This window comes from Patella vulgata, chromosome 3 (genome assembly GCF_932274485.2).
Source record: "Patella vulgata chromosome 3, xgPatVulg1.2, whole genome shotgun sequence".
Lineage (NCBI taxonomy): Eukaryota > Metazoa > Mollusca > Gastropoda > Patellidae > Patella > Patella vulgata.
This window is the reverse complement of record NC_065881.2, coordinates 65,295,284-65,439,462: the sequence shown is the minus strand read 5'-3', so window position 1 is coordinate 65,439,462 and position 144,179 is coordinate 65,295,284. Positions and strand designations below refer to the sequence as shown.

Here is a 144,179-nt window from a genome sequence, read left to right as displayed (position 1 = left end):
ACATGTTATTTTTTAATTAAAGTTAAAGGGGCAAGACGAAATTTCTCACCATAAATGAAAAAAAAGTACTGGAATCAAATTCAAAAATGTATAAACTAGCCCATTTACCTTCTCTTAAAGCATTGTGCCAAATCAAAGCATCTTTACGTTTCACTGATAAAAATTTTCTCCTTCCATTGATTGCACATATCGTTACATGTATAGAAATAATATTAGTCTCACGATGACCTGGTAAAATGTCAACAAGATGTTAAACCTCATTCTATTAACCTATTTTCAATGTTGATGTTTTCAATCTAATATTCACAAATATGCCATTTGAACTACGTATTATTGTAAAAATTTGTTTGATACCTTTTCTATTATATTGATTTGTAAGGTTTTAGGAAAAAAATTATATGTTTTCAAGTGTTCTGTACCCTTTTTTTTAAAGATACTTACGCTTTAGCCGGCAATGGCTTTTTTAAAAGCTAGTAGTGAAAAACATATCTATTGATAAATTTGATTTTCTTTATCTTTTTAAAGTATATTTAACTTGCCAAATTTTATCACTAGTATCTTCTTAATGCAGACTTTTGCTGCCAGCTTTTTGAAAATACTGACTTGTGAAAATATTTTATGAGTTGAAATGTTAGTATATATAAGTATTTTTATATTACAGGGCTGTAGAGGGTAATCAGTTACCATGTAGAGCTACTGTTAGTTTATCAGATTTAAGAATACCTCTCATGTGGAAAGATACTGATCACTTTAAAAACAAAGGAGGTAAGTAAATAACGTGCCAACAAATATCAGCAATATTTATTTATCTATTCTTATAGTATGTGCAGGAGAACTGCACTACACACAAAACACACAAGATAAACCGTGTGAATTAGTCCTGGGGCCAACTTAGCCCCCACTGTGCTGTACAGTCTCGGGCCTGTAATAATACAGGCTTCACTCAAAATGGAACCAAAAAAAAAATGATTTACAAGAAAGACGTAATTCGCCAGATCTTGATCAAAAAGAAATTTGATAGTCCATGAAAACCAGCAAAATTACTACTATACTAATTATGAAGTGAATGCCTTTAATCTAGCAATTCTAAGAAAGTGTAATCCTATTTGTAAGAAATACTGGACTGAAGGCTGCTATTTTTGGTCTACATAAAGAGTTGAAATTGAAGCTGATAGTCTTGATTAGTCTGGTCAAAGTCTATTATTTCTTGGAAATCAATAAATTTTGCTACTTTACAACTATACCAGAATCCCTAGACAATGATGTCGGTACCAACATGATATAGTGTTAATTTCCTCATTTGTCGTGAATACAGCACCCACCAAATTATTTCATACATAACTCTGGGATTTCTTGTAGTTGAACTGTCAGAGCACTGGACATGCAACTAGAATTTCCCAGGATTCAAATCTTGACATGGGCTGAAAGAACCTTAAGGATTTTTTCAAGCCCAACCGCCTCCTTTTAGAGGTGGTGCCTGAGAAACTGTCAAAGGAAGATGGATAGGAAACAACCTGTGACAAAATGAAGAACTCATGACAGTTGAAAATCAATGAAGAGTAGATGACAATACCCGGGCAAAATTCTCCTACATCGCATTGCACACATAACTATAGAATTAAGAAATGAAAATTACCATCTTGTCTCAATATGAGTGACCGCAGTATTGAGTTGACAATACCACATTGAAATTCAACTATCTTCAAGAAAATCAATGTAATCAGTTTATTATTAAAAATAATCTTAGATTAACGCTCGCTATTATTAAGATTCCAAGTAATAACTTAACTATGATAATGAAATTTGCATATCCATGTTAAATGCCTTGAAAGAAGACAAAACAACAATTTATGTTTCGAAAAATTATGTGGAAGTTAGCTTATTTACTAAAATTAAATTTTGACTTACTGTGTTGACATAAGCTCTATATACATCTATAGATGTTAAATTTTCAATGAATACATATTATCACCCCACAAAACAAATCAATATATATACAATCCAATAAAATTGACATTTAAGTTTTTACCAAGCTCAGAGAGAACTAACAATTTTAACGATATGGTATAATTGCAATTACTTTTTTGCCAACACACAAAGATTGCCACATAACTATTTCTCACAAAAAGTATTTTTGTATTGTTATTTACAGATTATAGAAGATATGCTGTGTTTTGTTTATTGAAGATAGGTACAGAGATATATGATACATCTATGATAAGTAATGTTGATCGAAGTATGACAGATATTACATTTGATGATATCATTGTATTGTAAGTATATATATAGCATTGTATAATCCTGTCTCCGTTATAAACAAAATGGTCTTATAATAACCATTTAGGTTAAAGCCAACAGTTTTTCTCATCAACTACTTAATAATTATATAATCATAGTATACCTCCCCTCTAGGCCACCCATAGGACCTTTAGAAATAATAACAGTACATTTATAGAGAACTTGAAATCAGAGATAATGTTCTTCCTGTATGTCAGTAAATAGCTATGCATACTACAGACATCAACAAATAAAAATAAGACATGCAAACAAAATTCCGAAACTTGAAGATAATTTGTTCATGCGGGTAAACCACATACACCACAAAGAAATGACATACTATTACAGTTATAAATTTTAACTGTAAGGACATTTATTCACATGACTGAACCACCGGTATGATGAAGATGTCATTTACAGGCTGAAAATTATCTTGGGAGTCCTAAAATTCTTACAGTTGCAAATGGAAACACTTCAGCTATTACGTGCCAAGCTTTTGTGAATCTTAATCCAGCTCTGACTTATGTAATCAGTTTTGCGAGGAGTGTATTCATTACCTACAATGGTGTGTTTCATCTTAAAGAAAAAAAAGAGAAAAATATTTTAAGATTTTACTGTGGCAGATCATCTATATAGAGTGTCACATCCGGCTTCTGAATACTAGTGCATTCTGTGAAATCCGTCAGTTTCATGTCCCGATTTATTTCCTTATTACTTCAACCAAAAGTGTTTTTGTACACCCACATTGAAATGTGGTCGTATATTGTTGTCGCCCCCGTCCGTCCGTCCGGCGTCCACAAACATGTATATAGCTCTATAGGCTAAAGTTAATATCCGATTGACTTTAAATTTATACACAGTGTTTAAGGTCACGAGACAAAGAAGCCTAATGATTTTCAGCGATTTTTGATAATTACTGCCAGAGTTATGACCCTTGATCACTTCAAAAAATCTTGTAGATGCTCTAGAGGTCAAAGTTAATATCCGATTGACTTTAAATTTATACACAGTGTTTAAGGTCATGAGACGAAGAAGCCTATTGATTTTCAGCGATTTCTGATAATTACTGCCAGAGTTATGGCCCTTGATCACTTTGAAAAATCTTGTGGAAGCTCTAGGGGCTAAAGTTAATATCCAATTGACTTTAAATTTTTACACAGTGTTTAAGGACATGAGACGAAGAAGCCTATTGATTTTCAGTGATTTCCAATAATTACTGCCAGAGTTATGACCCTTGATCACTTTGAAAAATCTTGTTAGAACCTTGTGAACCCTCAAACGACGAAAATTATAATGTCATCTGTATTAAATTCCCCTAATTACCTACAAAAGAATAAATATGTGACAACCCTTGTCGACTGCTCGGACAATTTAGCTGCTGTGGGCGTATCTTTTATTGCCTGGCAACCTATCTTTGAGTAATTTGTATTCTGAATATTACGAATTATGACATAAGTCAGCGGTCATGTCCAACGATTTGCATTGAATTAACATTGTATAATCCGGCCTTCAATCTGTCAGTGTTCACCTAGAAAAGATTTACAAGCAATCACCAATCATTATCTGTGAGATTAATACTCATGTCAGTCTTTGTTGAATACCTTGATATCAACATGATGACACACAAGTGGTTTCAATATCAAAGCCTTTAAGACTTCGGCACAACTCGGCCTTCTATGAATATAGGGTACCCCAGTCTGCTGAAGTTTGTCGAAGTAACCTTTAAATGAAATGAAATGAAATGGGGTTTAACGTCCTACTGTTCTGCTCCTAACCTGGGCTAATGAAGACGGGCATACGCCATACAGTGTGCTATGAGGGAAATTTTGCCCGGGCAGCGGCGCTACGGCCTACTCTTATATCGAATTCCAACTGCTAAGGGATCTTTTACATGCACGCCAATGTGTACACAGGACCTCGGTTTTTCGTCCCATCCGAATGACTAGACAGCTGTCCTTGTCAGGCCCTCCATCCTGCATCACTGACAAGGGGAAACCACGCGGGAAAATCCGAATGAACTTTCTCGGCCAATGCAGGGATCGAACACCCGACCTCCAGGCTAGCGAGCCAGCGTCTTACCCACTTAGCCACGTGATCCCTCAAAGGAACCATTAAATATAGGGGCGAGGGTGTTAATGTTGATCTCGATACCGTTGAAGAATTCAGCATGCGTATTCTGTCTATTTAGTATTATTGAAGGGTATTCTCCTGAAAACACTTTGAATTGTGATGAAACCATTTTTTTTGGAGCATTACCCAACCGATCACTGTGAGAAAAAAATGTGACGTAAATATTACATTTTTGCCATCAAATACATACAACCGAAGAAGATTTTACTTGCGGTATTCGAAGGTACAATAATCTGACATATTTAAACAATCCTGTGTAATGTCGGATGTAACGATCCTGTGCGATGTCGGATGTGACACAGTCCACTGTACTGATCTAAAAATAAAATCATAAGCATTATGCCCGTCTTCATTAGCCCAGGTTAGGAGCAGAACAGTAGGACGTTAAACCCCATTTCATTTCATTTCATAAGCATTATGAATGTTTAGAAAATATTTAATGTAATTAAGATTAAATATTCACAATGTTTGTGAGGCTCAGTAATTAGAAATGAACAATGTATTCTTTTGATGGGTTATCTTTCAGTAATAATATTCCACATGATTTTGATGTTTTATTTCTCAGTAATAATATTCACTAATAATATATCACATGATTTTGATGCTTTATTTTTCAGTAATAATATTCCACATGATTTTGATGTTTTATTTTTCAGTAATAATATTCCACATGATTTTGATTGTAAAGTAGAAGTTTTTTGTCACAAATTACACGAAGATCTTTCCATGGCTAACACACCAAAGAAATTACGGAAAAAAATAAACGATCTCTCAGGTTCAGTTGGAAGAAGTGTTGGAAAACGTCTTTCGGGTTTGGTAAGTGCATAGAACTATTTATTATTGCAGGTTCGATCAGCTCTTGTCATGGTATTATTTTTAGTACACAATGTACATATAGGTGTTGCTTTGTGTTCTTTCTTCTCATTTGATAACAATATACTCCAGTATTTTCATTATGGCAACAGAATTTTAGTTTATTGGGTGAAACAATATCGTGGTTAAAATTTTATTCTTTTGTTTTGCAGAATGATGCAGATATTATTGGAAATATGGTTTTGTAAGTGTTTTAGTATTTGTTTTTACTTGTAATTATCATTTTTATACACCCACATTGAAATGTGGTTGTATATTGTTGTCGCCCCTGGTCGGCGTCCAAAATTGCTTGTGGAGGCTCTAGAGGATAAAATTAATATCCGATTGACTAAATTTATACACAGTGTTTAAGGTCATCAGATGAAGAAGCATAATGATTTTCAACGATTTCGGATAATTACTGCCAGAGTTATAACCCTTGATCACTTTGTAAAATCTTGTGGACGCCCTAGAGGCTAAAGTTAATATCTGATTGACTTTAAATTTATACAAAGTGTTTAAGGTCAACAGACGAAGAATCCTATTGATTTTCAACGATTTCCGATAATTACTGCCAGAGTTATAGTCCTTGATCACTTTGTAAAATCTTGTGGACGCCCTAGAGGCTAAAGTTAAGTTTAAGGTCTTTAGACGAACAAGTATATTGATTTTCAATGATTTTTGATAACTTGAAAAGATAAATCCATGATATTAAATGTTTCGTGTACTAAACATTAGTATGGACCAAACAAATTCAAATGATTTTCTGATAATTACTTAATGAGTTGTTACTCTTAATCAGATTTTAGTGTAGTATAAATGTTTCATTACCGACAAAAGTAATAATGTGCGACCACTTTTATTGACTGCCTGGATGATTTAGCTGCAGTGGGCATATGTTTCTTTGCCTGGCAACCTATCTTTATTAATGACACTTGTTAAGGTTTACATCTTACCATATTTGTTCTTTCTTCATTTTCCAATTTGCACATTTTTGCTCACATTATATCAACATAACTGGATATGTTTTAAGTTAGACTGGTTTTGCAATTTCTCTTGAAAGTTGATTTTTTTTTTCAGAGGACCGAAGTTTGAAATGGTGGCCAAAGGTAGTTTGTCTCTAACAGATGTAGATGATTCAGTTCGAACATTTGATTTAACACTTGAAACAACATCAGGTAGAAAACTTGTTCCATATAATAATAATCAGCTGTTATAACATTTTCCTTGAAAGTATATCATTACTATCTTTAAAAATAGACAAAAGGAGTCATCTTATAGATTGCTATATTTGAACTATCTCCTGTCATAATGAATGATAATAGGAAGCATTTTTAAATAATAAGTGGTATTAGTACTGTACTAGAATGAAACCTGGTTTAGTGTTCATTCATGTCTATTTGAAGAATTTGATTGAAATCAAGATTTGTGGTCTAAGGGGAGACAACTCTAGAAGGGATAACTCTTTGGAACTGTTGGTCATTTTTCTTGACATTTATTTACTGATTACATGAAATTAATATATTAATCATGATGTTGTTTATATTTTACAGATGGTACTATACATGAGCTTCCATTATTTGGACATTATTGTTGTAGATTAGCGGCCTTACCTCTTTGTTTAGTTGAACCTACAGTTACTGGCTTTTTAAACTTACAGGTATATTTATAATTATTATTATTGTCTCAATTTTAAATTGTTAAATTTTTATTGAACATGAAATGAAAAAAACCTATATATCAAATTCTCTTGAAAAGATAGAATATACTTCAAATTAGAAATCATATATGGTGCATAAAATGTATTGTATATTATAATTAAAAAATTTAAATGTGTATTGTATATTATAGCAGGATGGTGAAGATGATGTATCTAAATGGAAGCGATATTGGTGTGTTCTAAAAAATCTACAACTAGCTTGTTGGTCATCACCAAATGACGTAGAAGTTACTCAACCTTTAGTTGCAATACCAGTCACAAAGGTCAGTCTCTGATCAGTTAGAATATGCATGTCTCCTCTAGTAGAACATAAAGTATGAAATGATAAATAAGCGATGAAAGTATTGCCCAACTTAACCCTCAAAACAGACAGTAATCAGGTGTGATTAATCAAGGGTATTAATAACATACCAATTGTTTCCTTATCTGTTATTTGTTCATCCGCTTCCACCTAGGGTGATATTGCAGACATATTTATTTGTAGGAAACTTGGAAGAGGAGCCAAATGATAGGCTCATCTTGCATAGGTGGGAAAGTGATTAGGAGGCCTATTCGATTCCATTTCCTTTGTGGCTTGCATAGGAGGTCTATTCGATTCCATTTCCTTTATGCCTTTTAAGAGGTAGCGTCCAAGGTGGGTTTCATCCAAAATCGTTGCTCCCGGTACAGCTTCATTAATGCCTTTATGGTCGCCTTAATTTCATAATCCATTAATTCTAGGTCTTAAAATCTGTAGTTGACTAAGACTGATTGTTATTGGAGTATATTTTGTTATTTTAGAGTACACAGATCTGTGATGCTGATCCTACAACCAGTCAAAGATCTCATACATTCCATATAAAAACAACAGATATACATGGTATAACTCAACATACATTAGCAGCTGATTCTAAAGATGATTTAAGTCAATGGTGGGATGGCTTTCAACAACATTTACTTGACCAAGGTATACACATAGCGTTGTAGCGTTAAATAATTTAAAAGTCTTCATTTTCTACATGCAACTAGTATATATATGTAACGTTATATTAATCAAATTTAGTGTTCTTTACAAAGCGATTGAGAACCAACCATTGATTGTTGATTGGATTGTTAAATACTTTCCAAGGCCACTCATGTTTTTAATAATCTAGCTTTTTCTAGTTGTAAAAAATTTTTCCTATTGAAATTGGAGCGTACGTCTCTAATTACAGTATGTTGTTATTTTGCTAACAAAGATTGTTTTCATATTTTGAGCCTTGTTTTGAATGCTATAAAATATGTTTAATCAAAGGGGCACAAACATTGTACAAAATACATGGTTCAAAAGGACAATAAAACTTGGATGCAACTTTTGGAAATTGACAAAATGTTTGAATTAAATTAGATTTTATTGTTGGAGTTTGACATTGTAAATCGTAAATTATTTCTTGCACAATGATAATTAATATTATATTATTTTAATTTTTCAGCACTTTGGAAACATGCAGTAGAATATCCTATGGATGTTAAACAGTCTTCCGTACGAAGATCATCTGTGTTTCAACGGAAAAGCTCAATATATGATGATACTCCATTAATAGGTGGGTTTTAATTTCAGTATATTTAATTCATTGATCTGACATTTGTAATCTAAATAGAAAACTGAATCAACATATATTATTTTTCATAAAAGAACTCTTTGAAATGAAGATATAACTGTTTAGTTTCTAGTGTAACATGAGTTGGAAGGATTTTCAATAAATTATTTTTTTTCCTGAGGAATGATATAGGTATTTATATACAAAATGATAGATCCTTAAATGTATATCCATCGGAACTGTCACAGACCAATAAATACTCCATTTGATCCTAGACTTTGAGGTGGTCTTTCATTAGTTCATTTGAGAATTTACTGTCAACTCTAGTTTCATTTTATTTTTAAACACACACTACAATTTGGTTGTTTAAGCTCAAAGAAGGATAATAATTCTTATTTCTTTTTTGTTTTTAACAGAACCACCAAAAAGAAGTAGCTTGGTTGATTTAAAAGTTGAAGATGATCAATTAAATAAGATGTTACATACATTAATGGGAGAACAGAAAGAAATACGAGGAAGTGGAACGTTTCGTCAGAATTCAACAAGCTAGTCCTTTATTATAGTGTAATATATAATTCATTTCTGTGTATGTACTGTATATAGCGATCATGTGATTTTATCTGCATAGTATGTAGATTAATGTGAATGCATCTGATTTAAATAATCATGTTGTTATTAATTATTATTTTGCTGAATAATAATGGAATTTATGCTTTAATTTAAAGTTATAGTGCATTTTGATAATGATAGCATTTAAGACTCACATAGCATTTAAAACAATTAGTATCGTGTTTGACTATCGCATGATGCTATTTCTAATTGATTCTGTAACCTGTGTGCTATATAGACTGACATCAATGGTGAATTGGAAATGACATTTTGTTTTGTAGGATGAAATTTAAAAATGAGATAAAAATGAAATGTGCTATATTAATTTTTGTACATAATATTCAAAATCTTTTGTTAAGTAGGATCAAACTATAGAACAAATGATATGAAGATTACTTTTTGAATTTTCAATTTAAGTTTTTAACCTTTACTCTTGACTGTTTTAACATGCAAAATAATTGTTTCTAGATGACTGTCTTTGTCTTTTAAGGATAGTATTAAATTTGACAATTTAGAGGATTTCTTTAATTTGACTAGATTTCTGTAAAATATGTGTATTTTTAAAAGGAATACTGTAGATATGTAAAATATTCAGATTTGATTTAGGACGTAAGTTAATATTGGTTCTTGTTGAATTTTTGAAAAAAGTTATATATGTATGTTATAAAAATAAAAATGAAATAAATACTGGTATCAACTGTTAAAACTGCTCACAATCTTAACATTCAATCTTAATACATTTTATACATCATTTTTTTAAACCTTTTGTTTGGTTAGAAATTTGATTTTTTTTTTAAAAACAGATTATTGTGCCAATAATTTTATCCACATTGTATTTGTATCCGATCATTGTTATCAGACGTAAAATACTGTAATACATTTTATTGTTGATGTTATCTTTTATGTGGAATAATCTTCATGAATTATTATTTAAAATATGTATTGTACTACCAGGTTAAACACAAGTTTTAAATTACATGTATATTGAATTTTATGATATATAAAACCAATAAGAAATCGGATATATTTACAAATTCTTTTTCTATTGCTTAAACCTGATAACAATTATCAATGGCTCACTTTATACAATAATAATCATGTTTGTAAACTTAGCTAGAGGAGTATTACTAAACTATATCAAACTGTTTAAAATTGAACTATTTGATTATAAAATTGATGTTTACATTAATCATATTTATTGAGATTGTAACCTAAAATATTCCAAGGTTATCTATATAATGGCAACCATGTTTAATGACCTGTATTGTCCATAAAAATAACATTGTTCACGTTAAACCTTTGTCACAATTTTATGTACAAAATGTTTAAATGTTAATTATTCCTATGTCATATGCCATATACTCAAGCATCATCTAAAGGCTTAATTTCCATTTTTCCATTTCTTACATTAAATTCTTACATTTCTTGAATTAAATTGTCTCAGGTACAAAACCTTGCCAATTTTAATCATGCTACTGTTTATTTGTCCAGTGGAAACTTTGGTTTTATTGAAATTAATTAGTAAAATTTTTGTGGATTTACTTTTTTTTACTTATTTTGGAAATTGATATTTTAATGAAATGTGCTGCCAAGATATATTTGAGGGTATTTTCTTTTTATATTTTGCACTCTTCATTACTGGAATGTACTCAGAGACTAAATTCAGAAAAGGAACTATTCAAATGACCAGTGCATAATTGAGAATAGATCTGTTTAATGACAGGTTCAAATGCAACCAAGTTTCTCTCTCCCTTATGTTAAAAATATAAAATCATATTTGGATATTTCTTTGTTTCTATTTATTTGATATTACGGTTATTGTTTTGCTAGATTTTGTAAGAAACAAGTTCTGTTAATATGTCTGCCAAATCATTGATTATTAGTCAATCTTTATTGTTTATTATTTTGACAATAAAACCAGCTGAAAGTATGAAAAATTGTCTTGTTTTTTACTGGAATTCTTTATATGATTTGAATATCTCCTCTATTATCTGTGAAATAAAGAATCTGGACCAAGTGATGTATTCCCCGTCACATTCTAGACTTCTACACTTAAAATGTTAAATGAAATGAAATGGGGTTTAACATCCTACGTTTCTGCACCAACTCGGCTCATGAAGATGACCATACGCCATGCAGTGTACTATGAAGGAATTTTTGCCTACTCATATTTTGAATTCCAACTGCCAAATGATGTTTTATGTGTATGCCAACATGTACACGGGACCTCATGTTTTTTCTGTCCTATCGGGGGGTGGGTGTTGGATGGCCGAATGGTTAGCACGTGTGCGCTGTATCATAAGGTCTGTCATTGAGTCAACGTGACAAGGAGTAGGGTCACCTGTCCAACCTTGTGGGTTTTCTCCGGGTCCTCCAGTTTCCTCCCACTGCTAAAGACCCCTACGCACAAGTGAATTATTGAAATAAAATTTAACCATGTGTTAGTCGCGAAATGACCTAGTTTGTGTTGAGTGGACTTAAACCCCATTTCTCTCTCTCTCTATCTTTCTATCTTTCTGTCCCATCAGATCAACTAGACCTTGTTTCTTGCCACATGAAATGTTACCTACAATTTATGGGGGCCATCTTTCTGTTCTACAATTATTTGGCGTGATAATCACTGAAGTGCAAAACAGAAGTCTGTAGCTGCTAGACTAAGCAGAAAATGCCTATGATTGATTGGTCAAGGCTTTGATAGTAGTGGAACTATACATCAACTTTCATAACAGTGAGTCAATTAGAATCGGAGATATCATATCATAAAGCATGAACCAATTAAAATGCTTACTAGTATCTATGCTTAGCCTTAGCCAAAAATGGTAATCATCAAACTCGGTCAAGACTTATCTAATGAAAATCTACACTAAGTTTGAACATTGTACCTCAATTCGAATTAGTACCAAAAAGTATGATGGACAAACTGACAAACAGATTTTAATAAGGTTAAACAAAGATTCAAATTTGATTATAAGTGTAAATCACAAATGTTTATGTGTGGTTTAATGGTCAAGGACGAGATATTAAGTAACATATTGATATTGCATGAGGACGATAGTGGTTTCAATGAAATCATCACGCAATTCCAATATTTCATCTAGTATAAATAATGTATGATTGGCACATTACCCATAGTATTATTTGAAATAATAGTATGCCAACATCAAAGGGTGACATCTGTATTTTAAAACTCATTATTGATACATTTCCTATCCAACAGTAGAAGTTTACAAACAATAGTATTTAAAGCACTAAGTGTAAGAATTTATGAGCTGTCAAAATTTATTGTCAAAAATGTGTAAGCCTAACGTAACACAGTTTCAACTTAAACAAGATAAGTGGGTAAGACGCTGGCTCGATAGCCTGGAGGTTGGGTGTTCGATCCCTGCATTGGCCGACAAAGTTCATCCAGATTTTCCGGAGTGGTTCCCCCATGTCAGTGATGCAGGACAGAGGGCCTGACAAGAGCAGCTGTCTAGTCATTCGGATAGGATGAAAAACCGAGGTCCTGTGTACACATTGGTGTGTACGTAAAAGATCCCTTGACAGTTGGAATTCGATATAAGAGTAGGCTGTAGTGCAGTTGTCCGGGCAAAGTTTCCCCACATAGCACACTGTATGGTGTATGCCCGTCTTCATTAGCCCAGTTCGGAGCAGAACAGTAGGATTTAAACCCCATTTCATTTCACCCATCGAAAAATATGAGACAATATGTGTGAGACATTGTATTGTGTATTACAATTACTAAACCCACTTCCACACCGCTGAATATACAACTGCTAGGTATATACGTTCTAAACCGAAACAAGAAGTTGGAATAAAAAGAGAAAAAAAATTAATTACAACTAATAAACGGATCGGGTATATTTTAAAGATATCAAGCTATTAAAAAAATCTATGAATATTTGGCCTACTTTCGTTTCCTAATGTTTTGAAACTCAAATTTGTAGTATTCCATTCGCATTACCTGTCGATAATTTTGTTGCACGCAAATTTTTAGTATTAAACCAATCTCTAAAATCTTATAGTCAGCTGCATAATGGAAAATTACAAGTAAGGCTATTTAAATTTATACAATTGTGCACACACAATTTTTATTCCAATATTCGTTTCGGATTAAATGTCCAGCAATCCGTAATTTGTACATTTCCATATGTCATGGCCGCTAAAAACTGGAGATATTAGCTTAGTCTGTTCTTTATTTGCTTTATTGTTATTTTACTCTGAATACGGTTGATAAACTGTATATTTTTGTGTTCTGTAAGTAACAGACCTATTTTATAAATTGGATAATGGGTAGTGCTCAAGATCAGTGTCACCTCTTTGTTCTTTCTCGGAAACAAGTCAAAGTTCTGATACCTACACATACATTATCATCATTCATATAGGGTGCCCAATGCAGCCTAAATTTTCCCCACTCTTACAGCAGTAAAAAATCTATTGTTGACGATTCAGAATAACAGTAATATTTAGCTTTTTGGTTATTACAGCAGCTTTAGAGATTACGTTTGTTTTATTTTGTAAATTGCTTTATCATTAACTAACTATACTGTTGTTAGGGGTGGCATCTTTTGGTTTAGTACAAATATTATCTCTGAAACACTCGGGTAAGGCAAGAACATGACACTAGCAGTAGTCTCATTTTACTTTTACAAGGTTCTTAAAACAATTGTTGAGTTGCCTAACGTGTGTTTCTAATTTCAATTTCTTGTTCCAGCTTTCTGTTTTGTTTCGTAAAAAAGTAGTCTTGATTATCCCGGCCTGTGAATCAGACAGAGAATGGTCGTAAACTGGTTAATCGTCGAGGCTAATTTCAAAGCAAGGGCATGTAACCTATTTTTGACTCAAAAGTGCCTGGATGGCCAACTCTCATAACCATTTTTCATTCAGTCTAATATTTGTTGATGGTTAAATGGTCATTTAGTGACCATAAATGTGCAAAACTGATTTAAGGCTTTGTATATAAATATTGTCATGTGATTGTCAAGATATTTGGAGATATTTATTTATGGTGAGGCACCCTAACATATACCTAATACTTATTATAGAAAATCGTGTGATTTTCCAACAGGAAATTTTACAAAAAGGGCCGAGGATCGCTACGTGGGCAAAACAACAACTATTTTATCATTGGTTACAATTGTCTAAGCGGGAAAATTTATAGTAACTATTGGCTAACAGCATGTATGCACAAAGGCAAACAATCTTATTTGCATATTGCATACTTTAAAGTATCATTGGCTGCAATTATTTTCAGATTGATAACCTCAATGGCAAACATGTACTATAGTATTAGTGATAAATAGAATGGCAAAACCTTGAATAAATAATTTATTTTCCACAAACAAACGTAATAATATTATCCAAATAATTGTACTTGTATCCTATCGTTTTGGTAATATTGGCCCACTATTTTACAGAAATTGATTGGTTTTTGATAGTATCGGTTAATATTTGTTGGTATTGAGTTATCGAGGAGATCTGTAATTACTGGTGCCGTAAATATGGCATGATTTGAATGCAACACTAGTCTCCACCTTCTCACATTAATCTTAACATATATAACACCAATTTTGGTGTTTGTCTCAGATATGTTTGACATTAAAATAAATAATTATAAAACATTATGAAAGTTCTGATAAAAAATTGGAATTTGTGACATACATGTACACTGTAGGGATAAAAATAGTGCACCCAATAAACTATCACTACTTTATAGATATAAAATAAATGGCTAATATGCCAAACCTTGTATTATGAAATTAAAATAAAAAACAATGCTTTTGTTTCTTTATTAGGAAATCATAAACAAGAATGTCTTCATCAAGTGAAGAGGAAGAAGAGAAAGTGGCATTTTTGGCTGTCACCAGAGAAAAACGTAGCAATGCTGGCAGTAAAATGGCAAAGCTGTTGAATGAAGAAGAGGAAGATGAATTCTATACAACAACTTATGGTGGTTTCAAAGAGGTAAAAGCAGCTGTACCATATTAAATATTAGATTTTCATCCGATCCGATTGACTAAATGAAGTTCCTTGCAATGGGGGTTGGGTAACTGAATGGTCTAATGCATACGCTTTAGAATTAGATCCTATGGTCTGTTGTTTCCACCTACTCTTCTTCAAATGTCAATGGTTCTTTTATGTGACGCCAATGTCAGACAGGTTTTAATCCATGCAGGTAAGGCTGTTCCTTGCCAAACGAGTTGTGTTGTCGAATGGTATGACGTGTGTGCATTAGATTATAAGGTTTGTCATTGAGTCAAGTGGAGTGGTTTAAATCCCAAGCTTGTACGTGACAAGGAGTAGGGTTGCCTGTCCAACCTTGTCGGTTCACTCAGGGACTTTTGGTTTTCTCCCACTGCTAAAGACTCATACCAGCAAGCGGAAAATTAAAAAGTGTACCATATGTTAGTCCCCAAATTACCTAGCTTGAGTTGATTTACTATAAACATTGATACCTAAGTAAATTTTTGGATTATCCTCTGCCAGCTTCTTTTTTCTGATGTTTAATCACAGAGTCTGCTGGATGTTTAAGTCTTTCAATGCTCTCACAACTGTTAATCATTAGATCAGCACATTAGAAATGCTTCTTACGTCATTAGGAATGGCCTAAAATGTATGTCCTATGTGCGCTCCAGTTTTTTCTATTAAGATTGAGTGTCACTACTTGCCATGTATACCAAAATTGTCATACTTTTATTGGAAATAACTAATATTTTTATTGGAAACAACTCATACTTTTATTGGAAATAACTACCTGATAAATAGTGTTCTTAGTATTTACTTTTGAACCTAAATATATTTAGATTAACATACATACATTGTTAACATTTAAACATTCAATCTTTGAAAGCATCATACTGGTAATTAGACTATCATGTGTGTGTCTTTTGTGTACCATTATATTGGTAGAACCCAATTTTATTAATGATCTTTTATTATGATCTTGAACGAGATATTCAAATTGGATATTTATTAGGAACTAACATTATTTTATAAAAACAATGAATTTAAAAGAAGAAATTTAAATTTAGTTAAGAATATGTTTTGTATTATAGGAAGCTGAAGATATTGACTATGATTCGGGTAAATCTGATTCTGACGATGTTATTGACTCAGATTTTGATATTGATGAGGTTGATGAAGTTAAAAGTGATATGGAAGATGATGAACCGAAGAAGAAAAAACATACAACAGGAGTTTATAAAGTAAGAAGCTTATTCATAATACTAAAGTCTACAGAAATAATAGAACATGCATCTCGTTCTTTATTGTAAATGAAAATTTACATTTTTATTTTTCATTTGAACAGGAACCAACTGAAAAGAAACCAAAAGTTATAAAGCCAGAAGTAAAAAAGGAGAAAAAAGAACCCAAAGTAAAATCAGAAAAATCTTCTGTACAAATCTACCAATCAACATCACCATGTTAGTTTCTCAAGTTTTTCTCTCTTTTTATTTCATTTATATTAGATAGTAAAATCTAGGCTTTACAATGTAGGGTCAAGATCAAAGTTGAACTACATATAAAGTTAAACTACTATATATATTTGATCTAATAACTGTGCTGGTGATTAAAATACTATTCCAAATCAGGGATGCAGATTTCAAAGATTTGAAGGTTTAATGTTAGCATAATAATGACTTGCTTAAAAAAACAAAAATTATCATTATTCAATTCCAACATCAGATGAATTCTGACATAACATTAGGCCTCTATTTATAGTTCTAAAAAAAATTAATGGATTGGCACTTTTGAGAGTTCTTGAATATGAACTGCATAAAAATGTCAATAATATATTTTTGTATAATATTGTTTTTGTAGTAATAGAGAGAAAATCTAAAAGAGCTGCTACTGCTGTTAAATCGCAAGCTACAGCAAAACGAGAAAAACAAAGAGAAGAGAGAACTAAAATGATGAAAGAAATGGCTGCAAGAAAAAATGTTCCTGAAGTTCGACGCTTAACACAAGAAGAACTCTTGTCTGAAGCGAAAATTACAGAAGCAGAAAATAAGAAAAGTTTAGGTAAATTTGGAATACAATTACAAATGTTATTAGTTACTGCATAGACAATTAATGTTTTCGGTGCAGGTTTTTAAATGTCATCAGTCAATAAATAGTGCTTAAAGTCTCTGAATATCATTTGTAGGTTGAGGAATTCCTTTCAAACTACTGGTACAATATTGTGAAAATTAAAACTCTATAAAGAAATGGTTCAGTTTCGTTCTGTACTTATAAAGATATGATGAATTGAAAATTTGTCCCATTCAGATATCTTTGCTAAAGTCTTTTGATGGACCTGATTGAATTCAAGCTGGTAGATTATCTACCTATGATATTTTGATTTTGTTTGCTTAACTAAATGTTAAATAATCAATTTGAATACATTTTAGTGTGGATTAAGCCATGAAAAATTTGATATTTTCTGAAAAATGCAAATGATGCACCGACTTTAATATGGTACATTGTCAAGACTTTTGTGATAATTCATTTGTTGTTTTGATTTTATAGAGAACTATTATAAACTGGAATTAGAAAAGAAGAAGAGCAGAATTCAGAAACAAGTATTTAAGGGACCTATAATAAGATATCATTCTGTTACTATGCCTTGTTTGGAAGAATTAGCAATAGAACCAGATATTATTGTAGATGGGGAAGGGTAAGATTTTTACACCAATTTGCAAAACACTACCAAATCAAGTTGTTCAAACTTTACAGGAAGCCACGGTAGCTTGGTGACTAAGGCACTACCGTGATATCGGTGTTGGACTTAAAATTCCTCAGAATTTTCCAGCAAAATTCCTGTAGTCAGTGGTAATGGGGGACTGGCAAGGTGAAGGTAGAGAGTCTTGTCATTCCTTAGGATTTTCCAGCATGGTTTTCCCTAGTCAGTGGTGATGGGGGTACGGGCAAGGTGAAGGTACAGAATCTAGTCATTTGGATGGGACAAAAAAAAAACTACGGTCCTGTGTATGTGTTGGTATGCCCGTAAAGAACCCTAGACAGACAGATGGGGTTTAGTGGCTGTCATAGCGTATGCCCCACTTTATTAGCCCGGTTGGTGCAGGAAAGTAGGATGTTAAACCCCATTTCATTTATGTCTGAACTGTACAGTTGAAAAGATGCATGTAAAATGATAAGAAGTTATGGATCAGGGGAAACAACTCCATCAACAGCTGAAAACTTTTAATTTGGCAGCCAAACTATTACAGTTGATTCTATCTTTGTGGCCAGATTTGAAGAACCATATCACTTAACTATGAAAAACTGTTCATTTCAAGTTTTATTGCTTTTTTTTTTTTTTAGGTCAAACGAGGCTGTTAGGAAAATTGAAGAAATGGAAACCGGTGAAAAGTGTTCTCGATCATTTATTACTTTTACTGAGGAAAAAACATACCATGAATATTTTTCATCAAAGAAACAAAAACTTCCTCAAAGACCAATCTGTCCTGTGACCAAACTACCAGCTAAATACTTTGATCCTATTACACAAACTCCATATGCTACTTTAAATGCATTTAAATGTATTCGTGATGCATATATACAACAGTGTGAATCTAGTCAAAAACGGAGTAAACCTACACCAGAACCAAAACAACCAGCCCCAAATACAGTGACAGTTAATGGATAAAACTTATGTTTTACACATATTTTCATCTCATGTGGCATAATTTGAGTGGTTCAGAAAAATTGATTTGGTTATTGTTGACTTGTGATTTGATTTACATCTATAATATGTCATCTGTAGACCATTTCTAAATAAGCTTTAATAAAGTACTGACAATACTGATGATAAAGAACTAAACAACTTAATGTCTCATTTCTGTAAATACCCACAATAATAAAAAAAAAATCTGTTTGTATAATATCATGACTTTGTTATATCATATCAAATTCTTTGGGAGATGAAAAAATTGAACTTGATATTTAAACACTATGAAAGATTTCTGTCAAATGAGCCAATAAATGTTGTTGGGATTTACTTAATAATGGCATTCCACGAATTATAGATAACAAAATACAAAATAAGTAAATACAAAATAAGATTTTATTATATAATAGTTTTTAATATAACATGTATCATGAGTCTGAATATTCTATAAATTGTGGCTGGACTTTGGCTACTTTTCTAAACTCTTCTGAAAGTGATTTAGTACATTGCATCTTGCACCAACTAATTGGTATCATGTTCCCTCCTGTAATACAAACATATACAGTATATAAATATATTAAAGATTATCATCAAAATAGAATCTTGTATGTTCAGCTTTACCAGCAACACACAACATCAAAATAATAATACAATCTTAAATATTAATTTTATACTGCTGCAAATTTCTAATTTGGCAGTCACAAACTTATGCAAGATATGTTCAGATCTATAACTGAATGAGGCCATAAATGTTATATAAATTATTAATTAGACATTTATTAACCTGAAAAGACCACAATCAATTCTCAGTGCCTTTGGATGGCTCCGATTTTAAGTAGATTAGAATGGTTTGGTCATTTAATGATTTACTTTAAGCCTCAAATAACCAGCACCCAGGTTACGATAATACAAAAATTTCTGGTTCTCAGACAATCCTTCGAAAAAATCTGATGCCGGAGGTTTTTTTTTTGTTATATTTTTGTTGTGCATTCTTTGCTCAGTAAATAGTCCTCAAAAATTCCAGGCACTACATTATCTCATAATGCTGTTTATAGGAATGTATAATTATCCAGTGTCATTTATGATTGCCTGTAACATTTATAAGGGTGGAATACTTGATAACTGAGCCAATGGTACACATCCAGTTTCATTAAAACTTTTTTATAGAGTTGCTTGCTGTAACCAGGGGAAAATATTTACATAAGGTAATTAATGTGATTATTTTTTTAAATAAAAACCGGTCATGTGGCTCTTTTTAAGTGCTGCAGGAGTATCTCAGAACCAGAATATTTTTTGTGTATGGCCTAATACACATTTTTAATCAATTTATTTACCTGCTTCACTAGTTGCTATGACTACACCAAGTTCATTTTCTGCTGTAGTTAATACATAAGACTGAGCATCTCCTAATGATAACTAGAATTCATTAAGGAAGTAGTAGTAGATCAAAAAAATTTACTTTTGTTAATTTGCTTTATATCTAAAACTATATAAAATTTTGATTTCCTGCTCGATATGATGTTTCAATTATAATTTGAAAGGATACAACTTTTGCCACTATAATATCTCCAGGTCTATAACATTTATACATTTCTACCTGAAAATACATATAAATGGTTCAAACATTTTTATTCACAATCACAACTACACTGTATTCAACATTGTTTATATATCTTTGTTTATAAAGCCATCAGCGTTTTTATGAAAACTTTTTAATCTCTAACCCTAGCTACTCTCACCTTATCTTTTTCAGTTGCTCGCACATCTTCTTTTCTGTAACAAACAATTAAAAGGGTATATCCTGTTTTGAAAGCATAATGAAAGTATATAATTTCTGCACTTAAAATATTATATCCATGGATTAAGCCAATGTTGAGATGTAACCAATTTTCCCTCAACTATCCACACTTTAAGCAAGAAACAAAACACAAACTGAAATCAGTAAATGGACGGACTAGTTGCCCAAAATAAAATTATCATACCTTAACATTCCTCTGAATGGTTCTTGTAATTTGGTATTACCCACACTTAATATAGAACATTTGCAAAATCTTGGATTTACATTAGTAACCTGAAATATATCATATAATTGTTTGGTTGTGATACAATTATACTAAATCAACAACTGCTATTACTGGTATATTTTAACTTGATACAAATTTGGAATAACAAACTCTGAAAACAAAAAATGTATCGTCTACATCTTACCCTAGCTGTAACTATATCATCTTCAGAAGGGACAACATTATGTGTTTTGGTGGATCTCACTTCAAGAATTGTCTGGAAAAAAAAATCAAATTAACATAACATAAAATTAACATGGCATAAAATTACACCAAAAACTTGATTTCACAAGATTTATTATTTCTAAATATAAAGGAGAGATATGATTTGCTATCGAAAATGTTGGATCCCAATAGCATTCCTCCTTATGCATATAAACAGAAGATACAGTCTAGTTTATTTCTAATACTGTTTAACACACAATAATTAACTCTTTTGGACACACTCTGATAATTAATAACAATGGAGACTGGTCACTCATTTGATGTCTCAATTAATTAGTGAAAAATTTTGAATGTTTGTGTTAATCAAAGGGGCATTTGGTAAGGTCAGATAAAGAGCTGAAATTTCTCTCTATAATAGTTAAAAAAATAGATAATAAAAACAGAATATGCTGAAAATTTCAGTCAAACTAATTCACTCTGAACTGACACCTTAGCGATTCAGTTTTAGGCTAGCTTGGATCGTCATTACTAGTCTTGATTATCATTTTTACGTTAAATAAACCATCACAAAATGTATTCAAATCCATTAAATAATGCAGGCTATTAAATTATGGCCTCAAGAGTGATTATGGTCTAGATAAGTTAATTTTAATTAACTAAATATTGGTTTATATAACATTTCAGGTCTAAAGAAGGAACTGCAACAAGCAGATTAAGCTCTTGCATGATGTATGTTTAAGGTGATCATCATTAGAACATACATTTTAACTTTCTTTTGAACCGGAGAACAACAAACTAAGGCAGTTGTACTCATACCCCTTCTTTAAAACTGGTTTAAAATATATTCGTTCAGAGATAATAAAAAAAGAATATATTCACCTTGCCATCATCTGTTGTTTGTGTATGAACATGACCAACCAGTGTAGAATATACATAACCGTTTCTTACATATGTACCATTACCGGCCACATGACTCCCATCGGTTCGCAGTATTCTTTGCCCTGAAAATAGTCCTCTAAATTAATATTATATGAACACTGAAAGAAACAGTTATGACAACATAACCTGTTGGGGTAAACAAAATATGATAGTTTTTATTCAACAAATGCTGTTGTGATACACGAACACTACACCAGATAGAATTATACACTACAGCAGTGATTCTCAACCAGATTGCAGCGAAACTTTGCGAAAAACCACGTGATCCCAATTAAGCACACTAAGAAAATGGAAAAAACATTTTTTCCTAATTAAGCATTCACTGGTGTCTACTGGTAAGTTCATAGCTGTGTTTTTCTTTATTTAGTTTGAGTCATTCTATGTGTCTACAGTCTATCACTAGTCTGTGTCTACAGTTGTATGCCGCCTATGACTTGCCTTTGTTCTTATTTTGAAAAATTCAAATATTTTTCATATATATTTAGCCTGGTGTATCGCTATTTTTCATGTGTTCCAAGGTGTGCCACTGCACTACAGTATCTCACGGAGGTGAGAGTCGGCGAAGGATCAGGTGCAATACATGTATATGAATAAAAATACTCATATTGTATAATAATAATATTTACATTTTCTGATGATAATAGAACATAATTAAATTAAAAGTACTGTCTACGTCAGGTGCTTTACAATTTATACCAGTTTACATATCAGAAACTAGAAGGAAATAACTGACAATGTCAATAATGATGTCTAGTTTATTTTAAATTCATCAAAAAAAGCAAACCTGGAACACAAATCGTGGAGGCTGCCATCTTGAATGAAACCACGTGGGTAGCTACACACATTTGCGTCAAAAGGGAAGTTCAGTGTGTGGTGCTCGAATATTTAACAGTTTTGTAAATTATAACTTAGGTTTTATCAATTTGAAATTCATTTAGGAGTTGATCTTGAGAAACCTCTTATGTGTTTGTGAATAATAAAGTTTTAATGGTGGTTTTTGTTTGGGAATATTATTAAATTAAATTATTGATTCCCTTTCGTTGGACCAAACCATTTCTACTTCCGGTAGATGTCATCATGGCTGACAAAATAGACTTTTCAGAGGTGAGAAAGTTGCGAAGTGAATAAAATGATAAAATAAATTTTTTGTTGCCAGTTTTAATTAACATAAGACACCACTGAATATACTTAAAACTATTTCTTGGAAGTTACTCAAGAAAACTAAAGAAAGTGATCAATTTTGTTGAAAATCAGATTGGTCTGAACTCTGAGTGGTCTTCAAAGTAAACAATCATAATATGTAACAGGCCTTGCCTGAGTAGAGCGAAGCTGATGTGATTGTTGTCAAATAAAACCTTCATAATAAAGTTTCCACAATTGAAAAAAGAACAAAAAGGTGTGAGGATTTTCATTGACGTCAAAATTATCTGACGTCATTTATTCGACGCGTCATAGAAATATTTCTTAGAGACCCAAAATCTCGCTTGGGCGAGATTTGGTAAGTTGACATGCGCATTGCCTGTTTTCCCCAGTGTATCCGGTTCCTGTCTGAATTTTTTTTTAATCAACAGTCTGTGGGTGACATTTTCAATTACGCTCCTGTGTTACCAGAAAAGAGCTTTGCTCAAGCACCGCGCTTCGCGCGATGCTTTAGAGCTTCGCTCTATATTAAAACAAATACAACTATCACTTTATTTGGTGGGATGATTTGTCTTTGGGATGAGTTGTCTGGATACCATATACAGATGTCAGATACAGTGTAATATAGGCTACATGTATAAAGCAGTCCATGCTATTTCCCCCGTATATTCCGTACATGTCCTATGTGATTTTCCAAATGTCCGACCAGGAATATGCCCAATCGGACATCAATCCAATAAGAGTGATTAAAAACTTAATTTGCATGATTATCTTGTGATTTCTCCATTGTCGGACATGTTAATCTCCCTGATATCAGCTGACAGCATGTAGAAACTAGTCATTCACATATCCTAATAGTATATAACACCACAAAGGAATGGATATTTCCTTTGTAAGAACTGCCACATAGTCCCACCTAGCAACCCATTTGCCATTACAAATAATTGAATTATTTTCCATTCACCGACAACAGAAGATTCCGCACATTTCCACAAAATGAATCCATATGTATCACTGCCTATTATTAGCTATTAATAAACACCTTTATAACTTATTTTCCGTCATGAAACCAGGTCTTTCACGACTCCATATGGAAATCCCCATCTACAACAATCTGATAAAAACACAGATCCTATATCGTTTTGTTTTTTATAGTTCAAAATTTTGTTTTACATGTCTTCACAACACTAGGATCTGGAAGAGTTGTTATATAACAGGCTTTCTGGTTGATGTGAGGAATTAGCTAATGAAACGTTTTTTTATGGCGAATTCTTGGTGTGCTGTGCACGAAACTCTGGGTAAACCACTAGAAACATCAATGCTGATTGATTAATCATAGGGTCAACGACCACTCGTATGACCTCAGGTCTTCATGTAGTAGAGGCCATCTAAAGTATAATAAAATGAAACGAAATATAGATCTGTATTTTAATCAGATTGCCATCTACAATGGCACTGACTCTCTTGCGATGTCATTGTCGCACAGAAATCATTGCTTGCCATATAAGGCACTATGTACTACGAAACTTGTAAAAGGGTTGATTTTGGCGTGAATTGTGTGTAAAAGATCACCTAGGCCAATGACATACATGATAATATGCGGAAGTGGACTTTGCCTTCTTACGAGTGATTATACTGCCAATGTAATTTTAAAATACCATTTTATAAAGAAGAAAACGATGTGACAAACTATTCTTATCAAGAATTATTGAGGAATGTTATGTTACTGACATAAAGTTGAAGCCAGTATAGGAATTACATATGAAAAATAGCGAGGACCACCTATAAACCTTATTCAGAACACGGCATGCTACTTAACATAAGAAATATTTCTAGTTGATATCCATTAAAGGGAATTGAAGCTTAATGACCTTATTTCCTGACTCTAGACTCTGTTAACTAAAAAAGTCTGATGTGCAAAATTTTGAAATAGCATCATTGGTATATAGTAAAGCATTCTTATACCTCATTAATATTAATTAGTTCCACCAATTCCTTATATGTACTATGTATAAGTGTGTTACTATATACATGTAAGAGCCTACATCAGTAAAGCTTAGAAGAGTTATAATAGCATACGGTATAGAAGTTATTATTACCCATCCCTAGAGGCAGGCATATAATATATTGTTCCACACCTATACCCCTAGGTTCCTCAAGCAGGGAAACCTAGATGCAAGTTCTGTCATACTTTTTGGCTGAAGAAATTCTCATGAAATGACCGGGTCAGTTGGTAAATTCTACAGTATTGTCCAAGCTTATTCAAATATCCATCATTGAACTACAATAAAAGTCACTCATGACAAACAAAAGCTGTCCAGTAAAATATGTTTATCCCAAATTACATTTATATTAAACACTTATCGATGTTGACCTGTATATCACAAAACAAATCATTTCAGTCATTGGGGTGCCACAGTGGATCAGTGAGTAAAAATGAAATGAAATGGGGTTTAACGTCCTACTGTTCTGCTCCTATACTGGGCTAATGAAGACGGGCATACGCCATACACTTTTACGTGCATTCCAATATGTACACGAGACCTCGGTTTTTCGTCTCATTCGAAGGACTAGACAGCTGTCCTTGTCAGGCCCTCTGTCCTGTATCACTGACAATGGGTAACCACGCCGGAAAATCTGGATGAACTTTCTCGGCCAATGCAGGGATCGAACACTCGACCTCCAGGCTAGCGTCTTACCCACTTAGCCACGTGATCCCCTCAGTGAGTAAAACAAAGGCTCGCTAACCTGGAGGTCTTGTGTTCAATCCTGGCCAGGAAAATGTATAGTCGTTCGAATGGGACAAAAAACCAAGGTCCTGTGTACACATTAGCATGCATGTAAAAGATCCCTTGGCAGTTGGAATTCGATATAAGAGTAGGCCGTAGTGCCGCTGTTCGGGCAAAATTTCCCTCGTGGTTTAATGTAAGTTTCAATAGTAGTATACGTATACCTCAGACAAAAACAGCCTGGGTTGTTTCATCACACTTACAATCTTGATGTGTATACATGTATATCTGAAAGAGAATGGTTATTGCTGATACAAATACTGTGAATGTTACTGATTAGCCTATATTCTTTCCCTTCTTGATTTTGTTTTTTTTAAAAAAAGGCTTTGATATTACCTGTTAGTGAAAGCAAGTAAGATAAAACTGTCCAGAATAACAGATGTGAGGGACAAGCAACAGCCTACATTATACTGTTATTAGTGACTTTGTCATATTCTTTTTCCAGGTTCACAATCTTGGTGGATATGGATCCGAGTTTGATTCTGAAGTGGAGTCTGAACAGAACAGGTACAGTATTTTTCCTACATCATATAGATAATAATGATATATTGATTCACAAAGTAAGCTTATAGCAAATGAATTTCAGTCAACATGGATTAATAAATTCACAATCTTATTTTAGGTATTCATTATATTAAACAGTAAACTATGTATGCACATGATATAATATATATATAGTCACCATGAACATTTTGTAAGCTGATTGCAAAAGATTAAATTACACTGAATTCAACTTGTAATGAGCATTTATGGTCTATTAATGTATATTTGTATTTCAGGAAAAAATATAAAGGTTTACTACCTAAGAAAAAGAAGGGTACAGATGGTGTAGCTAATAAAAGGAATGTAGAAGAAGAATATACCAAGTATGAAATTTGATGCCAGTAATTAATAAATTTCTAATTATAAAAACAGATTACAGTAGTGTATCATTGTCTTGAGCTCAATTTATCCTCTTTTGTATAAGATCATTCTTTAGTCTTTTTGTTGCTGTATTATAACATTTTATTTGTTTTAGGGAAGAAGGCAAAGTCCACAGACAACAGCTTTTAAGCTTAGATGCTGTATCCTTACCACTGTTCTGAAAAACTAGGCTTTTGGCCTCCTTAAAACTTACCTTTAATTTTCATATGTATCAGAATTATTTACCCTTCAACGTTGGTGTTTTACCTACCAGAATTCTACATGACGTATATTTTCCTTAATATCTGTGTACAGTATGCTCGTCATAAACAGTTTGTGAATAACTATATGTTATATTATGGTGGTAATAAACAAGAGTTCAAGAGAGACACGTAATTATACTCCTTTTTATTTGATTAAATTTAGGGGATTACTTTGGTGAAAACCCTGACATTGAAAGATAAAGTGTTTAAAAGATGTCATATATCAGTTACACCATGGTTCATAACAAATTAGGGAGTTGGATGGCCGAATGGTTAGCACGCGCGCTGTATCATGAGGCCTGTCATTGAGTAAACTGACGTGGTTTCGAATCCCCGGTTGTACGTGACAAGGAGTAGGGTTGCCTGTCCAACCTCGTGGGTTTTCTCCGGGTCCTCCGGTTTCCTCCCACTGCTAAAGACCCCTACACGCAAGCGAATTATTGAAATAAAATTAAACCATATGTTAGTCCCGAAATGACCTAGTCTGTGTCGAGTGGACGTTAAACCCCATTTCTCTCTCTCTCTCTCATAACAAATTAAACACAATCTGATCAACTAACTGAAAATTATTCCGTCTTGCTGTACATGATAAATTTAATATAAAAACACAATGTTCCAGAAGGCTAGTATGCATTTTCTTTATTTAAATTTAGCAAAAATAAGGACTTAAATGTATTCTTAAAAGTAATTAAGACAATTTAAACAGACAACATAGTTTAGATTAGATGATATTTTGGTATTTTCTGTGAATAAATGTGTTTTATGAATCTGGCCCTGGCTAATGCTCTAAGAGGGAAAAAAAACCCAAAGTGTCAACATGAAATCCGTAAAAGCAATGGGCATTTTGTATGTTCTGAAAGTCTATATTTGCCTCTTAGTCTGTAATATTGTGCCTTTATCTTCTATGCCATGAAATGTTTATCAGTTATTGAATTATAGATGTTATAAATTTATGACTTTAAATATTTATAGCTCTAGAGATAAAAGAGATAGTGATGTGATCAGAGAAAATCACCAGTTTTTATGGGAAGATGAGGATGATGATTCACAGTTGTCATGGTGACTATTAACAACATTAAAAAATATATTGAAACTACTGTTAAAAAGTAGTGAAGATTTATAAATTGAAACCAGCAAAACAATTTCTTCAATAATATAATTTGAAAGCAGTAATCTTTTTTATACTAATCATTTCTGTGGGGTTTTTATTCACTTCTTAAATAAATGTTATTTTTGTGTCAGGGAAAGAAGATTAGCTAAGAAATATTATGATAAATTATTTAAAGAATACTGTATAGCAGATTTAGCAAGATATAAAGAAAATAAGGTAATAAAGCTTTAATTAAAGTCCTTTAATTCAAACTTTGAAGCCATCTGCTTCTTGAACATGAGGCATTACTATATCCCTCTCTCAGATAATCTCAGTGATATCATGTTGCCACCAATCCCATTTAGAGACCATAACAAGTGGGGTTTCATGGAATGGAGGCAACTGAAATTTAGAATACATGATTTGAAAATGGGATAAAATGATAAGTAAGGCTGCAAGGATTGAAAGCATTCACAAACACTTTTTTTGGATTACTGGTATGTTCAATCCATTAGTGTTCTATTTTGAGTATATAAAGGTACAAATATGCTATAATCAATTATTATATGATAAATTGATAAATATATACATAAACACATGAGAAATATTCCCATGGATTGAATGTTTTGGAATTTATTATTTCAGTTTGGAATGAGGTGGAGAATTGAAAAAGAAGTTTTTGAAGGCAAAGGTACATTTTGTTCTTTACTGTTGTTATACATTACTTTCTTGTCTTTTGTTCTGTGTATTATCTACTGTACTGTAACAATAATTTCGTTCATATTTTTATATTATTAAAAATCATATACAGGTCACAGTTCTATGGAATACAAGCATTAACCAAGTATTGTTGTGTACATGTATATCTTGTCTTGTTATATTTTCATATTTTATCATTGCTTGATAATGACTAGAGAAGCCTAGTCGAAACGTTGCTCAGTAATAAGCTGTAATTGTATTCCATAGAATTGTGACCTGTATATTCCAGTTCAATTAGTAAGTACCATTGAAATAATTTATTAAAAATCAATCAAGAAAGATTTATTTTAAATAGTATTAAATCTGGTGCCCCACATCTTCTTTTAAAATATGTATGAATGTTTAATCTAGGTTAATATCTGTGTGTTATTTAATACCAACAAGAAAAATTTAAGTGTAGTTCGATTTTAGGAATACTATCACGATGAATTAAATTATCATAATTATATTACATGGTTTCTTTTAATTTTATGTGTAATTGGGATTTTTTTTTATTGTGTGTAGTTATATGTTTATTTTATCATAATATTCTATAGGTCAGTTTATTTTATTAATATTCTATTGGTCAGTTTATTTTATTATAATATTCTTTAGGGAGAGTCAGTTTATTTTTTTATAATAATCTATGGGTCAGTTTTTTTATCATAATATTCTATAGGTCAGTTTATTTATCATAATATTCTATAGGTCAGTTTTTTTTATCATAATATTCTATAGGTCAGTTTTTTTTATTCTATAGGTCAGTTTATTTTATCATAATATTCTATAGGTCAGTTTATTTTATTAGCATATTCTATAGGTTAGTTTATTATAGTATAATATACTACAGGTCAGTTTATTTGTGGTGCAAAGAAATGTAATGAGAGAGAAGATTTAAGAAGTTGGGAAGTAAATTTTGGGTATATTGAACAAGGAGAGAAAAAGAATGCTCTGGTGAAGTTAAGTAAGTTTAAATTTCAGATTAGTCTCCCTTTGAATAAAAGGCATCCATAATGAGACGCGATTGAGCATACTGGGGATTTGCTCTACAACACATGCACCAACTAAATAAGAAAATTCATCAACCAACCACAACACCTGAAACATATTCGTTATGTAGTTTAATTACACTACCCCAGTTTTCAAGACTGACAGAACTGTGACAATCCTGAAGTCTTTGCGACCTTATTTCAGTTCTGTAGTTCCTGACTAACTAATAAAAAAATCCTTAACAAATATGCAATTCTTGTATTTACACATTAAATACAAGCACCAATAACTTTTTATACGCTCACATTTTCATGTGGACGTATTATGCCGTCGCCCCCGTCCGTCCGTCCACAATTGTTTGTGGACTCTCTACAGGTCACAATTCTTATCAGATTTCGACAAAACTTGAAAAATAGGTTTATCCCCAAAAGATCTCGACTGCTTTCGATATTGGCATGTATCGAATCGAAACTTTATGGATTATGGCCCCTGTTTGTACAAAAAATCACGTTTTTAGCTTGTGGACCCTATAGAGGTCACAATTTTTACCCGATTTAAAAAAACGTATTATTATATCACCGTTACACCCTAGGGACGACTGAATTAGAATTTCGTGAAAATCGGCCCAAAATTGACAGACAAAATGGCCGCCGTTCGTTCTCAAATAGCGTAAGAAAATAGTATATCAAGGTTGTGGACCCTATAGAGGTCACAATTTTTATCCGATTTTGTTGAAACTTGAAATGTAAGTCTATAACCCAAAGATCTCGGTTCCTTTCGATATTCGCGCATATCGGACCGTAATTTCCTGAATTATGGCCCCTGATTGTACGAAAAATCGCGTTTTTAGCTTGTGGACTCTATAGAGGTCATAATTTTTATCCGATTTAAAAAAACGTATTATTATATCACCGTTACACCCTTAGGACGACTGAGTTTGAATTTCATGAAAATCGGCCCAAAATTGACAGACAAAATGGTCGCCGTTCATTCTCAAATAGCGTAAAAATATGGTATATCAAGGTTGTGGACCCTATAGAGGTCATAATTTTTATCCGATTTAAAAAAACATATTATTATATTACCGTTCCACCCTAAGGACAGTTGAGTTTGAATTTTGTGAAAATCGCCCCAAAATTGACAGACAAAATGGCCGCCGTTCGTTCTCAAATACCGTAAAAATATGGTATATCAAGGTTGTGGACCCTATAGAGGTCACAATTTTTATCCAATTTTGTTGAAACTTGAAATGTAAGTTTATAACACAAAGATCTCAGTTCCTTTCGATATATGCGCGTATCGAATTGTAATTTCCTGAATTATGGCCCTTGATTGTAGGAAAAATCACTTTCTTGTTAGCTTGTTCTCTATCCATCTCTCGAAAATGTGTGCGTATCCTGCCTGGCAGCCGCTGGTTTAATTTCTTAATACATTATAATAGATTATTAATATTTATTTTGTAGGATTATGTCCGGATTGTTCTTACAAGTTAAATTATCGTAATAAGTAAGTTTTACAATATTTGTAAATTCCTACTTGAAATATTAATGACTTTATTTAGGGATTTTAGATTAGTTAATGTTTTAAATAAAAATATATTGATATTATGGGACAAACAAAAACCTCAGTTGACATTTGTGACATTCTAATTATATTTTGTTATGTATTATAGGATCTGGTATAACTCTGCAATTATCAAGCAAAATGACTTTGTCCATTTCGTTATTATTGATCATGATATTTATATAATATTAATCAGTGTATATTTATTACTTGAGGCATAATAACAACAAATATTAATGCTATTTTATATTTACAGGAGGAAAGAAGTTAAACCCAAGAGATTACAATCTAAACCACTGAGTAAAAAACATAAAAAACATAAAAAACAACACAAAAAACATCACAAGAAACACAGATCAAGGGGTAATTTTATTCTCTATCTATGGTGTGTCTCCCTTTAAAACTCTGAACTCAGATTTGTGAGCAATATCCAATACTTTATTTAGGCTACCTTTTTTTAAAAAAAATAAAACATACACTGTATATTTAAATTAATTATTTAAAATATTGAATGTTTGTGATAGATTCAGATTCTGATGATGATAGATCTAGTAAATCACAGGCTAAAGAAGAAGCAACAGAGACTAGTAAATCAGACATTATAGATCAATCAGTATGGAGTGGTCCAGCTAAATTAACTGAAGAAAAATCAAGGTAAAATAACACAACATAGTCACACAAACTATGTCAGAGGTTATACCACCCCTGAATAATCACACAAACTATGCCAGATATTATACCACCCCATCTCTCTCTACAGTTCCTAACTTTTATCTGATTTTATTCCCCAAAGATCTCGGTTACTTTTTAGCTTGTGGACCCTCTAGAAGTCACAATGTTTATCTGATTTAAAAAAAACGTTTGCATATCACCGTTACACATAATGATGGTTCAGTTTCAATTTCTTGAATCGGATCGAAACTGCACTACAAAATGACTGCTCCTTGTGCACAAAGTGTGTAAAATATGTTATACCAAGGTTGTTGACCCTCTAGAGGTCACAATTTTGATCCGATTTTGATGGAACTTAAATATATGTTTTTGTCCCACAGTTCTCGCTGCCTTTTGATATTAGTAAATGTCAGAATGTATGTTCCTGGATTATATATATGGTCCCTGATTTGTACGCAAAGTGTGTAAAAGTATGTAATACCAAGGTTAAAGGATCCTCTAGATTTTGATGAAATTTAAAATACATGTTTATATTCCAAGGATGTCCGTTACTTTTGATATTGTTGCATGTCCGACTGTAACTTTCTGGATTATAATCCCTGACTGTAGGCCTGCAAAAAAATGCCCTTTTTTAGCTTGTTATCTGTCCATCTCTTGTTTTCCGATTTGGATGAAACTTAAAATATATTTTAATATCTTAATGATTTGGGTTGATTTGGGTTCCGTTTGAATCCGCGTATGGGACTGTAACTGGATTATGGCCCCTGATTGTACGAATCTCAGTAGGACGTTAAACTCCATTTCATTTCATTTTGTACGAATCTCAGGGGGTATCTTGCATTATGTGGTGTGAAATCTAGTAGATTTGATCTGTAACTGAGGCATATAGCTATCCTTCAATTGCATTTTAGTTTTTATTTTCAATAGTGGCAATGAGTCCAGGTAAACCAGAATAACTTGTTGGCATCAGTCTTTAATCATACTAAATATGTACCTTATAAGCCCTGTTACATGCAGTATTCTTGAATAATACCCACTGTATATCTGTAAACAAACGTTGGCCACATGATAGTATATTTATCTCCATGCAATGACTTGACATGATTGATAAATGACAATAGTGTTACTTTAATTTTGATAAAAAGCTACTGGTATAATTAGTTATTTTTATTATCTTTCAGGGGTGAAGAATTTGATGAATATTTTGATAATATGTTTTTATAAAGAAATATTTATTTAAAGAATTTAAAGAATTACGAGTGTTAAAATTCCTATATTGGATTTTTTTTAATATGTTAACTGTGATATCATTGTCATTATGTATATTATCATCTACCATTATGTCTATTATTATCATGCACCATTATGTATATTATCATGCATCATGATATATAAATGTATAGTCATTGAATGTTAAAACATCAATAAAGAAGAAAAACCAGACGATATGTTTTTGTAGTATTTACCAATGTAATTATTGGTAATTGTGATGTATAGCAAGAAACAATTTTGAAAGGGATTTGATGAACCACTTTTGCATGAACAGTAGAGAAAGATTGGAATTATATTATCCGCCTCTTTCCGTAAATCTCTACCTAGTCATATTCCAGTATTCTTTAAAGATGATTAGGACTACAGTTTTCTGTAATAGGGGCATTAGTGTATTGTGAAATACTGATATATATATATATGTGTGTGTAACTTTAGAATATTATCTTATCTAAATAAGTGGGCGCATATGATTGACAAGTCTACAGATGATACTCCACGTAAGAGAATTAAATTGATTTTTCTATCTAGAACCAAGTGAGTATAGCTTGGAGAATTTGCTGTTATAGCGAGGTTTTAAAGTGATATATTAGACATTTTGAAGATGGGTCTTAATGCATATTTAAGATGTTAAAGATTATTATCTTGTATGGAATGATTGAATATGGTAGGGCTCACTATGAATAATATTGACTTCCTAACTGTATATACCACTTCCATTAATGTTGGTAAGTAATGGTAGTTGAAAGTGGATACAAGACCAAAGAGGTGGTGGTATATCTTTATTTCAACAATTCCCTTGCCTTTTTTTTTAGGAATGACAGGAAACCCACGAACCAAGGGAAAACTCACGAGGTTATACATGCCCCCCCCCTCTTCACACGACACACACATCTTTCATGTATACAAACCGGGCACGGAAAGCACTAAATTTGTCTCAATGATATAAAGCTCACTGGTTATCCCACTCCGCCCCCCTGTTCCGACAGACAGACATGTGTGATGACATCATATGTTCATAATACATCTAGGAGTATAAAAATGAAAATAAGTTATTGTGATAATATTTATTCCTCGTGTTCCTTGTGGGTACAATGTATAACATTGTTTTATCATAAGTTAACATTAAAGGTGCATACCCTGCATAATATCAACAACAAAAATAATAGCATTATTAAAACTAATTAATTACAAGTATAAACATTTTAAACCACCAGAGTCTGTATTTTATCGCTATCTGTATTATTAAACTCGACATAAGACATCTGTTCAGATTAAACAGTATTAATGTATTACAAAACATCATTATCCCAGTCGGTGCAAAACAGTAGGGCGTTAAGCCCCATTTTATTCCATTTCAATTCAAAGGTCCAGCGAACTATATCCATTCATACCTTGAAATTTCCATATTTACTCGCCGTGGGAAAGCGCAGCTTAATGGTGTCGGGTTCCTGGGGGATCGCCTTCAATATTATGTTATTAAACGTGAAAGGAACGTATTGTTGGCTTAAATAGCAGTTCATTAGCACACTATCCCGCAATGTAGAGCTGCTATATGCCTTGGATATACTAGTATTTTGACATACGAATGTGTGAAATTCCTATAGGATGGACATTTAATTAAATAAATGCTATTAATCGAAACAATTTTATGTTCTAATATTTCTTGTAATTCCTAAATACTAGAGTAGTATTTGACATAATGTTATCTACAAGTACTAAATATAGATATTAACTATGATATTAGTGAAATATATATTGCACTTCAAGTTGATATGATCACAGTATAGTGGGTATTAATGTGGTTTATCTTAGACAGGTTTATTGTTTAAAGGTGTATTACCCTTATTTTCATGGATTTTGTCACAAGTAATACTGATTAATAGGAACCAATTAAGATTCCCGTTTTGCAGTAAAATTCTCCTAATTAATCTCTTTTTAAATTCTAGTATAAACTCAGTTTGTGTAAATGGTTTAACACAAGAACTCAGAATGTACACTATACGCTTAAACATTTAATATCACAGAATTTGATTTATAAAGTAAGAAATAATGATAATAAAAATAATAATAACTATGAACAAAATAATAATAACTATGAACAAAATAATAATAACTATGAACAAAAACGAATTGGGTATCTATTTAAAACAAATCATTTATACACATAAATGAATAAGCCTATACATTAATTGACAATATAAATTCTACATAATATCTACAATAATACTTAATATAAGAAAATAGTAAATGCATTTTATATATCAACATATTATTTTAGCGAATATATATGAACTTTGTCATTGAATACACAAAACAAGTCTGCGCGGAAAAGCAATGAACCCGCTTTGCCTCTTGTCCCATCAATTAACGTGCCGAACAAAATATAAGAAGGAAAAAAAGAGTTCTTTTTAAAAATATATATATCTCTATTTCAAAAATGTTTTCTTTACAGAATAATATTGATGCACTGGTTTGGAAGAAAATTTGATTTTTCGTGGATGGATTAGTTCTTCAAAGATTTATTTCTTTATATACCTGTGACTGATCGTCTAAAATATTGGTTCCCCCTTGTCAGTGATGCAGGGCGGAGGGCCTGACAAGGACAGCTGTCTAGTCCTTCGGATGATACGAAAAACCGAGGTCCCGTGCATACATTGGAATGCACGTAAAAGATCCCTTGGCAATTGGAATTCGATATAAGAGTAGGCGATAGTGCCGCTGCCCGGGCAAAATTTCTCTCATAGCACACTGTATGGCGTATGCCCGTCTTCATTAGCCCAGCATAGGAGCAGAACAGTAGGACGTTAAACCCCATTTCATTTCATTCATTTCTAAAATATTGGACTGAATTACACCATAATATTTTATTTTCTTAAAGATGAATTATGTGAGCGTTAAATCTGCACATGACAGGTCTTTATTTTGGCTTCAGATGTTATATAAATTATTATTTAGACATTTAATAAAACGACAAACCCATAATCAACCCTCTAGTCTTGTTTGTCTAGTACCGTTGCTACGATAATAAAAAATCTACGCTATATCTTCCAAAACTCATAACTTCGCTCAGGTTGAATGAAATTTTCATTATATTCAATATTTTCATTATCTATTTTTGAACTATTATAGCAAACAATAGTGGACACGTAGGATTCATACCCCTCAATCCCGTCATATAATAGACTGATTAATTATTTAGATAACTGAATGTTTATTATGAACACAATGGATAGGTTTGGGTCTAAAAGACAAAATATGAGACACTGTCGTGTAAATGTACATTAACTACATATAATATTATAATTATTCTGATATGTAATACGAAAACTTATACAGAACCATATAATAATCTCACAAAAGAAATGTTCTCATTTAAGATGTATAATTACATATGTATGTGAATTATCTTTAATTGCTTTGTATAGTTCCTTTTTCTCCAAAAAATCACATATATTTTTTTTTTCAATTACCTTTCTTATTTGTTATCTTATTTATTATAAGTAATCTTTGTTCATTTTGATTAAGAAAAACGTGACTTTCCATGTTTTTCAAACAAATATCTAATCAATGTTACACCGTACAGCATTCATTATACAGATACGAATTTCGTTTCGTTTTTATATAATATTCTGGCTCATCTTTCAAATGCGAACTACAAAAAGGAAAACGAAAAGAAATTCTATCCGTGTTTTAAAGGCTCAATACCACTCTTGTTGTAACTGAATAATATGTCCCAATCTTTATTCTGGTCAACAAATTGTACTATTTTAGAATATTTCAATTAATTGATGATACAAATTTCATCTTAACACACCTTATTTAAAAATTTTAAAAAATTCAACATAATGGTTTGAAACGTCTAACGTAAACCTTTTCAAATGAAACTTCAATTTAAAAATATTTTCGAACCCTCTGGACAAGTAAAATTGGATGTAATGGATAATTTACACAACAGGTAGGACACTTAAACATCTAGTACTTAGATAGAGATATTATTTATTTTCTGGAGCTTTCAAGCCAGCAAGAGTGTTATTGTCCCTTTAATCATATTAATTTCCAAGTATTAGCAATACATGCATATTGATTCTGTTGTTGGCACCAACATCATATACACTGACACTGACACTGTACACTTAATCTTACTTCCAGATTAGAAGACTTATAGAACTTCTGTCCTGAAATCTCTATTCTTAACTTAACGCGTCACATATGCACAGAAATCAAAGGACTACCCAACATAAAAAGGTATTGCTTTTAGGTGAAATTTCTCACTCCTTCGTCTTAAGGATATTGCAGATTGGCACTGACGTACAACGAGTCAATATACTGTAAATCAGTAAACATCTATTGATAAATTTGATAATTTTAGCGATTCAGATTGCAACCCGGTCATCATCAATTCCGTTTTCCTTCCATGCCTGGTCCGTCTGTCTCAGATGAGAGCAGCGAAGCATTATCACCGTCTTTAAACATTTCCGAGTCTACCCTAATTATTCAGGGCGCATTTGTGTACAATTTGTGTTACGTGACTAGTTAATAAGGGTTGATCCAGGGATTGCTACTTAGACCAACCTGTTAAACATCAAACATAAATGTGATTGGAAACATATATTTGTGCTGATTTGTATAATACAGACTTCAATAGCAGTTAGATTTCATAAATTGAATTAAATTAATAAGTATGTCAAGTTATTACACAAAATCCACTTTTTTGTTTTTTGGAATGCGAACCATTCTGTATTTTACACGGTGTGTGATCGTCGAGTGCCATTTTAGACGCATGTGCTTTAGAACTGGAGTGCTGTGATTTAGAGTGATGGTGGTGATCGGTGATCTGCAAAATAATTGAAAAGAGTGAATCTTGTAATCAAATAATGACATGCAATTTCAGATCAGAGCTTAATAGACAAAGACACTAATTAATAAGAGGCAAACCACAATAGCAACACATGACCCGAAGGGAAATCCACAGAAGATTCACAATTTCAAAATCGTTTGATTATTGTATGATATAATTGTGTGTTATTTCTATAAATCACAGAAAGTCGTTGACCTTACAGCTGTTTTGATTTGTTTACTAGGTCGTCATTGGTTACATTTGAAAACGTTTAAAGACTATATAATATAGTTTACAAGGATGTGTTATTATTGTGTATATTATAAACATACTTGTGATTTAGTTGTTTGAATAATGATGCCATTAGGTGAATGTGTAGGTAAACTGGTTTTAGTATTATGTACATTAGTTTTATTTACATCCTCAACTTCCGGCTTTATAACTTTACGTTTCTCTTCTACTTCACTTTTGTTGTTTTCTTGTGGCTGTGCTTCAACTTTTGGTTTTTCGAGTTCTTTGGCTATAAATGAAAATATTTTTTTTTTCATAAATCACATTCAAAGCATCAAAATCGCACAGCTAATGAGTTAATTATTGACAGTCTATGAAAAGTGGTACACTTGTTATTTACATTTTGTATTTAATACACAAAATGCATGGAACACCTATAATATTAACGTTTGTTTTTTTTATATAATATTCACAGTGCTATCATATTTAAATTAACAGACATACTTAAAGTCTCAGAAGCTATAATCTCCATGTGAATTTCTCGTATTCTTTATACGGTTTTCTCGGGTCACATGGGTTTCTAATGTTTAGAACACAGTATATAGGTAATTGACTAGCAGCAAGGAGAGAGAGAGAGAGAGAGAGAGAGAGAGGGAGGGAGGGAGGATTTAACGTCCACTCGACACAAACAAGGTCACTTCGGGACTAACACATGGTTCAGTATTAATTAACTATAATCCATTGCGCGTAGGGGTCTTTAGCAGTGGGGGTGGGGGGACCGGAGGTTCGACAGGTGACCCTACTCTTTGTCACGTACAACCGGGGAATCGAAACCACACCAGATGACTCGACGAGACCTTGCGATACAACGCACACGCCCTAACCATTCGGCCATCCAACCCCCCAGAAGCAAGTATAAGTCATTATGTAAATCAGTAAATCAGATTAATTACTAAAAACAGAATTATGACAAGTTATTGCTGAATATTAAAAGTTACACCAGCAAATTCTACGTGTTTGTACCTTAACCCCCACCCCACACAAACGCACACACTCTTTTATAATTGGACGATGACTATTTTCATGAAATTGTTGAAACATTGGTTACCACATAAAATGTTCTAAATAGTATTTAAAGTGACATTAATCACTCTCACGATGAAAATAAATTTGACTAAGTTTAAATAATATATTTAATATCAAAAATAACCTTAGACCCAAGCGTTCGTTAAATCTCTTCAAAATCACTAATAAAATCTGTGAATCTCGTAAATTGAAATTTGAAAACATCTATAACTTGACAGAATTGTCTCACCAACCAATGAAAACTCGAAAGTGCTTACGCCTCTTTAAATATTCCCTCGTATTAAAATGATTATTGTTACATTTTCTCGTTAATAAATAATAAAAAAAAAATCTCGATCGTAAAATCAATTGCGATTCGTGTTGGAATTAAAAGTTTACCTGGACGCCACAGATCAATAAAGTTATAAAAGAGAAACAAGACAACAATGGAATGAAGAAATTAAATACAGTTTTAAATAGAGTTATGTAATATACTGGTTATCAATTTTAGTAATGAATATCAATAACAGAGAAATAAATCATCTTATTAAAAATCTTAATTTCGTGCGATAATTACTGATTAAAGATCTAATGATACCATTCATGATTAGAATATCAAGACGCCAATGTCATTATCATCGACGATGATTAATATTCAATATCTTTTGGTCACGATGGGCATCATTAGGTGAATTCATGATATTCACGAAGATACTCAAATCAATGTTATCAAATTAAATTGTGTACAACCAGTGACATAGTTCTAATCATAATCTAATCGCATTAAACCAAATTAAGATTTTCTGTTCGTTTAATACAACTGCAGTGGCAGATTTAACCGAACTCTGTCGTCTATGACCTTTAATTATTATATTATCTATCGTGATATTCAGATCACCTTGGGCCAAAAATAGAATTCCTAAAGAAACTAATAAGCAGGATATTTTAATTAATGCTGTGAATACTACGAATATGATCACAACACTGCACCGTTGAACGTCCATTGTTTTTGACTCAATTAATGGTGCTAAATTATACACAAGATGATCAGATTTTTTTCAAACCATAGTTAATTAACGTAATCAGAGAATCTCTTATTCTTGTCGGGTCACGGACAACAGAGTTTGATTTTTCTTCTAAATAGATAAATATAGACTGTATAAAGGGTTATAAATAAAGGGTTATAAAAAAAGTTAGAAAAAAACTGCTATTTTCCAATGTATATGGGGGGACAGAAAATAGCTAGACCTCGGTGGCACCTTGTTCTTTAGTCGCTTTATCCATGTTGTCCCAATGAGTTCGGTTCTGTAAACATCCGCCATACAAAGGTTCCAGTTTAGGATTCATATCAGCAAATAACTGTCGAAAAATAAAATTCAGTTTGTTCGCGCTTAATATACAATATAAATCAAGCTTTAATCGCATCATACAGTTTTAAAGAGACATTATACCTAAGAAAATAACTTCTTTTTTTAAATCAATATATCCTCAAGTTCATTACATTCAGACATTCAACGTTTTTTTCTGCAGCAAAATGTCACTTTAACACTGTAATACAGGATACATTACTGGGTGTAGGGGGTCGAGTTAAAGACAAAGGGAGGAGAAAGAAAGACATGTTTAAAACAGTAGGTACAATTATTAAGGTTTCAGAGAACAATTAAGGATTGAGAGAGAGAGAGAGAGAGGGGGAGACAGAGAGAGAGAGAGAGCTGTATTAAGGACTAGTAAATATAAATATATAGTATAAAGTACTATAATTAAAAGAAAGAGAGAGAGGGAGAGAGAGGGAGAGAGTAATGACACGAGCAATAGATAATGAAAAGTCAGAAGAAATGGGAGTAAGGTGAACGAGAATGAAAAAGATCACAGAAGAAAAGCTTACTTGGGGATTATAAATATTAAAGGACAGCAAAATGGCATATACAGACGAAGAAATTCAGGCCGGGAAAACGGTTAGGAAAGAGATACGAAACAAGACAGATAAAGCAGGCAAGTTTGTGACATATAAGAAGCTTGCATGCACATACATTCATAGTGTTTTATGTGACACTCTCAACTAGCCATAAAATCTGACAGCCATCTTGTTGCTTGGCAACACTAGTTTTTCTCTTCAAATAGCTCTACAAAAAGCCCTTACTTTAAAGCTCTATGTATTATTTGATAGTGCTTGTGCCTAGTGCCACGACGTCTATAGGAATAAGAAACGTTATATCACCTAACCAGAATGAATACTGGCTGTTTCAGACATGTCTTGCCAATGAATTTTGTTTGTCTGACAACCAGTATACAACGGTTCCAACTTGGGCCATATGTCACAAAACATCTTAAAAGATTGAGATAAGCATAAAAAGAAAATGTGAAGGACATTAGAAAAATATATTATGAGAATTAATTCCACTTCAAACTTTAAAATCATAATTTTAAAAAAAATAGACATATAACGAATTTCTTCTTCAAGATTTTGATTTTAATTCAAAATGATATATTATTCTATTTAGAAACACCAGCTGCTATGATTGCTTTCATGATTTAATACTCCAAATTTTAGACATACTATTGGGATGACAAATGCTTTATTCTAAATGAATTTCAAAACTTGATAATGCAATTTCAGTACATATATGAATTACTCTAAATAGAATAATATAAGAACTGATGTAATACATTTAACGCCTTAAGTAAGTAAAGTTTATTTACCTTATATACAGGTAAACATATAGCATCTATAAATCCAACTTGCATCTTTGGGAGTTCGTCTTTTTTATCTCTATCCATCATAGGCTGAAATATGTTTAATTATTATTTAATCTCTGTATACACGCGTTAACCATTCGGCCACCCAACTCCACGATAGCCACAAGGAAACAGGTGTAATTGATTTTATGAAATATCTAGTTTAAAATAGTCTTAGACTGACGTAATTCTCTAAAATCCAAACAATGGCCTACTGCAAGAGCCACTCGTTTTGCACAATCTCTGCTTACTCCTAGAAAACCACTAATGTATAGGACTCTGTATCTCTGCATATGTAAAATCAAGGCAAATCGAAAAGTATATTTTTACAAATCAGCGAAGGTCACCAAGCACTACTTTCCCTTTAAGTTACAGCCATTTTTTATTGATATGAATTACTATCTAACAATGTAAATATTTAAGGTTCCACGAGAAATAAACTGTTATTTACCATAGGCTTTTCTCCTAATTGTGTTTTTTCTAGATCACCCTGTTCAAAGAACTCATTAGCTACAAGCTGTGCTACCTGTTGCTGTACTTCCCATGGTTTAGTTATAGCTGCCACATCACATGCTGTCATCATCATAGCTCTGTTAAATACAAAAACAAAAATATTTAACTTTATAATAGTTTAGGTCTTTATGCTCTGTATTGTACATGTTCGCATGAATAAACTTTCTGGAACATCTGATATCACTTCGTGTTGTACGGTTTCGGAACGTTCCAAAACAAAATACTAGGCCCTTCTAAAATGATCAACCAGCTATACATATTTCATTAAAGGATTTCATTTTCCGTTGCATGGGTTGTTAGAACTTGTTACCAATGCAAGTATACAGCATTTGGGGAATTTGGGGAATCAGCAACAACACCACATGGTAACTGAAAGCAGGTTTGTCTTCGCAAACGTATCTCATATCTCCATAAGATTGGTATAAAGAATCTAAAGAGGCTGTAGAAAAAAAGGACCCCAAGAGATTTTACGAAAAAGATTTCCCCAAGAAACGTTATGAAAAAGGTTCCCCCAAGAGACTTTAGGAAACCAATTCTCAAGAGACTTTCACACACAACTAACTAGTTGTATTTACTAAAACATACGAGACTCGTCCTTTAATCATTTCATTTTCTTAATGGCATGAAATGTTCATATCACAAAATTAGTAAGATTTGAACTCTTAAACAAAAATTTCTGCGTTTCATAGGTTAATTCGTGGAAAATACTAAAGAAGATTTTGATAAAAGGCGATGACCAATATGTAAGCTGATTGATGGATTTCATATAGCAAAGTTGCTAGTATTTAATACTAACGCTAATGAGTTCTGCTAGAGTTTATGGCTTATCTAAACGAATTCTTCACATCAAATTAATGTTGGCAAGTCCAATTTCTCCTTAATCTTTCTTTAGTTAAGCTTTCAATATCCATTTAAGACTTGATGTATTGGTTTTATCGCGCTATAATCTGAAGCGAGTTTCTTGATGATATTAAAATTTACTTAATATTCATATGATTATAAGATAGGGTGGCAGGGTTGAAGCCATTAACGAAGAAGATGATTTCGTAAAACATGCAAATGTGCATTTAATTCGTAATAGAGTCGCTAGTAATCTGGAAGAGAATGCCAGAATTGCACGGTGACCGATTTGACTGTCGTTTCATTAGCAGATTACTACCGTAATAATATCAAATGGTAGAAACTCGTGTTTTGTTTTAATGTGGTAGAAAATGGAAATGGTATTCAGATATTAGCGCGATTGAATATTGTTAATATTGGGTAAGCAGGCGATTTTATGTATTACGAATAACCGTTCATATGAGAAAATGGTTATTATTTTGTATGTGAGATAGTTCAATTAATCATTGTGAATCTGCATGAATCTTTTTAAAATAATAGATGCGTGCTTTATTCATATAAAAATCCACAGAATAGCCAACAGATCAACGATTTATACACGATGATAAAAACGTTCGGTTGTAAACACATCGAAGGAAAGAAAATTGGTAACGCTTTCATAATGGCATGTATCAAGGGATTATAACAGTCATCATAATACAATAAAAATGTAATTTAGGTTTTCCCGTGATAAGACATTTTTAACAGTATTTCTCCTAGTGCTGGTGGTGTTGAAATTAGAAGTGTTCTACGCGCTCCGAATCGAATCGAATCCAGTCTAAGCACAATCGAATTAGGCTCGAGATCAAATGCTTATAATTGAAACCCATTTCCCGTGCGTTACCTGTTTCTGCTTTCGGCATTGGGTTTACCGATGCAGTACATCCCAGACAATATATATCTCTCTCTTACGCCAAGAGGTTTTAAATAAGTCAAAACAATCTTAGAAGAGTTGTCTGCCAGCATGTAGAACTTGACTTCCACCTGAACTGTGTTTTTTGCTGGTCGATGTCGTTCTGAGGTTTGGCTACGGACCCGTAGCTAGGCCAAAAATGTTGGGGATAAGGGGGGGGGGGGGGCAAGGGCTTCTGGGGGCGTCCCACCAACCATGTCATTATGGATAAGGCACCCCAAAGATCACACCGTTTTGGACGCCCCATCAATCAAGTTGTGGTGTTAATCATGTGATTCATTATGAGTCGCCTCACTGTTTAGGGGGCGCCTCATATATAAATACATGATTGGCGAAGCGCCCATAAAACCATGTAACATTGGTTGGGCGTCCCGCAAATCTCGCCGAGGGCGCCCAACAAATGTCACACGGATTTATGGGGCGTCCAATGGATTTTTTTCAGTGGGGAGGCCAGCTGTCCCCCGTCCCCTTGTTCCCTGCCCCCCCCCCCCCTCTTTAGCTACAGGTCTAGGCTAGCGTTGTTTCCTCATTTGTAGATATTTTCGCCAGTTCTGAACTTTACTTATAACCAGCTGTTGGTGCGGTGGACCAGCCGGTCTTGCCGTATCATTCATATAGTTGTCTACCTTTTGCCACACTGGATCAGATGTTGAATTAACACCCAGTGTCGTATAGTAGTTATAGGTACCAATATTCTTTCTGAGAGTGATAAATTGTGTCTTTTGTTCACAACATTATCACTCCCCAGTGTAAGGAGAAAGATTACCCTTTCTTATTGTTCTTCGACATTTGCCTGAACACCTTGCCGTGTGGGGTTTATCGTTTCGCCCAGGCGTAGTTGATTGAGCAGGGTTAATGATCATCCTGGTAACGTTAGGAGTATCAGTAGGTATTTCCGCAACATAGTCTTCATCCTGCCACTAGACTAATTCGGCTCCGACACCCTCCATGATGGATTGCCATAAATTACATACTATCATATAGCATTGTGGTGACTCATTTCCCATTGGCAGTAATTCACGATGTTGGACGAGATTAAGGTCAAATCAAAGTGACTAGCATCACCACCCGGCCTACCCGAGTCTGGGAGCAACCATCATTTATAATAGCCCCACCCCCCTGCAGGCTGTAACAACAGCGTCTCATGTTGCTATTATTATATTTTAATCTATCTAGTAATGGACGAAAGCCTGTCACTATGGTAAAAACGATTGTTGTGTAAGTGAAGCTGATATTTCTATCACGACACTTTTCATAATAATACTCGTAACCGGTAGATAATTAACACCGTCACCTTTTTAGTATCATAAATCACCTAGCCTTTGTGTTCATTTCCGTTGCGTTAGTGATATTCTAATGAAATTCGTTTTTTTTTCACAGTGATAGATCAGAAGCTAGTTGCTATCTTTTTGCTGCAGGTGTGATGAATTAGTTTGAGATTGTTTGCGTAAAAATTTCGAGTTCATTTGATAACATATCTCATATTGATTTCGTACATTGTTTTCAATTTATTAATCAATCAAAACAACCTCATTACCATGACGACGGGGATTTTTCTGTATTAGTCTATGTTTAGCTAATATATCATTAGTTGTTTAATTGATGGTTTATCGGTAAAAACAATACATATAATGAGCTGGCGGTTACCAGCCAATTAGTTGTCTACTAGATATTATACAAGACAAGCCCGCACTCTTTATATAATATAAATTGCTCACATTCTATAGTAGCTGATTAAAGACACTACAAGTTGAGATAGAGAAAGAATGGGGCTAAAAGTCCACTCGACACAAATTAGGTTATTTCGGGACTACCTTATGGTACAATTTTTAATTCAATAATGAGAATGTGTCATTAAAGTAAAAAATATTACATTTTTTTGGGTATTATGTAATTAAGTCTATCTGAGTACCGGCTTGTACGAAAAACAATTGCTAAATTATTATTACTTTTTTGCCTAAGACACGTAAAGATTGCGGTGTGAGATGAATCGAAACAAGTGTGACTTTAAATTCCCATAAGTTCAGCCAGAGTTCATCCATCTGAACAATGTTTGGACCTGAATGCTATTTGTGGTAAAAGTACCCTGAAACGCGTATTGTCTTAAAATTGAATATTTAAGGGCACGATAAAGTGACACCAACTTGTTGCAATCTCGACACTAACAGGGCTGAACATATTAATTTCCAATACAGAATAGTGGATACAAAAGTTCAAAATAAACTATACTACTCATAATACACCTTTTTACTGTCAGTACCCCTTTAAATCGTACACCCGCGTGTTATGTAAACTAAAATTTCATCACTTTTTTGCTCAATCGCGGTTAAATCTACAGATAAAACGGTAAAAGTTGAGGACAGCTATTAACTCTCTATTGGTACTCTGATCTATGTAGTACAACACTTAAGTCTTAGATTTTCAATTTGTTTCCATGTTGTGTGAGATTTCCACGTCCTTGCTACCATGTGGTTGGGTTCCGCCATTTCCTTTTCAAACTTGAAAATGATCCTTCATATCTTTTGACGAGCGATTTGAATAATCGTTAAACTGACAAAGTTTACCGGAACATTATATCGATATGTAAAGGTTTCATTTACATCACCACCATACACACAATTATACCGTATTCAGTTTAGTAATAATACGCTTGCCATTTTATAAACGTAAACAATTTTTTTTTCTTTAAAACGTGTCTTTTACCAATTTGAAACGTCTTTGAACTTATCAATGAGCAGTGTTAATTTTAAATACAAATGTTTAAATATTTAATTTAAACAACTACGGAAGATTAATTCATATCAGATTACAAATGACGAGTCATTTACGTGATTTGATAATATTAAGAAATAAATCATTCATGAACTTATTGACGTAAGCAGCACTTCTTTTGAAGCGGTAAAACGAAACAGGGAGGTAAATAAATATGCAGTATAATTATATCTTTTGACTTACACCATTTCAGTTATCGAGAAAGCGGGTGGTAAATCGTAGTATTATAGACCATTGACCTTCATTTGCAAGAACTGTCACTTTTTTAATATTAACATTATGCATATAGAGCGTTCTAAAAATTGCTAAAAACCGAACTGTCAATATCTAAGCCATCATGGCTTCCGTTGTCAAGTGTTGGTGTTATCAAAAAGGCTTGTTTCTAAATTTTGGATAGCTTATTATTAATTTATGTTAGAATAATAAGCATTTGGAGGGTTTGATATAGCAATTGTTATATAAATATAATTTTTGTAGGGCAAATTATTTTCTATGGAGTACCATTTGCTACACATCGTATTTTCCAATCAATCATTCAGTTGACGTTACCACATTGAACAGCGGACTATTGGTGTTTTGAGTTAGAATAAATATGAAATAAAATTTCTTACAAAATATTTTACTATAAAAGATGATGTTTGTGATGGTACTCCATACAAAAAGTCTAAAAGTAGTCCCTTGAAAAAAATGGAGGATATTAGAAAAATAATAGTTTGATTTTATGGACATGGTGTGCTAAAACAAAGATAGTTTTCAACATTTGAACTCTATTTGGTTGTAGTGTATATTCAGGCATCCCAGGGAGACTGTAATTCCCCATGATGTGTTGTTTACCCTGTTGCTGCGCAGTGTTGACTGGTACATTTGATTCATATTTTCCAAAGTTACAAATTCCAGTCATTATTTTTTTATTTTCATCCATTTTTTATTGTTCAGTATCATCTCAAGCACATAATTTAGATACCCCCCAAAAAAACCCAGGCACTAAAGCTTTTGAGGACCCCATATCAAGTGATGTGACAATTTTTGTCTCTTTAAATTGCCCTTAACTGATATTCTGGTATACAGGGGCTTTAAAGTGATATTCATCACTATTGACTTATTTTAGATCGACAATATTTAAAGATCTCTTTAAATTGCCCTTAACTGATATTCTGGTATACAGGGGCTTTAAAGTGATATTCATCACTATTGACTTATTTTAGATCGACAATATTTAAAGATCGAGTGGACCGATAATCTCTAAGGGAAGATGCTAAATATGTAGATCACAGCAGACTAATAACCGGAATACACGGAAATTGGCCATATTTATCTGGTATCTTTGGATAAAATTCCTTCCCACAAACTATAACCGGACATGCTAAATTTGTCCAAACATGGCACACATATAACCTGAAATTGACGACGCATTTCATATATTTGGCCACTGTCGGCCATGTTTACGAGCATCAAAATATGACCTCTTCATGTGAAATTTCTTCATGGTGTTATCGAGAAAATTATTTACCCAATGGTCGATAATATTTTGTTTTATAAATTAGGTATGTAACATATATTGTAAAATGGTCGTTATCCAAATGCTAATTTTCAATACAAAACTGGTATAAATATCGAGACTGAGATTTATTGAAGTGGAAGCCCAGTTTTTACATTGCCTCTTCTAGAAAAGGGCCAAAATGTATAATACATATACATATTATACACAAATAAAATAATTGAGAACCCATTGAATAATTTGCAACGGCTGGTTATCGAGAGTTAATACTGAAACCCTGATATCATAACCACAAAACTAATGTGTTTTACAAGAAGACGCTTATGGCAGTTCGAAAACATGAAAAAAATGCTTATCCGGTTTTGAGATTTTAATCTGATCTTTTTTTTTACAAAAACCCAGAGGCACGATTTTGTGCAAAAACGGTAACCATTATAAGATTGGGGGTACAGAGTCAGAAACAGGATGTTTAAAAGACGATGTTTAATGTCACAAATGAATCGATGTATACAAAAAACTGTTATTTGGTGATACAAGATTATCAGGATGATTAGAATGAATATCTATTTCTGGAACAACTTTCTTTGTTGTCAAAATAGATCAGACACATGATTGAGTTGACGAATAATATTGCAATTTAATTGACATAAAATGACTTGTTGATAAACATGAATAGATAAAGGGTCTGTTAATGAGGGACCCACATACTATCCTCTATGTTCTTTCGATTTCATATCTACCTTAATCAAGTTGACATTAAAAAAACACTCGTATTGATTGCCATTATGGATCTCTGTACAGTTAAATTATAAGGCTCTCTTTCAGATACACTATTAATACGTACCAATTTCAATAATTAGCAACTAAAATCAAATCCGGCGATGCTAAAGAAAATCACAGATCAGTGTAATCAGTGTAATAACAGTCAGCTAGTCAGTTTGATAAGTGTTCCAAAAGTAAATTAGTATCAGGTGTTCCAAAAAGAGTAAACGTTGTAACCATGGCTACTATATATTTAAACTATAAACAGGAAAGTGGTCTTTAGTGTATCATTGATGCAATCCAACAGATAGACCTAAAAAACTAGTGTATGTGGTGTGGACCGTAACCTCAACTCAGATCATAAAACCATCAATGGAAAAATAACATCCCTTTTTCATTTTAAAGAAAGTTTACTTACTTTAGTAAATCTTTTTTATATGGTTCATCAAACTTCTTCTCTCCATTTTCTATCAACGACTTGAAATCACCTCTTTTTCTATAAAACAAAACGAGAGGCACGTCAAACAAAAAAATAAATTATCCTTTAATCGAGAAGACAATCATTACATTACAGCAATTATGGCATTACTTAAATAACACCCGTGTCGCATAAACAATTACACAAGACAAACCCACGGACAAGACACACAATATATACAGATATTTCAAACAACGGTAGCCGTAAGATGAAAACAAACTAACCATACAGGAAACAATCCACGAAAAAAGGTTGGAAAATATATCCAAGGATTATTGTAACTGATCTTTGAACTGATATAAATTCACTGATATAACACCATGAAACATGCCAAACAGATAGATATCCAATATACTGCCACAGTCCACTCAAACTAGGCTGAATAAATTAAGCTGTTTTTCCATTCAAATCTCTGACAGGGAAGGGTAACGATTAAATACTTACTTAAAATATAAAGCTAAATCTGTAGAGAGAATAGCATGTTCTAATGTTTTAATAGCATTTCTATATTCTGTCGGCGATAAAGACTGAAATATGTTGTTACCCTGAAATAGAAAGTGCATGTTTAACGGTATAGTTTACGTTTTAAGGACACTCCTCCAACTAAGCAGGGGAGGTTATTCACGATTAAGTTTTAAGACTTATTGTCTCGTTTTCCCTTCTCTAGTGACATTCAATTACTTTTTTGAATTATCAGATGACCTCCAACAGCCTCACATAACAACTTTTGATATTTCAAGGAATTATTAGTCAGCAGAAATTCGCTCGTGTATCTGTTATCACTCGTCACTTCCGTCATTTATATAGAAGATAACTCGTGTTTTCCTTTTGCGTTCGTCACTTCCCTTTCTTGAAATCTTCATAACGCATCTATCGTAGCAATGATCTCTGTGTTAAAATTATAATTGGAACACGTGTTTAACCAGTTCTATCACCTATGTGGTAATGACTGACACCAATATTGTCCTTTAATTCAGCAGTATAAATATTAATGAGTTATTTGCTTGACTAATCAAGCCGAGAGAAAGCGACAGAAACAGCTTCTTCTACTTTTAACTTTTTAATTTTGCATATTACTAGTATTATAACATGGAAGATCTACATACCTCACTATTAAGTATCATAATGCAATGATCAAAATGATGATGCTCTAGCACGGAGGTACTGTATAACATAGCTAATGGACTGGCAACTCTGTAAAATACATACAATATTAACATTAGATGAACGTCACCTCTATATTGTCGTAAACACAAATATTGATAATTATTAGCAATATTGATTACAACATAACATGAGATTCATTTTTCTTTATGAAGAAAATAACCCAGGAAATTGTCAATAATCGATTTTCTTAAAGAAGAACGCCATACGTTTTTATTCCAATCATATAAAACCGTACTTATAATGTTCACTACAAAAATAGATTTTGAATTGCTCGGCCGTCGGTTGAGCGCATGCGCGCATTGTAGATTTCGTTTTCTGGGAATAGGATTGTCTTGATTAAAATGAAATGGAATGGGGTTTAACATCCTACTGTTCTGCTCTGATTGGGCTAATGAAGACGATATTTCCTTGATTAAAATTAAAGAGACAGACAATCAAACATTTTCAAAGTCTCCATATATTATGTTGTAGAAAGTTAATAAAATATTTCTCCTCGAAGCAACATCTGGAAAATCAGAAACAGAGAAAACATTAGGAATTCTCTTCGACAGAATATTAATATTTCGTCATAGTTATATCCACAGCTTGTGCGATGCATCGGATTAAACATTCAGTATTTTTCTTGTGAGACGTAAGTGGTAGTAAGTGTTCTAGAATTTAGAAATAGTACGCATGCACTGTCTTGCGTCGTACAATCTATTTATATGATCGGGGAACATCAGTACGTGAAGTACGAATTAAAATTAACACCAACTGATCAATACTTACTTGACTTGGAATGCATTATTGGTACCTCTATGATCCAAATCATGACATAAACAGGCTACCATCATGGCAAACACCTCGAGATCTTCAAATACTGGTCTCAATTCACCAGTCTGAAAGAAAAATATTATGACGTATTTATAGACGAGATTATTGTAGTTGACACGGATCTGAGGCTATCTGAACAACATCTTTATTGAAATTGAGAATCATTTGTTTTTGATCATTTACTTTTATCAAATAAAAACTAACTTCTTCTATTGCCCCAACATCTTTCTCAACACCTGATCTTGTTCAAGTTGAAACAACACCTAGTCTTGGTCAACTTTACTAAATGATTTGTAGAAACACTATCTGACGTTTGTCGAAACACCATCTTACGCTTGTCGAAACACCTCTTCATGTTTGTCAGAAACATCATCTGATGTTTGTTTAAACATCTATTTATGTGTCCAAACATCATCTGATGTCTGCCGAAACACCATCTGATGTTTGCCGAAGCACCATAAAATCCTTGTCGAAACACCATCTAATTTTTCTTCGAAACACCATCTAATTTTTCTTCGAAACACCATCTGATTATTGTCGAAACACCATCTGAGTTTTGTCGAAACACTATCTGAGTTTAGTCGAAACACCATCTAATCTTTGTCGAAACACCATCTGATTTTTGTCGAAGCACAATCTAATCTTAGTCGAAACACCATCTAATCTTCGTCGAAACACAATCTGATCTTTGCCGAAAAACCATTTTACCTTTGTGGAAACACCATTTGATCTTTGTCGAAACACCATCTGATCTTTTTCGAAACACCATCTGCTAGTCGAAACAACATCTGATCTTTGTCAAAACACAATATAATCTTTGTCGAAACGCCATTGATTTTTGTCGAAACACCATGTATGCTAGTCGAACGATGTCATCTGATCATGGTCGATATCCCATAGAATTTGTCATCTGATTTTGATCAACAACATCACTGACCTTGATCATCAATAGCATGCTGTTGATCAACACCATATGATCTTAGTGCAAATGGTTATACGTGATTCTGATCGATAAAACCGACTAACAGTCATTCGATCTCAATCAATTAAGATCATTCAAACTTAATCTTATTTAATACAAGTACATCTAAATGGATGTCTTTATACTTACATATAACATTGTAAACATGGTTTGGCACACATTAAAGGCATGTCGCCAATTATGATAGGTGACAGGACGGTAATTCTTCTTCACACTACAAATCCAACGACACATAACCTACAAAATATATACAATCATCTTATTATCATTCCATATACCAGCGGCACTTGGATTAGGTGGGTATAAATGTACGAAACTAATGGCAATCAAGTGATATCAAAGTGGTGACAAGTTAGATTAGAAACGATTACTGTCAGTAACATGGATTTAAGAACCGTCATTAGCAAGGAAATGGAATGGAGGTGAAATCCGGTAACTTCAGCGACACACTTACAGCAATGACAAGGCAATTAGTTGGAGCACGATATCACTACATTAACTTGGATACACAGCTCTTAATGTTGTCATAAATGCGAAACTAAACTATTCCTTACCTCCACCGGTATTTTAAACGTATTGATGACGTCAGCATCCGTAAACATTCGTATCACAGCTTTTAATGTTCCATCGTCAGGTAATGGAATATCATCAAAATCAAAACTGTAGAGACGCAGATCTCCGGCCGACGGCAATGGATCTTTCTGTGAAAATAAATAAACATTTTATCTAAGTGGAGAAGATTTATAGACGTTTTAACACTCGCGGGCTGTCTACGTTTTAAAAAGGACGCAATTTATTGCATTTACAATACTTGTGGAAAGTAAGCGTAGGCCTATGAAAAATTATAAATCGATCGATAGAATATACTTTAAAAATCAATCTTATTTTGTTTTTGTTCATTAGATTCTCGAATTTTTCAATATCATTCTGCAAGTCGAACAAATCAAATGAAAATTGCGTTTAGCCTTCAGATCTGTAAGAGAGGGATTTTATATATAAAAAGATAACCAAGTAACACTCTATATATAGATGGGTTAGTACAAAGGACAGAAAATGATGACGGTAATGTCCATAAAAGTAAGTTGAAGTTTCAGACATTAATTGCGTGGAACTGTGTGATCTTAAAATTAGCAGTAACAAAAACGCTTTAACAGGTTATATCACGACGTAATGATATAAAAACGTAAAGGGTGTAATAGACAATAAGTGGGCGATAGTAGACGATTCTCATTAATATCATTGTCTAACTTTAAGATATCTCCAATTGATTAGCTTCTAGCTTTATCTTACCAATAATTTGGCGGCTTCCTCCGTCTGAGCTGTTGCGTGATACGATAAAACCTCTAAAGCTACACTTTGTTTGGCCATTAACCTACAAGCGTTCTCATACATCTGACAATTGTGGATACCCAAACCGGTAAATATGGAGAAGGCCTAAAAAAAAAATAATGTCTCTCTCTTTATGGCGTGTCGTATTTATGGAGAATCAATCATAAGGTATTACAACACTAATTCCAACATCTAAAGCTTGCCAAGATTTTTACGGGATTTTTTTAGTAAGTGATATGCCGCCTGTCTGTAGAACACCTGTAAGCTGCTGCTCGTTAATGCTTGTTACGAAAACATAACCACGGTCTCATATTGCCCAATCATCTTTTGTATTGGTATTAAAAGCCAAAAAAAGAACAAAAATGGAAGCCTGATAACGACACAAATATTGGACTTGAACGTACAGTCCCGGACATAATATTTAGTTGGCAGTTCGAGACTCATTTAATTGCGGTGAAACGATTTTCATCTTATAGTAAGTGCAGGAGGACCGCACTACACGTAAAACAAAAATATACAAGATAAACCTGCGGACAAGACAGAAAATAGACATTGCACCAAATAAACAAATATCAAATTAAGTGAATGGATCCGGGGGCCAGCCGTAACCGTCCACTGCGCTTTTTAAATGTACAGTCTCGGACACCATAATCAGTTGAACGTTGAGACATATATGGCTAAAAGTTGGACTAATAGGTACAGCCCGGACACTCAGTTAATGGCGGTTTGAAGATTGCCATCTGATGTGGTTGAAAGTTGCCATAACTCCAGCATAGCGGAAGGTACCTAGGAGGTTAGATCTGACTTATTTACAAAGCAGTAATATGCACTAATAGTGTTACTCCCATGTTACTATTTTTCATAGCACCTTTTCTTTAAACAATATTAACCAAGTTTTGAGTATGTATCAACTAAAGTTACACCGGCGTCAGATATATCGTTTACAAATGTTTACTAAAAAGTTGAAAGGCCGACAAAAAAGCTGAAACCTCCAAGGTCATTCTGGCGTAATAATAAGCAAGCAAGGGGAGTATTTAATGGGATAAAGTACAGCAACAAGAACACGAGAATTACGAGGACATGAAACTTCTTAAAGATGTAAGATTTAGTTGAAGAGCTGACCGTTTTTGCTATAATAGTCCAAAAATAAACACTTAAGAATTACTTTAATCTGTACGAAGTAATGCGTGTTTTAAGTTTTAACAAGATAGTCTCGATTATCGAGTAACATTCTCGAGATAATAAACAAAGTCTCGATTATCCATTGTATCGTAAAATTTTAAATGGCGAGAGGATTCCATTCCATTAAAGATCTAAGGCATTCGATAGGCTAGAAAGTTGATCATGGGCTTGTCATGTGATTTAACGCCCAAAAAATAATTTATATAACATTTGAAGCCAGAAAAAGAGACCTGCAATTGGCAGCTCTTACATAATGCATCTGTATAATATAAAGATATTAAATTTCACCAGGCGTTCCACAAAGTAAATGTACTCTAGTCTGTTCGACCACATGTCATTCATTGCCAATAGCTAAATAAAGTCCTTTGAATGCTTGCCTGGCAACATTTTCCGTATACTTTCAATGTTTATAATTACAAGAAAATATATGAAGAATTATTAGGAAATAGACGAGAAGTAACATTAAGTGTTATGGAAAGTAAATGGTGGATAACACGTATCATTACATATAGTTACATATGTCTGATCATCTTGATCATGCTGTGTAGTGAAGAAATACAAACAAATGCCATATAAAGATTATATAACATTTCAATGAAGCCTCCAGGCATTTACACAATTTATGATTTGCCGTCGTGCTGTCTTCGTGAAGTTTAAAAATAGCACAAATCTGTCTTAAGGCACAATCTGTATATGATATGGGAATATCATTATTCTCAGATTGAATGAATAGCGACGTAATTGATACTACGATGATAACATTAATGATAAATAATGTATGATACAATCAGAGATAAATGGTCTATTACCTCGATAATATTCTCATCATTTTCATTAAACGGTTTACCATTCTTTTTATTAATAAGTTGTGTTACACCTATTATCTTTTTATCACTGTTATTGATAGGAATACTCAAAACACTTCTGGTATGGAATCCATCTTCTTCTATGAACTACAATGAAATAAAATAAATAACTGACTTACCTAAGCCAAGCAAGAAATGTATTATTTGCAACCAGACTACAAATTATGAAAAGATGAAATAAAATAGATCGTCGACTCTTTTGAAATGAGCGAGCGAGCGAGCGAGGGAGGGTGGGGGGTTGGGGGTGTCTTCGAATGGTTAGCGTGTGCGCACTGTATCATAAGGTCTGTCATTGAGTCAGTCAACTGGCGTGGTTTCGATTCCCCGGTTGTACGTCTTAAGACTAAAAACCCTCTAAAAATTAAGACGCTAAATTCTAAATGGTTTTATTCTTCCGAACCTTAACCAATTTACAAAAGGTTAACTGGAAACGAAGCCTGAATTATTTTGATTATGTTTTGACACTACACAATACTTGATATGTATTTGTACTACGCATTTGTGACTCTAAAACTGAAGAACACAAATCGATTATCGATGAGCTTACATTTCAATTTAACATTTTTTTTTACTATTACTATGCGAGTTCTCGCGTTTCCATGGGAACAATATCAATGAGCAAGTTGGTGATTATAGAGTTTAGTAATTCCGGCAAAAAGCACTAAGTTTTAATTACCGGCTCTGATCCAAATCTTCCATCCATTTCCAGATCAGGAATGTTCATTGTCTGAAAAAAGAAAAAATCCTAACATAGAATAAAAAAGAATGCAGAGAGCATTAGAGATCGTGTGTGTTTGAAGCCTGGGGTATATAATCATTATTTAAGCTGTCTTCATACTGGACTACTAGATTGACATGAAAATAATACACTGCCGCTTAGACACCCACGTAAATATAACAATACAATCATCATTATCTTCTAATGTTTATAACATATGAGAAGAAATCCAAAGAAAGGGAGAGGACATTGAACAGCCAAAAACAAACCACGGAGATTAGGTAGACAACAATTTTACCGTTATCTTTCGTTTTATATTCTGTATTTTATATTTTCTCTAACGCATAAGTATCCACAATTCAAATGGCTTATATCAGCTGAGCCTACGCTGAGAATGACCACCATTCAATCCTATAAAGACGTTCATTATGTTCTAATCTTTATATCCTAAGAGACGAAATACCCGAGAAAGAGAGATGGCATTGAAAAGCCAGAAACAACTCACGGAGATTAGGTAGACAACAAGTTTATCGTTATCTTTCGTTTTATATTCCGTTTTATATGATATTTTCTCTAACGTATAAGTATCAACAATTCAAATTGGTTAAATCTGCTTAGCATAAGTGGGGGATGGCCAACATCCAACCCGATAAAGACATTCAGTGATTCACCTACTGAAAACATCTCCACTCAGTTAGAACATTCTATCTCATTCTGTCCCATTAAAGACATTCATCTACACCAAGTCTGAACATTCTACCTCAATTACAAGCAGAGTTATTGTCCCCAAAAAGTATAACGGGAAGACAGACGAACGAACCAGGGACATTCAGTAACCTAACTATATACACAACCACCACAGTCTCACAATAGAAGCTTTACAGCCTCCTTTAACTTCCCGAGAACGAAAGTAGAAATTCGTGATCTAGATGGCGATTAAGCAGTGTGATAGCACTGGCACCCTTTATATTGTGAGGACCGACCAGCGCAGTGTTCTTTGTACCCAACTGCCGTTAATTTAAAACAGAAGTTACGTGTCTCTATCTGATCATCGAAAACATTACGCAAACATTGATCGCACTCGAGAACAACATGGCTTTACTTTCAAACAACGAGTTCATTGGTAATTGATGTTTTAATGTCAGCCTAATGTTTTAACTGACATCCCAACAATATTCGTCACATCTCAACAACATTACTGACAACCAAACTTAAGCACTTTCATTCCGATATTATTATTGACGTCAAAAATAATGATCACCGGTGCGGTGCATTCATTTAGTGTAGCCATTCTGAACTCAGTCATTGGTAGAAGATGATTTTTCTTTTGTTATAAAATAAAGCTAATTGTAAATGTATTTTCTCTACTTTTAGCCATAAATCAGTAAGTCAGATATCCACCGTATTAGTTATCCTTATATCTACAGACGGGCGTTAAATGAATTCACAAACACAGACATATATATTTAATTAAATTTGTGTGAAAACAGACTGAAAAGGTAATTGCCTAGCAAAACCCCGAATTAAATCTGAAATCTACATAATTCTTCAAGAACCGATTACTTCTGAAATCTACGTATTCGTCAAGAACTGATTACATACGAAATCTATAGAATTCACCAAGGACCGATTACATATGAAATCCACAGAAAGTATCAAGAAACGATCACAGAATTCATCAAGGATCGATTATAACTAAAATGTATGAAAAAAATCCGATTACATGTGAACTCTACAGAATTTATCAAAATACGTTTACATTTTTCTCAAAACGCAGTAGCCGAAAGCTACATCTTGGTAAAACTCAGAATAGATAAATAACTAAACGAAATCCACACTTCAAGGAGGTTGGCATATTATGTACACTGATTATTGATTGATCTTTTAAATTAGAATTAATATGTCTAGATGAAGCCATTATAGCACCAAGTCAGTGTTGATATATATTAATATTTTAGTTTATATGGGTTCATGACAGTAACCTGCCAAAACTACAGAATATATTAGCTTATATGTCCTTGAATATAACATCTGTTTTAAATTCATAATTAAATTTGGCGATGGATTGGGCCACTTTTACTTAAGCATCAGATCAGAATTTCAGGCATTAGAATGGAACCGAACAGTTAAGCCAAAGCGGAGATGTCCAATGACGACAAGGGCCAAAAACCTGGACTATGATATCTATATGATCAATTTAGGCAGTTTACAGTTGTCCTAAAAATGTGTCCAAAATGTATTGTCGTCACTCGGACAAGAAAATGTGGCCAATTCCAAACCTATCAGGATCCGACAATGTTTCGTGTTAATATTAGAAACATTGAAAGGGGGATACGCTCGCCCACGAAATGACGTCTAAAATTTAAGCATTTTAATATTACAAAAAGTTGGTGCCGCTTATATCTGGTTAGTCGAGCCATTTTAATTACTTTTTGGGGATTATACCCTGCCCACAGAATCTTATGTACGCTTAAGTCTCTCACTTTTTCCACGCCCACTCACAATCATATTTATCAACATAATACACTAAGCTACATAAAAGAGGTAAGACAATCTACGCGTGCAACCTTTGACGTCATTAGTGACACCCTTACATTTTTGTTCTGTGCACGCTGTATGGATGTTTTTCAGGGAATCCAGTATTTTTCTAGTAAGATTGGGTGTCTCTACTTTCCATATATACTAAAATTGAAATATACTTGTATTGGAAATAACCACCCGATGAATACTTTTGTGGGAATATATCTTTAAATATATTTGATTATTTGTCAAATGCCCCGTATTTATATTAATGGTCGTACTGACAAGACATGTATTAGTATATTCCATAAAAAAAGTTATGACAATGATCGAGTTATTGTTAATCGATCTAAGCGGATAAATAATAATGAGTTCACAGCAATTATTGGACGTATCACTCATTAACAAAAAAGCTTTTTCGTGTTCAAATATATATAACCGGAATCTCTTCATTAAAATAAACTTGGTACCGTAGATGGAACTTAAAATGTTTATAATGAATGAACATAGATATACATCTAAGCTCAATTACCATAATGCTTTCAAACACGATGTTTACCTCTAAATCAAGGAAAATCAAATAGAAAATTGCAGAGAAAATCACACTTTCCATTAAATGCATATCATCTGTAATCTACTGATATATTTTTTAAATAAACACCTAATTTTAAATCAATTTTTGGAAATTATTCTCTGTACATGGAGTATATTCAATTATTTTAAAAATACATGTATTCAGTTTCGTACTTTTAATAATCAATCTTAATGGTGGTATGGATTTTTAAGATAGAATGGTTCTCCTTTTATCATTTTCCAGACGCTCAAACATATTTTTGTAAAGCTGTAAATTCATTACATTGTAGATTGCCATAACTACATGAAATCCTATTCAGTATTTCTTTGTATATTTAAATCTGATAAAATCGACAACGTTTAAATTCGTTTTTCGTTTCTTTTATTAAATATATTACCCGACATTACGTAACAATCAATGAAAACGCACCTTTTTAAATCACACTAATACTTTGTCCCGTGATCTGTTTATAAAAAACAACAAATCCTGTGCATACAAATAGCAATAGGAGCCAGGAGAGGCAGCATGCACTTTATTCAGACCATAAACACATTACAGACAATGCAGACATAATCCAAAACGTCACAGAGAATTAGAAGGCCCTTCAAAACGAACAAACCCAATTTCAAGATGACTACAAAAGCTGTCATAGGACGTCGACCCTTTCCGTTCAGGCGACAAGCGGTTTGCATACCCTGTCCTACACGAAGTTTAGCAATAATAGCCAGACAATAACATCAAATGTTGAAAGTGGTTTGATTGCCTTTTATTTCACTGGTCGGTTTCTTTTATATTGAAATAATCTGGTACAGGATATAGGGCTTTAAATCGTCTGTGAATAAACTATTTAATGTCAGAAGGATTCCACTGTCATTCTAATGTCTGTTTATAGTCAACATATTCTAAAAACACTCACACACTTATACAAATGTCTTTTATCCATGGGAATCGACAGAAAGATTTAAGAGTCTTTATATGGAAATGACACAGTAGAGATGTAGCATGTCTGGTCGCCCCGAAAGCAATGTGTATACCAAACATACAAACATTACATTAAATAAGCTAACTCTCTAACACAATAATATCCATAATACTGGAAATAAAAACATGAACTCAATATTGGTCCATTTCAATCAATATTGATCCTAATATCAAATATCTAAGACAAAATAATTGAAAATGACTCGTGTATTCTATGGACATAATAGTTTCGAGCGCCTTTTATAATGACAAAAGAAAACATATCCCAGAAAATAATGCAGAAGTAATTAAAATTAGCCGATTCACAAATGACACCCATACCCCCCCCCCCCCCCCAAAAAAAAAAAAACAAACAAACAAAAAAACCCAACAACAAACAAAAAAAAACCCCACAAAAAAACCCAAAACAAAACAAAAACCCTAAAAAAAACCAACAACAACAACAACAAATACCGTGTAGAATGGACTAAGCTGGCGCAAGTGACTGCCGTTCGGTTTGGACTGTTCAAATATTTCACCGAACATAAATGATTAGAAATTACAATCAACATAATTATATAGGCTCATGTTACATTAATGTGTGCTTTTCGAACTATTTTCGTCTATTTTAAGGTTCCAAAGAACAGAGCTATCCCCCCTTTAAATATATAGACCATTTTGATATTCTGGTATCATAGCAATATCTGGCATCTTTGTATTGAACCCAGACAACCAAAGTATTTGTAGAGCAATCGCATATTACGCGTTAACAAAAGAGTGGGCTAAAGCCAGGCTATTATTATGGAAGACGTCTGTTCTCTTAAATGGTAAAAGTTAAGAACATACTGGGAAGTATTATTTGGACAAATCCAAACCAATCAACTTGTAATAAAACAATAATACTCTGATGTAAAGATCATGTTCAATAAGAATTGTTCTATTATTCTAAGACCAGACGAGGTCAGTGACCAGGACCCTAAAATATTGTTTAGGAGTAGTAAATTATCTGGTTTTAATATTAGAAAGTAATACTTAATACAACCGGCTATAACATTCACACCCACCATGGCGGAGTTCGTTATAAATTTACACAAAATAGTTTCAATGGTCTTAAAAATGAATTTTCAGTTACCCCCGGGGAAGCCTGTAACAACGCATTATTGGAATGGGAAAACCGCTATGCAATTAAGCATTTGCGCGTTATAAACGCCCCATATAGAAAAAGCGACAAAACTGTCAGAATAAGAATATAAATTAGTAAAATAATAAGAATATTCATACCGTTCCCTTAACAACAACTGATTTGGCTATTTCTGTATTTTTAGACTTGGCGAGCTGTAATGGACTGTAAAAAAAATTATAATTCAATAAAATTATTACATGCAACATACAATTATTATAAAATTGATATAATCAAATGAAATAAAAAGCAATAAATATGCCCCCCCCCCCACCTCTAACTAATGTATTATCATTCTTTCAAATGAATATTGCAATTAAAGTGCACAAAAGAAGACATACCCACTCACACACACAAAAATACTCAACAAAAACAGTTTTGAAAAGATGACAATTTCATTTCTAACAGCGAACAAAGTTTGTTTCACTCTATCAAGATCCTAAAATTATTTGATTTAAAAATGAATGATACATTTATAATGATTTACAATAATTAATAGGCGGAGATACCTCGAAATACTTCAAGAGTATAGAACTGCTGGCCAAAAGGTACAAAATATTTCTGATCATAGGTTCTAGCGCATGTATACCACCGATATGTGTTAATGTTTACAATGTTGTCTTATATATTTGTGTATATTTTGTATTTTATAACCAGCCCAACAAATATAGAACAAACTGTACAAGAACACAGAACAACAAACGCGCTCTAATATACTTCATATCCGACCCCATCCCAGTAATGTTATAGCACAAGAACGAAAAACATAGGGCATCTAAATGATAAACGAAACTTCAGATTCCATCCCATTCCAGTAATATTGTTTGAATTACACGACAATAATGACAACTATTGAAGACTTAAATAATAAACAATACTTCAAATCCAACCATGTGGTCGTTATTTATTAACACGGGTTGTTTTCCCAAAAAATTCGTGATATCCTGTACCTTGTCTCCAAATTATTATCATAACCAAATAAAATGATGTTATATTATGATTTTATAAACCGATTTTGGATCAGGTTTTTTCTAAATTAGTATTTTAACGCACTTGGTCAGGCAAAGTGTGTGGCGAAAGAGGAGGAGCCACGAAGTTTACAACCGAAGATCAAATTTTCTTGCGAAAATATGTGTATGATAATATGTAGTATGATATATGATTTTAAAAAAAAATATTGTGGAGGACATGGGCAAATGTATGAAAGGTAATATTTACCTAGGTTCTTTTATTGTTCCATTGTCTTTTGCAAAAAAATCGAAGGCCATTGAGAAGGAAACATCCTGAAACCAAAAGAATAAAGTATTCACAAAATTAATTAAAGATAGGTTGCCAGGCAACGAAACATACGCCCACAACAGCTAAATCGTCCGGGCAGTCAACAAGAGTTGTCGCATATTTTTACTTTTTTCGGTAATGAAACATTTATAATACACTAAAACCTGTTTAAGAGCAACAACTCATGAAGTAATTATCAGAAAACCATTAGAATTTGTTTGTTTTTATAAAGTTCTGCAACATGCTAACGTTTTGTATACAAAACTTTTAATATCGTGGATTTAGCTGTTCAAGACATAAAAATTCATTGAAAATCAATATACTTGTTTGCCTCAAGATCTTAAACTCTGTGTATCAATCTGAAGTCAAAAGGATGATAACTTTAGCCTTTAGAGCGTCACAAAGTGATCAAGGGCCATAACTTTGGTGGTAATTATCGGAAATCGTTGAAAATCAATAGGCTTCTTCGTCTCAAGACCTTAAACACTGTGTATAAATTTAAAGTCAATCAGATATTAACTTTGGCCTCTAGTGAGTCCACAGGCAATTGTGGATGCCGGACCGACGGACGGACGGACGGACGGGGGCGTCGACAATATACGACCACATTTCAATGTGGGCGTATAAAAATAGATGTTGCTTGTGTAAGTGTAAAGCGTCTCTTACACAGAGGCGTAGTTATGGGCGATTCGCGACGGGGAGGCCAGATTCTCAACACTTTCATTCGCCCCCCCCCACCACCACCCTTACCAAAAAAGGAGAGAAATTATTCTCATTTCATCTTGCACGGCACCCTTCAAACCTAAGTTCCATGTGATAGTTAACAGTGGCAAGTTATCAAATTCGAATTCTTATTTTGCAATTTCCCGGAGTTGCTCCGCTCGGTCCTACTTTCAACTGCCTGTTTGCATACCACTGTCAAACATTTAGTTTCTTTTTATCAAAATTAAAATCACAGCTACTTGTAATTAAAATTCTATATTTTCAATACTTACGCATTTTGTGAACGTTTAACGATTGTTGATTGGGGCAGGACATTTTGTGAACGTTTAACGATACGATTAATGTATTTGTGAATAAAATTTCAAGTTTTTCATAGATGAATCCAACAAACCTCTAGTTTAGCATATTCGTGTTTTCGTTCTGGTTCCGATTCCTGTGGATTAGGACCAGTGCTGTTTGACGGATCCTGAAAGAATAGATATATATAAAGGTACGAGGAACCATGTATTATTTTTACGCAATGAAAATTCCGACGTTACATTTAACAGTTATCATTCCTTCCAGGTAACTTTCGGGTTATATAACAATTGACAAAGCAACAATACAAATGAATTCACGGTTTAATCCACAAAAATAAGACGCCCTATGTATAATTTTTTAATATAGTGGTATCTACTTTATACCACATCCATTAGTTGTATTTGAATAGTGTGTAATTATAATTGAGTCTGTTAATGTTATACACATGTAAATATGTTAATTATGTTTTCCATGCCCATATTACAAATTTACAAGCTTTTTATTGACATACCAAGACCAGACGAAATAGTCACAAAGATTAGTATTTACAATACTGCCGTACTTAGTAACATACGTACTTTTACATTACAAATTCAAATATCTAAAATTCACAACAATATGTATAATATGACATTTGGATAAATATATTTATATCACTTTTTCAAAAATATTACAATTGCGTTTTACTAAAACATGTCAACAGACAGGAAAGAACTGAAAGTAAATGGTATGGAACACATAACAATTGACACAATTCACAAAAGGATGATCGCAAAGCTATAGAATTCGCCCAGTGCAACATAGATCATTTGAAAAGCTATGTTAGAATTAAAAATACCCTTGATTGTTGCCGTTGTAACTTGTCATTGAGCTTAAGGCCCTGTATCAAAAAAGAATTAGTTATACATTAAATTCTGTAGATCGTCTTCTCTTATAATAAATAAAACTTATAATAAACTAAAACTTTAACAAAATAGCAAAGCGCAAGTTTCATGACTAATAATAGTGTGGTTTCTAGAATATAAATATAAATGCACTATTAAACAGCATTGGCTATGGTTTACAATACACTAATGCATGCCACACAACTAAAAATTAGGAGAGGTTAGAACAGGCAGCATGAAGAATACCAAAGCAAAAAGATAACCTTGCAGCATCCCATATGGAGGGGTAAAATATTATATTCATTTTTTTTTAAATACAACAATTACAATTTTACTTTAACGAGATATCACTTCAACAGGTTAAAAAGCGGGGTTAGAAAAAATATTGGAACACTGTTAGTGAAAGGTCAATTTGGATAACCTATGAAAGATTCTGTTTCCCCAATAGATAAAACAAAAGGTTTGTTAATTTGAGTTTTAGACACCCAATTCAAAGTTCACCGCACTGTTTAATTCATTTATAGGTTGTAAAATTAAATTTCAACTTAATTTTTTTGACATTTCTAAATCCCATATATCAATTTGTTTGCTGAATTAGGTGACTAAATTACAAATCACAGTTTGTGCCTATCCAGAAGAAGAATAACAGAAGACCACTGCATAGGTAACTGCTTTTTAAAAATACCTGCATAGCCATTACTAGTGATTTCTGAGGATATTTGGCTAAACGTTCCATGAACTGTTTGGTAAACTTGTGACTATCCTGACAATAAGTAAATAAATAGATTACATCTCAGCCTTGGTGAAAGGTACAAATCGAAAATAGAAGAGAAAAGATGAAGTACAAACAAGAGATAGAAATGACAAAGATATTTGATTTAGTCAAGTTTAATAATTATTCATAATACAATTTAACAATCTATAATCTAAATAACCATCCTATCAAATGCCTCCATACATCTCTTTATGGCGGAAGTGGTTCACATTTTGCTTTCTGGAAGAATATCAATTTACAAATGGTCTGGGTCAACTATTCTAATTATTCCAGACTATTATCACAGTCATTCTGAGTTATCGAGTGTTGGAATTAATGGAGTACCCATGGAAACTCCATCCAACTGTGTTCAATATTTACTGAGATTATAAGGTGGATCTGCATACTTATAAAACTGAATACAACATTTAATGGTAAACTTGACTATAACATTTAATGATAAACTTGACTATCTGCTAATAGATTTGATGTGCAATTATAGGAATGATAAAGATAATAAATAAACCAAATCTATCATAGCATATTCCAAAGACAAGAATTAGTTTGAAAGGAAAATATAACAAGGTGATGTCTAAATACGAATAGCTGTGAGAAACTGTCTCGGGAGAAAATTAATACATAAAAAAAGGTTTATATAAAAACTAGAAACACGGCAATATACAATACTGATCAATCAAAGGTTATTTAAAATAATCGTATATTGTGCAAAGCAACGAAATGCAAATTGATACCATAAAATACCATATACATATATAAAAGACTGTGCAATGAAAATCACTTCTTGTGTACAAGTTCAAAGTTCGCAGCTCAGTTGGTAGATGAATATAATATGATGTGTGGTTATTATAATATTAATTAGAAGAACAGATAGGTTAAAGGTGATTGGCATCATTTTTGATGTTCTTGGTAAAAAAAGCCATCTATATCTACTTAACAGTTTTAATCATCAAAGATAAAAAAGATATATGACCACTATTGTTTTTACCTTCTGTTCTTTCCACAACTGAAAAAATTGGTAATCTTATTATTATACCCTAGCAGTTATAGAGAGCATCACAGGTGCGCCGTTAATGCCCCACGCACAATGGAAAACAACATAAAAAAAACCCACCATGATTAAAAATAAAAAAAAATACATTCCGTTTTATGGTAGTCAATGTCAACTTATTCTTGACTCGCAATCACGGGCGTTCAAGTGGGGACTGGGTCATAATTGAAAATGTAATAATAAAGTCGGTGCTACGTTGGGTTTACCCGTGTTCTTTGTCAATGATTTGTCTACAAAATAGACGATACGTCTACTATGAGATACTGAGTAGCATACTAAATTATTTTTTTCAGAAAATTCTACTATGATGTGTTCTTAAAACACTTTGAAAACGCACCAGGTAACTGTATAGCCAAATCACGTCAATTATTTGTTATATCAAACCGCCAAGTGCTACAAGGGCTAATAAGGGTAACCACAATAGCCACACCGCATGGTGCCGATAGAGATTATTATTTAAAATACATGTATTCCCATCCCGGATCTTCTGACGCTGAAGAAAAAAAGAAGTGGAAGGGACAGTCAGTGTAGATACTACAGAACAACAGAGTTTACTGATGACGCACATTTAAAATGAAATAACGTACTATATCCATGCACACTTTGATAATATCATTTATGCCCATTTGAAGAGATACACGTTCTGAATTAAAATCTTACACCAAAGAATTCCGGGTTAGAGTTCATTTGAAGGAATATTCGTTTGTATGCAGCAATTTTCTTTCATTTACTCGTAAGAAATCTTGCTATTCGGCGGAATAAATTGACCCCAGTGGATCTTACTCTATCACTAAGATCACTATTGGGGATAGGGTATGCATATGACTATTCATTATTAAACCAAATTTTGATAATAACTTATCTCTATGACAACTAGCAGTACAACTAGCATGTCGCCTAAAGCTTTTAAGCTTTCTATGTGTGACAGTGTAAAAATATTAATGACAATATGGAGGTTTTTTGGTAACTGACTTCGGCCGAGACAAACCAATTTAATACTTAATGGAGGGGGAGATCTTATTGTACCAAATGAGGATTCTCGTTGGCTTTGGCTACCTAATCAGGAGACCCCGGTTTTGACCCCAGACTTATTCTGTCCTGCTTCCCCTTGTCAGTGATGGAGGACCGAGGGCTTAGCAAAGGAAACTTCTAGTCAATCGGATGGGACAAAAAATCCCCGATATTCTAGCACGTTAAAGACTCTATGTCAGTTAGAAACCAAAATAAGAGTAGTCTGTCGCACCGCTGTCATGGTAATCTGTCCCCCACAGCACATTACATGGCATATGCCTGTCTACAATGGCCCGGGCCATGCCATATTAAAACATGAATGCTTCAAGATTCGTTGTAATGGTTCTCCGATTTCAATAGAAAATATATACGTACACAGAATAAAAAATGAAGTCATGCAACGTTGGTAAATGGAAATTTGATACAATACTAACAAGATACTCAATAAACGTAAAATATTTTACTAATACATTATACATTATCAATAAAAATCCATACACATATTTTCATCCCAATATATTGTATGATTGATATTGAGATTCATCTTATTCTAATACGGAAAATAACTTACATTCTCCAAGGAATCTTCTAATAAATAAATTGTACATCGTTCACATTTCAACATTTCTTGAGCATCCAACATAATTTTTTCTATCAATTTATTTAAATTAGTCTGTTCCTCAAAGACGCCTCTTGCTAAATGTAATAACAGCTGAAATAAAAATATAAACTAAATTGAAAAGACGTTCAGAAAATCTAAATCAATACATAATGACAGAATTTAACTGATCTCATAAAACAGGATTCCGAGATGAATTGAATTGGGTTCATTGTTCTGACAGATTACATTTCGAAACATCGCCTAGTGTATTCGCATTTCGTCGGTACAAAATTCGTAAAAAAGCGTTGACTGTTAGGACAGCGATGAATGTGGCTTATACTTGTATTTCTTAACATGGACTTCATTTCCGTCTTCATTATCCCGGTTGGAGCAGAAAAGTAGGACGCTGAACCCAATTTCATTTCATTGTTCTGACAGATTACATTTCGAAACATCGCCTAGTGTATTCGCATTTCGTCGGTACAAAATTCGCAAAAAGGCGCTGACTGTTAGGACAGCGATGAATGTGGCTTATACATGTATTTCTTAACATGGACTTCATTTCCGTCTTCATTATACCGATTGGAGCAGAAAAGTAACACGCTAAACCCAATTTCATTTCATTTCATTATACAATAATTGTATTTTTATAAAGAGTTTATCAGTATGCGATGTGTCGTCTAATATTATGTCATACGTATTAATTATTTGAATCCTTACACCAACTTCGACCTAAATTGTTTAAGCCGTATATAGTAACTGGACGAGAATAACACATGACACAATTATATGGATGCACGTGTTTTATCAACTTAGGGCTGTTCGGTAAACCCCATTTTTTCTTAAATAAAGTATCGTGTGCATTGGACTTGGAGCAAACGTGACCAAGTGTTATGGGGCTGGTTTACTAACCAGGTGGTTCCGATTCAATCCAGGGATTTTCCAGTCTAGTCGTTCGGATCGAGATAAAAAAAACCCCAGCGCTATAATACCATTATCAGTACGCTGTTCGGACACACTGCATGGCGTATCATCGTCGTCATTAGCCCGGATGTCGTAAAAAAAAAAAGTAGGACATTAAAGCCCATTTCTTTTCACCATGAAGTCTGGCTCATTGCCCAGATTTTTTTATGTCGTCAATCAATCACCAACCTATTAAATGGCTAAGTAAAACATTTGGAACTGCGCATACATGTGGTTCCCTTAAATTTCAATATAACGAGCATTGGAAATACACTAAAGTTGTCTATAATAAGGCCATACATAAACGTTTTCTCTATTCAACACGATTTGTTAGTATTAATACATGGTTATTAATGTGTTACGTGATAACAACTACATGTTTAAAATTATGGGTCCATATTTATAATGGACTCAGTTTACGTCTGTAAATGGTAATTCTTTACCTTTAAATGTGTCACTAAAGAATAGCATACTTAAGTACAAATTTCTGAATAAAAACATTGTAATGTATGTATTTCTTCAAGGTTATATTGTAACTTTATATGTTAATGGGATCAATAGGCTGGCTTAATCCGGGATTATTGTCACGTTACATGGAAGCACTGATTAATTGCATGTTGACTTTTTAACCCTATATTATGAATGTTTGATAAACCATAAACATATTAAATAAGGGGTATTAAATTTCTATTTCATATGTTCTTTTGATAAATATATTTCCTTTTATAATAAAATCAAGCTACATTAAAGAATTGTGCTAAATGAAACGAGAATCATTACAGATATTACCATGATATATCGGTATAGGTATACATTATGTGCCCGCTCTTATTGTCTATTGATATGCTGCCAGGAGAGATAATGGGCTGTTGGGTGTTGGCGGGGGAGTGGGTGTAGATTAAAACGTGTCGTCTGTTGTCTCAAACAACAGCAAAGTAAACTCACGTTTGCCCACCTTTGGAATTGTTGTATCAAGCAACAGCAAAGTAAAATCAAGTTTGCCCACCTTTGGGAAAGTGAGAGAGAGAAATGGGGTTTAACGTCCACTCGACACAAACTAGGTCATTTTGGGACTAACACATGGTTCAATTTTATTTCAATAATTCGCTTGCGCGTAGGGATCTTTAGCAGTGGGAGGAAACCGGAGGACCCGGAGAAAACCCGCGAGATTGGACAGGTGACCCTACTCCTTGTCACGTACAACCGGGAAATCGAAACCCCGCCAGTTGACTCAATGACAGACCATATGATACAGCGCGCGCACGTGCTAACCATTCGGCCATCCAACCTCCCGCCCACCTTTGGAGTTAGGAATAAACGGTGCACTAACTTGAGTTCACCATTTTGCAATGACATGAAATTTCTTGCTTGTTGGGTGGTGTGTAACGTCTGCTTTCACATTAAGTAATATCGCAGGCAATGACATGCAATAAACTATGTAAGATTATATATAAATACTGATAAAACCATTCCCCCATTGTAAAGCTTCCGGTCACATTAGAATAATAATCAGGATTTACTCAAAGATAAATATACTTCTAAAATAGTCACTACATTTAATAAGTCCCATGTCAATAGGCGAGCACAGTAAGGTTTAACTGCATACTAAGATCAATATGTAAATAATTTATATAAATTTATTGGGAGGGTTTGACCTTATCTTAATCGTGCTTGTCAAGGTAGCTTTAATATAGATTAGCGTAAAGGCTTTTAATAGCAGCGGATTAAATAATTGTCGTTAATCGACAAATCATCGAAAATCGTAAGTCAGTGAATGGTTGCGATTACTAATGACGTCATTGGATATTCTCTACAGACCAGCCTAAAACAGGACACAAATTAAGGAATGTGCTACGCCAATCCTATTCATTAGCTCCTGCCGGAGTTACTTTTCAGGAATCTGGCCTCTATTGAAGTCATTAAGGCATGGCATCCGGTTCGCAGATCAAGATATGAAAGAGCTTATACCTGATCTGCGAATGACGGATTTAGTTTTTAAAGACGGGCGTTTTTCCTTTATATTCGATTTAAGGTATTTAGATATTTTTCATATACAAATAAGTTTTTAAAAAAAAAACAAAAAAGAAAAAGAGTGTCCAATATTTATTCCACATATTTTTTTTATTGCATTATTCACTATACCTTTCTATAACTTTCCGGTCCCTTCGGTCTTTACAAGTCATAATTTTCAAGACTTAACAAGGTTCTGGAAATTCCTAATAACGTTAGCTATAGTTTATAATATTACGTCTTGGTGTAATGGAATTTCTCTAAGGAGACATAAATGGCACGTGAATTGATTGTGTCTGACTTGTTTCTTAACTTCTGATATTTTGTAGACAGTTTAATGCAATTTATAGTTTCATATAACATTATCTTTTGTGACGTGCAAAGATTACCATTTACTTGAAGAGGACAGCAATATGCAGAAAAAAAATTCACACAACTTACAACTAAATTAAAATATTTTGAGAATCTCGTCGACGACAGACAGGTATATATATATATAATAATAAATGTCAAGATTTGAATATAAAACAACTCATTTATTTTCACTATCAACGCTGAATGTGTAAAACGAATCCCTAAGATTGAATTAGAAGGAATCGCTCATTATTGTAACAATTGCTGACAGACACGATATATGGATATAAAAAAAGCTATTTTTTAAAAGTTTGTTTCTCTTATGATTGTTGTTGATATATAAATATTATGTTTATAAACAGGATATACGTCAAATGTATCTATTTCCGAAATCCCTGTTTTATGAAGCGTTTTCCCAATTTAAGATAATTTTTGTTATCAATAATAAAAGTAGTACCAGGTAAAATGTAAGATTACAAGGAGGTTTTTAATTGATATTGTGGGACGCCAACATTATTGATTTCTTAATAATCACATGTAGATAAAGTAACGATCTCATTACTACTTGTGTGTGACCTTTAAATAAGAAGTGACATCGGGTGTTCTACTATTATACCTTCTGATGTAAATATTAAAATGAACAATAACATTTGAAGTTACGAAAAGTGTTTCACGAATTTTTTATACTAAATCATAGGAAAATATAAAAACAATACCTTTGTGTCTATCTCGTGAGACAAAGATCTTTGTAAAGATGCACATGTCATAGTAATAAATAAAATCCAGGAGATCACAAATCAGTCAAGTGTAGATAACTTTTACTTATTTAATTCCCTGTTAAACGATACTCGTTTATTTTTAATATGATTGCGCCCACAACTACTACACTGACAAACCCTAACAATTGTAAGAAATAAAACTTTGACGTATAACAGAATAGATGATAGTTGTACCGTCAAGCGTAAGGTCGGCTTTTGTTGAAGGAAGACACCGTGTTTACAAATTGAATAATAAAAGAGAGTTATTAAATACTTACTATTGATGTGTAGATTAGTTCGGGGTGAAATAGTTCTATCGTTAGTGGGCCGAGATAATAATATTCAGATATTTTAAAAGGACATTCGATAGTTAAAGTGCCAATCCTTTTCGCTTTTTAAAATAATCTGTATTGCATCAGTAATGAGAAAAAAATTCTAAATTAAGCATTTTTGTCATTTTTTTTAATTGGGAAATGTCAGAACATTCTGAATACAAAACTCCAGTTGCACGTTTATAACACGTCACTTTATGACAAAAAGATCATCAACTAACACACATGGGTTTGAAATCTGACATAATAATTAATAAAAGGCGTTAATTCACAAAGTTCCCCTTAAAGTGAGTAATACTATAGATATACGTCATAATTATCTCATCAAAAACCACATGGTGTGGAAGTAAACTTTTTTGACGTAATAACACGCTTATTCACAAATGCCATAACAAATATTTACAACATGTATTTTTCCTAGAGGGAAGGTTTTATGATTTTTATCGCACGGTATAAGGAGATCAAAGTAAATATCAATATTTGGAGTATAAAATATTGTATGAATGATGAAAAAAAAAGGCAAAGATAAAATCCCTATTTGCGTCAATTACAACCAATCAATAAGATTTTTAATGCTTTTACAATGGCAAGAGCAGTCTTTACATGAACCCCAGTCATCCATAGCAATGATTTCTTATAAAGATTTATGAAATTTTACACACCGTGAAAACTGAAGACTTAATTGTATTTACTAAATCTCAGGAAATGAAGGATTATTTAAAATTGTATGTTTATCTTTGTAAAAGTTATTGGGGGCCTATTATAAAACAGAAATACACTTTAACATCGCCAACATGGTTGACAATGGTTTGCAATAAAACTGTTTCAATACACCCAATGAAATAAATTTGCAATAAATTGTCTAACGAAATTGTGCGACAGTATTTTCACTTCTTGGAGCAAACGTTTATCTGAATTGGATATCGTTAGATTCTATTAAGCACATGCTTGTCAATCATTCGTTCATGGGGTTTTACGTCCGCTTCCACTTTGGGTGATATCGCAGACAAGTGTTTCCTAAGAAACTTGCCAGAAAAAGCCAAAAGTAGGCTAAGACCAGCTTGGGATGGAGATATGAGACTGAATATAGAAGGTCCATTCGATCTCATTTCCATGTTAAAGACACAATGCTCTTTGAGAGTCCATTCATGCATCAGTGCTATGATATTATATAAGGCAGGTAGTCAGGGGCGGATGCAGGAATTTTTGCAGGAGGGGGTTTACCAGGTTCCTGAGACAATGTATCCCCCCCCTCCTCCCGCATGGTCTCTATCGTCATTTTGGCGTATATACATACACATTGAGCTTTTTAAACAGAGAAATCCAACATCTCGTTTGACGTCAATTTTTATTATGAATTAATACAATGACATTGTGATTCAATTTCATGGATGCAAAGCATTAATTGTGATATCACATAATGTCTATATCATTATCTCGTGCTTTGAGCGCCCATCCTGTCCCAAATCTGACGATAAAGGATAAAGCACACGGCCGAGAAACTTTTCTCATAAAAAGTGTTGATTCCCCCCCTCCCGATCTGGATCCGCCCCTGGTAGTCTGATCTGAATGGCAGCTGGGCTTGGGACCCTGTTTGTCAATGAAAGAAATAATATTGAGGTATTGAAGTCAACCGAGGTTTTGTTAATAAATTAATCACCAGTGATGGTAATCTGTTAGTATCGATTGATCTAGGTCCAACCTTTACTTAACCTTGGTAATCTCTTGAACCCAACAATCTGGTGAGAACGGATATGAATTCTACAACAAATGAATAGCTATGTTATGAATGTGGATTTATTAACCGATATTTCTTAATTGTTAAAGGCAGCATACCTGATTCCTGGTAAACTCTTGTACAGACATTTCGAACAGCTGAGCATTAGTGATGCCAATTCCACAGAAGGTAAGGTACTTCTGGAACACCTGTAACAAAGACATAATCTTTCTGAATGACGTAAAGGTCATCGAAAAAATGTTTGACATATATTATTAAATGTTTGTTTGGTATCGCTGCTCATTCTAATCTGGGTGTTGGGTCGTTCAGTGGTCTAACACACCCGCTTCATATCATAAGGCCTTTATTGAGTTAAAGATACATTATGGGAGATTCGATAACGAGTTGGCAGTTCTCACTATAATAGTTAAAAACTAGATAATGTAAAGGCAATTTGCTGAAAATTTCATTTAAATTGATCTACTATGAACCGGGAACTAAGTGATTGAAATTTCCGTCTAGCCTCGATCATCATTACTTAAGTCAGTACTATAAACAGCATAGTCTCGATTATCGTTAAATCGTGAAGTAAAGCTTTGCAGTAAATCGGCTCATAATCCACCAAAAGATCGCAGGCTAGCGATGCCATCTAGAGTTGATTATGGTCTGGATAGGTAAATTAATGTCTAATTAAAAATTAAAATAACATTTCAGGCCTACAGAAAGACCTGCAATAGACAGATTTAGCTCTTGCATAATGTATGTTTAAGTTCTGTTGTTTCGATTCCAAGTCTGCACGTGCCACGATTTTCCCAAAATGACTAGTATAATATTTGAAAAATATATAATGACGCTCTAATGGTTATTGATTCAGTGTGGTTTGTCTATAAATTTGACATGTGAATGGGTTTAAAGAATCAAAGCAATTCTCGTATCTATGGTTACTAATAAACAAAAAGCATCAGTTTAAAATTCAATTCAGTTTTCCATTTGGATGAGTTCCATGCCTTTATAGATTTAAAAAGAAATTGTTATATTATATTTTTAGTTCAGTGTACATGATCAACAAGATATCTGTTCTTGATTGATAACTTAAACCTAGAGTACACAACCCCACCCACATAAACCATGATCTAAATTACTTGGAATTAATTTATTTAACATTTCTTTTTTTCTTGGAAGATATATCTTTGAGAAACATAATTGTATTTAAAAATGTGTCACTTATCATTAATAGGAATCCAACAAACCGCATCAGTAGTTCTAAACAAAAACAAACATTTTAAAGCGATAGGTGCATATTTTTTCAGAGAGTGAAAACAAAATTTATTTCTTTATCTACTGCTTAAAGTTGCAATTATATTTTTTAAAATCTATTAAAATAAAGACTTAAAATAGGTGGTATCCATAAACCGTCCTACCTTGTTAAAGAATAATCCTATTAATCCTATAAGTCACTATTGCCAGCTGAGAAATTGGCAAAAATATCATTTTCAACTTCAAATTCCAACGTTTGAAGGTAGCTAATGCATGGAGGCAATAGGAAAACAAGGGAGGTAATTGTGTTATTATTTCCTGTGTCAATGATTTTTAAGGGTGGGAAATAATGCCCATGGTCGTATAATAGTGAGTTGATAACCTATTGAGCAAAAGACTTTCTTAGAAAATATGAAATTATCGCTTTAAAAAACATTCACATAATAATTTGTAATATTTTATAGTCGTGCACGGTACTTGGAAATTGTATTATTTCTTTTCACTGAAAAACTAAGTCAAAAAAATGGGAGAGGGGAAATGCGCGAGAGTTATCTTGATTATCAAGGTCTATGGTCAAGCAGATATGGATAATGATGCCTGGTTGACCGAGACAACCTGCACATTTCATATTGTTCTAACGCCACTCCATGAACTTGGCAAACATCAACGCTCTCAAAAACAAAAATTTGAAACAAGATCATTTAAGAATTAAAAACCAGTAGTCTTTTGTTATCAAGTATATTTGAAAAAAAGATCGACCAGTGTGACCCTGTGAACTAGCTTGCGATATATTGTTGACTTCCATTCATTTTTATTTTCACATAACAAATTTAGAATTCTAATTTAAACATACATTATGCAAGAGCTAAATCTGTCTATTGCAGGTCTTTCTTTAGGCCTGAAATGTTATCTAAATTATTAATTAACCTATCCAGACCATAATCAACTCTAGATGGCATCGCTAGCCTGCGATATTTAGCGGATTATGAGCCGATTTACTACATAACTTTCCTTCACGATTTAACGATTAAATGGATAATCAAGACTATGCTGTCTATCGTACTGACTTTAGTAATGATGATCGAGGCTAGGCGGAAATTTCAATCGCTTAGTTCAGGGTTCATAGTGGATCAATTTGAATGAAATTTTCAGCAAATTGCCTATACATTATCTAGTTTTTAACTATTATAGTGAGAACTGCCAACTCGTTATCGAATCGCCCATAATGTATCTTTAATTAGCCGCCACTTCCTGGTATTTTTCGCAAATCCAATTCAACATACTGATGTCTAGACCTCAAAAGTAAAACGTATTAATTTGAATTATAATTTTCTTTTATAGCTCTTTCAATACAACTACATGTAATTCCAATTCCAGATTTGAGATTAAACTCCAAAAAAAGATCAAATAATAATGACCGATGAAATGCGTCTTTTCCAATTATAAAATTCTAAGATCCATCCAGGACGTAACATTTTCAGCGGAATTAATGTCTAGAGAAAAAAATCAATTACGAAAAGCATTAAGAAGAACGTAATTATACTAAAAACCTACCAAAGGTCGGCCATTATTTTGATATCATTAAAACTATTAAACCCCAAACATATTGATTATGAGGGATATAAAAATCATAGTGGTGTGATTTATATGTATATTAAAAACACATTTATATTTGATATATATAGGATTATCCTAAAGTTTGTCATGCACAAGTCGGAGAGCTGCCAGATAACTGTAGCATCCTCAAGATTAATTTTGATCTGTCACGGAAAACCTTAAAGTAGAACTCTTTATGATGAGCTATTCGGATTGACCGTAATTATTGAATTAATAAACATCTACCATAAATGCTTTTACGGTTTGGCTATAATCATTGAAAACATATTTATCTGTAATAAATGCTTTTGGAGTTGATTCTTACCATTAATTCACATAAATCTGTAATGGATAACTCATCCACTAAGCCAATTGTGGAGCTCAGATTTGAACCAGGATTCAAGAGATAAACAATCAAATAAAAAAATACTATCGAATGAGAGGCCTTTAACTTTGAACATTATTATGGTTAACAACATCATTGCAAATACAACTAGTTAAAATCCAAATAAACGACACACAAATGTTTCTAATTCTTTGTCTACAGTGAGGCATAATTCACCTGAGAAGGAATAACGAAATTCAAACCTATATACAGGGTGGATGATAAACGTTTGAATGAGAAATATAGTTTACAATTACAAGTTCGAGGAACGATGAAATTATCAAACTTTAATTCATATCTGAAATATTTTATGGGCATAATAAACTAGTTAGAGCTAGTTATAACCAGTTAAAATTTTACAGCAGACTTTGAAAACTCTATATGACATATATAACCAAGCCAACGTTTCGTAGTTTCTGTACTCACCTCTTCATCAGCTTGACTAAAAACATGATTTCCATTAATTTTATTAATAATCTGTGCAACACCAATAACTTCTCCTTCAAAATTGATAATAGGCATACATAATATACTATGGGTTCTGTATCCCGTTTTAGCGTCTATTTCTTGATTAAATCGGGGATCCTGAAAAATAAAAATAAAATATTGATTTATAGGGAATATTCAGAAAAACTTTGTTTATACAAAAGAAATCTTGGTTGTTGTGTTGAAAGAGAAATGCTTACTTGACTGAACAAAGCAGTAGGTGTTTTTCGAAACCGATCTGCTCTCCCCCATGACTCTCCATAAATAAATTAAAAAAACCAAACTTAATGGACAACTAATTATTGCCCAGAACGTTAACTGTGAAGATGCCACATATTTTATTATTAATTTCAGACAACTTCCTGTTATTGGGAACACGCGTTTACAGTTATATACCTAAAATATCAGAATGAAAACTTTTAATTTTAATTCAGGACGTACCATTTTTGACATCTAATGTCATTATTTTTGCATTTTTAGAAAGGAGGAAAATAAATTTTATTGTCTCAACGTTAACTCGATTTCGTGTGGTGAAGTTGTCGAGATGGAAACGCCAAATTTAATTTATATTTAAATAAATCAAAATTATAGCAAGTCGACATGTGAAATTGAGTTTAAAAGGTATTAGTACATTGCCTCACTAGAGAACATATTTTTAAGAGGCCAATCCAAGAATTGCTACGTGTTTTATTGATTCAAGCTTCAACGATGTTTTTCTTTAGCGTCCCTAAGGGTGTATTACATTGGAATTGGAACTCATTACCATTGCAATACTGCATTTTTTCATTCAATAAAAATACCGAAGTCGGAATTTTATACGTAAGAATCTTAAAGTGTATGTAGACATTTGGTTTCGTGGAACTTTGTACATTGTACATAGCAAATCATAAAGAGTATATATCGGTTTGATGTAGTGGGAATCTCGTACATAGTAAATCTGGTGTCGTGGTAACTTCGTACATAGTAAATCTGAAAGTGTTTGTAGGGGTTTGGTGTCGTTGTAACTTCGTACATAGTAAATTTTAAAGTGTATGTCATAGAGGTTTGGTGTCGTAGTAAATTCGTACACATTTAATCTGAAAGTGTGTGTAGGGGTTTGGTGTCGTTGTAACTTCGTGCAAAGTAAATTTTAAAGTGTATATTATAGAGGTTTGGTGTCGTGGTAACTTCGTTCATAGTTAATCTGAAAGTGTGTGCAGGGGTTTGGTGTCGTTGTAACTTCGTGCATAGTAAATTTTAAAGTGTATATTATAGAGGTTTGGTGTCGTCGTAATTTCGTACATAGTTAATATGAACAGGTTTGGCGTCGTGGTAACTTCGTACATAGGAAATCCTAACGTGTATAGCAGTTTGGTGTCGTGGTAATATCGTACATAGTTAATCTGAAAGTGTGTGTAGAGGTTTGGTGTCGCGGTAACTTCGTACATAGTTAATCTTAAAGTGTATATAGAAGTTTGGTGTCGTGGTAATATCGTACATAGTTAATCTGAAAGTATATGTAGAAGTTTGGTGTCGTGGTAATATCGTACATAGTTAATCTGAAAGTGTGTGTAGAGGTTTGGTGTCGTGGTAATGTCGTACATAGTTAATCTGAAAGTATGTGTAGGGGTTTGCTGTAGTAAGAACTTCGTAAAAAAAGCAAACCTTTAAGTGTATGTGTCGTGGTAACTTCGTACATAATAAATCAAGTCCTCTTTGTAAAAATACAAGATTTAGGACTGAATGTCAATTTGAGGATCATATACTAAGTTACTACTAGACCACATTTCAAATTTATGAGAATCGACGCATTCTTAAAACAAATTGCAAACTATTATGAATCTTCTATCCAGACTATAAAATATTAAGGCTTCCTATTAAAATGAAGTTTACGACTTCTCTTTTTAAAGAACGAAAACAAATGATAATTCAAAACAATGGCGCCAAATAGTAAAATGATATGTGGATGTTAATTTGTTATCGCACGATAGGGTCTGTCGCTTTAATCGATGGTCAGTCATTCTGTCAGAACTGATTATAGAGAATCCTGAGTAAAACCTGATTGGTTTCCAGTCCTCAGAAATAAATCACCTTTGGTATTGATGAAGGGAGATGAAGATTACCCACGAAAGGATAATTAGGTTTGAATTATCTTAAATACTTACAAGGGAATGAAGAACTGTCTAAGAAACGAAGCTAAACGGTCTAGAAATATTGTAATGGGTAGCACCGGTGGAGAGTAATTGTCTACGAGATCGGTGAATAAATCCTGCTAAGCAAAGCGGATAAAATTTATTATGACGTTTCTCAATCTCCCACATGGTTCAACAAAAACAGACATGATTTAACGTCCGTTTTTAACTTCAATCTGAATAAAATACAGATCTATTTTTAGTTTAGTTTTTTTTTATACTTTCGATGGCCTACACTACATGAAGATCTGACCGGTTGTAGTGGAAGGTCGCGTCAGGGTCATACGAAGACAAGTAAAACGAAATTTTGAATTATAAAAACGAAACGAAATAGGATCTGTGTTTTAATCTGATTGTGTTAACTTTAAATGATATCCAAGACAAACTCTGCTGTTTTTGGAATTGTGTGTCGAGTGTTTCCAGTCTTATTCGGGTTGTATACCACAGTACAATAGAGCTTGGTTAGCTGATGATAAGTGATATCGAAACTTCTAGAAAGTCTAAAATACTCTGTTTCGTTACGACACATGTAACTAAATGAAATAGTAGCGGTTTGGAAATTCGATTTCAGAGACATAAACTAATCAGATAATAAATGTGTTCACAAGAAATGTTGGACAACGGATGGACCCAGGGACAGACAAGGGCGGCGACAATAAATGCCAACGCAGCAATGTGCAGTAATTTAGGCAGTTGTAATCAAATTAACAGATTATTAATCAGGTTAACAGACTGTTAATGATCTTCATGAAAAACATTGGCTGGGTATAATTAGCAATAACCGTGTACACGACAACTCTCAAGATCGAGGGACAGACAATGACGACGACAATATATGCCAACACGGTAATGGGCAGTTATCTGATATAATTCGTGTAGCTATATGTCCAACCTTTAGTCCAGTAATATAAGATTAACAGGCAGTAAATGATCTTAATGAAAAACATTGGGTTGATGTAATTAGCTATAACCGTGTACAGGACAACCCTCAAGAGAGAGCTAAGTAAATTATGACAGGCAGTGTTAGCTATACGCTGATGAGGACGACAACTGTCGACTACATGTCAGCATTCTTATTGATTTAACCCACATTGGCATCAGTACATAGAGACAAGAGATTAATGTAGATTTTCTAATATAATTATTCACGTTCTGACTAGACCACTAATTAGCGGTCAATATAAGTAAAAATAATATATAATATGTGACCAGGCTGGGTTATATATATATGCATCTATGTACAACATACTTTAATTTTCTCACAAAATATGACATCAAATAGGCAAGTTCATCAATCTCTAACAGTATACAGTGAAATTCAGTATTAGTAAATATGGGAGGACTGCACAAACCATAATAATTAACTAGAAATGAAATAAAATGGGGTTTAACATGTTACTTTACTGCACCAACAAACTTCAAGACAAAAGGGAAAATTTTGCCCGAACAGCACATAAAAGCACGGATGTAAGCCAGAAGAGAATGGACATTGCAAGCCATAAGATATAACTAGCAAATCAAGTTAAGGAATCGAGGAGATGATAAAGGTTTGTAATGCCACGGGCTTCCCTTAAAGGAGCTAAGTCTCTAACTCAATATCATCCAAAATCTTCAACATTGAAAACACGATTTATTTGTCAAATTAAATCAACATTCATGTTGTGATCTTACCGGAAAAAGATGGGCTTTTGATATCCAATATTTAAGACAAAATAAACATTTTACCATTGGTACACGAATCGTGTACCATAATGCGCTTCAGTCGCAGTTGTATCAAGAGACTCGAGGGACGAGGCTAGACACATTGCACCAAATTTGCACTCGCTTGAGACTGCTGGCTTATTTCGCCGAACATAACTGATTTGAAATTGGAGTAAAAACAGAAACCATTGAATGTAAATTAGTTTATATACATTCATATTACAGTATTATATGCGTTGCGACCCACTTTTGTCAATTTCTAGGTCCCATTTGTTAGCGATTTAGCTCCTTTAATCTCAATTAAAAAAATTACGAGAAACGGAAGTAATTAAAGTAATTTGATGACCAAGAAGAAAACGGAAGTGTGTATATCAATGCGCAAAATATGACAAGTAATATATTTGTAGGTTTGTAGGTCATTATAGGTTTATTGATAAAATTTCGTTTAAAATACACTTTTATTTCGTCCTTAGCATACATTTAAAGCAAGGAGAATTTTAGCCTTGCTAGAAATAGTTCTGTATCATTTAAAACAGGGGGGGGGGGGTATCCATGTCAGAAATAGTTCTGTATTAGTACACACATTTAAAAGAAGGGAGCTTGTCCTTGTCAGAAATAGTTCTGTATCATTACATATATTTAGAAATCGAAGGGCCCAGAATAGAAGATGATTTATAGTGTCAAATCTATTTTGTTTGAGAGAACACACGCGTGTATCTGATAGCATTATAGACGTCCGGGAGGAGTACACATATCTTATCGGCGTCACTTCCTTAAAACTTGAACATTAGAATTGACCAAACAGGATAGCATGCGAACGGACTGACTTGTAATTTAACTGGGTAATGGCGTGTTTGATCCGGGAATGTCGTGAGGATACACGTCTCTCTTCTAATGAGTAATTTTAGCAGGATAGCAGCCAACCTCTCGAGACAAGGGTTTACAGTCGCCACATTAACCTTTATTATCAGTTATATTTAGGTTTTTTTTTCCAAAACAGAAAACTGAAAATGTCGCTGGGGCCCTTGCGTTAGCAGTGAAAGGGGGAAGGGGGACATATTCTGGTCACTGTCATTCACATTCAGACAAATGTCTCGTGGTTGTTAAACCGTAGCGGTAAAAATTTAATCTCCCCTCTTGTTAAACTTTATAATGTAACATATTATTTTAAAAAAAAATTAATTTAGCGGTCCCTGGCGGCACCCCAAACCCCACCCCTCTTAATCCGGACCTGATTAACCATCGCATCGACTTAATGCGGGTTAATAAGATCATCTATAGCCTGAAAACTTTAAAAAAAAAACAAACTATGACATGTCTTACAACCCAAACAAATAATACCAGAGATAGAAATTAATTTGTAAAATTGCAATAAATAAAATAGGAAATACATCCTTTAACGTCAACCGCAAGTATGACAGACATCATTAATAGTGGTAATGGCGGTATTTTTGGGTTTGAAATCCATATCTCGAAATATATCATGTTTTAACAACAAATATAATTTCTCTCGGTGGTATAAATATATAAATCTTAGATAATATTAACAAAGAAGTAAAAAATAAATAAATGAAACACGCACAAAAACAACGTCTGGCTTTCTTGTTATTTATAAATAAACAACATACGGTAGCCATAAGTTTTCTACATTATTATAGGAAAAAAAACCTATGACATTTCAAATAGGAAACTCTACTCGGACTAAATCTTCATTTAGAGTGATTTAAGGTTTGTCGGTAACAATGATATATATATAAAAAGGTTCAGCGAAAATTGTTAGTTATGTGAACCCCCGCTATATATGATAAGTGGTATCAGATGTTCCAGAATGAGTAAACCTATCCGACCTTATGTACGACACCTATCAAACCTTATAGCCTAATATAGCGGCAGTTTGGCAAATTCGGGGCAATGGCAATAGAGTAGTTAGTTTTGTAGCTATGTAACATACCCTTAGCCATGTGAAATTACGAAAATAAACGAAAATTAGTATATGGTGTAACAGATGAAATACGCATCGCCTACCACATGTACGACCCCCCTCAATACATAGATGTTAACACGTTACAACATATTTATCGAATCTCTCAGATAACAGCGTGTTTATATATTAACTGTATATACAACAGTGTGTAGTATGTAAAACGAGAGATGTTGTTATGCTGTATAGCAGGTTGGAAACACATTATCGTTAGCAATATACAACATATTGTGTGATGTATTATTTAACTAGACTTGTTTTATTATTTTATGACACACATTATAAAATAAATATAGTTAGTAAATGACTATATCGTTATTTTATGTTGTAAGTGTCCTTCGTTGAGACCATTTATTAGACTGTGTGTGGGATTAAACCAGATCAACATTATCAGACCGGAACTATTATTCGTCATTAAAATATTTAGACCCGCTAAACATTCAAAGCTGCTTAAGTTTTGCTATCCACGGATTACTGTATACAGCCATATGTGAAACCAAACATACAGTACCGAACTACTTTACAAACTTACAAAAAATCACAAAATAAAACTGAAATGGGGTTTAACGTCCTTTTGTTCTGCCCCAACTGGGCTAATGAAGACGAGCATAAAAATGAAATGGGGGTTTAACGTCCTACTGTTCTGCTCCGACTGGACTAATGAGAACGGGCATACGCCATGCAGTGTACAGTACGGCGAATTCCAACTGTCAAGGGCGAATTCCAATTGCCTAGGGTTTTTTTTTACATGCACGCACACCAATGTGTACACGGAACCTCGGGTTTTCGTACCATCCAACCCCTTTTACGTTGTCCCTTGCCAGACCCTGCGTCCTGCACAACTGGCCAGGAGGGACCACAACGAAAAATCCCAATGAACTTTCTCGGCCAACATCAGGATAGAACACGTGACCTCCAGGTTAGCGCGCCAACGTCTTACTTACTGAACCACCACGGCTTCCAAATCATAAACGGGCCAAAACATCAAAGTGATTCAGTCTAGTAGCGAGGTGAACCTAACACAAGCCAATGTCGCTCCCCAAGATAACACAAAGTTTCAAGAAAGAGGTAGCAATAGCATTTCTTGCACGAGCCCCTCACAACTTATCGAGTATGTACCTGCAGCTGTACATGATTGCGTGATAGTTGTAACTAATGGATAAAGAACGGAACTAGTGATCCGAGAAAAAATCGTATTTTACAGAAAAGGTGTAATAATTTGATCACTAAATCCTTTGTTATTGGCAGATCATAATATTTCTACAGTTCGTCACTTTAAAATGATTAAATGAACCAGCCTGGTGCTTACATTCTATAAAATATACATAATGACGTACTTAGTAAATATTTACATATAATGTTATGTAAGTATTGTTATATGTAAACAATGGTAATTAATATCATGCCTGGGGAGGAATTTGTAGAATTTATTATGAAAAAAAAAAAAAAAATAAAAAAATAAAAACATATTTCGCACAATAGAAATATTATATCTGGTTCTGGAAGAAATTAATTAGCACTGATAAATTCACTTTTTTTCATTAAACAGGCATTATGTAAGAGCTAAATCTGCCTATTGGAGGTCTTTCTTTGGACCTTAAATGATTAATTAGACATTTATTAACTCTCGGTGCTCGGGTGGCTCCGATTTCAAGTAGATTAGAACGATACGGTCATTTAATGGTTTAATTTAAAAATGGAGAAGCTAGGCTAAGACTCGAATGATCAGTACGGTGGTTATGATCAAGGCACATGTCTTGTCAAAACTACAACCATTTATAACTCCACTCAAAATAAAGCAGTTTGAATGAAATGTTCAACATATTCAGTTTGCATTATCTATTTTTTATAATATTATAGCGAGAACGACCAGCTCTTTATTTAAATCTTACATAATGCCCCCTTAACGAATGCCGTGATCGACCAAACATGGCCCGTCCATTTCCTGGTTGATGAAGTCGCAAAAGACCAAATTGCTATATTTGGAAAATGCCAATTAAAATGTATTTGCTTTACTCGTTTTCTTTCATTTGGGATATCTAAACAAAAAATCAATTTCATAAAAATGTAACCTTAATAATGATTCTCGAAATGTGATGAAAAAAATGAAAATCCATATGGAACAATGGACGATCACGTTGCTATAGTGTTTATTGTAAAAACACCGACATACAATTTAGACAGATATTGTTTTGTAAGAAAGAAATTAGGATAACTGGTTCTTCTACCTCTTTTGGCAAAAACAAAATGGTTTCATACCATAAAAGCATAAGCCACTTAATTAAATGCAAAAAAATTCCAGTCAGTATAATCAAGATACTACCTTCCGCGGCATATTTGGGGGGAGAGGTCACCGACCTACTTCCCCGCACCCTAGCCCCCTTTTAGTTTCGCCAGGGACGTCAATAGTTTTATGGTTAATTAACTCCAAAAAGTCTGTTCGTTGGCAATTGGAGGGAATGGAGTAGAAGATCTGTTAATGAGTCGAGTGTCTTATTTTTGTGTGGTCTCCAATTTCCATTCTCCAGGTCTAAAATGGTTATTTAAAGATACGAAAGAGTTGACGAAATAGTCTTCGAAGAAGATCAAGGGAATTTGAAAGAATATCAAAGAGCCCATAGTCCCTTTATTCAATCTCCCAAATCGGAATAGCCAATTACCTCATTCAATTAATAAAAAATCTTCAATATAAAACATCTTAGGTTCGTCGTGTATAACTAACTTAAAGTAGCTAAGTCTCTAACTCAATATCATCCAAAATCTTCAACATTGAAAACACGATTTATTTGTCAAATTAAATCAACATTCATGTTGTGATCTTACCGGAAAAAGATGGGCTTTTGATATCCAATATTTAAGACAAAATAAACATTTTACCATTGGTACACGAATCGTGTACCATAATGCGCTTCAGCCCCAGTTGTATCAAGAGACTCGAGGGACGGGGCTAGACACATTGCACCAAATCTAACGGCGTATGTAGACTGGAATAACCAGGCGCTAGAAATTTGCTCTCGCTTGAGACTGCTGGCTTATTTTGCCGAACATAACTGAGTTGAAATTGGAGTAAAAACGGAAACCATTGAATGTAAATCAGTTTATATACATTCATATTACAGTATTATATGCGTTGTGACCCACTTTGGTCAATTTCTAGGTCCCAAATGTTAGCGATTTAGCTCCTTTAAACCTATCTGTTGTTATCAAACTAGAGACCGCAGCTGATTGCTTTAGACAAATGAAAAGAAAACGCTAATTATCTCATTCTGATAGAAAAACATCATATAAAAGGATTACAAAAGGTGCACCTCTTTTCAAATGTAATTTAAAAAGAGTTTGTAATTCAGATGTTAATAACACTATGTTATATTTGGCATGATCACTATATTTAGTTCAAACCAACAAAAACACCCTTTTTACAATTAACCATTATTTAGCTCTTACAGCACATTAATCACAATTTGAGTAAAGAAAGTTTAAGCTGAATTAAGTATCTAAATTTGTAAAACTGTTCTACAAAAACACTCTTTAAGAGAGAAAAGTTAAGGTATGGTTATTTCGTTACTTTTCAGAAACTTGGCAAAACGTTAGAAATGAACTCCACGTACGGATAGATTCATAAGCTTGAACTAAATTGGTATCAAAGTTTCTCAAGTTTCACATGATGATAATATATTTTTGTACTATGAACTTTAAAAACTTTGAATCAGAATCCAATATCCTCGTTCCCCTGATGCTTTTTCAGTTTATGGCCTTCAAGGGGTCTTTTTGTTTATAAGTAAAGTAACTTTCAGAAAAATGTACTGCTGTCCGCTTTAATAAACTTAAGCTTCATCCTCGGTTCCCCTTGATCCCCGTATTTGAAGAATATAACAACATATAATTATATATTTAAAACAAATTTATTTTAATAAAATCCATGAATTCTAAATGAAGCCTTGGCCATATAAACCTTACATTGGTTGCACGTGTATTTCAAACCGCCATCTGTAATAATAACTCTGCTATCGCTTTCGTACAAACATCCCATTCTAAGTATTTGTGTTATCCGTATAAACTATATAGTTATACTTAAATACTAGGTCTATAGTATAAAACATTTGTTAAATTATATAAAGATAGATTGCCAGACAAAGAAACATACGCCCACGGCAGCTAACACGTCCGGGGGGTCAACAAGGGTTGTCGCATATTTCTTCTTTTGTAGATAATTAGGGGCATTTATTTACAAGACAATTTCATATAGATCAGATTATAATTTTCGCCGTTTGAGTGTTCAACAAAGTAAAACAAGCGCCATCAATTTAGAAGTAATTGACGAAAATTCAATACGCTTCTTCGTTTCACTAATTCAAATAATGCATATAAATTTCATACAGATCGGATGATAACTTTCATCATTTTAGCGTTTACACGGTTCAACAAGGTGAAACAGGAGCCATAACTCTACGTGTAACTATTTGAAATTTCTGAAATTCAAAAGGATTCTTCGTTTCACTAATTTAAATGCTGCATATAAATTTCGTACAGATCAGATGGTAACGTTGGTTATTCGAATGTTCACATGGTTCAACAAAGTTAAACAAGGACAATAACTCTATATGTAATTATTGGAAATTGCTGAAATACAATAGGAGTCTTCGTGTAACTAATTTAAATCGTCTGTATAAATTTCATACAGATCAGATGATGACTTTTGTCGTTAGAGCATTCACAAGGTGCAACAAAGTGAAACAAGGGCCATAACTCGAGAAGAAATTAACGGAAAATTGCTGAAATTCAATATGATTCTTTGTTTTACTAATTTAAATGATGCATATAAATTTCATACAGATCAGAGGATAACTTTTATCATTCGAGCGTTCATAAGGTGAAACAAAGTGAAAAAAGGGCCATACTTCTAGAAGAAATTAACGGAAATTGGTGAAATTCAATAGGCTTCTTCGTTTCACTAATCTAAATGATGCATATAAATTTCATAAAGATCGGATGATAATTTTTGTTTTAGAGCGTTCACAAGGTCCAATAAAGTAAAACAAGGGTCATAACTCCAGAAGAAATTAACAGAAATTATTGAAATTAAATAGGTTTCTTCATCTCACTGATGTAAACAACATATATCCATTTCAAAACAATCAGATGATAAATGTAGTATGTAGAGTTTTCACAAGAAATTGTGAACGACGTACGGACGGACTTACTGACGTAAGGGCGGGGGCGACGGCAATATACGACCACCCTTCCACGTGGGCCTATAAAAAGTCTGAATAGGTCCAGATGTGTATAAAAAGCCTGAATAGGTCCAAATGTGTGAATTATTTTACTTGCAAATCGCAGCACCTGACAAAAAAAGTTATATAGCTGTACTGATGAGGCTAGTATTTACGTCCAATAACTAAACGATGTGATGGGGTCTACTTACGCTTATGGAATTACCGAATGCAATGCTTTCTACAAAGCTCAGCTGTGAGATGAATGTCTGACATTTCGGATTCCCAATTGTATTAGTGTAATATTTCAACTGTTATGTTGAAAATCCGGGTCGGTGACCAATACTTAATGTTTCATTAATTCGTATTAACTTAGTATATTTGATTAAGCTATTCATAGCCTTTTTGATTCACCTCTCGACTTCTCAGACTCGACTTTTTGCCAGGAATTCCTGCGACGAGATTATAAAATGCCCACAACATGCTTCCATAGACAAAGCTTTTTCAAAGTTTGGCAACTCCTAAACCAGTAGCACTTGCAAATAAACAACTTTTAAATGTTCAGACATTAACTTAACTTGTGACGTTTCAGTATATTTATGGCGTTGACATGTTGACTTATGATATTTCAGTACAGTTTATGGTATTAACTTCTTCTATTTCAGGAGGCACGGTGGATGAGTGAGTGAGACGCCGCTGGTTCGATATCCTGGGGGTCGAGGGTTCGATCCCGGTGTTGGCCGATAAAGTTCACCTGGATTTTCCGGCGTTGTTTCCCCTTGACAGTGGTACAGAACGGAGGGCCTGACAAGGACAGCTGTCTAGTCGTTCGGACGAAAAACCGAGGTCCAGTGTAAACATTGGCGTGCACGTAAAAGATCCCTTGACAATTGGAATTCGATATAAGAGTAGGCCTTAGCGTCGCTGTGTAGGCAAAATTACCCCATAGCACACCGTATGGCGCACATCCGTCTCCATTAGCCCAGTCTTAGCAGAACAGTAAGACGTTAAACCACATTTCCCTTATAGCACACTGCATGACGTATGCCCGTCTTCATTAGCCCAGTCGGAGCAGAACAGTCGGACGTCAAACCCCATTTCATTTCATTTATTCTATTTCAGTACATTAAAATCTTATACGTTAACTTATGATATTCAGTACATCAGACTCCAAAGTAACATGTGTGTTGTTGAATTAGACAAAATCTCATGTAAAATGACTTTCTAAACTAATGAATAAAAACAAACCATACCTCCTTTTGTTTTCAGAAAATTACTTTAGGTTGTTATATAAATGACTAGGTCACGAAAAAGTGGGGGTATTTTCGTTCCTGATTTTATAAAAAAACCCTTTTACTTAAACTAAAACCAATATTTTAACTGATTTTTGTTATGTTTATCAAGACGAAAATAAATGGATAAATAAACAACATGTGCTGACTGGTGCTTACTACAGATCATCCAGAACACAAATTATCTAAAATTAGTGAGTTTAATCAGATAAATGTTCGCAATACTTCTTCTCTTATTAGATTCATTAGCGAATCCCATTTTACAACATAGATTGTATGATTTGCATTGGACACTGACAGAGCTGTATATTTCTCCCCGTATTAATTCCACTTAGAATTGTGTGCAGTAAGAACTCAAATAGTGACACATACGTATTATCCTCCCTAGCCTATTGAATAGCAGAAATACAATTGAGAAGATGTCACCTTATGTTCTAAAATTACTTTTCGGAAAAGATTTATAAATATCGAAAGAATTAAAGTGGTATAATATGCTGAAATACTCTTAAATCACTATATGAAATACACAATGGGTTACCCTAGTTACCCTAGTTAGGTATCAAATCAGGTGTAAAAAAAGGCGGGTTGACGTCACCAACTTCGTGTGCTGTATAATATTAATGACTTATCAAGGATATTATGAAATTAAACCCTGCTATCAATACTATGCTGATGACATAGCCTTGATAGTCCCAGACGAACAATTTATGGAAGAGACTAAAGGTGTGTAATGCATAATATAGTCATAATTTATGTGTGAATTGCTGAAAAGTATAACTTGCAGGATATGACACAACCAGCATATAGCAGGACTTATATTACTGGCGGCATTTATGCTTATGCATTTCACACCATTCCATTTCTAATTATTGTAAAACAAGGGAATACATTACAGTATCATCGATCTAAAGCCTATATATAACAAGTCACAGAGTAGTGTATATAACCTTGCCAGGTAAAGGTCGGGAATAACTGGTAAACTGATGTTAAAATAATATCAGCTGTTGCCTAAACAGTATCAATGTTATTGCGCATTTACAACAAATTCTAAAGTAGAATCTAAAATAAGACTGCGCAGTTCATAAGTCGTACTATACTGCTTCCCTTACCTCATATAATCGTTCGGACGGGACGTAGAACCGAGGTCCCGTGTGCACATTGGCATGCACGTAAAAGAACTCTTGGGTTTTAATATAAGAGTAGTCCTTGGCGCTGCTTTCCGGGCAAAATTCCCCCATAGCACACTGTATGGCGCATACCCGCCTCCATTAGCCCAGTCGGAGTAAGACGCTCAACCACATTTCATTTAATTTCATTTACTTCATATAAAACCAATCATCGTAGTATGTTTAATTGTTATATTTTATTACACACCTGTGGATACATAACCAATCAGACCATAACAAATCACCCGTTTCAATTAATTATGAATGGACTGTAGATGTAATTTGTTTTTGGTTTATCAAGATCTTGATGCGTTTGCTTTATGTCCTCTTTAATTAATGGACATTTAAAGTTTCTATTGATTTCTCAACGCCATATTTATGTGTCTTAGATAAATGTGGCAAATATAGTAATAATACTTTTGCTATATTTTTCATACCAAGACGCCCAAACAGCCCACATTGTAAGAGATATTTTTGAAAAAAAAACCCCAAAACTTAAGAGATTTATTTATATCATCACTTTACATTAAAGTGGCACATATTTCTGGTTCCTGGGATATACCTTAACAATTTTTCTTGTGACACCCATATTAAAGTCTGAAGAGGTTAGATGGAACTGAAAGCGCTAGCTTAAAATATGTAGATTATTTTCTTTTCAAACCTCTTATTTATATTTTATATATATTATAATGTATATACATATAAACGTACATCAAAAAAGTGTTAGCTATGTAAGGAGTGGTGTCGGATGCTCTAGAAATTGTTAGATATTCAAGGAGTGGTACCGGGTGTTCCAGAAAGAGTAAGCGTAACAATATTGTACTTACCTTATATGCATCCTGTATATTGATGGTTTCTTTGGTTAATGCTACGTGACCGGCTATCCCTTTACCAAAAGGCACTTTTATCTCATTCTCCTCTGTATGTATGGATTCCTCTAATGTCGATGTATCGGTTACATCAAATAATTTGGACACCAAAAATCTATTTTCCTTTGTTCCACGACACAGAAACAAGCTACCCCTGTCACTGTCTGTTAAAATACTAACGTTCTGAATAATCTTATGGCACAATACATTAACGTCCAATTCACTAGCTATATCTCGTATAAGTTCCATGAAAAGTTCCGATTCGGACATATGTATCAAAGTCGACCGATCTTTTTTTACGGAGACCTTTCTCGATCTTTCACCTTGCAAATAACTTTTAAATATACTGCCTGTAATGGAGTTTTTAACAATCTGGGAAAAGTTTGAAATTCCCGAAAGAAGTGATTCTCCCCCGTCCTCTTTATTTCCCTTCGTTGCGCATTGACCCGTGTCGGGTAAAGAGTTCTGAGACAACCATTTTGCCAAGAATTCGGGATTGTCTCGCAGATATTTGCTAACAGCATCCTCGGTTAGATCTGCCATGTTTGTTACGATGTCGTCTGCTCAACTGAAAATAAGGAACTGATGAACGAACACACCTGCTGTGGCTGTTAGAACTGAATGGTTGAATCACAGACGACAATTCGCTACCCCGTTAATAGACACGTCTATGATAATAATATCATATGAGATGATCCATTCTATTAATACACAGATTAATAAATCATTTTATATATACATATATATACACATATGTATATTGATTTGTGATGATAGGAAATTCATTATCTAATCTATCAACAGAACGTATACACGAGGCTGTATAATCACAGTGTTATATGAATGATACGATATTTACAATCCCGTATATTATAAATACACAATAATTAAGTTCCAGGACGCAGCTAGTGTCCGTCACACACAGGTATAAAAGTTGGCGTTATAATTCTTTCTACACGATCCACATTCATCTTTACTCAATCAGCGTAGTAATCCATCTGATTGCGGGTTTATTCACCACGCCGTTGCTTCCTCGATATCGTGAATTCCGTAACTAAATGCCGATTGCTACACACGCAGCTCGTTTCAGGATGGTGAGAATATTCTTTCCGCGACAATAGCAGGTTGTATATAAAGCGTTGGTTTGGTGAATCTCACGCCTGTTGTCAATATATCAGAAAGTGTAGTCTATATACACAAGGTGGGCTGTCAGAACGCTATTGATTCCATTAGTGAGCAGCGAGCAATTCTTTTATTGCCGATAGAACCCCATAATAAACAACGACTTTCTGCTCATTACTTTACACATAAATAAATCGGATGGATATCCCCAGGAAATGGACAATCATGCCCCAGTCCATTGTCTTCTTGACTTCTATATACAGCTGGTCATGAGCAGCCGGAAAACAACCCTTCACCCGACTCTAATGTAAATGGCATAACCCGCATGGATTAAGTATTAGTAACACTCTGTATTAACCTTGCACAGTATGACCTGCCATTCACAATAGCCATCAACCTATAACGACAAGATTTACTGATGTAATATATGAATAGTATAAATCACAATATAAGTTATACAATTCTTATACATATAGACGAAGGATTGGCAAGAAATTTAACGGATATTCCAACAGTCGAATTCTCAGGAATTTTCCATCAATATACCTCGATGGCTCAGTGGGTAGGACGTTAAATTTCAGTTCATTTCATTTCCAATTTCTAATATGAATAAAGATTGACATATATACTAAACTGGACATTTTACTTACTAATCCCTATAAATATTTTTTTCTTGCAATTCGAACCAATCATTGAAAATTGATATATAATTTTAAAACAATACACAACACGATTCCGGAAAAATCAATTCTTGGCTGTTATAAAATTCGCTGCATATGAAAACAGGGAACCAAATAGATATGTTACTGATGCGTTTCATCCAGTTTTATTATTATACTGTTCATTAAAAGAAAAGGAGAGACCGTTGATCGAGTAGCATGTACTGGCGTCTCGGTGTGGGTATACAAGAACCGTTGGGTATTTCAAGCCCAGTTCTCGCGGTGCACCCGTAACCGCTGAACTGTCTCAAAATGGCCGTGTCGAAGTGTTGTAAGGTGTTGACGAGACGTTAAACCCTACTCCATTCACTAAGAGAAACAATATATATGTATGTATATATTCATAGCTTACATCAGCTATGGCATCAAATGACTACGATAGTGTTACATATCTCCTTTCAGAACAAATATCAGAAGCTATATATTGCCACAGATGAAAACTAATTCAATAACATTTAGTTAATTAACAGAATATACATAAGACATAATTATATGGGATACAATTAATTCAATACGGTCGTTTGCTCGTAGATCTTAAATGAGACGTCGGTCAGTCATAAAGAGTAATTGTATTCCATTGAACTGTCCTGTATAGAAAGTGGACATCAGGAAATGTGAATACAATTATAACAAATGACCAACTACATTAATAGTATAAACATTTGATATAAGTGTGGAGGTCATGGTAGGTTGTTGACCAACAATACATTAAACATATAGGTATGCTTATATAAATATCGATTATTGAGGATGCGATTTATTTATACGCTTTAAATGGACAGCAAATGAGCAAAGCTGGGCTGGACTTCTCAATCAGACTTTTTTGACGTTTAGCATCGATTCACCAGGTTCTACTTTATTCCTACACAGATTAAGATAATCTGGTCGATCGTTTATGTGCTACAAAATATAGCTTATTTCTACGGAGTGTTTCCAATTTCGATGATCTTCCACCATTCTTGTGGAAGATGGACGGATGGACGGGGGCGACGACATTATACGACCAAATTTCCATGTAAGCGTATAAAAATGTTTGTGATGATACATTCCTGAATTGCTCCTTTGAATACTATTAATTCCAAACAGCACTAAAGCACCAGTTTTTGATGGTGGAATTGTGGAGCAAAATGAATATCGGACTGCTGTCTGCAACCCTTTTAATATGTGTTTATACATTTCATCATAAAACATAGTTTAATTATCATATAAACCATTTAACCCCGAGAGTTACTGGGTATTGCGGTAAATGGGATTTCATGTTAGCTAATGATTGTTAAATAAAATTAGTATAAAAATCGAAGATGACAATATATTCTCTTTGTGTTACCAGTCTCCTATGTTTAATTAATAATATCATACATAGCTATATGAAGATTAATGTCAATACATGCATTCATGCTTATATATTGATCTAGACCTACCTATAGTCATTAATCATCAAAAACATACAAATATACCTGTTTTATGAGAAAATGTTGCCAAATAAAGATTTGGACTCAATTTCTGGTCTTTACAGCCATTCATTACACTGGATGTCTCGGAAACGCGGTCTTGATTCGAAAGGAACTGGGATCTTTGGGATATAAACATTTTATGTTTCATTTAAATCGGACAAAATTGTGACTTCTAGAGGGCCCACAACCTTGGTATTATATCCTTTTAAACTATTTGCGTTCAAACAGCGGCCATTTTGTCGGGCAGTTTTTTGTCCGATTTTTACGGAATTCGAACCCAACCATCATCAAAGTGTAGCGATGATATATTTAAACAATTCTTAAAATCGGAAAAAATTGTGACCTCTAGAGGGCCCATAAGCTAACATCGCGATTTTTTGGAAGTTACGGTCCGATATGTGCGAATATCTAAAGGAACCGAGATCTGTGGGATATAAACATCTGTTGTAAGTTCCATCAAAATCGGATCAAAATTGTGACCTCTACAGGGTCCACAACCTTGATATTAATACTTTAACACTGTTTGCGTACAGGGAGTTGTCATTTTGTTTCGGTCTGATTTTCAAGAAATTCGAACTCAACACCCATTATGGTGTAACGGTCATATATTCGAACGGTTTTATAATTCGGATCAAAATTGTGACCTCTAGAGGGACCATAATCAGGGGCCATATTCCAGGAAGTTACAGTCCGACAAGCGCGAATATCGAAAGGAACCTAGATCGTTGGGTTATAAACATACATTTCTTGTTTCATCAAAATCGGATATAACTTGTGACCTCTAGAGCGTCCACAAGCTAAAAACGTGATTTTTTGTACAATCAATTGCCATAATCCATGAAGTTACGGTCCAATACATGTCAATTTCAAAAGGAACCGAGATCTTTGGGATATAAAGCTATCGTTCAAGATTCGTCAAAATTGGATAAAAAATTGTGACCTGTAGAATGTCGACAAACAAATTGTTGACGGACAGGGGCGACGACAATATACGTCCACATGAAAATGTGGGCATATAAAAAGATGTTTAGAACGATCGGGTAGAGAGCATCCCACACTATAGACAATCCCACTAGATCTGGATTGTCATATACATGTATAGTATTGTTATATCCAAAATTAAATTACCCTTTGATTTCAGTGATCTAACAAATACAACCCTACATGTAGATCGAGGAGATACCATTCGACTGTAACCTATGGCCACACAATGTTACTCCGAGCATGACCAACATGTATTAATTGAACAATGACGTGTTATAATTTCTGAAGGATAATATTATTTATGTTGGCGTTTATATAATAACGATTAGTGGGCGTTAATAGGCTCTTCTATAGCTTATATAGTATATATTACATACATGTATATATATTACTACAATTAGACTAATCAACGACCACGTTACTAACACAATATAGTGGAAACATAACTTCCAAAATGTTTATGAATAAATTAATAAATAATTTGCTTTGACAGCAGATCAATATACCATATGACTAAGAATATTTTAATAATATGAGTTAGTGTTAATTTGTATAATGGAGGGTGCATGGATTCCCAGGCCAGTTTTCAAAGAAATATGCTATAAAGTGAAATTACCACTCTGAACAAAGAAATAGATAACAAATAATGTCTATATTATTATTATTATTATTATTACAGCATATTTATAGTGCACCCTTTCATATAACATGTTCAGAGGCACTTTACAAAGGACAATGTAAATCACACATAAACAACAAGATTATGGGCATGTTAACGATTGTATACAGAGTCAGTTAAAAGCCTGATTAAATAAATGTGTTTTATGTTGTTTTTTAAAAGAATACAGAGATGTACAACATCTTAAACTAAATGGTAGATTATTCCATAAAACAGGTGCTTGATAAGTAAAAGAGCGCTGACCATAGGAGACTAGTTGAACAGTTTTGGGCTTTAAAAGTAGTTTATCTGATGTACGTAATGTTCGGCTAGGTGTATAAAGTTCTAAAAGATCTGAGAGGTAAACAGGAGCTAAATTATTTAAACATTTAAAAGTAAGTAATAAAATCTTAAAATCAATTCGATATTTAACAGGTAACCACTGTAAATTATATAAAACAGGAGTTATGTGGTCACATTTCTTAGTTAAAGTAACAAGTCTAGCCGCAGTATTCTGTACTTTTTGTAATTTATCTATACGCTTTAAAGGTAAACCAACTAAAAGTGAATTAAAGTTATCTAATCGAGAAGTGACCAGAGAATTAACAAGTGACTTAGTGGCCTCTACAGTTACACATTTACGTATTTTACCTATATTTCTAATATTAAAATAGCACAATTTACAAATATTATTTACTTGAGCTCCCATAAGCATAAAACTATCAAAGATAGCGCCAATATTACGAGCAGAATATATCACAATTACCGATTACAACAGGGGGGTTATCTTGTGCAGATTTACTTAATTGATGCCTTGAGCCTAATAACAAATATTCGGTTTTATCATCATTCAATTTTAGAAAGTTCTTTGACATCCATTTTCTAATTTCACTAATACAGTTCTCAAGTTGCAATTTTGATAAATTGAAAGAAGATGGACAATTAGGTGTAAATGAAATATATAATTGAGTATCATCGGCATACAAATGAAAGCTGAGACCATATTTTCTGACAATATCTCCTAATGGTGACGTATAGAGGGTAAATAAAATCGGACCAAGAACAGAACCTTGGGGACCCCAGATGACAAAACAGATTCAGACGACGATTTGCAATTAACTAAAATACACTGTTTTCTACCCACAAGATAGCTCTCTAAAAGATTTAATGCAGAGCCACAAATACCGAATTTAAATTGAAGTCTACGTAGAAGAATGGAAGGGTCCACCGTGTCGAAAGCAGCAGATAAATCTAATAAAATTAAAAATGTACATTTTCTATTATCAATTTCCATTAAAATATCATTTGAAAACGGGTTAAAGTTGTTTCGGTACTGTGAAATTGTTTATAAGCACTTTGAAATGGTTCATACAAACAGATATCATCTAGATGGGCCTTTATCTGAGAAGCAATACATTTCTCCAATATTTTAGAAATAAAACTTAAGTTAGAGACTGGCCTGTAATTTTTAAAAACATTAGGATCCAGTGTAGACTTTTTAATTAAAGGGGTAACATAACTCTACGGCTGGCCTGTTTAGAACAAGGTATTTTGCACGAGTGTTCATTAAAATCGTTATAAACCACTTTGTACAGATAATACGTCTGTATGTCAGTTTATACGTTTGTGCATCAGTTTTAAAATACGTTCATGTGATGTTTCAGATCTGCCTCAAATTTTGGATACAACGTAATTTGTATGGAGTCGAATTGTTGTCATATTAAGAGAAAATATCATGGTTAAAATTGCAAAATTATCATAATGAAAATGGTAAAATGGCTATTTTCGAGATATTTCACTTGTAAATGTCTTATAACACAAAATAACTATATTAGTACCAAAACAAAACAAAGACTCTAGTTATGTTTTTTTTCACTTTCTACTTTTCGCCTTTGCAAATTCACCATAACCTTTTCATCTTTGCATTTTCAACTATCATAATTTCTTCATTGTATTTTCCACCACCAAAGTTTCTCCAATTGAACGGACAGAGGGTGTGGTTCCGGGTTCAGTCGAAGTTATCGTCTCGGCTAAAATTACTGCTCCACTGGGTTATTCATAAGTCTTAAGAATTGTCTGATTTTATTGATTATTTTTTTTGAAAAAAATTGAAATAAATTCGTTGTCATGTCAAAAAACTTTTTGTTTAATGAGTTATTATCATCGAACCTTGAGGTTGGTTCATGGTTTTAATAGACCGGATGAATCTTTGACAGCACATCGGCATGAATCTGAGCAAATTGCTGGCGTTATTATCTGAGGTGCATGGCTGCCCTAATCATACAAGATAAGCTTTACAGTTATTAGACGATGTAATAAATTGCAAACAAGGCAATTAGAACATGCCATGGTTATAGCGAGTATCATGTTTCGCCAGGAAGAGATGATCCCACAAGAACAGTTACAATATATAGTTGATATTTACAATTGAAAAAATCTCGAAAATGGCTATTTTTACCATTTTGACTACGATAATTTTTGCATTTTAACCATGATATTTTTTTTCTTAATATGACAACGATTCGGCTCCATAAATTTGAACATGTCCGATGTAAATGTGTATTAACCTCATTCCGACAAATCAATTTTTCTGAAAATCAACCGGCCATGACCTCAAAATAACCAGGTTCATGTCTTCTCGATTTTCCGCCTAGTTTTCAAAGAAAAATACTGTAACGAGATGTCTTTCTTATACACAACACCGAGTGCATGGCTTCCAGCTTCAACTGACCTTGAAAAAGGCATTTAAAAGCTATATACTAAAGAATTCATTTCTTACACTGTTCTACCTTGAGGAGACTAAAACCTAGCAGAAAGCAGTTGTGTAATAAAGGTTTAAGTTTGTAATAATACCTTTTTAATCTACATGTATATCACAAAACAAGTTTGCACTGTATAAAACATTTTTGTATTGAATGTTCACTTTTAGAGAGAGAGAGAGAGAGTGGGAGAGAGAGAGAGAGAGAGAGAGAGGGGGGGGGTGTCTAACAAATCAGATTAAACAGCCCAAAGAACAGTAAATAATTCCAAGTTAACAGAAAGTATCAAGTGGTACCCACTGAGCCACCAGATAATAATATAAACAAGGACATTAAATGATAACCAACAAAACACAAATGGTGTATTGAAGTTGAAGTGACCTACATTCCCCTTATTAGATGTGCTATAGGTGTAATACACCCTTTTATTTACAGATGGCTGATTAACAAGCCTGATTAATGAAAATGTATTTGATATTAAACACGGTTTTATTGAAATCCGAGGTATACGATTTGACACAATGGGACTCTATTTGTGTCTCTTTTCTATACAAAATATGGGTGAAAATAATAGTAGTGCAGGACCCTAACCACACAAATAAACTATTCTATTACTAAATATAGTGAACAGTGAGCTGATTTATAATACATTATAATTTGTAAGAGAATATGATATTGATTACAAAACAGTTTTAATGGGTACCAAAAGCTTTCAGTCAGTTTTGTAATAGAGAGCTAAAGCGCAATAAAAGCTCGGGTTCAACCGTTCAAGTTAGAGCTTAGCGAAGAGAGGTACTTAAAACATTTTGACCATGAACTAGTGGCCATCTTCATAAGGTTATATACCTTCTATCGAGTTTTTCATTTGTCCTATCCATCCATACCGGGGGTTGGATGACCGAATGGTTAGCACGTGCGCGCTGTATCATAAGGCCTGTCATTGAGTCAACTGGCGTGGTTTCGAATCCCCGGTTGTACGTAACAAGGAGAAGGGTCACCTGTCCAATCTCGTGGGTTTTCTACGGTTCCTCCGGTTTCCCCCCACTGCTAAAGACCCCTACGCCGCAAGCGAATTATAGAAATAAAATTAGACCATATTATGTTAGTCCCGAAATGACATAGTTTGTGTCGAGTAGACGTTAAACCCCATCTCTCTCTCTCTCTCTCTCTCTCTCTCTCTCTCTCTCTCTCTCTCCCTCCTATCCATCCATACAAGAGATAGGTATCATGTTGTAATAAAGTACACAACGAGGTCAATACGTGGACTAGAATGATCAAGAATGTTTACCATGACACGAATTACAATCATAAAGCAATTGAAACGCGTTTATAAAACGATCGTGATAACACAAAATGACTTTGGGAATTCTCTAAGGATATCAGAATTTCATTTGTACCGCGGAATCAAAAGCATGATAAATTTCCGCGATTTGCCAATCATGGGTTGATGATCAGTTTTCCATATAAAATCTGATATGGCGCGTAGCGTACAAAAAGTATTCACCGGATATTAGTATGAAACGAATCTGTTACGTCAGCTGTGTGAAATTCATTATCAAGGAAAGTGCGTCGTCAGCGTAGTTGCATTAAACCGTGATAAGCGGATATTTGGCTGAAGCCTGGATTTGTATTAGTATGAAGTCAAACGGATTCACTGATGTCTCTGTCAGGACGTCTGTGGATGAAACCGTCAATAGCAAGGGTAATTACGGCATACTTAAAAAAATATAAATAGCCAACATGACTTTCAGAACTAACGGTAAACAATTCCAGAGTGAAAACAATTACAGGTCTGATTATATAGCACACATAACAAACAAACCCTGCACGTTTCCACGTTAATAACATGGGTTACAGGTACCAATCGGTCATTATATATACTAAATTCTAGTTTTATCCACTGGAGTAATTATTGTTATTGATATTTTCTAGTAATATATTAGGTCGAGATGTCTAATGTCTAATATGAAACAAAATACCCGGAAATTTGGTATGATAACTTGGAAATAGATAACAGTCGTCTAATGTTCGATTTTATGACTGAAGATTTTCCGATAATGGACATGATTACTCCATCTTCCCGGTTATTTTAGGGTTAGCTTTAAGTAACGGTTTTATGTCTCTAGTCTATAAAAGAACAATTCCCAACCGATCCTTCTACCGGAATTGGTTAATACCAACAAAATGCAAAACTAAAATAGAACATACGTAAGGACACTTTTCAGAAACGTTCGTTCGTTCGCGGGGATTTACGTCCGCTTCCATCTTGGGTGATATTGCAGACAATTTTTAAAGAAACGTGGAATATAAAATTAAATAGTAAATAAAGAGGACACTTTTCAGACACATGGGACATGCTGGTCTGCGCACAGGAAGCCAATGACAGGAAGTATACATGATTTACAGCAACCGCAAAATATGCATGAAGTGTGCTTTCTGATAATATTTGTCACTCTTTATCTACGAAGTAACTAACAGCTTTATTCACTCTTATCAATTTCACTTTGTTCTGTCATTGTTTCTATTTATCTTGCCTCAGTAAGAGAGGCAGGGGATGGCTCACTACTCAGGATGTCTCGGGTTTTATCCCGGTGTTGTCCGACAAAGTTCCTTGGAATTATTCAGCCCTGTTTACTGTTGTGTGTTGTACAAGATGGAGAGTCGTTTAGATGAAATTCTTTAAGAGTAGACCATAATGTACCCCACAGCGCAATTCATGGCGTGCGTTTGTCCGCCTTCATTATTCCGGTTGGTGCAGAAAAGTAAGACGTTAAACCCCATTTCATTTCATTTGTAACGCCAATGCTGTAGTAAGCAAAAATACTTCTGTAAAAATGTTTGTGACTTGTTCAGTCGCGTGCTTGTAATTATCACATTCGATTGTAATAAGTTTTCATATGATTATTGTCGTAAAGTTTAACCCGACGTACCTCAAACAACCAAACAAACCATTCTTCACATTGTGCACTTAATCTTCACCCATACACAATAAAATTCACCATTTTCACATAATAAAGACATTTGATTTTCTATTCTTGTAGTATCCCAACTGCTGTTCGTTTTCCTAATTTCACGGTGGTCGGTTATTTCTTTGGAGTTGCGACAGTGATAAAACGATTTCTTTCACACGAACCGGTAAAAAACGTTTAAGGTATGGAATAATGATTGATTAGCGTAGACTGGGTTCCGATCTGGCGAACCAGAGTCGTATCGGGCAGCACGTTATTATAACACCCTTTTCATTATACAATAATCTATTGGGAAAAAGGTAAATCATATAGTCATTTATATATAGTAATCCATCATATTATTTTTAAGTAAATGCTACACTGTAAAAAATATCCGTTTTTTAAATCCTACTTTTTGTTATTTGAAGGAAATTATCGGTATTATCACAGCAATATCTGTGATTTGAGATAAATAACTAGTTTTTTTAATATAAAATCTGTTGTTTTAGTTGCATTTCTGTCTTTGGACATAAACGTCGATATTTTTACATACTTTTCAGTTTATTAACTGATAGAAATTGTTTATTAGCAATATACATGTACATTGTATTATTAACTAAAAGACCTGTAATATTTCAGAATAAATTGTATATTATCGGCAGTGATCTGTTAATTCACAAAGTTATACTGCTGGATTCAGTTAACGCACATGCGCGTCGCGGACTTTACTTATAGAGGTGAATGTTCGAATGTGCGCTGACGATGTAGAAAAAAAAACAAAAACAAAAAAAAACAGAGGGGAAATCAACAATAATATGTGAAGGTAAGTCTTCCTAATAATATGTATTTGTGAAAGCATAGGTAGATACTATGTATGTTATTGGATTTAAAGACAAAACCTCTGTACTGTCTATTCAGTTTGCGTTTTTTTATGTTTGGAATCTGTGATCAATACACTAAGGATGGTGTATTGTAGAAATATTTGAAATCGATCATGTAAACAATATTAATGTGTTAGAGACCCGTTGGCTCGGTGAATATAATGCTGGCTTATTAACCATTAGCCAAGAAAGCTACCCATGCTTGTTTTCAAACCTGTCCTTCCTTGTCAATGGTGCAGTTTGGAATTGGTTCAGTTTGGACTAACAATTGGGGTCGTATGTGCTATCGACTGTACATGTTAAAGAACCATAAGCCCTAAACAGTTATATCCGCTGCCTTGGCAAGATGTCGCCGATAGGATACTCTATGACCAGGAAAGTTAAAACATTTTAATTTCATGTTTCTGTATGTTCTTCATTTTGTTTCAGGTTTGTATTGAAAATAAAAATTGCAAGCAGAAGAAGATACAGTAGAAAGAAGTATAACTAGCCATGTATAATTTCTTGCTCTTGATTTCTGTTTATTTTTGTAAATTCATGGCTGAAAACTTACATTTACAGAAAATAAATTATTTTTTTACAGATCATTTTGTTCAAGAACAGAAAATCTTCTGGCAGCAGATTTATCAGATATTCTTCCTGTAAATTTACAGAAACATGCTTCTGTGACTTAACAGAAATTGTCTGTTTAAAAAAAAAACAGAATAAAAATTACAGAAAAATCTGGTTAATCTACTGCCAGAATGTTTTCTGTGTTTTTTTTACAGAATTATTTTTAATAGTGTGGTGGAATTAAATGAAATGGATTTAGTTTCCTATTTTTCTAGGGCTAATAAAGACGGGAGTACGACATATAGTGTGCTGTGAGGGAAATTTTGACAGCGTTGCCAAGGCCCACTCGTATTTTGAATTCCAACTGTCAAGGGTCTTTTTACGTGCACGCCAATGTGTACACGGGACCTCAGTTTTTCGTACCAACCGAACGACTAGAACCTGACACGGGACAAAACGCGCCGAAAATCCCGAGGAACTTTCTTGGCCAATACAACAGAACTAACCCCGAGACCTCTTGGTTAGAGAGCCAGTGTCTTACTCACTGAGTCACAACGGCTTATGAAATGCTATGGTAACGTTACGTCTTGAAAACAAAAGAAGAGCTACGTTGATTTGAATTATATAGCAGATCCACAATTGGTTGGACGTTAATCATACAGATGATAGAATTAATGACATTATTCTGTTGTAAACCCTTTTCATATTAAACACCACAGATTGCCCCTTCCCCCAAATTTTCTACTGACTCGACCTAATCCAGTATCAATCTAACAGTAAACATTAAGAGTAATCAGTTTTGGTCTCTGAACGTTTTGCCAGTAACTGCTCCATTCTTACTCTTCAATGAGTTCTGATTATGGGTCCATAGCCCAAGCTCTTTTGTAAGTTGACATATGTTAAGGGGAAATAAGAACATGACATTATCAATTGGTCTTATTATTTTTGACATGCACAGCTTTGGTCAGTGATCAAAGACTCTATTGTTATTGTTTAATCAAGCATGTTGCTACAGCAGTAATTCTAGTAACTAAACCTTTTTAATCCATATTTAAGGTGAGCTACAAAATCGTAAATATGCCAACCTGCCTTCCCGATGCTGCTTCATAAAACCCAGATCCTAACTAAATCACAAAGAAATTGATTGAACGCTGAGCGGATGGGTGAATAAAGAAACTATATGGAATTAATTTCCGCTGAGCAGAAACATTGTTATTCACAGTGGACGGATATTCTATAACAAGTCACGTTTTTTCTGAATACGTGCAGAGATCGGCATAGAATTTCCAATGAAAAATATCGAAACCCAGCAAAATCGCTATGAATATTAATGAAATTATGGGTTTATCTTTTCCCAACATTTCCAGACTCATCACGGTTTTCTTAATACCTAGACAGTGACGATGAATGATGAAAATCTCAGTAGAACATGCCAAAGCAAGTTGCGATGAATATCAAGACAGATTTGTTTCATCTTTTTCTGAGTGAGATTTCTGCTTTCAGACACCACACGACGTTTTCTATTTTACTAAGAATTAACCATTGGCTACGAATGAATTCGTAATGTTATCATATACACCATTTACAGACAGGACAAAAATGCTTCCATTAACTATTTTTGCCACAGGTTTATAGGAAGAAAATATTGAATTAAACGAGTACAACACTGTTGCTTATATTAAGAGAGGAATTTGTTATATAAATTTAAAAAAAAATAACCAGAAAATTATTATCTCATCAGTGAATGCGTGTTTTATAAATAGAAATGATTTAATAAATTTTAAAATGAAATAAGTAATACGCGCATGTTGTTTTAAACAGTAAATATGTATTACAGTAGTTGAACACCTGCCTACAACATATCCATCTTTAAAAGCTAAAAATAAATAAAATGAAAATATTTTTTAATATCCCGGATTTTGGCACCACAAGGATAATGAAGACGCACATACGTTATACAGTGTAGTATGAGGCCGACAAAATGTGCAAATAGCGCCGTTTCCGTCTACATAGTATTCACGGTATTCCAGCTGTCAAGGTTTCTTTTTACATAGGACATAGAACTTCGGGTTTCCGTCCCAGTTGAGCAACTAGAAGCTGTTCCGTTCCGGGCCCCACGTATGGAAAGCAGTCTGGAAATTCCCAGGCGCTTTCTTGCCCAAACACTCTTTAATCACTGGGTCACCGTGGTTACTATAGCTAATTCGATTGACTGCGGAAACCAAATAAAACAATAGTGCCCAATAAATCAATATGTATGTTAATTGTTCAATAATTCACGTAGTATATCCTGATGGAATTCTGTCAATTGTCAATATCCCAATCACCAGATTATGCACTTGGGTCTTAAAATTTTCACAATCCATCAGAAAGTCAAGCTCCTTATATACTAATACTGGTAATTTGATCATGAAACCTGGACATCGCCAAGTTTTAGAATAGAAAAGAAAATGAAAAGTAATATAATATACATCTAATTTAAACAGATTGTGATGCCGTGGACAAGGGACGTGTGCCACCTTTTCTATCACCTAAAAGGAAGTTAATAAGGCGGAAAATTTGTTTTATTTTATGGCTGTATTCATGAGCCAGAGATCCTGTCCAATGTTTTAGAGTTAAAAGCCCTTTATAATGAGCACGAACATGACCGCGAACACGAATTTGAAAGTTTTTTTTTTAGCAATACTATTTGAATGAAGTCGTTCATACTGACCTCGAACTAAAAACGGACCGAACGATTGTCATTAGCCAATCAGAGTGCGAGGTCAAAAGGAGTATACATGCTCAAATCGTTTCATCTGTGAATTTCCGTGCGTATTGACGATTTCATGAGTATGGAAAGTGGCAATGATCGGTTTTGGAGTTGAGTTCGTGGTCACGGTCGCGTTCAGTATAAATGGCCTTTAAGCTACGTTTGTCAAAGGTCCAGTCTACCGTTAGGTCCCTAAAATTCCTTTCATGATTCAATTTAATCTGATGAGCCAAATCGTCCAGATAGTATCCGGTAAAGGTTGCAATTTTGAAATAGATTTTAAAGTATACCCTGATTGCAAAAATAAGGGTAAAAATAAATTGTTATTACATGTAGAAGAAACGTGTGTTCTAAATTAATGATATATGGTGTTTGTCTACAATCCATGGATAAAGGCTTGAAAATATTTCATCAATACGAGTTAAGAAATATTCCATTTATCAAAAAAAAACAAAAACCCATGACTGATGTTATTTTTTATTCCCAGCTGTGTATTAAATCAGTTGAAGGATATTGATAGATAAATAGCATGCTGATTGTTTGTCACGTATATTTATATTCATTATCTTCTATCAACTGTAAACAACAGTCGCCATGGATCTCCATCTCACTTAAATGAGGTCAATAATTAATAATTGGGGCCAACTTTTTATGACTTTTGTTAATTACATGTCTTCCTATAAACCCAGCACGCACAAATCAATCAAGCAACTTTTCTCCCGTGGATCTGTCAAGAAAAACGACAGTAAACAGAAAGATCCTAGTGTGATGTCAATTCACTTGCATCGTCCAACTGATAGCTGAAACCTTTCCTGTTTCCTTTTTCCCCGAGTAAGTCTCCATTATGAACGGGTAAATGGCCCAGCATGCGTCTATGCAATTTTCTGTCTTGATTTAAAAAGAATGATAACAATTCACTTTCTATTTCGAAGTCAAGCTTCTTTAACGCCATCTTTATCTCTCTTTCTTTATTATTTAATTGAGAAAATCGAGACCGTGGGGTAAAAAGGTGAACGCTTTCTGGAATTGAAGTAATCATTAAGACACGACATATAGAAATGATTCTATCCCATTAGACAGGAGATATGAAGAAAAAAAACATCTGAGTTATATTCACTTAACATCAAATTATTAAAGTGAATAAAGCTACCACAAATGAGCTCATTGATAAGTGGTATCAAATATTCAGGAAGTAAGCATTCCCTATATCAATAATGGTTGGATCAGAGAAAACGATAGGTATAATATATTTCTAGGGATAACCTGTATGTGAATGTCCTATTAGTATATTTGCAGACACGCGGAATTAAATGAATATTGAACCAGAAACTGTCGTTACTCTGCGAGAAAACAACCCGTTTAATTAATGTAAAACATCCACATTCAAGGCGGTGCAACTCTTCCTTTGGGTGTCATTATCTGTGTTTTTATTATTGTCCATTGTCAATCTAAATGATTTGTGTTTGATCTAGTCTCAAATCCTGCATTTACTTCCTTGTTATATATACTTTATTTGTTCTCCCAAACTCATAACATTATCTTGCATCTGCAGCAATTTTACACATGCAGATGATGCATGTTATAAAATGAAATACGTGTCAATTACAATTATTATAATATAAACATATTTAATAGACAAGCGGTGTAATTAAAACCTCCACTAGGTTGGTTAATTACCTAACTATGTAGAAATATGCTCTCAGTTAAATTGCAATAACAAAGTATCTGCTAAAGAAACTATGTTTTGTTCCATCGTTATGGAGCATATTTAGTAAATGATTAAAGTGACGGTTCTTGTAATGAAACATCAGAAAAGAACTACGTCACCAACTTCATTAAGAATGCAACATGGGCATCGTTATTTTGATAATCGTTAGCCTCTTTCTTAGGAATTTGAAGCATAATTTTAATTTAATCTTAATCACTGCAAGATCGTACCAGAAAGCCTCAAATGTTCTCTTACAGTTAATATATTCCGTTTGTATAAAAGTGTAATAATGCATTTCACTGAAAACTCATTTGCCTCTGAACTGTTGAAAACGTGCCTTTAAACAAGAAGATTTAATGCTTCAATAAAGAAATCGTAATCAAGTGCGCCCTTCAGATTCTTAATAAATCGATGATTCGCGAAAGCTTTTTTCAATCGAAATGTCAAATGACCAGGAAGAATTTTAGAAAACTTCTTTTTAGTAACAAGATTTACTGACAAAGAAAAATAACTCTCAACCAAAACAAAACCTGATGCCATGCTGTCTTTTAACAATCAATTTTCCTGTCTTTGTTTACAAAAAAAGTAAATTATTAATCTATCGTTTGAAATTTCACATTAAAATGGGTTAAAAGGCAGCTGAATCTTTCCCAAGATAAATTAAATACAAAGATTTCTAGCGTATAGTTAGTAACATTTTGAAAACTGAAAACTGATCGAGAATCAAATAATTCATCTCATAAATAACGGTGACAGGAATCTATTATTTTTAATGTCGATTTCAACAATGGATTCGCCAACGCAATTTATTGGAATGTTCAGTAAATATTATTTCGTAATATAAATTCGATTAGGGGATTATATAAGCCATTCTTCAAATATGTTCTAATTTTAGAGAATATAATTTGCTCGATATTATCTGGTATCCATTTGATATTACTAATGAGCTCTATCAGGCAGCGTGGTTATTGTTTTACACCGTCGAAGTACAATTTTTAGTAAGGTACTGAAAGAGCTATAAATCGAAATGCATTAATATGTGGAATTATCATGTGTTAATCCATTTTCGCAAGGTGGACGAAATCGATGTCAGAGTCTTTAATTCTTCGGGATTTGATAGCAGTGCAATAATATAGAGTACTGATACGTATTGTTATCCGTTATTGGACAACTAATTGAAGAAATACATTTTCCCCTATTATACATTTTTGTTTCTATTATATGATTATTATTTTCTTATTGAATTTTCATGAAACATTTTCTTTATTAACATTTAATACTCAGCCTAGATAAGTTTGCGAATATTGCTAGTAGTGGTTACATAAGATCGCGATATTTACTTTTTTTATGTTCTATATAACTCTTTTTATGTTATATAGTTTACAATTATGTAAATCAATTCCAGAACAGATTAGGTTAATTAATTATAAACCAGATGCATAATAATATTGACGTTCCCTAGAATATACACCGGGTATTTTGTTCTATATGCACCTCAATTACCATACTGGCGATGATAATCATGCGAAAATACTTGAATAAATCATGTAATCATCGAAATATATCAAAGGAATATTAAAACTACAATCACATAAAAACTTTAAATGCGTTTACACATGTTCTTTAACATTATAGTGATTTAGTTTAAAGGGACAATAACACTCTTGCTGGCTTGAAAGCTCCAGAAAATAAATAATATCTCTATCTAAGTACTAGATGTTTAATTGTCCTACCTGTTGTGTAAATTATCCATTACATCCTATTTTACTTGTCCAGAGGGTTTGAAAATATTTTTAAATCGAAGTTTCATTTGAAAAGGTTTACGTTAGACGTTTCAAACCATTATGTTGAATTTTTCAAAATTTTTAAATAAGGTGTGTTAAGATGAAATTTGTATCATCAATTAATTGAAATATTCTAAAATAGTACAATTTGTTGACCAGAATAAAGATTGGGACATATTATTCAGTTACAACAAGAGTGGTATTGAGCCTTTAAAGATAAGTGTACTTAGTTTAAATAGTTTGATTTAGTTTAGTAGATCGCAGATACAAAAACGTACATACATGTCCCCAATATTAATTTAATGGCTTGACAATCTTATTTCAGTTTTAAAGAATACAACCACCATAATAACAACAGTGAGAGGATGGTTATTTTTAAATACTTTGCTAGATCTAGATAACGTGGCATTTACCTTAAGGCTAATCCAAAACTGGACACTCCAGTAATTAAACCTTCGAATAACCCAAAACGTTTCAGACATTGTTATTTAATTCAATTCTTGACTTCCTCAAGTAAATGTTAGCCGGTGATCATTTGAGTCTGTGGCGTTTCTTTTGGACTTAACATACCGACTTCTTAATACGACTGACTTATAACCTTTTAAAATTTGGGCATTGGTATTAAGAGTAATAGGGTTCCGTCTACTTAAGATTAAGAGATTGACCAAATTGGCCTAGATAAGCAGAGAATTTAATTTGATTTGGTCAACTAGATTAAGTAATTTTGAAAATCGTCTGTGTCCTAAATGACTATGTTATAGTATCTAAACCTTTCAGTGCTTATGCAGTACTTATATTTTAGAAAACACTTCACTCTTTGTTCCCGACGTGCACACGTCATTTGTCGCGTTGGGCGGAATGCATAAAGTCGTATTATGAAATTCTTGCGGTTTTGTTTTTATTTCAACTAGAAGACAATAAAGTATTTTAAGCAGAGTTGTAAGTAGCAAAGAACAAATGACTTTCATTGAACTATTATTACATCATCGTATACTTTGTAGTTCGTTGGTGGTTGGGTGGTCTAGTTGTTAAACCATAAGGTCTGTAATTGTGAGTCAAAGTGGTTTCGATTCCCCGCGTCTACGTGATGATAAAGGGTCGAGTCGCCTGTTCAACCTTATGAGTTTTCTTCGGGTCCTCCAGTGTCCTCCCACTGCTAAAGACTCATACCATAGTTAAGTCCCGAAATGACATAGTTTGTGTCGAGTGGACGTAATCTCTCTCTCTTTCCAATGCCGACTTGCATCGTTTCTAATGTTACAGCATGCATGACAAAGCAGTTATGTAACTTACACGAGGAAGTAGAATTACCGAGCAAAATCATAAATGCCAAATATGAATGAAGCGTGTTTGATTTGCGACAATATTGCATGCCAGTGATGTATTCTGACGGACTATATTGGAAGTCTCCCAATAAATTACTGTTTAAAAATCATGCGCTACACATATTTTTTTTGTAAATTCTAGACCGAATATTAAATAGTGTGTTGTACATGGAGTAAGTTAAACCCTAATAAAAGTAAACCCAATTATCCACCTTTTATAATCTGCTATATATCAGGTTTTAAGTATAAAGGTAACCCAGTTCGTCTTTTGATGTTATCTTTATAAAAGCAAATATCACATCAAAGACAAATTTACCAAATCTTGTACCCACATGTATCCATTTTCATATTATTTTGGATCAAATCGTGATAAAAAGCTAATATACTTTTGACGAGCCACAGCCTCTATACCAAATTACCCTGTTCGATAACAAGCGAATTATAAATTATACGTTTTTTTACTGTCTTGTTCTAATTCTCAGCAAAGTGGGTATTTTTTCTCTTAAAGCCACAATACCCCAGATTAAATAGCAAATATAGACTAAATGCGAATTTCCGTTATTTAAATTGATTTTACGTCGCCATCTTTATTGATTTAAGATAGGAAGGATGTTTAAAGCTACTTTTCCATGTACAAACTGGGTGATTTGTTGAATTATTTGGACTAAAAAGCATATTTAAACTAACTAATCTATTAAAAATCTGATTCGTATCCATGTGACTTGGCGATAGCGGAAACTGGCAACGGGTGCCAAGCCGGGGGAGAATTCATTGCATATAAAAGACGACATATTGTCTTTAATCGCCGTTCATTTACCATAAATATCGTAGTCTAAGTAAATTCTCGGATTATCCCTTGCCAACGTCTTTATGCGCGGTATATATCTCAGAAACTGTTGTACGTTTAAGTCTCTCACTGTTTCCACGTCTGCTCACCACGAAGTTTATCAACATATACATTAAGCGCTTCCTAACGCAAAGCGATCAGACAATCTGTGCGTGCAACCTTTGGCGCCAGACAGCCCTAATCGTCGGGCTGTCAATTAGAGACACCCTGTCCTTTTTGTCTTATGTGCGCACCATGGGTGTTTTTCAGTAATCCGGTATTTTCCTAGTAAGATTGAGTGTCTCTACTTTCCATATATTCCAAAATTGACATATACTTTTATTAGAAATAACCACTTTATAAATGCTCCTGTGGTAACATACAATCACGGTTTCACAGAATTTTAACTCTCAGTTGTTTATTACCCCCCCCCCCCCCCACACACACACACACAATTTGTACATGAGCAGACCTTGTTTTATTCTGATTCTGAACTTTTGTAACACTGTCCTTGTCCCAGCAGCCACAGGCCAGAAAAGTGGAAACCGGACTTGAAAATCACAAGGTTCTATTCTGATAAATATTAGGGCCGCGGTGGCCCAGTGAATATAGGCTGACTCACTGCCCAGGAGATCCTCAGGATTCTTCAGTCTGGCGCCCCTTGTCAGGGTGCCTAAATTAAACCTTGGCAATTTGAATTTAACGGAGAGCAGGCAGAAACGCCAATGTCCGGGCAAAATTTCGACCGTATACATATATTCATTACTCCGGTTGATTCAGAAAGGTAAAAGTTTCAAACCCATTTCATTTCGCGTCATTTAATTAGATATATACGGTATATATTATTTGTTGTTATATTTGTATTTAGGGTTATACTTTAATACAATCAATTATGACATGTTTCATAACCCGTTTTGTCACCTACACAAACAAACACATTTAACTTCTGACTTTACCTGTCGTTTATAATTCACATTCTTGGCACGTTATGAATAACATTGATATTAATATGCTGTTGTGTTTGTAATATTCTAATCTATTAGTAGGTGCTACGCAGGAGGACCGCACTACGCGCAAAACAAAATCTACGAGATAAATCTGCGGACCAGACAGAATACATAGACATTGTACGTAACATTCCACTCTATGTTGTTTCGTGTGTAACATTCCACTTTATGTTCTGTATGTAACATTCCACACTGTGTTGCTTTGTGTGTAACATTCCACTATATTATGCTGTTTTGTGTGTATCATTCCACCCTATGTTATGTATGTAATATTCCACACTGTGCTGTTTTGTGTGTAACATTCCACCCTATGTCCTGTATGCAACCCCCAACACTGTGTTGCTTTGTGTGTAACATTCCACTATATTATGCTGTTTTGTGTGTATCATTCCACCCTATGTTATGTATGTAATATTCCACACTGTGCTGTTTTGTGTGTAACATTCCACCCTATGTCCTGTATGCAACCCCCAACACTGTGTTGTTTTGTGTGTAACATTCTGTTCTATGTTGTTTTGTATGTAACGTTCCGCTCCATGACTTGGTTTCGATTCCCCACTTGTACGTGACACGGAGTAAGGACGCCTGTAAAGCCTCATGGGTTTTCTCCAGGACCTCCGGTTTCCTCCTACTGCTAAAGACCCCTACGCACAAGGGAATTATTGAAACAAATTTGGACCATATATTAGTTCTGAAATGACCTAATTTGTGTCATTTGGACGTTATCTGTGTGTGTAATGTTCTAATCCTTGTAATATAATATTGGTAATCAATCGCTTAGTGATATAGGTATATAATAACATAATCATTATTATAACGATAAAGAGACTTTCCCCAGTTTTAATAATGTTGGTTTTTTCGGGTTTGCGCTCAATGAGGTTCGATCTCCTGACTCACTGCACCAAATCGAGGTGTCAATGGCAATCCGGTGCCTATGAACAATCTCAAGATAAAATAATCAATGTTGAGAATATGTGTAGTTTTAGAAGAAATTGAGGGACTCAAAATTCCCCGAACTGTGCCTATTATTTCTAACTCTAGCCTGCGCCAACATATTTCAACGTTTAGATCAACGGCCAAGAAAAGTCCAGAAAGTATATGCAGCTTTACGTGATGGGTCGACAGTACTGGTGTGGGAATAAGACATGATGACCACTCGGATACCACTTATAAAATCAAGGTTCACATAACTAACATTCATATCGTATTAGGTAAGCCGTCCCTTTAATATAAGTACTTATTAACTATTTAATCGCCTTATCAAGGTAGTGTGGCAAACTTGCCATTTTTCACAACACATCTCTTATTATAGTGGATGTCTTAACATAAAATGGTATTATATTTGTATACATAATATGAGCCTGTTTGTTTTACGGCGACATACAAACTGGATCATTTCGGGACTAACATATGGTTCAATTTCAATTTCAGTAATTCGCTTGCGCGTAGGGGCCTTTAGCAGTGGGAGTAAACTAGGCGTTGATTTTTGGCTTGACATGTGAATAAAATTGTCCAATTTATGTAATATTTAAGGCCAACTGAAAGTTCTGCATTAGGCAGATTTAGCTCTTACATAATGCATCTTTAAGCTACAGGTTTATATATTACGTTAGAATTAACAGATTATTTAGTAAATCATTAAACTACAAGTTTATATTTTATGTTAGAATTAAAAACAAGTGTTTATCAAACCATTAAGCTACAGGTTCATATTTTATGTTAGAATTCAAATTTTGTTTATCAAACATTCAACTATTGGTTTATGTAATTTAACGAACTAATAAGGTATTATAATATCCATAAGTATTATAAAAGTTATCATATTATGATATGTATAAGTATTATAAAATATTATAAAATATATTATAACATGTAAAGTATTGTAAAGGATATTATTATATTATAATATGTATACGTTTTATCATAAAAAAATAGTATAGCATATTATAATATGTGTAAGTATTAGAAGTATATATAAAAATAAGTATAAATATTATAACAAACAGTATATTTATACATACATGTATTATAACAAATATAATATTATAATAGTATTATTATAACACATAGTTTGTTACAACACACAGACTATTATATAATAATGCATATAAATTCCATACAGATCGGATGACCACTTTTGTTGTTCGAGCATTCACAAGGTTCAACGCTTCATTGTTTCACTAATTTATATAATGCATATAAATTTCACAAAAATCGAATGATAACTTCTGTCGTTAGAGCGTTCATGGAGATCGACAAAGTGAAACAAGGGTCATAACTCTAAAAGTAATTAACGGAAATTGCTGAAATCCAATAGACTTCTTAGTTTCCCTAATTTAAAGGATGCATATAAATTTCACATAGATCGGAACATAATTTTTGCCGTTAGAGCGTTCACACGGTGTAACAAAGGGAAATAAGGGCCATAACTTCAGAAAAAATTAACGGAAATTATTAAAATTAAATAGGATTCTTCATCTCAGTAATGTAAACAACATATATTATTATATCGATTTCAAAACAATCAGATCATAAATGTAGTCTGTAGAGTGTTCACAAGAAAATGTGAACGACGGACCAACAGACCGACGGACCGTCGGACGGACGGAGGCTACGGCAATATACGATCACATTCCTATCTGGGCGTATAAAAAGCAATTTGCCTGTAAACACCAATTTAAGTTTTTTTAATGGTTTGTATTGTAACACCTGTGCGTCATAATATTGCTCAATGCCGTTGAATTTATCAAATATATTATGCGTGAATTAAATTTAAACAACTGATAATATATTATTTCTAAACAACGGGTATATATTATATATATTTACATTGCTCATAATGACATATACTTTTACGCAACAGCAGTTCAACAATATTAACATGTACGTCACAAAATAAAATGACTGAATAGAAAGGAAGGATGCGACTGAAAGGAGAGATGCACATGGGAAATGTAATAACATAATTTCTATAGATCGAGTGTTTATTTATTGAAATTGGTTTATTATACAAATGATATTCGACATTATACGGTAAATTTATACTCAACACAGCTTACTATGTGAGCTATATATACTGACGTCAAAGTGAATAACTACACTGTGAATGATAGGGTATGTCACTCTAGGCGTTTATTTAATAATCCGACAGCTGTGTAAGAAACACAGTGCCCTAAACACCCGTCTTAACCTATATTATGTAATATTTTATTTAGTAATAAATAACACAAACAATAATTGATTAACTTAAAATACAAGGACCAAAAGATAAGCGAAGAATAGAACCAGGAGCTTGCCTTCAGAGTCAATTACCCAATGAGGTCCAATTTGAACCATGAACGGTGGACACACAAAGTCCCGCTTTCACATATATAAGCTATGTGAACTGAGTTAAAATTTGGTATTAAAAAAGTCCCCAATTTGAGGAAAAGATTCGGATTTTCTTGGGGCTGGACGGCGAAGGAAACGAAATAAGGTTTAGCGTCCTACTTTTCTGCATCAACAGGGATTATGAAGACGGGCATATGTCATAATGCTGTAGGGATGTTTTGCACGGACATTGGCGCTATGGTCACTCTTAAATCGTGTCTATGGGAGCCACGGTGGCTCAGTCGATAAAGCGCTGGCCCATTTAATAGGATGTCTAGGGTTCGATCAAGGTGTTGGCCGAGAAATTTCCAGGAATTTTCCACCGTGGACCTCCCTTTTTCATAAGGAACAGCGTCTAGTTGTTCGAATGGGAGGAAAACCGAGGTCCCGTGCACACGCTGGCGTGAACTGAAAAGATATCTTGACAGTAAAGTTGGAATTCAATTGCTGTCCGGGCAATTTCCCTAAAAGCACACTGTATGGCATTTGTCGGTCTTCATAAGCCCAGTTGGCGCAGAACCCTAGGACGTTAAACCCCATTTCATCCATCCCTACGGTAATGGGTTCTTTTATCTGACCTCGGTTTTACTTCCTATCCAAATGACTAGACACTGTGTCTTACCAGGCTCCCCGTCCAGCATCACTGACTAAGAGAAACCTCGCTAGAAAACCAAGGGCAAACTTCTCGGCCAACACCCGGTCGAATCCAGACCTCCTGATTAGTTAGCCAGGGCTTTATTCATATGGTGCATGTAATCGTCCCCTAAGCAACCGAGATTAAGTTAATTTTCAGAACATGTAAACCATTACCCCTTTCTTTTCAAAATGACGTAAAAACAATCCGGTTGATTTTATTGCAAATATAGTTTATACTGCTATGTATGTACTACTCAAACCTGAACTAAGTAAATCAAAATTTCCTATATATGTATAATAATTTAGTTCCTATTTTCAAGTGTCGTATATAACACTACATATATTATTATATACACATTGAATAATAACGGTACGTCATATATAATGCATTATATATAGCATACAACTTTATAGTTATATTTAAATGGCTTACCTTTAAATCTTGTCACACCATACGATAAAACTATTACTTGAGAAAATATATCAACGTCCACAACAACGTGTATTAATAGTTAAATAAATTCTCCTGTAGAGTCATCGGGGCCAGTACAAAAAACATGCTGTTGTAGAAACTTATTCAGTGAACCAGTACAGCGTAGTCTATCTTTTAAACATGAGTATTGTAGCGCTAGTATACGATTCATCTATACGTAAACAACAATAGATGAACGCTTGACTCGTATGATTGAGAGTCCGTCCATTTGTTGTTCACGGTTTAACCGTGTCGTTAAAGGGACATTAAAAGCAGAAATAACGACGCCAGATATAAAATGACCGTTAAGAAGATAGGCTATAAAGTTAAAAGACAAGATAACATGATAGGATATGCTTGCAAATAGATTATCTTATCTCATGATAGGCGAGAAATGGAGTTAACGTATATCACTAGTATGGATATTTACTTAGGTTAAAAGTTTTATTTTTTAAACAAAAGTGAAATGAAATAAAATGACGTTAAGCGTCCTATTGTTCTGCACCAACTGGGATAATGAAGACTGTCATATGGGGAAAATTTTGTTTCGGCAGCGGGGCTACAGCCTACAATTTCGAATTCCAATTGTCCGGGCCTCTTTTACGTGCACGACAGCATGTACTCAGGATTTCGGTTCTTGTGCCATCCGAACGACTAGGCCTTGGTTTCCTTACCAGGTCCCATGCCTTTCGACACCACCGACATGGGGAACCACACAGCAAAATCCCGAGTTAAGTATACGTACATATCTCTCTTATAGGATAGCAGGATACGTTTAATATTTGAATACCGGGTGCCACTTTAAAGGACCAACATCAAAAAGTAGAACAGGAAAATACCCGGGTCTTCGCCATTAGTCTGTAGCGAATGTATTAACCGTTATTTATACCCACGTCACCAATAACGCCATTTAATCCGCATTCATAATATAAAGATCATATAAGTTTTCAATGTATCAACAATTGCACTTTTATGTAGTAATTGCCAGTCTGAAAGATAACTAATTTGGGTTAATTAGATTAATCAGTTGCGATAAACAAGTTACGTGAGGTCAATTACTGGATTTTACACAAACGTAATCTTTATGAAGGCAAATCCATATCTTATAAAGATATAAATATATATTAATTAGTAACTCATTTTTAAAACTATATATATTACTTTAAATCAAATGTAAATATATTTGTTTGTTTTATGCCTATTTTCACAAATAATATAATATAGGTTCTTTTTATTGCTATTTTTAGATCGTAGTGATATCGAGATAAATATAGCAACACAAGCATCTTTATATAACGTACAGTTATGTTAGACCTGTGAAATTAAATGAAATGAGGTTTAATTAACGTTCTACTTTTCTGCACCGACTGGGACAATAAAGACGGTGTTGGACCAGTGTGTAGTAGGAACGTTTACGACTATTATTTTTATAATAATGTGTTCTTTTTTTTAATATCCAACTATACATATACGACTATTATTTTATAATGTGTGATATTTTAATATCCAACTAAACATTTACGACTATTATTTTAATATCCAACTATACATATACGACTATTATTTTTATAATATGTTATTTTTTTTTAATATTCAGCTTCACATATTCGTGAAATGTGTATGTAAAAGACGTACATAATATCAAAGAAAAATGTTCAAATGTCAGCGACATTGAGAATCTTGTGTATATATGTTTAGAAGAAATATTGGTTTGTTTGAATTAAAGTATTGTGGCGATTTAGCGTAAGTTTGAGAAAAAATGCTCCTAGTATAATAACATATTTGGAAACAGTACATCACTAATAGCTTTAAGATGGAAAAAAATATAGTTTTCATAGTTTGTGATTAGTGTTTGTGATTGTTTCTAAATTGCCAACTTACATATGTTTACACTGACTGTAAATGTTGATAATATTTACAACAACACATTTCAAAATTTTAAAAGGGTCGCACAAATCTTTCTTCACAGCATAACTGCCCATGTGACTATAACAAATGAAATGAAATGAAATGGGGTTTAACGTCCTACTGTTCTGCTCCTAACTGGGCTAATGAAGACTGGCATGCGCCATACAGTGTGCTATGAGGAAATTTTGCCCGGACAGCAGCACTACGGCCTACTCTTATATCGAATTCCAACTGTCAAGGGATCTTTTACGAGCACGACAATGTGTACACGGGACCTCGGGTTTTCGTCCCATCCGAACGGCTAGACAGCTGTCCTTGTTAGGCCCTCCGTCCTGCATCACTGACAAGGGGGAACCACGCCGGAAAATCTGAATCTTTGTTGGCGTTCAATTTTTTAGGAAAGAATTTAGTGCCTTTGACACCGACATGCTGAATACGATCTACCAATATTATGGTTAGTTATTGCCCCAGCCTCTAACATTTAACACAACCTTTAAAATGCGTTTAGTAGGCGTATATTCGTTTCCTGGTGATTTCATGTTTACCTGTATCACCGATCTCATAAGTAGAAATGTTAGAATACAAAGATGGATGTAGGTGTTAATTGAACCATAATATAGACCGTCTCCAATTACTATTATATATATATATATATAATATATATATATATAGGTGACTGGCCTAGACTTGCACAAATTCAATTAGCGTTGTTTTCTGACTTTGTTATATAGAACATTAAATTCACAGACAGCAATAATTGTAAGAACCGGAATTTACAACGAAGACTACTTTTATGAATATGCGATCATTAGAGTCTTAATGTAGACGTCGCCTTTTAAATTTTCAAGTTGTAGCTATTGATAATACCATCTGACCAAGCTTGTCTTATTTCATCAACATTTTTTAAAATCTTCTTTTACTTCTTTGTAGACGAATCAATAGGTGAAAATATTCTTAGAAAGTTCAGTTAAATTTATACTCTTTTCCGAATCATTAACATTTGTTCAAAATGGTTTTAAATGGAATGTTCGAATTGAAAAATTGATTAAAGATGTTTTTGAAGTTACCTATTCACAGAAAGCGCGTTTGCTTACAACGCATATAGGCTACGAAACTCAATTTGTTTCTAGATGAAAGTGCCCCCTGTTTTGGGACAACGAACCGGGCCAGAAGCACTACTTATTTTGTTGCTTTTGTTCTCTGTGTTTTTGGACCTTAGGCACTAATCTTATTGTTCTTCCTCGTGGGACCGGTGCTCTTCGAATAATTCCAAGGCTCCGACAATTCATGCCGTGGCCTGCTTGTTCCGCGGACAGCATGATATGCTCTCACAATTCCAAGATGGCGGCGATAACGATCGGTTCGTAATCCATGGTCAGCTTGTGCTTGCTTTTCATTCAGATTGTTAAAATTGGAATATCTGAGTCGTGGATTCAGAATGTTGGACATTCACAACTAAACAATAGAAAGTGTCTACCTTGATACACGCCCAGAAAAAAAAGTGTGTTTGAAACTCGGAAAAGACCCGGCAAGTTAGATTCGTGACAATCAAATTCAACAGAAGTACCTGTTATACTGAAGCATTTTTCATTAAAAGCGTTCTCTTTCTGATACTCCTTTTAGCTAGACATAAACACGTAAACAAACGTTCGTTATCGATAGTGATATCAGGTGTTCTCCGTACTGCTTATTGATAAAATGAATAATTTCAGCAATCATGGTACATGGTAAAAGATAAAAGTGTCACAAGATCACATCAATGGGTCGTTAGCTATTTCATTTCCTCGAACCAGAAGTACCCCCCCCCCCCAAATTCATACCTGCATACCTAACATAATTCACAATAAAATAAAATTATACAAGTCTTAGTGAATTACAGAGCGGACAACAAACTTACCCCCCGTTTTAATGATACGACTAAAATTATTAGTTCAGATTAAGTTATCACCTTGGAAATGGACATTAATAATGATAAAGTTGCGTAACATTGATAACGGAGTTCTTCGAAACTTTAGTAGTCGAGAAGATTGCCGAAATGTCAAGCCATACTGAGATAAGGTTCTTGTCGATTTTATCAACAACATAAATTACGGGAAATTTATTTTAAAGGTAGGGGGTAGGTGGCCGAATGGTTAACGCGTGCGCGCTGTATCATAAGGTATGTCAGCGTGATTAGCTGAAAGTTTGAATTCAATACATGTATATGTAGTTCATTCAAATAGAAAACAAAACGAACCAACGTCAAAAAAGCTTAGGGCAAACCATGACTGCTAAATCTAGAGATGTAATTGTAAGCCATGGTGACATTAAGTTTATCAGTAATTTCACAATAAACAATAAGTCATGTAGTTTATATCAGTTGTAATACGCCTACTGGTTTGTTATATTGCTTTGCTGTAATATACAGGGTTTTGTACTATCGTTTGTTATAACATTATGCACTTGTATTTGTCTGATTTTTGGATCAGAAACTGGCCCCCAGCGCTATTCACCTTAATGACGTTCTTCTTGTACAACTGTGCACCGATTGACGGACTTTGACGTCACAATTCCGTGTGGCCGCGATGACGTCATGCACGGTTCCTGGTCCATATAGTACGCTCGTACTTGTAAAATCTATATTTAATTTAAAATAAAAAATAAAAAACTTTTAGTAAGAGTTGTCAGTTGAATTTGTAGAGCTAAATTTGTTACACTTAAAGATTGGTTGCTGTCCCAGGTTGTATCTTCTGGCTGTTTCCTATCTTGGCGAAACCTTAAGTTTTTATGTAGCAAAATGGGTAAACGAAAATACAAACTGCAGCGATTACATCTCTATATATTAATAAATCTTCCCTTAAATCATGTCCACGCAAGGTTGGTCATAAATGGCTAAAATAGACGACATGGGTCGGAGTAACGAGCCGCAACTTTGTAAAAGCCGACAAGTTCTACCTTTCCAAAACATAAGATGCATGCAGCCCTAAATTCACAAGCGCTTACATATATTCAAGAATATACTTCGGCATAAATTATTCCGTTTAGTTCCTAAAGAACCACTTTTGGTATACTGCATTGAAAACAGGCCAACGATGGGCCTGCTGCCACACCTCCCTCCAACTTAATCTTAATCCCCAACTAAAAAGAGAGAGAGGTGCAGTGGGTGCTGTATGGGATATGTATGTTGCGTGAGAGAGGTGTGCAGTGGGATTGGGTGAATGATGAAATGTGGGAGCGGTGCGTATTTTGTAAGAGCCGTGTGCTGTATAAGACAGATCGCGATGTCTTAGGCGGATTAAGCGGGCGTCACACTGTTCCGAAATTGACACCTGATGGACACACGATAGAGTAAATGTTCAAATTCGGCTCTGATCGAAAAACATCGGGCCATTCGTGAGGGCATCTCAGGCTCCGGCAGCTACTTCTTGAGCGCTGGCAAAATATTGCTAAGTTTCATTTTCGTTTTGAATTCGTGTGTTGTCCTTCATATGGCCGCCATGAGGGTATCTTGTCAAATCGTGTCAACATCGTCTTTACTTCGTGTGCTCATCGGTGCTATTGAGCATTCTTATACGCCTACGTATATTGTCGTCGCCCCTGTCCGTCCACAATTTGTTTGTAGGCACTCTACAGGTCACAATTTTTATCCGATTGTACGAAAAATTGCGTTTTTAGCGTGTGGTGCCTCTCGAGGTCTCATTTTTTATCCGATTTAATAAAACGTTTAAATGTATGACCGTTACACCACAATGACGGTTGAGTTCGAATTTTATGAAAATCGGACCGATCAAACTGCCGATCAAAATGGCCACTCCCCGTACGCAAGTAGTATAAAAGTATGTAATAATATCAAGGTTGTGGACCCTCTAGATGTCATATTTTTTTATCCGATTTTGACGAAACTACGCAAGTAGTATAAAAGTATGTAACATCAAGGTTGTGGACCCTCTAGATGTCAAATTTTCTATCCGATTTTGACGAAACTTTATAACCCAACAATCATGGTATCTTTCGATATTCACGCATATTGGACCGTAACTTCATGGATTATGGCCCCTGATTGTACGTAAAATCGCTTTTTTAGCTTGTCCTCTGTCCATCTCTAGCACAATATGGACGTATTTTGCATGTCAACCGTTTGTTCTCCATGCGAACACAATAGGAAGTAAACAAGAATCTGTCCGGTTGACTTAAGAAGGCAACATGACTACGTGAAGACCTCGCAATGTCCTCACGATGGCCTTATAAAGGGCAAAATGGACACACGAATTCAACACAAAAATGAACCTTCGCAAGGTCTTTCGGCAATTCTCTGGCATGCGAGCGCCCACAAAGTTGCTGCCGGAGCCTGAAAAACTTCACAGGCGGCCATACGATGGCTTAGAGCCGAATTTACTTTATTGTGTGACTATTTGGTGTCAATTTCGAGACTGTGACGCCTGATAAAACATCTTCCTGCATCGGTCCTGAGAAAATCTACAGAGTCCTAATTAGGAGATTCTAACTATATCCTAATTTGGACTTGGTATCATCCAATTAAGACTCAGTATCTCCCAATAACGACGTAATGAAAATTTATTTTATTTATTTGGCTTTACTACGCTTCCGTACAAATGGACGAACCCATTCAATAGACCACTTTTTCTTCTAAAGTATTTCGGGACATTATATTTAACTTACAACTTTGTTCATAAAATAAAGAGCCATCGACCTTTAAGTGTATTCAATGACATGTAATAGTTAGTTCACTGACCATGTCAGATAGAGTCGTGGCAACCTGCGTATACATATGATTAGTAGATTAGAAATAAGAATATCTAAATTGGAAAGGATTAATAAGAAATCGAAATTGGAAAACGTTAATATAAGAGTGTATAAATTAGAAAGCATATTATGTATAACAATACATGAACCCTTGGATCATTTATATATATTTTTAAGAGATGGAAATAATACCTGTAAACCATAGACTGAGATGTAAACAGATTAATATTGTAATTTTTCTTTTCATTTGACATATCATTATATTTAATCAGATTTACTAACGAAGCCTGTTACGTCTTGAATATAAATGAATGATGCATGTCATATAGAATGTAATGTAGATATTTTATCATTTGCACCGAGTTCGTTTCCAGACGGCAGGTTACAGCCTTCATAATAAGTGCAGTAAAGGAATCCCCCCACACATAGCAACAAGACAAAGGCAGACCGGACAGAAAAAAAAACCAAACAGCACACGGACACAGATAGTATCAAATTAAGGGAATGTACCAGTGTCTAGTTCATTGTTCTTTCTCGTGATAGAGGCTTCTCTTAATATGAAAACAAAATAAAGTAGTCCCGTACCCCCCCCCCCCCCCGAAAAAATGATTTGCCCCCCTGTAAATAAATGCCGACCATAGTTCTAAAACACCTACTGTTTGTAATTGACAGCAGTCAAGGATCACCATATGAAGTATTGATTTGGGGACGTGGCACCTTGCACCCAATCTCATATTAGCCTATTGTTTATGTTCTGATATTAGCCTATTGTTTATGTTCTGATATCTGCCATATATTTTGTACTGACCTGCCCAATGGCACACTGTCGTGGGTTCCCTGTCTTGTCACTATGTTCCTTGTTCAGAGTTTGCTAGAGAACGATTTTCGGGGCTGGAAAACGCGTTTGCAGCCGTCCAATTTTCAAAAATTTCCCGGGGTTGAGCAGTGACGGATCATGGCGAGGGCAACAGAGGCAAATGGCTAGGACCCGGCTCCGAAGGGGCCCGGCGATTTGTTGACAAAAAAAAAATACTTTTCTTATATTTGTTAAAAAAAATATTGAAGACCCATTTCCCAAAATAGTGGCCCTTTTTTGATGAGTTTTGAAATTATTAGGTAGTTAATATCACAAATGTTTCCATAACCCGAAACCAAAAATATTTTTTCTGGTTGACAGGTAGCGGGCTTGTAAATTGTCCAATATTTCCGTTGGGCCCCTGTTTCTCACTCAACCAGCTCGCTTGACAAGAATCGCGAACGGATACTATCGGGCCCCGGTAACCCCTACGTACGGGGGGAAAGAACCCCCCTCGCCCTCCCTCCACTCCCTATAAAGTTCACTGCCTGAACTAAGTAGACAATTCAACAGACGAAAAATACGGAATGGTGGACATTACTTTAGTGTATGTCATGATATTTTAGTGTAATTAATTGTATTATTGTTGAGTAGTTGGTGATATTATTTTCGTGTATATTATACATTATTTTAGTGTATATCATGATATACAGTAGTGTATTATTTTAATGTATATCATGATGTAAAGTGATGGTATTGTTTTAGTGTATATTATATATAATTAAAGTAATTGTATTATTTTAATGCATATTATAGTATAAAGTAATTGTATTATTTTAGTGTATATCAATATATAAAGTGATTGTATTATTTTAGTGTATATCATAATATTAATATTATTATTTAGTGTATATTATGGTATAAAGTAATGGTATTATTTAAGTGCATATTATGGTAAAAAGTAAGAAGTATTATTTTAGTTTATAGTATGGTGTAAAATATGTTATTACAAACGACTGTTCCAGTCAAACAGCGACGAGCACTGCTTAGTATTCCAGTCTATAGAATTAATGATAACGAATCCAATTCATATAATAAATTCAGGTATGTTGTTAGTAATTTTTGCTGAACTTCTACACTATAATATATATTGATTTTACATATCATGTTTAACATCAACAGTGGAACATGTTTACAATATAAGCAAAATACAAACCATTTAGAGGGGTTGGATGGCTGAATGGTTAGCACGTGCGCGCTGTATCATTAAGTCTGTCATTGATTCAACTGGCGTGTTTTCGATTCCCCAGTTGTACGTGACAAGGAGTAGGGTCGCCTGTCCAACCTCGTGGGTTTTCTCCGGGTCCTCCGGTTTCCTCCCACTGCTAAAGACCTCTACGCGCAAGCGAATTATGGAAATAAAATTGAACCATATGTTAGTCCCGAAATGACTAGTTTGTGTCGAGTGGACGTTTAACCCCATTTCTAAATAAAAAATAAATAAAATAAAAACAAACCATTTAAAACACACCATACCTTAAAACAGTTCAACTGTAATAATGCAAATAAATAGATAGCTTCCTATCAATTTAAATGGTTGGAAGTTGTATTATCTATTTGTTTTTCCAGCATGTGACGCATGTTGCTGGGGAAAATTTTTTAACTAATTAGAAAAGGATAATAGTCAAATAGAAATCGAATTTCCAGAATGTTTTTGTATACATAAAGAAAATGTTACAACAAAGTAACTTCCTTTTAAATAAATCAATAACATAACTAAATATTTACATGCACAAAAACATAAACTTTAACCTTTCAACAACAATATGTGCATGTAGAGGCGTAAAGAGGATATTCGTTCACACATTATATTTAACAAAACTAGCACCATTATCTTTATTTAAAACATTAGGGCAGAGCGACACAGTTAATTAAATCATTGATGGGAATTTGCCAGGTAACCCACGCTATTCGCTAATGGCAGGAACTTTCAATATATTAAAAATTAGCGTGGCACTCCAACCACGTAGCAGCTATGATTCGAGAAAACTATAGTCATTACAGGCAGCACTTTGTGAAACCTTAGATACCGACCAAATTTGATAAAGATTCAAGAAATCTTTTCACCAGCTTGAAAAAATGCGTTAAAAAGTGTAGGCAATATCGCATTCAAAGGATGAGAAACAAGCGTCCTAACCAGAACATACCACAACGTTTCAATGCAATTCATAACGACACAGGCGGTGGGTGTCAAAAATGGCAACGTTTTGTCATCGTTTAGCAGTTTACATGGACCTCCCAGAACTCGAAAGAATATCAGCCAAATTGGCCGCCAGTCACTATCAGCAGACGGCAGGTACTTGGTGACAAAGGGGGGTACTCTACTGTTATGTAATCGAAAATTGCGCTTAAGGGGCTCCGTAGTTATGCGACCCATTCCCTTACACTTTGACTACAGTTAAAGCCTGTGAATTATTATAGAGAACAGATTATTCACTATACATACAAATTATAATCACTATGACTGTTCGTAGTGACGTAAGTAAAATACCTGTATCAAATTTCTCAATTGTTCATTGAGTCGTGGGATGGCGTCTATCAGATTTGATCGCATATAGAACAGTAACATATCCATTAATATTTTTACTTTTAGATCCCACTGACGTTACACAATACATATTATTCATTAGAACCATTAAAATCTATCTGGAAATGTCCATTAAGTAATAATGAAAATCGATGATTCAAAATTGCGAATCGGCTCCTAAGACTTTTAAAGCCCACTAACTCTGATACTATAAAAAGTAGCACCCTTTAATGGAGTGACGGCAATGCAGGGCGATTACAGACACAATAAAATATGTTACTTTTAAAATTTACCATTTTGGTCACATGTCGCGGGCTAACATGCCCGTTAAGGCTTTGTGTTTTTGAAGCTGGTAAACTCAACGTAATAGAAAAGGAAAGGAGTTGAGTTAATAGTCCCGTTAATACAATACTTAAAACTATTGTTGTGCAATATTGATGTATCCATTAGTCTATATATCCTAAAGATGTTGTTATTCTGTAGACATATCCTACATATAGCATGGTCTGTGATGTTCTTCCAAAATTGTCAGCAACATCATAAAACTATTTGACCGTTCTTCGTCTTGGAATTACATCATCGCTTTTAAAGAGAAATAAAATGAAATGGGATTCACATTCCTACTGTTCTGCCCCGACTGGGCAAATGAAGACGGACATACGCCAAACAGTATAGACTATGAGGGAAATTTTGTCCGGACAGCGGCACTACGGCCTACTCTTATATCAAATTCCAACGGCCAAGGGTTATTTTACGTGCACGCCAATGTGTACACGGGACCTCGACTTTATGTCCCATCCGAACGATTATATGTTGCCCCTTCTTCCTTCACCACTGACAAGGGGGAACCACGCCGGAAAATCCAGGTGAACTTTCTCAGACAACACAGGGATCGAACATGGGACCGACAGGTTAGCGAGCCAACAAATTACTCGCCGAGCCAATGTGGCTCCCTGACGTTTAAAGGGTTAATGGGGCGAGAAATGGGAAGTTTGTATTGGAGGCAAGGAAAGAAATGGGATACTGTAACGATCAGCCACTACATCATGCTTTTCATACTTACCTCTCAGTCACGTGTATATTATTGGTCAAAAGTGTTTTATATTTCATTCTCGAGATTACATCGACGTCCCTATCTGGGCAAGGCAAAGTAACAAATATTGTCACAGCACCTGAAATTTGTGGGTTTGGGTCTTCAAAAAGACATTCGCAACAGCTTTAGTGCTTGTATTTTGGTAGGTAAATGTACTTGAGATGATACTGAACAATAAAAAATGAATGAAAATCAAATGGTGACTTTGGAACTTGTAACTTTGGAAAACATGAAGCAAATATACCAGGGTAAACAACACAACATGGGGAATCACAGAGATGCCTGAATATATACACTACAACCAACAAGACATCACATTTTGAAAATTATTATATCTTTGTTTAGCACACCAAGTCCATAAAATCAAACTTTTTTTCAAATATCCTCCATTTTTTTAGGGAACTACTTTCAGATTTATTGTATGGTGCACCATCCCAAACATCATCTGGATTAAATAATTCGGGTTTATATGGAAAATAGTAAATACTGCATCAAAATGTCCTTGAAACTGCTTTTGTTTTCAGCTATATTTATAATGAATACACATGGTTAACATTTTTATAACTTCTTAATTCACCCTTCGAAACTTTGTGCGTGGAAGCATCAAGGTACACTGACAATTAAACATTGGACATATTTCTTAATTTTTACAGTAAAATATTTTGTAATAAATTATATTCAACATTCATTCACACTCAACACAGTGTTTAATTTTAGATTGTACACTAACAGTCTACTACTGAATGTGGAAATGTCCAGCTGAATGATTGATTTGAAAATATGTTATGCAATTGGTACTCCATAGAAAAAGAATTTGCCCCACAAAAATTATATTTAGGTAACAAATTCTATATAAAACCGATATAATGCTTATAGTTCTAACATAAATGAATAATAATCTATCCAAAAGTATTGAATGCATCTTTATTTACCTGTCAGTGTCGGGTTAGTCCTCTACCGGAAGTGCTACATGCATCAATAAGTTCATGCATGACTTTTTTTAAAAATATTATCAAATCCCGTAAATTACACCTCATTTGTATTTTGATATGAATTAATCTTATTCCGTATTTGTTTAAATTAAAATGAACATTTTGCTCATTAATATAATGTTTACATTTATACAACGGTGAAGTGTTTTATTACTAACGGAATACGGTATAATTGTGTGTATGGTGGTGATGTAAATGAAACCTTTACATATCGATATAATGCTCCGGTAACCGATGCCAGTTTAACGATTATTCGCATCGTTCGTCTAAAGATATGAAGGATCATTTTCAAGATTGAAAAAAAAAAAAAAAATGGCGTGGTAGCAAGAACGTGGAAATCTCATATTCATATTTTTTTTCATGACTTTTACATATTGAATGTTACGCTTGAGTTATGAACAACACGACAAAGAGAGTTTAGTAGGGGAATTTTTTATGAGGAGGATCTAAATGAAACAAAACTTGATCACATAACTTTAGTTTATGAGGATGCATATTTGACAATCACCTTGTTAACTACAATACTATATACATATACACATTGACATTTACAAGAAAGTTGTATAGATATTTAAAGTGTTTTGTACATTTTGTGTATTATAAATGGATTTCAAAATGTAAACATAAGTGTTTGTGTTTTAATTTGTACATTGTTTTATACAGATAGAATTTTAACTAATCCTAATAATTGTTGTAAATAAATAGGAGTTAGGGTCTATTCAGCCTACCCCCTCCCCCCCCGAAGAGGAAAAAAATTTGTGGGGTCGGACCCCCCCCCATGTGTGACGCCCATGGACTGGACTACTGTACTACATAGATCAGAGTATTAATTGAGAGTTAATAGCTGTCCTCAACTTTTACCGTTTTATCTATGCCATTATTCTGTGTTGGAAATAATATGTTCAGGCTCGTTGATGTCGAAACTAGTTTGCAACAAGATGGTGACTGCAATTAAGACCGATTAACAATTGACGCTTCAGTCATTTCATTTCTAAAGGATATAAAGTGGACAAATGACGTCCTATACACCTACTATCTCCTCCAGGCTAATACGGAGAATGTCTGATTGCTTTCCGATAATTAGCTAGAGCGACGGTGCGAGTCAGCTAGTGAGTGAAGTAAATCAAGTGAGCACGCCCCACAGTAATATAGAGGTGCTAATGAAAGTCGTTACAATATTTTGAGTAGAATAGGGTGTATAAGGTTAGAATATTAAATAGCTCCTAGTCATTCTTATAAATGTCTTACAAGACGTGTTTGATTAACACCGCCACTGGTAAAAGTAAAGTTACTACGACACTTAACTCCTTATAATAAGCAATGAAATCTTTGCTTGAATGCACACGTCGTCTAATCAAATAAAAGTCGTTTACAAGTTTACAAAATCGATTGATGAAAATTAGCCTCACCAGAAATAAGCTGACACTTTCCTTGCTAGGTAATTCTCGAAGATGCCCCTCGGAATATCAATGGTAAGATCAGCCACCACCACATCCGTATGGATTATTTATGTCACGAATCCATAAAGACCTTGTCCTTACGGTCGCCTCAAAACCTGTAAGCTAATTATAAAACTATCATGATTTGCTCTTTTATCATTTCATAGCTTATTACTATAACAAAATACTATCCAATTCTCTTGAAAATTTTGTTCGTAAATGAAAATGACTCCACCCTTCCTGTGTTGGGGTCATTTCAAAATAGATGGATAAAAGTAGACACACAAGTCAGAAAGAAATTACGATATTATGCTATTACAGAACTGTCAACCCTAGTGTCTAGGTTGATTTGGTACTGGGTTTGGCTCGGTTCCTTGTGCACGAGACTAGAGTTAAAGAAGCTATTTTCTTACCTGGTTAAGAATTGAATTATCATGCTGCTTTATTGTTTGTTTTATTGTCTTTAAAAATAACCTTGTCATAGCGCCTTTTAACAACCCAGCTGTTTATTATTAGTATAAATCGTTGATCTGACGTTGTAATTCTTATTTATTTACATTATCATTGGATGGATATTTAACTGTTGAGTACTGTATTGTATGTATGTTATGTACGCCTAACATTTTACTTGTACGCATGTCGAGGCTATCAGGTCTTGTACTGGAGTCAAACCGGGAACCATGTGAAACCGCTACACCTGACTTACAAAATGACAGCTCTCCGTTCCTAAACCATAGTAAAGAGTAAACATGTCGAGCAGAACGCCGGCAAATTGTTGAGGGGATAGCCTTGTCAATTGAGTAATAATATTTCCAAGAAATTTCGTCTCTTGAGTACCCGGTGTCTAATAATAAAAGTTATCTCTAGCGCTAAACTGACTCGAGCTCCCATACTCCATTTGCTGACCACAAGATTTCCAATTAAACATGTTATCCGTGAAATGGAAGGACCGGGGAGTTTAATTAGTATTCGGTCCCTGATGAAATCATTCGAGATGGAAGTAAATGATGTCGTACTCGTGTGTTTATCAAGTGAAAAGGTTATGAACGTCATTAAGATGATTAAGGAAAACGTTAATGAATTCTGTGCCAATTTACTTCCACGTAGTTTCATACGTACCAACATTAAAGCCCCAACAAATCCGAATAAAAGAGAGGCCATAATTCTGGTCCAAATTTCGTTAAAATTGATCTGTTGCTTTGGTTCCACACCTCCATTTTTATGGGTCTGATATATATATAGTAATAATAATTATTTTTAGTACAAGCCAGTCCTTTCTCCGTGAAGACTTTTAGGTATCCGCGTGTGCCAAATTACACGTTGTGCCTTTATCGCCGATATTATATACGGTGAACATCACTTGCTGTTGAAACCATCAATTTCTGTCTCGATTTAGTTTATAATGGAATGGGGTATTAAAATCTTAGAAAATGTTTCCATATGAGACTAGGAAACCACGGATTACTTATATTAGGTTCGGTAGACTTTTACCAATTCCTTTGTCCTCGATCTGGTGTACCTTGGTGTTCGCGGTACCCTATTTGATAGATACGATTTCAACATATTCAAGTAATAGAGCTCAACGGTCCTTAATTTCATCTCATTAGTGGCATTACAAAAGATTCTCACGGGACGACGATATAACACTGACGAATTCCAATATTTGAATCACCGGTGTGTGTGTTTTGCAAATTAGTTCGATGTGTGATTTCAAGGAAACATACATTCTTTGATCCGAGGGAAAAATCTGAAAAAAACACAAGGGTACCTAATTTAGTATTGGTTTTAGAAGTTGTGTTACACTACATAGCTTGAAATTTAAGGACAAAACCAAACATAAACAAAATGAAACGGATCGAATCGAAAAAAAATAGTATGGTCTAATTTAAAATTTAACATGAGAATCTAAGAAGTCATATCCGACCCTTTAACCTCCCCAATCAATTTTTGTATACCCTTTGTTTTATTTGTTATAACGTTTCTAGACCATTTAGAATATTAATGAATAGTAATTTGCACGATAACATACGGATAAGTTAAAATTACATTTAAATTGATATTAAAATGAAGATATTTCGTAACGAGTATAATATAAAACGAAGATATTTCGTAACGAGTATAATATAAATAGGAAGATATTTCGTTACGAGTATAATGTCAAATGTATTTATGCATTTGTATTATAGACCAGAGGGGCTCTTTTCCTTATTTATTAGGGAATTTCTTCAACAAATACCGTCCATTAACCTTTTAGAGGAATAGTTTGGAATAAGGCGAGAAGAAATTAGAATCTTTTGTTGTTTCTGTCTCATCGGTTTATATTAGTGTCGACAGTGATAAATGTGAATGTCTTTTATCGCTACAGAAAGACATACACACCCTTTCTTATTGTCTCCTTTCTCTGTTATTAACCCTATGAAACTAGCTTAACTAGCTTAATCCAATTGGTAATATACGCTCCTTTCCAATTGTTAAGGGACGCGGTTACCATAGACACCAGAACATAATAATGCAACTCCGAGTTTCTCAGAACAATAAAGACCCATGAAAAGTGCTAAACAGTGGGGGAGCCACTACTTCTAAATAACCACACATGACATTTACTTCCTGTTCAATCAACATATATATCACGTCTGCTTACAAAAATAGGCTTATTGGATAATCTGAAATTGATTTTGCTACTTTTACTCTGTGGGTGTTGCGTATTTATTTTTTTGTCCATGAATCAATTTATTTTCAGCACATTTGTTGTGTTTAAAGATACACTATTTAGAGTATTTTAAAAGAGAATAACATATCAATATTTATACGCCCACATTTTCATGTGGACGTATTTAGTCGTCGCCCCTGTCCGTTCGTCCACAATTTTTATTCGATTTTGATGAAACTTGAAATATAGGTTTATCTCCAAAAGATGAGACTCCTTTCGATATTGGCATGACATAATGTATCGGACCATTGTGTGTCCGATTTTGATAAAACTTGAAATGTATCTAAACCGCAAAAATCTCGGTTTCTTTCGCCGTAACTTCCTGGATTATGGCCTCTGATTGGACGAAAAATTGCGTTTTTAGCTTGTGTTCCCCCTAGAGGTCACAATTATTATCCGATTTAAAAAAAAAACAACAAAAAAAACCCAACGTTCGAATGTATCACCGTTACACCATAATGATGGGTGGGTTCGAATTTCGTGAAAATCGGACCGAAATTTTCCGACACCATGGACACTCCCTGTACGCATATAGTGTTAAAGTGTGCACTATCAAGTTTCTGGACCCTCTAGAGGTCACAATTGTTGTCCGATTTTGATGAATCTTAAATATGTATGTTTATATGCCAAACATTTCAGTTCCTTTCGATATTCGCTCATTTCAGACCATAACTTCATAGATCATGGCCCCTGATTGTACGAAAAATCCCTTTCTTTAACATGTTCTCTATCCATCTCTTACAAAATGTGGGCGTATCTTGCATGGTAACTGCTGGTTACAAATTTGAAACTGCTTCTAATTATTTGATCCAATTTTGATGAAACTTATAACGGATGTTTATATCCCACAGATCTCGGTTCCTTTCGATATTCGCGCATATCGAACCGTAACCTTGTGGATTATGGCCCCTGATTGCACGAAAAAATCGTGATTTTAGCTTATGGACCCTCTAGAGATCAAAATTTTTATCCGATTTCCAAAATCGTTTAAGTACATCATCGCTACACCCTGGTGATGATTGAATTCGAGTAATAATATTTCCAAGAAATTTCGTCTCTTGAGTACCCGGTGTCTAATAATAAAAGTTATCTCTAGCGCTAAACTGACTCGAGCTCCCATACTCCATTTGCTGACCACAAGATTTCCAATTAAACATGTTATCCGTGAAATGGAAGGACCGGGGAGTTTAATTAGTATTCGGTCCCTGATGAAATCATTCGAGATGGAAGTAAATGATGTCGTACTCGTGTGTTTATCAAGTGAAAAGGTTATGAACGTCATTAAGATGATTAAGGAAAACGTTAATGAATTCTGTGCCAATTTACTTCCACGTAGTTTCATACGTACCAACATTAAAGCCCCAACAAATCCGAATAAAAGAGAGGCCATAATTCTGGTCCAAATTTCGTTAAAATTGATCTGTTGCTTTGGTTCCACACCTCCATTTTTATGGGTCTGATATATATATAGTAATAATAATTATTTTTAGTACAAGCCAGTCCTTTCTCCGTGAAGACTTTTAGGTATCCGCGTGTGCCAAATTACATGTTCTCTATCCATCTCTTACAAAATGTGGGCGTATCTTGCATGGTAACTGCTGGTTACAAATTTGAAACTGCTTCTAATTATTTGATCCAATTTTGATGAAACTTATAACGGATGTTTATATCCCACAGATCTCGGTTCCTTTCGATATTCGCGCATATCGAACCGTAACCTTGTGGATTATGGCCCCTGATTGCACGAAAAAATCGTGATTTTAGCTTATGGACCCTCTAGAGATCACAATTTTTATCCGATTTCCAAAATCGTTTAAGTACATCATCGCTACACCCTGGTGATGATTGAATTCGAATTTCGTAAAAATCGGAACGAAACTTTCCGCTCCTTGAACACGAATAGTGTAAAACTCTTTGCAGTGCTTCGTTTGATTAGACCTAATCCCACTCAAACACTGCCATACTCAGCGCAAATGTCTGTCCCAAATTATGACTGGTTAACAGTCCGATGAACAACCAGTACATAACGACGTAACAAAATCAATCGGAATTAACCAGAGCTCTAAATATATTACTGTAAAGTGGGGTGATAAACTCGCGAAATGTTTTACGCTCAATTAATTAGTACATAACAGAATATTTCAGAGAACTAATTCTGTGATAAACGAGGCTATCCAAAATAGCTACAATGTAAACATTTGGTAATCGTCGCGCACGTGGAATCTTTTTATCATCTCTTGGACCAAACAGCAGATCAAAAAGAAGGGCTGTTACGTATTGTGTTTCAACAAACTGGATAGAAATACATGTGCTTTTTGATAAAATAAATAATTCATGGATTTTATTCACAAAAGTGGATAAATATTATCGAATACTTAAAGGTAGGCAGTACTAATTGGTACATGTTTCTAGAAATTATATCGGAGATCTAAGTTTGTTCCCTATGCATCCAAGGGTAGATTTTTTTCTTGAAATCAGCACTAACAAACCCTAGGTCACCCCGGTTAAGTTATGAAAATTCCCTATATTTTACTCAGGTGGGATTTGATTGAACGATGAGAATGGACACGCTCCGTCAAAGACTCATGTTTTTAGTCTCAATACAGCAATGGCTAGAGAGGGATTTCTCGGGTCATTGCTTCAGGAATAGTGTAATACAAAGGTTATGGAACCTTCTAGAGGTCACTATATTTATCCGATTTTGATGAAACTTAAGATATATGGTTATATCCAAAAGATTTCCGTTCCTTTCGATATTCGCGCATATCAGACCATAAATTTCTGGATTATAACCCCTGATTGTACGATAACTCACAATTTTAGCTGGTGGACCCACTAAAGGTCACAATTTTTATCCGTTTTTAAAACCCGTTTAATTATATCACCGTTACTTCATAATGATTTCGGGAAAATCGAAACGAAACTGCGCGACAAAATGGCCGCTCCATGTACGTAAATAGTTCACAAGTATGTACTACGAAGGTTGTGGACCCTCTAGAGGTCACAATTGTTGTCCAATTTTGATGAAACTTAAAATATATGTTTATATGCCAAAGATGCCAGTTCCTTTCGATATTAGCGCATTATGGCCCCTGATTGTACAGAACATCGCCTTCTTTTATAGCATGTTCTCTATCCATCTCTTTCAAAATGTGTGCGTATCTTGCGTGGTAACCGCTAGTTACAAATTTGAAACTTCTTCTAATTATTAGATTTGCGCAACTAGGGAAAATGACAACGGATCTTAACTTGGTGAGATCAGTCAAGGTTGGGTATCTGATCAGCCAGTGTTGTAAGACGTTTTATATCAATTTATTTACCGGTATTAAAGAATTGGAAATATATTCTAAGTTCGTTGAATATCCAAACCGCTCACTAAAGCGAATACACAATGAAAGGGGCTTCGTTATCATTCCTGATAAATTAGTTGTTAAAAGTGATGAATATCGACAGCAAGGCAAACTAATGACGATTGGAAAGTAGAGGAGGCAGTTTTTATATGGTACTGATATGAATGATGTTTATACATATCAACCAAGAATCAAAAGAAAATCTGGTACTGGAACCATGAGTGTAAACAGAAACATGATCAAAGTCCATCCCTTCGGATAACGTTGTCCGCGACTAACAGTATGTATGTATCATCATCAATGAACCCAACAACACTATGGAAATCTGACAGTGTACGGCCCTGCGGATGTTGCCGGTTAATGTGCAGGCCTTGTCCAGTCGCTGTCACGCGTTGCCGTCCAGGTTTTGGTTGATCTCTACTCGCCCCCATTTGCTGCAAACGATCTGTCAGTCTCAGAGTGTAATGATATTAAAACCGTCGAGCGGCAGCTCGGATACTTATGCCCTCTTGAATTAACGCAATGGTGATCGATTGTAACTTAAAATGCAATTTTAATAGATTTTAGTTAAAATTGCTTGCGCTCGCGCAGTGCACAATTCCGGCGAGGTTACTTAAGGTGTAAGGATAAACGCTTCGGAACTGAAAACTATTGCCAGGTTCAACTAACCGTTACAATACCAATGAGGAAAGTTTCATACGCTGTAACAATGTCTGCACATGGTCAGACAGTCGTAGAGAGATGAATTAAATAAGTTTATTGCGTATTATTCGTCTTGAAATGTATCAGTTGGTTGGCCTTGAACTTGGCATTTGATTTACTCGCAGGCCTCTATGGAAATAATGCGTATCAATAAACTAAATCGCTTGAATTTCGTAGTTTTATGGTATTTTGGATAACAGAAACTGTTGAGAATTTTCACAAACATGTGATATTTCAGACTCAAAGGATTAAGCTAGACTAAAGTTTTGTCGAATTTTAAGAGTATTTAACAACTTTTAAACTAATACACGAAATAACCAATGTACCGATGCCTAGATTTGAAATGTCAGTCCCCTGGACTCTTTCAATAATACTTTGAAAATGCCAAAGTGCCACACTCCTTATTGGATAATGCCTATCTATCTTACTAAATTAAAATGATTTTTTCCCAATATAAAATACCCTTGGCTCCTATATAAATCATAATAACCCCAAAAACCATAAATACTTTGTATATGGCGTATCTAGTATTATATGACTGACGGGGTTTCGATTCCCCAGTTGTACGTGACAGGGAGTAGGGTCGCCCGTCCAATCTCATGGGTTTTCTCCGGGTCCTCCAACTACTAAAGACCCCTACACGCAAGCGAATTATTCAAATAAAATTGAACCATGTGTTAGTCCCGAAATTACCTAGTTTGTGTCTAGTGGACGTTACCCCCCCTCTCTCTTATTTTAAACAATTGTAGGCCTACAAAGATATTTTTTATAGACATTAGATATGAAGTGAGTTTAGATTTATTTTGGATTTTTTTTTGGGGGGGTCTATCAATTATTTCAAAATAGTAAAATTTATACTTGAATCATATGGTAATATATAAAATAGTAACAAAGAGTTTTGTTTACTGGGGTTTTGAGGGGTTTTTTGTTCTTGGAGTTTTAATTTGGGGCGTCATCTAATTGCTTATATTGCCTTACAATACAATAAACGGGTGGGCCGCAGCTATATTTCCCATGCATTTAAAAGAAATTGAATGAAAATTATTTTAGTATGTTTAAATTATATAACCCGGGCCATTGGCAATATTATCAGTATTCCAAATATATCAATATGTCGCAATAGATCTCACAACATAGCTCTAATCAATGTTTGTTAATGTCATGATTTTAAGTTGTCCCAAAAATAGTTTTGTGAAACGCCACTATTTTAAGTTAAAATACAATTTTAACATACAATATTGTTTTAGTGGATTTTATCTAAAATGCTTAAAATCGTTTTGTGAAACGCATTTTATCTAAAATGCTTAAAATCGTTTTGTGAAACGCATCTATCTTTAGTTAGGATGGAATTTTCGTTTAAGACGATTTTAAAGAGGGTCCTGACTTCACCATAAATCGTGATTTTCAACAGTCCCATTCAATTTTTATGTTTGAAATAACTGATCTGTGGTGCGTTCTCACATCCTCTTGATTTGACGAGGAGTTTCTCTCAAACGAGATTAAATCATCCTTTTATGAAAGTGGTGCGTTTTTATATTTTGTCCATTCCGAAATTTAAACAAAATTCACCAACAATACCTTGCATGAATAGACAAATTACGACACAACATATTGGTTTCCTGGTGTTTACCTAAACAATCGCTGCCAATCTATTTTCTCAATTTGGAAATCTAGAAGAAATAACATGCTAGTTTTTACTGTGATTAGGTTTTAACTGCCTTAATTATATTGAGCCTGCAGCAGGATTACAGAAGATTTTTTATTATCATGAAATCATTTCACCAGAAATTATTTATCACGCAAAATTAAATCTCATAGGAAAAAGAAAACATGTTCTCAGGACAGCGAAAAATCAGAATATTTCTTTGCATTAAAAACCTCTTTAACACAACATTTAAAAGCACAACGCGTAATGAACAGATTTAAAAATAATGACATAGTTATTCCTGTCGGATACAACAAGTATCTGAAAATCTCAAAAAAGGCTTTCATGAAAGATGTTCAAAGGCTAAGATTTTTTTATGACATAATTTTCAAGCTTAATTCCTAGTTCCTCTGAGAAAATTGTTATGCATGTAGGGAATGTAACTTCATACATGCCGTTCCTTTAAAAATCACATCACCATTTGACTATCCTAAACTAAAGTTGCTAACATTTCAATATATATGTAGGTTCGGGTAAGTTCTTAAAGGAGCCTCTTTTCTGATTACAGTATAATGAATTATCATTTAAATCAAACTGACAGAGACCTTATAGAAACCGCACCCCTAATCCATATACACTAACAACGTAGTCATTTACTCGGGCTGTTACTAAGACCACAATGATAGGATGCCCCACCATTAATAAACATCTCCAAATATCTCGACAATTACACCACAATATTTATATATATATACAAAGCCTTAAATCAGTTTCGCACATTGATAGTCACTAAATAAACGGTCATGTTGTACTTAATAAGCTATGACCATTTAACCATCCATAAATAATACACTGAAAGATGGTTACGAGTGTCGTCCATAACAAATAAAAAATAGGTTACGTGCCCTTGTTTTGAAATTAGTCTCGCTTAACCAGTCCACCGGCCATTCTACGTCTGATTGACAGGCCGGGATAATCAAGACTACATTTTTTACGAAACATCACAGAAAGCTGTAACAAGAAATTGAATTTAGAAACACGCACGTTAGGCAACTCAACAATTGTTTTAAGAACCTTGTAAAAGTTAAATGATACTACTGCTAGTATCATGTTCTTGCCATACGCAAGTGTTTCAGAGATATTATCTGTACTAAACCAAAAGATGCCGCTCCTAACGGTACAGTTAATGATAAAGCAATTTAAAACATAAAACGAACGTAATTTCTAAAGCTGCTGTAATAACCAAAAAGCTAAATATTACTGCTATTCAGATTCGTCAACAATAGATTTTTTTTACGGCCTACAGTTCTGCTCCAACTCGGCTAATGAGGACTGACGTACGCCATACTGTGTGGTCTATGAGAAAGTTTTGCGCTTACACCGGCGCTACGGTCTACTCTTATATCGAATTCCAACTGCCAAGGGATCTTTTACGTGCACGCCAATGTATATATGGGACCTCGGTTTTTCGTCCCATCGGAACGACTAGACAGCTGTGCGGTACCACGTAATTAGAAGGAAAGGCAATAATCTTTAAAGTACACGAAATCTTCCAATATAAATTCAACTGGAATGACCATAGTCACAGAGAATGTCATACCGATTGATGGTTTTATTGACACAATTTGACATCGTGAGAAGGGTACAATTTCTGGTGTACAAACACTACCATATAGGACATAATAGAAAATTTGTGACTTGCAAAGTCACGCTTTTCTAGCGTTCTCCTTTCGTTTAACTAAACCCATTATTTCTCGTTCATGTCTTACTGGTTTTATCAAGCAGCGTTTATGAATGACGACAGATTCATCTCGTTACCATAGCTTAAGTAATTTGGTTAGTGAACCACTGGCCAGAAATAACTTCAATTCTTGTACAAGAATTCTAGAGTAAGATACTAGCTGTGACACTGTTTCTTTGTTAGGTATGTTGAAGAGATATCGAGCGTAAAATAAATTGCTGGAGTATCTTAAAATTTTATATTCCCATTGGCGTTCAATGTTGTTTGCAATTACTCTATTATTGTCTTCGTCAAAGTTTCAAGATCATAGCGAATTGTACAGTTATTAAAGCTATAAAATAAGCGGAACAGCTTTGAACCCTGCATTTCCCATTTCCTCCCCTTTGGAGCTATAGAGTTTTTGAGCCCCTTCTCAAATGAAAAAAATAAAACCCCAAAACCAGTCCTACCAAACACAGACAGGGGCGTTTTTGTTTTGCAACTGACAAATAATCCTGTCTGTGTTTAGTTCTCAAGCTACTAATGAGTTTATTATTCACTGAATTGTTTATCTTCCACTCATGAGTTATCGATTACCTTAATCGATTAGTGATGTACCGTCACGAATGGTCGGATGTTGATCACCCAGGTAGATTACATCTATAGGACTCGTGGAGCGAGCGCAAGATCGATGGTACTTCTAAAATCAGATACTCGAAAACTTCTATTTTTGATGAATAATATATGTATAGATTCGATTGTTAAAAGATTTCTCCAATGGATTAAGATGCCAAGTGAATCTGGTGCGAGTTATCTCAATGAGCGTACAGACAGCGCCATCGCGTTAAATTCCTTTACAGTCGTGTCCCGGGGCAAGATGACGCAGCTGACAGATTTGTCATTGCCGGATTTAAACTTGGTGAGACCCTAAGCTATAATAAGCCCCTTGTTAATTACCTTGGTTTTGTAGATCTGTTGATGGCGTAAAAGAAATTATTGTGTTGTTTTAGTTGCTCTTCAGTCTATTGCTTTATTTTCTTTTCTGATCTCTGTTCTCAAATGTCCATTTTGAAACAACACATAAAAATGACCATTTAATGCGATTTCATAAAACTGCCAACATTTTAAAAGCCAAAGAAACATCAAGAGTAATATTTGAGATGCACATTGTGAAGATCTAGAGCATGGCGTACACGGATACGGCTACTGGAAGTAACGCAACTGCAGCCGATCTACAAGTTTGGCGTACTTTACCTTCGGGTAATACCCTGCATATTTACCCAGCTTGTGAGCCTATCAGATTCCTCGATCA

At 34.0% G+C, this 144,179-nt stretch overlaps 5 protein-coding genes across 17 annotated transcripts in view; 3 read left to right on the top strand and 2 right to left on the bottom strand.

The window, feature by feature from the left end:
- The window catches only part of LOC126814370 (rhotekin-2), a 49,643-nt gene extending 38,565 nt beyond the window's left edge, over window positions 1–11,078 (top strand). For 7 of the 8 annotated variants that reach the window (XM_050539457.2, XM_050539466.2, XM_050539460.2 and 4 more), the window contains 10 exons: window positions 662–765; window positions 2,153–2,273; window positions 5,064–5,223; window positions 5,433–5,464; window positions 6,340–6,437; window positions 6,813–6,919; window positions 7,111–7,242; window positions 7,760–7,925; window positions 8,431–8,541; window positions 8,955–11,078. In XM_050539457.2, the coding sequence (XP_050395414.1) occupies window positions 662–765; window positions 2,153–2,273; window positions 5,064–5,223; window positions 5,433–5,464; window positions 6,340–6,437; window positions 6,813–6,919; window positions 7,111–7,242; window positions 7,760–7,925; window positions 8,431–8,541; window positions 8,955–9,088 (1,165 nt within the window). In that variant the 3' untranslated portion in view covers window positions 9,089–11,078. The remainder of the gene's footprint in view (window positions 1–661; window positions 766–2,152; window positions 2,274–5,063; window positions 5,224–5,432; window positions 5,465–6,339; window positions 6,438–6,812; window positions 6,920–7,110; window positions 7,243–7,759; window positions 7,926–8,430; window positions 8,542–8,954) is intronic. The other variant, XM_050539458.2, reaches the window with a different exon arrangement.
- Window positions 11,079–13,290: 2,212 nt separating this feature from the next.
- On the top strand, window positions 13,291–19,092 carry LOC126815390 (vacuolar protein sorting-associated protein 72 homolog). The gene is made up of 7 exons (XM_050541004.2): window positions 13,291–13,404; window positions 14,943–15,111; window positions 16,203–16,352; window positions 16,457–16,571; window positions 16,969–17,169; window positions 17,656–17,803; window positions 18,451–19,092. Exons 2-7 carry the CDS (start codon window positions 14,959–14,961, stop codon window positions 18,773–18,775), a joined length of 1,092 nt encoding a protein of 363 aa, XP_050396961.1. The 5' UTR covers window positions 13,291–13,404; window positions 14,943–14,958; the 3' UTR covers window positions 18,776–19,092.
- Window positions 19,093–19,174: 82 nt separating this feature from the next.
- LOC126815392 (exosome complex component CSL4) lies at window positions 19,175–22,853 on the bottom strand. The gene is made up of 8 exons (XM_050541006.2): window positions 22,748–22,853; window positions 21,904–22,025; window positions 21,005–21,076; window positions 20,779–20,867; window positions 20,536–20,569; window positions 20,343–20,393; window positions 20,131–20,212; window positions 19,175–19,340 (listed from the first exon to the last, which is right to left on the bottom strand). The coding sequence occupies exons 1-8, from the start codon at window positions 22,806–22,808 to the stop codon at window positions 19,225–19,227; spliced, it is 627 nt and encodes a 208-aa protein (XP_050396963.1). The 5' UTR covers window positions 22,809–22,853; the 3' UTR covers window positions 19,175–19,224.
- A 27-nt stretch (window positions 22,854–22,880) lies between these two features.
- LOC126815391 (protein FRA10AC1 homolog) lies at window positions 22,881–33,547 on the top strand. The gene is made up of 13 exons (XM_050541005.2): window positions 22,881–23,067; window positions 26,338–26,399; window positions 26,672–26,758; window positions 26,911–26,956; window positions 27,111–27,187; window positions 28,031–28,117; window positions 28,301–28,385; window positions 28,794–28,839; window positions 29,737–29,850; window positions 31,340–31,382; window positions 31,696–31,802; window positions 31,964–32,093; window positions 33,293–33,547. Exons 1-13 carry the CDS (start codon window positions 23,041–23,043, stop codon window positions 33,333–33,335), a joined length of 954 nt encoding a protein of 317 aa, XP_050396962.1. The 5' UTR covers window positions 22,881–23,040; the 3' UTR covers window positions 33,336–33,547.
- An 881-nt stretch (window positions 33,548–34,428) lies between these two features.
- LOC126815159 (cGMP-specific 3',5'-cyclic phosphodiesterase) lies at window positions 34,429–119,320 on the bottom strand. Of its 6 annotated transcripts, none has more exons than XM_050540712.2 (25): window positions 119,144–119,317; window positions 93,185–94,745; window positions 78,777–78,935; window positions 75,232–75,321; window positions 68,949–69,089; window positions 67,304–67,321; window positions 66,229–66,306; window positions 65,498–65,539; window positions 64,751–64,825; window positions 63,577–63,641; window positions 62,460–62,523; window positions 57,083–57,133; window positions 56,350–56,493; window positions 54,320–54,463; window positions 53,584–53,730; window positions 53,159–53,266; window positions 52,003–52,112; window positions 51,174–51,261; window positions 50,512–50,612; window positions 50,008–50,085; window positions 42,704–42,842; window positions 42,217–42,300; window positions 40,776–40,875; window positions 38,553–38,740; window positions 34,429–38,217 (listed from the first exon to the last, which is right to left on the bottom strand). In XM_050540712.2, exons 2-25 carry the CDS (start codon window positions 93,767–93,769, stop codon window positions 38,068–38,070), a joined length of 2,949 nt encoding a protein of 982 aa, XP_050396669.1. In that variant the 5' UTR covers window positions 93,770–94,745; window positions 119,144–119,317; the 3' UTR covers window positions 34,429–38,067. The 6 variants fall into 6 exon arrangements, 5 of the variants coding, with proteins under 5 accessions (XP_050396669.1, XP_055955569.1, XP_055955570.1 ...); XR_007677836.2 differs by having other exon boundaries at window positions 38,080–38,217; window positions 40,765–40,875; window positions 119,144–119,320; XM_056099594.1 differs by lacking the exons at window positions 40,776–40,875; window positions 65,498–65,539 and adding an exon at window positions 41,740–41,842 and having other exon boundaries at window positions 119,144–119,319.
- Between the last annotated feature and the right edge of the window lie 24,859 nt (window positions 119,321–144,179).

Bases quoted from the DNA above. Each gene is read 5' to 3' on its own strand.
- LOC126815392 (XM_050541006.2), bottom strand. From the start codon at position 22,808: ATGTGTGTAGCTACCCACGTGGTTTCATTCAAGATGGCAGCCTCCACG. The intron at 20,868-21,004 runs GTAAGATGTAGA...GATATATTTCAG, and splicing joins ATGATATAGTTACAGCTAGG to GTTACTAATGTAAATCCAAG. The intron at 19,341-20,130 runs GTAAATAAATTG...TTTGTATTACAG, and splicing joins CATAGCAACTAGTGAAGCAG to GAGGGAACATGATACCAATT.
- LOC126815159 (XM_050540712.2), bottom strand. From the start codon at position 93,769: ATGGCAGATCTAACCGAGGATGCTGTTAGCAAATATCTGCGAGACAAT. The intron at 78,936-93,184 runs GTAAGTACAATA...TTTATTTTTCAG, and splicing joins ATATACAGGATGCATATAAG to GATCCCCGATTTAATCAAGA. The intron at 38,741-40,775 runs GTGCCACCGAGG...TTTCATTTATAG, and splicing joins TAAAGCGACTAAAGAACAAG to CCAAAGAACTCGAAAAACCA.
- LOC126815390 (XM_050541004.2), top strand. From the start codon at position 14,959: ATGTCTTCATCAAGTGAAGAGGAAGAAGAGAAAGTGGCATTTTTGGCT. The intron at 17,170-17,655 runs GTAAATTTGGAA...TTGATTTTATAG, and splicing joins AGAAAATAAGAAAAGTTTAG to AGAACTATTATAAACTGGAA. The intron at 17,804-18,450 runs GTAAGATTTTTA...TTTTTTTTTTAG, and splicing joins ATTATTGTAGATGGGGAAGG to GTCAAACGAGGCTGTTAGGA.
- LOC126815391 (XM_050541005.2), top strand. From the start codon at position 23,041: ATGGCTGACAAAATAGACTTTTCAGAG. The intron at 23,068-26,337 runs GTGAGAAAGTTG...TTCTTTTTCCAG, and splicing joins ACAAAATAGACTTTTCAGAG to GTTCACAATCTTGGTGGATA. The intron at 28,118-28,300 runs GTGACTATTAAC...TTTTTGTGTCAG, and splicing joins GATGATTCACAGTTGTCATG to GGAAAGAAGATTAGCTAAGA.